Source organism: Ailuropoda melanoleuca, chromosome 13 (genome assembly GCF_002007445.2).
Source record: "Ailuropoda melanoleuca isolate Jingjing chromosome 13, ASM200744v2, whole genome shotgun sequence".
NCBI lineage: Eukaryota > Metazoa > Chordata > Mammalia > Carnivora > Ursidae > Ailuropoda > Ailuropoda melanoleuca.
In genome coordinates this window covers 33,821,256-33,954,035 of record NC_048230.1, presented here as the reverse complement: position 1 = coordinate 33,954,035, position 132,780 = coordinate 33,821,256, and the positions used below count along the sequence as shown (strand labels likewise).

At 49.2% G+C, this 132,780-nt stretch overlaps 1 protein-coding gene across 7 annotated transcripts; it reads left to right on the top strand.

Moving 5' to 3' along the window:
- Window positions 1-11,976: 11,976 nt before the first annotated feature.
- RGS9 (regulator of G protein signaling 9) lies at window positions 11,977-76,798 on the top strand. 7 transcript variants are annotated; one of them, XM_034640897.1, is made up of 19 exons: window positions 11,978-12,511; window positions 22,534-22,630; window positions 26,398-26,448; window positions 28,369-28,475; window positions 28,683-28,734; window positions 28,998-29,056; window positions 30,284-30,360; window positions 36,078-36,159; window positions 42,932-42,994; window positions 50,401-50,430; window positions 51,147-51,208; window positions 53,135-53,248; window positions 56,601-56,716; window positions 60,503-60,590; window positions 61,875-62,013; window positions 62,896-62,981; window positions 65,180-65,297; window positions 74,328-74,803; window positions 76,379-76,798. In XM_034640897.1, exons 1-19 carry the CDS (start codon window positions 12,455-12,457, stop codon window positions 76,527-76,529), a joined length of 2,025 nt encoding a protein of 674 aa, XP_034496788.1. In that variant the 5' UTR covers window positions 11,978-12,454; the 3' UTR covers window positions 76,530-76,798. The 7 variants fall into 7 exon arrangements, with proteins under 7 accessions (XP_034496791.1, XP_034496788.1, XP_034496790.1 ...); XM_034640899.1 differs by lacking the exon at window positions 76,379-76,798 and adding an exon at window positions 75,657-76,364 and having other exon boundaries at window positions 42,932-43,003; XM_034640896.1 differs by having other exon boundaries at window positions 11,980-12,511; window positions 42,932-43,003.
- The last annotated feature ends 55,982 nt before the right edge of the window (window positions 76,799-132,780 follow it).

Genomic DNA, 132,780 nt, shown 5'->3' with positions numbered 1-132,780 from the left:
GGAATCCGGGGATGTACTGTATGGTGATTAACATAATATAATAAAAAAATCATTAAAATAAAAAAAAATAATAATAAAAAAAAGAACTTCTGTTGTTACTTCAGTAACTAGGCAATCCTGAGCAAAGTTCAAGACAATCCTTGTATTACATTTTATTCTATGTTAGGGCAAGTTTCCAGTGAATGTCACTTAATGTCAGACATACAGCTCACTTACATGGTTTTTAGCTACATTCTATTTAAAGTAGGTCCTTCTAGGAGTTCAGGAACAGTTTTCCTCGGTTTGTCATTCAGTAGTCTTAACTTAGAATTTCCGCTTGGAACAATTCACATTTTTTCCCCCCAAATAATTTTTCTCATTATTTTATAATTATATATTGATAGTATTTGCTCAATATTGGGATATTATCTACTGTCCATGACATGTAGGAGGAAAGGCAAGGAGGGCTTACTTCCTGTTCCAAATGTTACATGTTTGCAGTACTTTGTTAATTATGGACCATGTTCTCAAATGTAACTATCCTTACTGAAATCTAGTCAGATGATTTTCAAAAAAGTACTTCTGAAATGTCTTTTGAGAAGTGAGAGTGCCTTCTGAGCAGGTCTGTGCCCAGGTGAATGATTTCTTTGTCAGTATTTCCCAAAATTTGTTCTGGGAAAAACCGCACTGGAGAGATATTAATAGGGTGTTACTCAAAAGTTTCTGTGGTCAAAATGCTTGAGAAACACCAGGCTAAACAATATTAGACAAGTTTCATTACTGCAGGGCTTTTCAGAACAATTTAGTGTTCTATTATTAACTGTGCCAAGAGACCATAGTTCAAATTCAAAACTTATTCGTCCATTATGCTAAACACCTTATGGTAAAAGCTTTATGTTAAGTATTCTACAACACGATCTTGTAAAATAGTTTCACCAAAGAACCCATACCACTGTACAGTCACACACAGGAGAGATGGCAGACATTACCCTCACTTTATTTTTTATTATTATTTTTTATCCTTACTTTAAAATCGAGGACAATCGAGTTCAAATGTTTAGACAGTATGCCTGTGGCAAGAAGAGAAAGAACCCAGGGCTGTATCCCGCAAATACTCTGCAATGGCGAGTCTCCCACGTCCCCTTGGTAAGAGGTCCTTCTTTATTCCAAGCCCTCACCCTCCTCTCCCACAGGGAGGTATTCCGACCTCCTTCCAAATTGCCCTCTGCCTACTCCCCCTTTACCCCGTTCATCCCGGGCCACAGTTTCTCATGGTTCGACCCGACTCCTGTCTCCCGTGTATCTGGCCACAATGAAATAATGAGGCACTTATTTTTAAGTTACTGAACTGTTTCAAACGGACAAGGAGAGCATTCTCGCCGGTACACAGGAACGGACCCTAAACTACGTATTTTTCAACTGGGGTGTCGCCACTATTTTCTACAAGCCAGACGGCCTCGAGAAGTCATCAAAACGAAACAAGTCCACAGCTCTGGGTATTCGAGGGCCGATCGCGAGGCATCAATTGCGGGACAGAAGACGCCCCCACGCCACGGCTTCAGGGTGGCCCCTCCGGGAAGCCTTCCTCCCCGCCACCAGCACCGCGGCGTGCGGGTCACTTCGAGCAGGCGCCTCGCAGCCCCGGGACCCGCCTTCTGAGGCCGACGCCCACCTCCCTCGCCTCCCAGGGCCAGGGCCCACCAGATAGCACTGGGTACAACGTCGACCCCACGCCCTCCAACCCGTCCCACTGCAGCGGGCGGGGCAGAGCCGGAAGTGGCTTTCAGCGGAAGTCCGTCTTCCGAGAGTCGCCTTTCTTCTCTAGGAGTTTGGAGGTATCCTCACCTCTATGGTCTGGACTCGGGTGAGCGGTCTAGCGGGAAGGAAAGGCGGCGCCGGCCCGCCGGGTAGAGCACGCATCTGTGTCTTTCGGACACCCTGCTGCTATTTTTTACGTGTGCATCTGGCAGCACTAGCGGCAGAGAGTTGGGAATTGCCATAAATGGAGATACGGGCTCACAATGGGGCACCCTGGAATGTCTCCAGTTTTCTAGGTGTTTGTTTTTGTTGTTTGTTGTTGTTGTTTTTTTAACACTGCTCTATCTATCTATCATCTATCTATCTATCTATCTATCTATCTATCTATCTATCTATCTATCTATCTATCTATCTATCCTATCTATCTTTTTAAAGATAAGCTCCTTGCCCAAGGTGGGTCTTGAACTCACAACCCAGAGATCGAGAGTGGCGTGTTCTACTCACTGAGCCAGCCAGGCTCCCCTCTAGCTGTTTCTTTAATTAGCGGATGCACACATACCTTTTTATTGACATGAAGTCTAACTTTAAAACAGTAACACAGGTGAAGGGACCCTAAGTAATTTTTTAAAGAAGGTTTTACATAGGAAGTACCTTTTGAACTTGAACCCCAGGCCCCGGCTGGACCTGCTGCTCCTCTATTCTTGCAAACCCAGCCCTTTCGTCCCCTAACACTGCAGGGATGAGTGGGCACACCTGTCCTTCCCTTCACCCCCCCGGGACCCAAGTGGCTCATCTGTTGATTCAGAGGTTCGTATTAACCAACTTTTACATACCCTCTTATTTGGATTTTCTGCTGTAAAAGGAGAAAGGGAAGACTATGCAAATATAAATACAGAATGTAGTAATATTAGAATTGCCTAGGTTTGTTTTATTTTTTTAAAAGATTTTATTTATTTATTTATTTGAGAAAGAGAGAGAGCTGGAGCATCGGGGAGGGGCAGGGGGAGAGGAAGAAGCAGACTCCCCGCTGACCAGGGAGTCCAATGCGCCCAGGGGATCCCAGGACCCCAGATCAGGATCTCAGGGAAAGGCAGACGCCTGCCTAACTGGGCCACCCAGGTGCCCCAGAATTGGCCAGGTTTAAACGTAATCGCATCTAACACAAGGACATGGTGAAATAAATTCATTCTGGGCAAACAGATGGTAAATAGGCAATCCTGTTGAAAAACTACTCGGCATTCTATATCAAGAGACATGTGTTTTAGGTTCTGCTCAGTGACATACCATCTGCGTAATCGTCATCCCAAGCAGATAATCCAAGGGAAGGGAAGAGCTGCTCTCCTCAAGTGATTCTGCAGTGGACAGGTGTTGATTTTGCTTGCCCAACAACCAGTTTTCTTTTTTTTCCTGATTTTTCTGTGGGAAACCACCTGAACCTCAGTCCATTTCCAGGGTGGGCACGTGACCAGGTCTGGCCAATCAGGATATCCCAGCATCGCCCGTGGTAAGGCGCGAAGTCAGGACCGGGCTGCCCGGTTCCCAGTCCTGGTTCCGCTGCTTTGTTGGTTCATGGACTTCAGCTTGTTATTTATCTTCTCTGAGTCTCATGTTCTCATTTGTTGAAAGAGGTTATTAACGACAGACGTCTGCTTCATAGGGTTGTGCTGGGGACTAATGAATCAAGAAGGTACACTAATGCTTGTTAGGTATGACTATTATCATTGCCTCCAAGCAAGCTCTTACCACCCTTCCTTTTTTACGTTTCCTTTTGCCTTCCGCATATTGTAATATCATCTACTGCATGATCCCAGAATTATATTGTATATCTTTCTTTCCCACTGGAAATACCCTGAAGGCAGGACTGTATCTTATTCACCTTTATACCGTAGGTGCTTAAACAGTACCCACCCCAGAAATGGTGCTCAATAAATTCTTAGCTGGACAAAATAGAATACTCTCCAACACAGAGCAGAGAAATCAGGAAGAGTTAATGAAAATGTAATAAATGCTAGATGATGAAAAGGAAGTAAAGAAACCCACATGAAGTCAGAAACATTTTCCTACAAAAAATGGCCTGATTCCTGGGGATTACAGATTCCATTTTTTCTTGCTCAGGGACTTGTTCTCATGTAATGGGCAGATGAGTTTCAGCAACAGACTGCTACCTACTATTGTTTCCTTTTCCTGATTTAGAACCCGTCTGTTCCCTTGAGTCTCTTCAGTTGGAGATTGTCAGGAGAAATGACCGTTGCCTTTGGAGAGATCAAACCCACCCTCAGGATATCAAATACCACCCTGTAAACCCAATACTCATATGCAAAATTCACACAGATAATGCAAAGTGAATAGGGAGCTTAAAGTGGGGAAGGCTTCATTAGGGGCATGGAGGGCGTAGATCAGGCCAGCCAGGAAACCTTTCTCATGGGTGATCACCAAATCTCTGATGGTGACACTGGGTTCGTAATAGCATCACCCATTTCTCTGCCATACCATCTGAGACTCAAAAATTCATAGAGTTGGAAGAGATGGACAGGTTTATATAGTTTACCACTAAGTGTAGTGTAGATCTCATCTTCAACACCTGAGACCATGGTCACGTAAGCTAAGAACACTCCAACGACACCCAGTTTCCTGGCCCAAGAGATAACCTATTTAGTTTATGGGACAGTACTAGTTGCTAGAAAGTTTTCCCACTGGGTCCTAATGTTGTCGGAAACTGACTCTGTGCTCTGGAGCTGAAATGTGACACAAAGACAGAGTTTGGGGATAAAGAGGAACAATAGTTTCGTTACGCTGCCAGGCAAAGGAGAATGCAGCAAGCTAATGCCTTCAAAATTGCAGCCCCGTCCAGGGTAAAAGGCTGCGGGGTTTTATAGGAAAATACAGGATCCGGGCAGTTGCGATAGGAGTCTGGTCCGTGCTGCCAGCCAGGATGGTCACATCTTCAAGGCGGTTTCATCATTAGCGCTGGCGCCAGCCGTTGGACTTTTTACTAAGTATACTTTGAGGTCAGCAGGATGTCAATATTGACACCAAGTTCCTGGAATAAAGGGTTCCACGGAAAAACAAGTGAAGGGGAGCAGGAGGCTTTGAGAATGAGGAAGAGAAAAAATTGTTCAGTTTACAGTCAAGCCTTCCTGAAGCATTAGTGTGCCCATCGTAATGTCCACTCGTCTTTAGGTTTCTATAGTGGTTTCACTAATTGCTCTTTATGTAACTATGTCCTAATTCAGGTTTTGCTAATCCTTAGCTATCTTTGGCGCCACACCATGATTCTAACAGAGAAGGACTTCCAACTCCCATCCAGTATCTCTGTGGTCACTGATGTCACATTGGTAGGAGTATTTACACCACAGCAATGGGCAATGCCACAAATCATATCGACCTCCTGCCAAAAACCAAAACCCAAACCCAAATCCATCCAAAAACCACTACTTACAAGCCACCGGCTGCCCTTATCCTTGTTGAAACTCATTGATTAGGAGGGGATGTAAGAAATGTGCCAATTATCTACAACCGAAAGTTGTGAGTGGAAAACGGGAGGCACAGACTCCAGGTGGAAGGAGTGGGGAGGAGGGAAGCATCCGCTCAGAGTGCAGCTTGATCTGGATTCTGACGGAGGGCAGCAGAGAGCAGTTTCATTTGTCAAATACAGGCACGAGGGGATTATCAGCAGAGCAACTGGCAAGAGAAAAGACACAATGGTGACAAAAATCCACCACATGCTGGAGAAAAAGCACATTTCAGGCCTGGCTAGAAAAGGACCCTCGTGTTGATAAGCAGGGAAGCTGTGGCTGAAAAATCACATTGGTCCCAACCCTGAAAGAATGAACTTTATTAGGGAGGTGGGTGGGAGCCACTACAGGTTTTTGAGAAAGGGAGGGACATTCTAATAGCAATAGCTTGAAAATTAATTCTCTGCGTTTGCACTTTTAAAAATCGAGGTATAATTCACAGACCATAAATGTCCCCCTCTAGAGTATACGGTTCAACGGGTTTAGTATATTCATGAGGTCGTCCAACCATCACCCGCTGTCTAATTTCAGAACATTTTCATCACCCAAGAAGAAACTCCATACTCACTAGCAGACACTCCCCAGGATTCCTTCCTGTCCTAAGGGTTTGTACTTTTTTTAAAAATAAAGATTTTATTTACTTATTTGAGGCAGAGAGAGAGAGTATGAGCAGGGGCAGAGGGAGAAGCAGACTCCCCAATGAGCCCGGAGCCCAATGCGGGACTCGATCCCAGGACCCTGGGATTATGACCTGAGCCAAAGGCAGACACTTCACCAACTGAGCCACCTAGGCACCCCTGGAGGGTTTGTACTTTTTACAAAACACCAAATCTGGTGTCTGTAAAGTGGCCTGAGGTTTGAACCCAGAGGGACTGGCTACTGAAGATAAACAGAGAAAGGGAAAGCACAACTGGTTTTCCCAAGGTTCAGGGGATATATCCACACAGCTCTCTGTCTCTGTTTCTCTTTCCCTCTCTATTGAACTATAGAAAAAGAGAAGAAAGAAAGGAGAGAGAGAAAGCATTATTAGATGCACACATGGGAGCAAAGAGAAATGAGCAGGGGTGAAGTAGGTCTTCAAATGCAACATCTGAAAAAAGCGAAAAGTTACAGATGTTAAAAGATATTCTTGAAGGGGCTAAAGTTTTTGTTTTCTTTGCATTTCCTTTACGGGGCCGGCTTCCTATACCCTTCCAGACATTGCTGTTCCTAGGCAAACCTAGGGAAAAGCAGAAGGGGAAGGGACTTTGAAAAATCCCCTGTTTTGGAAAGCCTTAAGAAAGACATTTGCTCTCTGCTGCCCTCTGGTCTCTTCATGGAAGGCAGTGATGGCTGCTGGCAGGAGGGAGAGGGCTGGGGACCTGGGCTGTGGTGTCTGAGTCACCCACACAGGCAGGGGGGAGAGTCCGAGTGTCAGCAGAGGACCCCAGGCTGCGTGCTTTTGGTTTCAGCATCCTCGCAGGATGGGCACGGCAGGTCTGATGACAGAAGGGGACTTCAGTGAGACTAAGACTCCTGGGCTGCACTGAGTGATACATTTTCTTGGGGTCTCTTCTCCTAAAGTGGTGTTTCTTGCCTCTCACCCCAACCCCTCTGGTCATTTGTGGCAGGAATGTTTGGGGTATTGAAGATGGTAGCAGTCAGCACTTTTTTAAATTACTTTTTTAAAAATTTAAATTCAATTCGGTGAACATAGAGTGTAGTATTCATTTCAGGGGTAGAATTTAGTGACTCATCAGTTTGCTTAGAACACCCTGTGCTCATTCCATCACGTGCCATCTGTAATGCCCGTCACCCACTTATCTCATCCCCCCACCTGCCTCCCCTCCAGCAACCCTCAGTTTGTTTCCTACAGTTAAGAGTCTCTAATGGTTTGCCTCCCTCTGTTTTTATTTTATTTTTCCTTCCTTTCCCCTATGTTCATCTGTTTTGTTTCTTAAATTCCACATATGAGTGAAATCATATGGGCACTCAGCACTTCGGCATGTCTGTTACAGGGAATCCCATTTTTGGGGTGTCTGGTTTAAGTTCGGAGGGGCGTGGTTTTGCAGGGAACACTCAATCCCACTCAGCCAGCCTTGGGGCTGATGGAGATTCTTTTTCTGCTTAGAATACGAAAGTCATATGATTTAAAAACAGGAGAGGACTTTTGAATTCATCAAATCTGATACTTTCTTATTACTAATAAGAAACTAGGGAATTGGAGAGATTAGGTGACTTGATTAGAGATTAGGTGACTTGATCCAACTAATTCACAGTGACAGAAAAGGGACCAGTGATTGTCTAGGGACAGCAGGGGGAGGGATCACAAAGGAAACTTCTGGGGGTTATGGATATGCTCCCTCTCTTGATCATGGGTATGGTTTCACGGGTGTATACATATATCAAAACTTGTAAAATTATACACTTTAAATACGGTGCGTTTGGTGTATGTCAATTACACCTCAATAAAGCTGTCTAAAAAAAGTCGCACATCCTGTGAGAAATAGAGCAGGGCCCAGAACACATATCTTGTGCCTTGAGGCCTTCACACCTTCCTTAGCCCCAACGCTGTCTTAAAACCAAAGCCTACTTCAAGTTGTGAAAAATGCCTTTTTTCTTAATGTCATTTGTAAAAACTCCACAGCTCCAAATTTTTTATAATGTAAAATAATAACGCCCTTCACCAGAAAGTAGCAGACGTCACTCGAGAAAGTTCCGGTGTGACCTGGTCCATAGATAGACAGCAGTGTACCCCACAGAGCTGGGAGGCGGGTGGGGACAGAACAAGGCGTGGTTTTATTCTCTTTACCTGTTTATCTCTGGTGGTCCTCATGAAAGGTATGATCTCTGGATGCATCCAGACAATGTAATTGAGGATAAAGGATAAAGGATGGGGTTTTCATAGGACTGTACTTTGTGATGTACTGTACTTTTGATGGCCCCTAATGGGCCAAGATAGTTTCTGAGCAATCCCTGGATGAGGAAGAGGCAGGGAACCTTCCAGAAAGGTTCTAAGTTCTCTTTTGCTTCCAGTCTCCCAGATCGAACAGCCAGGGCCACCAGGTGTGGCCTGCTTCCTGAGGCCTAACATAGCTTCTTTGTGGAGAAGGTGAAAGTATGGGTGGGAGGCGCCTTACCCACACTTGGCTTTATTACGGAACCAAAGCTGACCAATGGGTGCACAGAGAGATTCTGTCTGGCTGGCCTGGTGTGCTCACTGCGGGAAAAGAAGGCCCTCTGGTTTCCCTACAGAATATGTTTTCATGAGCTATTGCCTCTTCTAGCAGGTGCTAGGAGGAAACATTCATGCATGGAAGGTGTTTTTTTTCTCTAAATGATTCTGTAGGATTGCACATGTAATACACACTTGTAACGAACTCAAACAAGACAAAATTATATGAAATGCAAATGAGGGGTAGAAAAAGTAGTGGCCCGGGAAGTCAGATGAGCTCGAAGTGATTTCTGTCTGAGTCAGGGAGACATCTGTGCAGGTGGGGCGGGGCGTTACTGAGCAGTTCAAAGTGCTTGGGGACACAGATCAACTCTGAGAACTACCGTCTGGGCTTCTGCGTTATCAAAGACATTTAACAGTCATGCTGCTTCTTCATGGTTTCCCTACCCTGTGTCCCTCCTACCTCTTGGATCCGTTGCCCTCATCTGCATGGCCCTGTGCTCCAGGAGGCTGACCCTAACAGGTACATCACCCAGGCTCCACTGCCCCCTGACTTCTGGTCAGAACTGAGCAATGGGGGGCAGGCACCAGAAGGAGAGTGGGTCAGAGTATTTATTCCCCTGGCATGCTGTCTAGCCATGGCTGTGTCCCTCCAAGATGACAGCCCTGCAAGGCAGCCCCTCCACCAAGGCTCTGGCCCCCCGGGCCTTTAAGTCTGGTAATAGCAGTGGCTTCCATGGCTGTCGATCTCTGGGTGGCTTGACCTCTTTTAGGGGTTCCCTTGACACTGCCCCACCTCTAAGAAGACCCTTTGTGAAGTCTCTGCCTGGAAGTGGTCTGATACATCCATCCTGTGGGAATGAAACGTTGAAGATTTTGTCTCCCCTCCCAGTCCGGGAGCTGGGAGCGTGGCTTTCTAAAGTCTTATCTCCTCAACGGTGAGCACAGTGCACTGAACTAAACTGTTGAGCAGGCCAGGGACGTTTAACTGGGAGGTGACTTTAGACCTGGGTTTTAAAGGACACTGCTGTATGGATGACCATGTCATTGTGCTTGGATGATGTTTATCCTACAGGGGACAAGGTTCAGGCCCATGTCGATCACACGGAATAGTATCCAGGGCAACATGACCACTTTAGGGTCTGAATGACACCCTTTTGTTAATGAGGAGGAGGCCTTTGATGACAATAGTGACAGTGATGATGACGGAATGCTCATTTACCTGACTGAGTCATGGGAGGATTTCAGTTTTGTACCATGTCCCTCTACCATGTGGCAAGATAATGTTTGCTTTTGGGAGTCAATCCCTTTGTTGAGGTCTGGTTTATAGACTGTGTCACGCTCCAATTCTAAGAGTACAGCTGGATGGGGTTTGACAAACTTATTTACCTGTGTTACTACATTCCCATGGAGATATAGAACATTTCTATCACTCCAGAAAGTTCCCTTACACCTCTCTCCGTTTAATTCCTGACTTGAAGCCAACCATTGTCTGATTCCTGCCCACCTCCCTCTAACGGATCTCCCAAGACCTTGTGTCCAATGCATTCCTCACCAACACTGCCCCCCGCCGCCCCGGCCCGGCCAAACAATGCTTATCCTTGCCTCTGTGCCTATTCTTTTGCTGTTGTCTGTGCCTATTCTTTTGCTGTTACCTGCAGGAACCCCTTTTTCCTTTAGGACTCCTCTTTCAGGAAGTCTCCCTGATCTTCTCTTCCACTCGGGCTAGATAAGGTGCCCTTCTACAAAGTTCTGTCTTGCATTGAATGGATCTCCATTATATATAGATTTGGTTTATAACATATTTTTGTTCAAGTATTCTTCTCCCCCATGAACCTGTGAGCTCCTCGGGACAGGGACTGGGTCATATTCCGCTCTAGCACAATGCCTGGCATGCAATAGTTCGTTGTTTAAATGAATAGGTGAATTAAATCAATTCTATTTTTCAGGACACTGTCACTAAAGTCTTGACACATTATGCGCTAAGCCCCTTTGGTTGCAAGAAACAAAGACTCAAGATACTTGAGAGGATTTGTGGAGATGCACGTGCCCTTGGACAGGCAGGGAGCCAGGTTAGCCCTAGGGACTTCTTGGTCTACCTCTTGGCCCCTCCTCTGCTCTTAGCCTGTTTAGTTTCTTTGTTTTTTGTTTTTCCCCCCAATGGGCTTCCTCTGCTCATTTCTGTTTCCTTGTAACTTCACCTTGTATTTGGCCTTAGCTTCCTCTGGCCCTGACTTTACGTCTGTCTGGCTGAAGTCGACGTTTGTGAAGGTAACACTCCAGCAAGCTCATGTAAGCTCTTCAGATCCATAGCATGGCCACAGCCTGAGCAGGGAGTGGCTGCCAGCTCACATCCTCAGCTTCCCTGGTCCAATGAGCTAAGGGTGGGTGGATCCCACAAAGCAAGGCTGCTCCTTGGGCAAGGCCTGATAGAAGGGAAGGAGAAGACATTGGCAGGCATTATGGGGTCTCTTCTATCCCATTACTGAGCAAGAGCTCATGTATTTTTCCTGTTTTTGTGCCTGAAAAGTTAAAGTTTTCTCGTCTTTGATTGTAGGAAAGCCGTTTTCCTCCTTTCCGCTTAGGGTTTACAGAATCAAGGAACATTGAAGCTGGAAGGAAACTCATAGTTCACCCTCTCCAGCATATCCCAGTGTGTGTCCTTTATAAGTCCAGGCCCAAAAGACACTCCATTAAAAAAAAAAAAAAAGAATCATATTTGGGTATGGATATCCCAACACTTTTCTTGGGTTGTAGTTCACACCAGGAACATAGTGGCCTGGTTTGCTTAGTAGGATCTTTGGTCTTCTGCATGGATGGATATCTTCTGCACTTGGGTCCTGGATTCTCTAAAGCAAAAGTGAGTGGTGGACCACTCTCAGAGGGGACCAGCCATGAACCCCTTGGAATTGTTTGCAAACTTGAGTCAATGTTGTGGGAATTGTGTGTCTTATGTTGTGTGTATGTGCACGCATGTGCCATAAACAGGTTCCTGAGAAGGTGTCCAGAGCTTTCATCTTCAGGTATGACCAAAAATAGGGCTATGGATAAGAGCCACTGCTTTAAAGGGACAGTGATTGGTGTGCCCTCCTGAGTCAAACCCTTCATTGCTCTTCTTCCAACTCAAACATTTTATCTGCCACAATCGATCGCCATCCAGCTAATATGAAAAAATAAGATGCTTCACAGACAAAGAGTCTTGCTGATTACTCAGGAAGGTAATTTTTCATGCTTAGATCAGGCAGCTGGCACAGTAGTGACTGCATCTTTCCTATCTTCCTTCCTCCCTCCCTCCCTCCCTCCCTCCCCTTCTTCCTTCCTTCCTTCCTTCCTTCCTTCCTTCCCCCTTCCCCTCTTTCATTAACCAACACCTCACCAATCCACTTATGATTTGTTTCCCTAAACACAGCTAAACATTTGTTAAGGACTAAGCACTGTGTTACACATTTCCCCATTAAATGATATAGCAACCCGTCTGTTGGGTATGACCATCCCATTTTTCACTTTTATCTTTCAGGTAAGGAAATTGAGGCTTAGAATTTAAGAAACTTGCCGAAGGTTGCCCAGTTAGTTAGTGGCAGAGCTGGGATGGGAAAGACCATTTTTTCCCACCGCGCTCATTAGTGAGGCTGCTTTGTCTCACTTCTGCACATAACTCACTTCTGCCCCAGATGAAAAGGCTGCTCTCTGCGACAGATCCTCCCACTCTCGGGGGCGGACACTCCCGGGTCTCACCTGAGGCTCCGCGGGGTCCCGCCGGGACCAGACACCGCCCCCTGGCGGCAGGTGGGCGCAAGCGCAGCGCATGCTAATAAGCCCGCGGCGCGGCGCGCTGATTGGCTGGCGCGGATTCCAGCGGCTTTCCCGGGGCGGGGGCCGAGGCAGAGTAAAGGGGCGCCGCCGGCAGCAGCCGCCCCCGCCCCGCGCTCCAGGCCGCCCTCCTCCCCCGGGACGTCGGGGCGTGTGCGAGCCACGCGGGCGCCTTCGCCCGGGGCTTCCCCTCCTGTGGTCCGCTCGGTTCTGCTTCTGAATCCATCCAGGGTCCGGGATGACGATCCGACACCAAGGCCAACAGTACAGGCCGAGGATGGCATTTCTGCAGAAGGTGAGCGCGGTCCGGTGCCCTGGGCCCTGGGCGGTGCGCGGGGTCCCAACTCTGGGAAGTGTCCGCGGAGATGCTGGGGAGGCGCGGGGCGTGTGGCCGGGAGTGGAGGGCATCCCTGTGGTCCGTTAGTGCTGCTTGGTGTTATTAAATGACTTACTTGCTCTGTGTGTGTGTGCGTGTGCGTGTGCGTGTGTGTGTGTGTGTGTGTGTGTGTGTATTTTAAAGACTATAATGATTAGGTTTCCACGTAACCTGTTTGTAGTGGAGACTCTGAAGCCAGGGGCGATGGTCCGCTGGAACCTGGAAAACAACCTGTTACTCTGGAGAGGAGGGTGCCAGAAGGCTGTTCAGCCGAGGCTGTGTCAGATTTCAGACAGAAGCCCGATACTATCCTAAGATTCCCAGAGGTTGAATGAACATTTTTGCAATTTTTCAAATCCCAAGTTAACAGTATTTTTAAGTAGGAGTGTGTGTGGTGTGTACACATAGACCACAGAAATGGTGTGATTTGTAGGATAATTTGTAATTTTGTAAGAGCCCCTCGATTCCTCATTCAAGTATGTGTATTTGTGGATCTCGGGTCTGTCTGGCGGTGGAGGTCAGAGCCTTTCCCTTCCATTGCAAAGACTTTCCCAGACCAAGTGGACAGGCACAGGGTATCCATCCGTGGACACTTGGGATGCGGCATGTACCTTGTAGGGTGATGTGTTGGGTTTTAACTGGCTCATTTTTGTTCTAGACTTTTGAGATAACCGTTGTCAGAGGAGATGGACAAAGAATTAGGTCCCAGGTCACTTGCCCAGCCTTCATCCCATCTACAGCCATTTTTCACAGTTCAGTCCGCCTTTTTAGGCTTATCTTGTTGAGTAGAATTAGCTGAATGCTTTGTGACAATTAAGAGCCCTGCCCTGAGCCCTTAGAGCTCAGCAGATTGGGGTAGTTGGTGACCAGCTGTCCTGATTTGACCAGGACTTTCAATGCTAAAGTCTGGAGAGTTCCAGGCACAATGGAGACAGTTGGTCACTCGTGGACCACCTACTTCAAGAAGCTGGTGCGTATTCCAGATAGTAGAGCTGTGAGGATAACCCATAAAAAGAATCCTTAGAGCCTGTATTGCAGACACCAGTTCCTAAAAGCAGAAGAAACCACCTAAGTCTGATATCTGAAAGCCATAAATCATCTTCCAGGATTCTCCCGGGTCTGCCCTCGTCTCCCAGACAGGGCAGCTCTGGCTTGGAGGCTCAGAGAGCAATGGTCTGGAGACATTCTGTTTTCTGACTCTTGACACTCTTTTCCATCATGACTGTTACCTGGTAGATTTTCCTCTCTACCTGGCCTTCTGACTGGTGTCTTGGTTTCCAGCCTCCCTCTATACCCGCAGCCTGCCTCCCTCCACAGTATGCTTCGTAACCACATTGATTTTCTTCCTTAAGCTAACGCTGATCTCCTCAGCCTAAAACCCTCCGCTGGCTTCCCATGTTCACAGGATCAAGTACAGCCTGCTCAGCGCAGGCCCTCGGGATCCTGCTTCGACCCCCCTCTCTCTCTGCCTCCAGGGAAACAAAACAAAGCAGCCACAGTCCTCAGTGGGGCTCTTGCCTCAAGGACCTCTCTACCTTTCTAGGAACCCTGTGCCCTGTCATACGTCAGGCTCCTTTCCTGAGAAAGCCTTTTCTCCCCTTCTCACCTGCCAATTTCCCCCTCTTCCGCTGTGAAGGCCGGTTCTCCCCAGGCCTTGGAGCCGAGCCACTTCTTTTGCTGCCCCACAGACTCTGCCCACAACCCCAGGACTGCTCTATCCCTTTGCCTTGTGGGGAGGGACCTGACTGTTTGTGTATTCTGAGGTCCCCAGTCAGGTGCCAGAGCTCCTGAGAGCCGGTCTCAAGAGCCCTGCCAGGGGGTCCTTCATGATGAGGCTGCTGAACTAGATGTCCAGCCTTCAGGAGAGGGACGCAGACCAAAGGGATGTGGACATGGGTGCAGTGTCATTCACCACTCAAAGAATATTTGATGAAATATTCAGTGAATATTTATAAAGTGTGCTCTGCCCCATAGTGGGGGCGTACATGCATTATCCCAACTGGTCCACAAGACGGACATTATCATCACCATTTACAGAGAAGGAAACTGAAGGTCAAAGAGGTGACTTGCCCCAGTCATATAGCCACTAAGGGGTGGAACCAGGAAAAATACGGGACTGACCGTCATCTATTGCCAAATGCGGTACTATGCTATGAGCTTGGGGCGGAGAGGAGGCTGTGGGAAGGCCTGACTTAAGTGCATGGGGGATGTGGAGCTGAGAACCAAAGGATAAGTAGGGGTTCTAGGCAGAGAGAAAGGAAAGGATGTTCTAGGCAGAGGGAATGGCATGCGCTAAGTGCATGTGTGACATACGGTGGACCGCTCGCTCCCTATGGCTGCGGCACACGTGGGCTCCTGTTCCAGTGCTGGCCTGTCCCCTCTGTGATTTCCAGATTACCATCCCTGCCAGTACCAGTTGCTGCTGCCCTTGGGAAACACTGTGGCATTGACTCTCCTGGTGTCGTGGGGAGAAGCCTTCTGTTAGATGCTGTGCTTTCTGGTGTGGCTTCTGGCATCTGCTTTTGCTTGGGAAGGGAGTGCGGAAACAGAAATATTAGGAGGTGTGGGCAGAGCAGGGTATCTTTTGCTTGTATCCTTTCATTCAACATGTATACTGGGGACACTGTGGGGATTAAGACGCAGCCCCTCCTCCCAGAACTTAAAGTCTAACAGAGAAGATGGATGCATAAATAAGGAGAGAAGTGTTCTCAAGATCGCGGCAGACCTCGTTAGAGGAGATGTCCCCCCCCACAAAGATATGCATATACGTACCCCACAAGGTGGGGGATGCTTAGTTCTGCCGGGGTGATGGAATCAGGAGAGGGGTCACAAGGGGGCGTTGTAACTGAGTTGAGGTACAAGAAATTAGTTTTCTTTGCCAGGGGGATGGGAAGATGAGCAACTGTTTAGGCAGATACAAAACAGACGTGGCAAACAGCACGCTGGTGTGGGAGAGCCATCGGGCTGGGATAGCTGGAGGTTGGTGGGTGTTAAGGCTGCGAGTTAGGAAGGGCCCAGACCTGGGGGCTTTGGACGTCGTGCTGACGAGTTGGTTGCTTTCTGCGTTCCGTGAGAAGCTATTTGATGTTTTAAAATGAGTCGGTTTATGTGCTAGAAGGCTGATTCTGGTTCGAGGGTCCACATGCTTCTCTACGCTGGCCACACTTAACGATAGATTGATATCAAGTGTCCGACCTTAGAGTTTCTGATTTACTTACCAGGTCATTAAGTAATGAAGCGCAGTGGAGTCCAAGCATTGGTGTTTTTAAAAAAGCTTCCAGGGGATTTGACCGTACAGCCTAGCCGAAAGATCCTGGGGATGTTTGGCAACATCTGGAGACATTTGGGGTTGTCGTATCTGGAGACGAGGGTGCTGCTTGCATCCGGTGGGTAAAGGCAGGGGTCCTGCTAGCCAATGCACAGGACAGTTGGCCCCGCAACCAGGAATCATCTGGACCCAAATGTCAGTAGTGCTGCGGCTGGGGACCGTGGGCCGGAGGACACACTGGGGGTTGGAGACGTGCCAGCCGAAAGGTACATGCCAGGAAGGCAGAGCCTGACGGTCCAGAGGGGAGGTTCAGTGATCCCAGGAAGCAGGATTTAGTGGGCAGGTAAGACATACCTCAGAAACAAAAGCAGAGTCAATGGAAGTTGGCCGCTATTGTCTGGGGCCATCTAGAATGTTTCTCGGGCCTTTGACCAGGGTGGGAAGAGCAGGACTTGGGGAAAGACCCCTGAGTACCGATGAGGGTATGGGGCTCACGAGGGTGTTCGAGACGGCGGGCTGAGGTGGCGGGGGTCAGCTGGCCTCTGTGTGGCCAAGCTGGTTAGCAGGAACACCTTCCTGTCTGTTAGCAAAACAAGCCGGTGGTTCCGGGTCACTCTGCCCCTCTTTGTATAGAGAAGGACTGATTATTATCATCCCCCTGGGAGCCTTCTCTGGCTTGAAGGAAAATTCCAGCCCCAGAGATCTTGCACAGTGAGTGACAGCTTCTTAATGTGAGGAGCGGCGTGGGTGTGGAGGGTGGGATGCCGGGGCCGTGAAAGCCATCGTGTCTGCTCCTCTGAGATGTCGGGGTTCCCTGGCTTCTGGGAGAGGAAATGTGGGCCAGCAACTGCCCCCCACCCCTGTGCCTGTCCCCCAGCACGGGGTCCCAGGCGGCCCAGCGCGGCCTGGCTGTGCGGCCTGTATTTGTGCCTGGGAACGGGATTTGGCTGAGTCTGGTTGGGAGTGGGCATTGACATTTGCGGGTGGGGACGGCTGGCCTCGGCCTCATCTCCCGGGGACGCCCACGGGACACCAGGGGGAGGTGTGAGAGTTGGCAGCCTTTTGGAGTAGAAAGGCCAGGGCTTCTTGCTGGCTCTCTGGAGAACTTGGAAACAGTTGGGATTCTCTCCTCTCCACGATGGGCAAAGGGGTTTTTCTCTTGGGGTGATTGATGGAATGCAGAGTCTATCCTTTTTTTGGGCCGCCATGACAAAGTACCATGGGTTCTGTGGCTTCGACAGCAGAAATTGATTTCCTCACAGCTCTGGAGGCTAGAAATCCAAGACCAGGCGTCGGCAGGGCTGGTTTCCTTGGAGGCCTCTCTCCGTGGCTCACCGACGGCCACCTTTCCCCATGTCCTCACATGGCCTTCCCTCTGCACCTGTCTGTGTCCTAATCTCCTCCTCTCCTGAGGACACAGTCGTACCGGATGAGGGCCCACCTAATGACCTCATTTTACCTTCATGGCCACTTTAAGACCCTCTCCCCAAATACACTCACATTCTGAGGTACTGGGGATTAAGGCTTCAACGTACAAATTTTGGGGGACACAGTTCAGCCCATAACAGAGTCTCTCATTGTTTCCCTAGGTGACTGGGGAGACCCCTTAGAGGAATTTATAGGAGGAAAGTTCTAAGGAAAATTGATTGGAACTGCACTGGGCTGAACGCCTTCAAAATGTTCTCAAGGTTCACGTGATGCTCCCTCCTCCCACCGGCCCTTCTTTTCTGTGAACAGTGACACACCTGCTGGAAGGAAATGTGACTCCCCTCATTGTATTTTTAAAATAACTCTCATTATTCCTCCCCTGAAGATTATTTTCAAACTCTTTATAACTAGATTTTTTTCCCCCCTTAACTCGAAGAAAAGAAATCCAATCCACTGATTTTCTCTCAGAGGAACTCAGATTTCTAACTCATAAGGCAATTTCTATTTTTTTCTCCAATATCTGGGCCCCCTGTTTCTGTGAAACATGGCTGTTTCATCCAAAAATTTTTGGACAAATAGGGGATTTTATCTGGCAGCTAATGTGGGAAAGGGGGAGGCCGAAGTCCACACCTCAGAAAATCAGGCACTTCTTAGAGTAGCCTATAAATTTGCAGAAGAAGCTGAAATGGATAATTTCTGTTCCCAAACAATCTGTGAGCCGAGGAAGTGTCTGGGCAGGTGCGGCGTGCCCTCAGCCTTGCTTCCCTGCGTGACCCTTCACCTCCACAGCAGCTGGGTCAGTCTCTGTCGATCACTCTTTTTTAAATTGTATTTTATTGTGATAAGAACACTTATTGAGAGTATCTACCCCCTTAAATTTTGAAGTGTGCAAACCATATGGGAGAGCAGATCTCTACAGTTTCTTCACCTTGCTTAGCTGAAACCTGATGCTTGGTGGTTGGCAATGCCCCGCTTCCCTTCCCCCAGCCCCGGGCACCACCATCCTTCTCTTTGATTCTATGAATTTAGGTACCCCACGTAAGTGGGACCATGCAGTCCTTCTGTGACAGGCTTACTACACTTAGCAAAATGTTCTCCATAGCAGATTGTTCTCCGAGTTCATCCCTATTGTTGCAGTTTCCTTCTTTTTAAAGTCTGACGAAGGTTCCATTGTATGTTTCTGCCACATTTTCCTTATTCATTTGTTGATGGACATCTAGGCTGTTTGCACGTGGTGAACAGGGCTGCAGTGAACATGACTGCTCATCTCTCTTCGAGATCCCGATTTCAGGTCTTTTCAGTACACACCCAGAACTGGGATTGCGGGTCATTCTCTTTTTAATTTTTGGAGGAGCTTTCGTACTGTTTTCCATAGCAGTGGCACCATCTTGCTTTCCCACCAACAGTGCACAAGGGTTCCAAGTTCAGTCTCTTCACTTTCCTGTGTAGAGAAGCCCGGCGCCTTCTCAGACGGTCCCTCCCTTGGAGCACAGCCCCATCCTCACTATCTAGGAAGATCCCCTTCGCCCTCCACGCACGTTTTTTGGGAGATCTTCTCAGCCATCCTTCTCGTGCCTTGGCTCCTACTGCAGTTAGCGCCTTCCCCTTTATTTGGTGCCTAATTCAGTCTGCAGTTGCTGTCTACGAAATAGTCTGTAGATCGCATTATAGTAAGTGCTTTATACCCTCAATCTCAGCTAATCTTCATGACAGCCCTCTGATGATATAGGTAATATTGCAATCTCTATTTTACAGAGAAATGAGTCTTAGTGAAGTTTAGCAATTTCCCTAGCTTCTACCTTGAGCAGGGATTTGAGCTGGGCTTTTTCTGCTCCCAGATCTCTAGCATTTATCTTAGTTATCTTTTTATTTATACAAATGTCTTCCCAGTCCTCTGTGGGCTTGGAGGATGTCTTTTACCTTGTAGCATCGCCCCCACAGTGCTGTGCACTTAACCGAGCTCCATAAATACCTGTGTTTGAACGGCGACGAGAACGGGGTTTTTATTCCCAGTCATCTAAACACAGCCGTGCATGCAAAGTCTCAAAGACGCATTAATTATACAAAAGCTACTAATATTAATGATTCCAACCAGAGCCACTAACATGAATCTCTCCTGATAAAGCCTGTATCTTTTTTAAAAAAGATTATATTTATTTACATATGAGAGAGAGTGGGGTGTGGGGGGAGGGGCAGGTGGAGAGGGAGAAGCAGACTCCCCACTGAGCAGGGAGCCCGACTCGGGGCTCAGTCCCAGGACCCCAAGGTCATGACCTTAACCGACGGAGCCACCCAGGCGTCCTGATAAAGTATATATCTTTATGAGTATATAACATATCTGTCCTTGTACAGCATTTTTACACAATTACTTAATGAGATTCTCAGAGATTACAGAAGTGTGTCAGTTACCTGGGCATAGACTATCTGCTGTCCCCATTTTATGGCAGAGCAAGGACATTCAGAGAGGTTCAGTGAAATCCCACAGGTAGTAGAGAAAGGAAGCCCCATGGAACTGTGAGAACCGTGGGTTTCTTTTCTTTGTACCATTGCCAGGCGCAGCGTCTGAAAGGACTAGTAATTGTAAAGGGCTGTACGGAGCGCTGGAGTGTTGTTTTATTTAAAAGCAGGAGAATAATGATGAGATAACCAAGTCAGTTAAATTGAGGGGAAGCGGGTGAAGCAGTGACCTGTTTTGGTTTGGGGAGCGGCTGGAACTGGGCAGGTCGGGTTTGAGGTGCAGCCCTCCAGGAGGATACGCCCAGCTCTATGCAGGAGAGGGTTTCTGGACGGAGAAGGACAGGAAAGGTTTTCGTTCCTGCTTGCCCATTTGTATTCCGTGCTTCTGCTCCTGCTGTCCCCGGAGCCTGGAATGCACTGGTCCACCATCCCCCCCCTTCTTTCTGGTGCCTGATTCCTATTCATCTTTTTAAGATTCACTCCAGGAGTGACCCACTCCTGACCGCTTCCTGGCGCTGCTGTGTTCTCATAATACCGGGAACTCACCTTCGTCAGGGTCCCTCCCAAGTTGTCCCGTAATATCCTTGCACCAGTGAGCTCCTTGGGCTCGGGGACCACATCACCTTATCTTGGGTTTTCCGAAGTGACTGCCTGGTTGTTGAATGACTGACTGACCACGGCAAGCACGCGGCAGGCTGGGGGGTGCATGGTTTCTTCAGGAAGGAGAGGTTTCCTGGGGGAACAGGAAGCTTGAAACTTCGGACTCGTGAGGCTTTGTCAGTGCCCATGATAAACGTGGACAAGACACACACCTGGGTTGTCTTTTGCTTTGAACTGTGCCAACCCACCCGGTTTGTTTTACAACAGCCTTCGGTGGATTTAACTTCTGTTTAATTTTTTCAATAAAAAACGATTTTTTAATTTTTTATTTTATTTTTTTAAAGATTTATTTTTATTTATTTATTTATTTGACAGAGAGAGACAGCCAGCGACAGAGGGAAGGAACAAAGCAGGGGGAGTGGGAGAGGAAGAAGCAGGCTCCTAGTGGAGGAGCCCGATGTGGGGCTCGATCCCGGAACGCCAGGATCACGCCCTGAGCTGAAGGCAGACGCTTAATGACTGTGCCACCCAGGCGCCCCCAAAACGATTTTTTTATTAACAAAATAAAATAAAGAGCATGCAGATGTCTTCCTGCAGTTCGCTCCCCCCCCGCCCCCCGACAGCTCATGGGTTCCCTTTGCTTCAGCTCTCTCTCTCCGATGCTCATGACTAATTCATCTCTCTGACCCTTATCTCTTTCGCACCTGGGATGTTCATTTCCCGTCACCTGCCAGACACCGTGGCTAGCTCGGCCAGCATCCCGAGGTGGGAGGTTTTGCCCTCAGAAGATGCTCCTTCTTTGGCACTTCCTACGTTTTTCTATTCTGGGACCTGGCAACTCTGAGCCGCGGAATTATAAACTTTGCCGCCCTCACTGAACAAGTCAGTCACTTGCAAGTACAGTTCACTCGAGTTAACTAGGGCTCTAAAAGCGGAGCCTGCCTATCGCCCCTGCCATTGCCTTCATTTGCATATTCCCTTCTGCACCAGCTGCTTACTGGTACCAGCTACGCGTCTGGCTCTATGCCAGCATGCACGATAGCAGCATCGGACCACAGCAGACAGAAGACCTGCCCTTGAAGGGCTTACTTTCTAGGAACAAAGGAGACACATAATAAGCAATGTGATTGATAGGCAGATAATTTCCTATGTTAGAAGGTGAGTGCTACTGAAAAAGCGAGTAGGGATCAGCAATGCCGGGGTGGAGTTGAAGGTTGTAGTGTTAAGTAGGATGGTCAGGGTGGGCCTTCTGAGCATGTTAGCGGGAGAAACTGGTGAGCGAGTTAGTTACACAGGGAAGAGCGGGCAAGGCACAGAGAATAACCAGAGCAAAGGCCCTGGGGTGGGTACGTGCTAGGCATGGTCAGGGAGCAGCAAGGTGGCCAGTGTGGCTGGATCGGAGGGAGTCAGGTGGGCGGCTGTAGGAGGAAGGGGACCCAACCACGTAGGCCAGCTGGGGAGCTTTGCCATTGCCTCTGAGTGGAATGGCTGATGCAGGGTTTCGAGCAGAGGGGTGACACCTTCTAAAATAATTGAAAGATTCTCTCTGGCTGTTCACCTGAGAAGACACAGGGAGGCAGATGTGGCAAGAGGAGAGCCACACTATTTCTTGCTGGGACCATTGCAGTAGCTTCAAATGACTCTTCCCCTTTCTTTCCTCCTTGGCAAACGTCCTCATACTTCAGTGCTCGTCTCTGTCACGGGCCACATTTCCCAAGCTTGGGCTGGATTATGCTCCTGCCCCGCAGTTGCTGGGGGGACCTAATGCACGCTCCAGGAATGGCATTCAAGGCCCACTGTGATCTGGCCCCCAGCTGTGGTTCTTGCTTCGTCTGCCCCCGTTGTCTGTCCCTCTCTCGCCCTGGGCACTGGCTCCTGTGTCTTCTCACTTTCTGTCCAGCAAAATCCTTGTTTGCTGAGTCTCCCCTTCTCCTCTGAGCCTGAGCAGACTCTCCCAGGTCAGAGCTCTCTGAGCTCCCGCACCCAGCGAGGGTGTTTGTGTCTGTGAAGGACACGTTGAACCTGGTTGTGTTGTGGTCACTCCGTATCCATCCAGATCGCAAGCTCCTGATGGTAAGCTCCCGGTGTTCCTCGTCGCATCTTTCGCCCCCTCCGCGCTGCAGACAGGGGCCTTGCTTGGCTTTTGAGACACTTCTGGTCAGCCAGTGTTTTCGGTTCTGTTTTGCAGATCGAAGCCCTAGTGAAGGACATGCAGAACCCAGAGACGGGGGTCAGAATGCAGAACCAGAAGGTTCTGGTCACCAGCGTCCCTCACGCCATGACAGGTAGTATATTTTGTGACTTAGTCTTGGCCTGGAACTGTCCACACACAGAGGTTGGCAATCTATAGCCTGAGGTCCAGGTTTGGCCCATGGCCTGTTATTTGTGCATAAAGCTTTATTGGAACACATCCACATCCCACTTTTTAAAAAAATATTTTATTTATTTTTGAGAGAGATAGAAAAAAAAAAAAAGGAGCTGGGGGGAGGGGCAGAGGGAGAGGGAGAAGCGGACTCCTTCCTAAGCAAGGAGCCCAAAGCGGGACTCGATCCCAGGACCCTGGGATCATGACCTGAGCCGAAGGCAGAAGCTTCACTGACTGAGCCACCCAGGCGCCCCCACATCCCTATTTCTGTATTATCTTTGGCTGCTTTTATGCTACAATGACAGGGCTGGGTAGTTGTTCAGAGACTGAATCCTGGTCCGCAAAACTGAAAAGTATTGACAGCCTTTTACAGAGGAAGTTTGCTGATCCCTGGACCACAGGCTTCTTCTGGGAAAGGGGTCAGAAAGGAAAGGAGAAAAGGAACTAATAGGTCACTTTGTGAAGCCATCCCTCACAGGAGATCATTTAAAAAGCTTTTACTGCTGCTTTCTGTTTTGCCTGTTTTAATGAAATTAGGTAGCATTAAAAAAAAAAAAGTACTCTCCGGCAGAAAAAAACGTGGTCTTTGCTCCACCCTTTCCTGATCCCTGTTGACACCCGTCTTAGGTACCCCACCGGGATAGCACCAGTGTCTCTTGTCTCTTTCCTCTGGATGTGGGGTAAGGGAGCATCATCTGAGGATATCGGCAGAGAGTGTTTCCTGAGATACATTGTGGCCCGAATCAGACAGCTTCTCCAAGCACGGGCCTGGGCCTCGCCACTCTGCACCGCTCCTCGTGAATGCTCGTTCTCTCCCCCACCACGAGCTGACTATTTTCACTCAAGGTGCCGTGGTCTTGGCAGAGGCAAGCTGGCTCACAGTGTCCTCCTGTTTCCCTCTCTGTCTGTTTGGAAGAAGGAGTGCCCCGGCCAACAGTGTGTCACTCAGGTCTCCTTGAGGGCAAACAACAGAAATTCAACCGGGTTGGTTGGAGCAAAAGAGCAGTTGATCAGAATTGGACAGAGTAGCTCACAGAAGAAAAGGAAAGTGACGAGCCACACTGGGAAGGGCTAGGAAGCAGAGTTGCACAGACGCCTCAAGAGCGGGGATTGATGGGCAGACTTCTCAGGGTGGGTCTGCATTTTCCCCAGCATTTAAGATGTACTTAGGTTGATTCTTCCCGAAGGCATCCCTGCCCCTGCCCCTGCCCCGCTCCACTCCTGGTTCTCATTAATTCTGGCCTGAATTCTCCCCTGGATTGGGAAGCCCTCAAGGGGAGATACCTTGTCTTGCTCACCTGGCTAACTCCCATGCTTAGCCTATGTTGGTCAGGGTGGAGGTTTTCATAGAAGTTTCTTCAATGCGTGGGTCAGTGATGGTCTAGCACCGTGCGAGGAGAACTGGACTTTGAGACATGCCCCCTAGGATTGAATCCTTCAGGTGCCTCTTTCAAGCTGTGTAGCCCTTGTCTTAATCTTCTCATTTTGAAAGCAGGACTAGCAATCCCTGTCGAAGAGATCGATTGCGGGAGTTTGGTGAGATAGTACTGAGCACGTGGTCAGCAAGCATGGATGCTCGATGTGTGGCGATGGCAAGCAGCTTCCCACACCGTGTCACTAAATACCCACCATCAAGTTCAGGGTCGAAGGGACCATCTGCTTTTTGCAGATGGGGCCATGGACAAGAGGAGAGGTTCAGCTGCTGGTCCCCCTGTCACTAAACTCACAAATGGCTGAGCTTGGATCTGATCCCAGTGCCCATCCCTTATCCGCCGTCAGTGGAAAAGCTACTTTCTTTCCTTGCACACAGGGTGCGCTTGGTTCCTGGGTTTGGGCGAGGCTGCCCGCCTGCCGTGTTTCTTCCTGTTCCTCCTGTGGGTGAATTTTAGCGGCCATTGGAACAGGACTCGGGGAGAAGCCTTGGGTCCTGCGTCAGCGCTGATACAAGCAAATTGGGAAATCAGCATCAGCTCCTCAGATGGCAGGTGACCCAGGACTTTGGCGACGAAGGTGGCTGACGTGGGAGCCGGCCACACTATTAGCACAGACCACGTGGCGCAGACGCTGGTGGCCTGTAATCTTATTTGGTCTATTTTAGGAAACAGTCAAGTGGATGAGAAACCCCTCGGCTCCTTGGTGGAGAGCACTAATCTGTCTGCTGTCTGCCTGGGTCTCTCTCTCTCGGTCTGCATACCTCTGAGTGGCATTCAGGGAGACCCCAGGTGGAAAGTCTAAAACACCCAGTCCTAGCTAGGAGTTTACACAGGAGTTTAGATGAAGAATTTTGCTTTAGAACAGCTGAACAGGGGCGAATAAAACTAAGAACAACAGATGAGACCTACTGAAAGCAATAACAGTGGGCATGTGGGCATAGACAGAGATAATGTCTGGACACTTGTGCCCCAGGGCGTGGAGAGGAAGGTAAGTTGCCCATCCTTAGCCAGGCCGTGGGCAGGTAATTAAGCTCAGAGAGTGTGTGAGTGGCTCCCCTCCCTTTGCTGGAGGGGCCCAGAAGAAATGCCCCTTTACTACCGCTGAGGAGGGAAGTATTTGGAACGGTTTAGCCACAGAGGCACAGGCACTGGGGTCTCAGATCCAGATCCTTCTTCTCTGTATGTTCTGCGGGCCAGTTCCCATGCAGGCAGGTTCCAAGCTTGGCCTTTGTAAAGCAGCCTGAAGTTGCTAGGAACTGTGGTCGTTGGTGTTTGCAAGGTGGCGTCTGAATTGGGATGGTTGGTTCCAGGGCCTCTTGTCTTTCCTCGGAGTTGCTGTTGTCCTCTTCCTCCAAGGAGCCTGTTCTGCTTACGGGGCTGCAGGGCACAGGGTGAGGTGGAAGCAAGAGCTTCCCTGGGGTCCGACAGAAGTTCTGGATTGTTGGTGGAACTTGGCTTGCTTTGGCCCTTAGCTAAATCTGAATCTTTGGGGGATGGGTGGGAAGGGGGGTGCTTGTTCTCTCCTGACCTCTCCTGATCTCGTCCCTGTCTTCCTCTCTTGGTTTTTTTCACACCAGTCTTCACTCTGCATTGTTCCCAGGCCAGCCCCTAATAGACTAGAAGTGGAGTCCACATCCCCTTGTCTAAAGTTATAAATCAGCCCGCGGAGTGTTACCAAAATACATCGCATTCTCCTGCTTTGACCGGAGTACCTTTGCAATGACCTGAGAGGCCAGGTCTGAATTGAGAATTTTCTGACTCCTCAGAGTTCTGCCTGGGAACTTGGGAGCCTAGGAGAGCCATCCCCTCACCCTTAGCTCATCCCCACCTTTCCTCCCATCTCGTGCTCTGATTTCCCTTCATGTGACCAGGGTCCATCTGGAGCCCCACAGACAGCAGGCCTTGGGTCTGGGTTTTTTTCAGTGTTGAGACTTAGGCTGTTTGCTTCCTATCTGATGACTGATAGTCTATGCACCAATTGTTGTGAGGTAAGAAGAGAAGTACTACCAGAGAGGTAAAGACCGAGGGTGCGTGGGGGCGGTTCAATGGGAAATCCAGCTGGAGTCAGATCCTGGATGACCCTGAATCATTGGGGGGGTCGTGGAGGAGAGTCCCTGAAAGTTTGGAGCAGAAGAGGGACGAGATCCCAGCTGAGTCCAGCAGAGACAAGTCAGGCCACAGCGTGGAGGAGGGTGTGGAGGTCAGGGGATGTGCTAGGAGGCTCTGACAATGGCCAAATACTTCTGGTTTGCAGGAAGTGACGTTCTACAGTGGATCGCCCAGCGGCTTTGGATCTCCAATCTGGGTGAGCGCCCGTCTGGCACTCCGGCAACAAGGACGGCCGTGGGTGCAGGGCCCCCAGAGAATCTCTGGAGGGTGGAGACTAAAGGGAGGCTTAACCTTGGTCTCTGAGAAATTGACTGGAGAGACAAGGCATTCACATGTAAAATGACCCGAATCAGAAGTGAAGGCATGATGGGGGGGGAATTGTTTCATACAAAATACTGAGAGCACGTGAATAACGGATACTTGGGGGAAGAATCAGCCAACACAGAATTCTTGGAGGGGGTGATGCGCACAGAAAGCTGATTTTGAAAGAAGGGACTCTTGTGAATTGTGGAGGGAAGCCCTGAGGGTCTGTCTTCCCGGAGGGGGAACTAGCAAGAGCAGTGGTGTAGAAATGGAACGAATGAGACAGGGAGCGGGAACGAGGGGAAATTGGGAGAAATGACTTCACCTGGGTGTGGAGGGCAGAGGAGGGGTAGGGATGGGGGTATAATTGGCATGTTTGCAAATTCCAAGCTTTTTTTTTTTTTTTAAGATTTATTTATTTATTTCAGAGAGGGAGAGAGAGCTCCAGAGTGAGCAGGGGGAGGGGAAAGGGAGAATCCCAAGTAGGCTCTGCGCTGAGTCCGACATGGGTCTTGATTCCAGGACCCCGAGATCACAACCTGAGCTGAAATCAAGAGTTGGATGCTTAACCGACTGAGCCACCCAGGCGCCCCTGCAAATTCCAAACTTTATGTGGGAGACAAGCAGTAGGAAGCCACGGGGATTTTTTTTTTAATGGCTTTTCAGTCATTTTCTTTTTTTTTTAATTTATTTTTATTTTTATTTTATTTATTTTATTTTTTATTATTTTTTTAAGATTTTATTTATTTATTTGACAGAGATAGAGACAGCCAGCGAGAGAGGGAACACAAGCAGGGGGAATGGGAGAGGAAGAAGCAGGCTCGTAGTGGAGGAGCCTGATGTGGGGCTCGATCCCATAACGCCGGGATCACGCCCTGAGCCGAAGGCAGACGCTTAACCGGTGTGCCACCTAGGCACCCCGCCATGGGGATTTTTGAGCATAGTCTTCTGTAAGCTAAGATGTTTGCAGCAATTTGAGGGATGGCTCAGAACAGAAAGAATCTGACAGACCACTGGAAAAGAGGCTGTTGGTACAACAAGGCATAAAACATGAGGCTTGTTGCTGATGGAGGGAGTGAGATGTGAAGAAGGAGGGCTGGTGAGAAAGTCTTCTCAAGTTTTGGAGGCTAAGAGGGATGGGATGTGGGCTGGGTCCTTGAGCCCAAGGCCTGGAGGGATGGAATGCTCTCTCAGCGCTGGATGGAAGGACACCTGCTTCATTGGCGCTTCTGAGAAAGAGCCAGGAAGGTTTTCCTTTAATTGATGCAAATCCAGAAACGAGACTGTGTTTCCAAGCACAGTGGAGGTGGGTGGGAATTAAAGTGAGGCGGGGAGGAGCCGGGGGGAGGTTGTGGGATCTGGACCTGGGAGGCAGGCAGAATTGAACGTGGGATAGAAGTTGACTATAAGCATGGCCTCCTCTTTCCTCTCTGAGCAAGGAATGTTCTGTTGTTCAGAGACATTCTCTCCCTGCTCCTGGGGACTTCTCCAGACCCAAAGGGCCCAGAGAAGCTTCTCCGAACACCTGCAGTGGACCACCTGTGGTACCCATTAACGTTTGGGTTCACTGCTCCCCTGGACTTAGGAGTTGTCCTTCTCGGGGGTCGGCTGGGGAATCTTCCTCTTACTGTGTTCCCCAGCTCATAGTTGCCCATAGCCAAGTTCAGGAACCACTGCCCTTGCTCCTTGGATGAAGTGCTGTGAGGATGGGGGCACCTCTCCTGGGGTTTGGGGTGCTGTGTGAGCGTCAGGCAATGAGCTTCTGCCTTTGGTGTCTGCTCTTGACTTCCATGTCTTAACGGTTTCTTCTCAGAGGCACAGAACCTGGGCAACTTTATTGTCAAGTATGGCTACATTTACCCCCTGCAAGATCCCAGGAATCTCGTTCTCAAGCCTGACAATAGCCTGTACCGATTTCAGGTAGGTCTTGGTCTTGACTTTGAGGTTAATATGGGATTAAGCTTATTTGAGAAGGTCATCGTGTGGCTTCATATCCCCATACATCAGAACTTTAGAAATGGTTGGGGAGGGGGGCTAAGGTTGTTTCATCTCAAGCCACAGGGCTGGGGGCCCAGGGGGACAGACACAGCCCAGTGTTTAAGCATGGTTTCCTGGTTTCTTTTGTAGACGCCGTATTTCTGGCCCACCCAGCAGTGGCCGGCTGAAGATACAGACTATGGTAAAACTCCACCACCCTATGCTTTTGGTACCCCTTAACACACTGCTTATTTACTTGCCACATTTTGGAGACATTTGTCTCGCTGTCATCACGCCCTTTATGTCTGTTCACATCTGTATTGGGAGTGTTCCCAGGGAAGGGACCAGGGTTCTGCTGAGACTTCTTCCCACCAAGCCAAACACAGCAGCCTCATGCATATAAAGGCTGCCGAGGCAGTTTTAAAATACGATGATGATGGAAAATGTCATCGCTTTCTTTTCCAGCCATCTATCTAGCCAAGCGAAATATAAAGAAGAAAGGGATTTTAGAAGAATATGAAAAGGTACAGAGATGCTTTCGAGTACATGTTATTATAATTGGAATAAAGTCTCGAGCTGTTGTTTTTCCTCTTCCCCGTTTCCTACATCATTGTACCGTCATCATCCATCCATTCATTATCTATCCATTTATCCACCCATCCACCATCCATCCATCCATCCATCCATCCACTCTTCATCCATCATCCATCCATCCACCCACTGTCTATCCATCCATCCGCCATCCATCCACTAACTATCCAACCATCTATCCACCATCCATCCACCTACCCACCCATCCCCACTTCATCCATCATCCATCCATCTACCCACTGTCTATCCATCCATCCATGTACCATCCATCCACCATCCATCCACCCGCTATCTACCCATCCATCCATCCATCCATCCATCCATCCATCCACCATCCATCTACTATCCATCCATCATCCATCCACTCACCCACCATTCATCCATCCACTATCCATGCATCCACCATCATCTACCCACCATCCATCCATCTCCCATCCATCTCCATCCACCATTCATCCATCCGTTTAGAAGCATCTCCTGAAGTAAATTCCTCCCCATGTCAAGCTTCAGTTTCTCCTGCTGTAATTTAAGCTCTTGCCTTGGTGGCTATTGGACACACAACAGCTACTACCTTCCTTTTGCTGCCCTAGAACAATGAAACAATTAATATGCATGATAATGGATATTATAGGATGAACAGATTTAAACATGAGTTTGTGATGGGAAAACAATAGTGTAGCTTTTGTTTTAGGCCAGATGAGTCAGATTTCTCAAAGAACACACCCTGGCCCTCAAAAGGCTAGATTTCTGGGTAGACAGCAGCAATCTTGCTGTGTTTTTATTCTTTACAAACATATTTTTGGAAGAGTCAGCATCATGCCGATGTTAGGACTTGCCTTTGTGCATTTGTGGTGCCCTGTGTTGAATATTGAGTTTCTGCATTTTCTCCCGCTCTCTTCTCCTCTTCCTAATCAAATCTGGGATACATTTATTTAACAAAAAAAAATCCAAGCCAGGGTGTGGCTTTTGTTGTAAAGGCTTTTTGAGAATTCGGTGCTACCCTTTGAATGCACGTTTTTGCAAAGCTGAGATGGGAGATCATTTGGCTGGGGCTAGGTTGCTGCTGGGCAGAAGCATGCCCTCATAGGCTTAGAGCTTTCTGCCCTCTGCACACAGTGTATGTCATGGGGTTTAGTGTTCTTTTCGTTTTCCATTTCTAGGAAAATTACAATTTCTTGAACAAAAAAATTAACTACAAATGGGACTTTGTCATTATGCAGGCCAAAGAGCAATACAGGTAAGCGAAAGATGACGTTTGTCCACTGGTCGCCCTTCCTCCCTCCCTTCCTTCTTTGTTTCCTTTTACTAAAATAAACCTTCATTGGGCACTATGTGTGCAACCCTGGGCGAGGCATGGGGAATATAAAAGCACAGTCTGGGGTCAGGCAGGTGAACACACAGGTTTTGATGCTGCACTGAGGTGAGGGCCTCACACAGGGGTTTCCAGAAGGAGCTGGAGGAACAACATTGAACCTGGAGGCTACATAGGAGGTTTCTGGGTGAAGGATGCTGGTGGTGGATGCAGAGGAAGGGCGAGGTGCGAGGAAGGATCTTCTGAGCAGACAGCACCAGGGTCCGGAGTCAGGGGAGTGCCTACCTGATGCAGTTCTGCATAGCGGAAGCAGAGAGCGTAGAGCCTGGGACTGACGGAAGTGAGACCCGAGACGTTAGCGGGAGCAGGTCGTGAGAGGGTTTTGTGCTAAGGGCCACAGGGAGGCATAAAAAGATCTTAAGCAGATTCGCACGGTGGAACCACCCACTGCTGCCCTCATTTGCCTGCTGTCCACTTCAGAACTGGAGCTGGAAGTCCCTGGAAGTCTCCGCCCTGTCTGTGAGAGCCAGATGTAAATGTTGGGGAGAGTGAATCAGTCAGGAGAAGGTCAGGCTGCAGTAACAAACAGCCCCCAGGTCCCGGAAGCACGAAACCTCACGGTCATTTCTTGCTTGTGTTACACGTCCACTGTGGGTTAGCTGGGGCCCTGACGTGCTTTGTGCCCACTCCAGAAGCCATGCTGTGGGAGCAGCACCATCCAGGCTTTGCCTGTTGCTGGAGCAGAGGGAAACAGAGCCCGTGCGGGTCACAAGTGACACATGTCACTTCTGTTCACAATTCATTAGCCAAAGCAACTCCTCCTATGGTTGGGCTCCACTTCAAAGGCGTTTGGTGGGGATGTACAATCCTCCTGTGTGCCTGTGATTTGGGGAGTCAGGAATATCTGGGGACCCATACCAGATTTTACCAAAATGGGTAAGTCCGGCTGGCCCACCTCGCTCACTCTGGCAGGTCCAGTTTCTGGAAGGTCTACCTTTGCTGGTGCATAGTTGGGCTGGACAGTGGACTCTCATCAAGCAGCCTCAGGACTGGAGTAGGGGGGATTAGTTAGGGTTCTCTAGAGGAACAGAAATGGTAGGATATATATGTATGTATGTATATTGAGAGATTCTTGATAAGGCATTGGTTTACACAATTACAGAGGCTGAGAAGTCACCAGACCTGCAGTTGGCAGGCTGAGGGCCCAGGAGAGCTGGCGGCATAGCTTCGTCTGAAGGCTGAGAGGCTTGGGGGCCCAGAAGCTGATATTTTAGTTGAGTCTGAAGGCGGGAAGACTGATGTCCCAGCTCAAGGCCATCAGGCAGGTGGAATTCCTTGTCATTCAGGGGACTGTCATCCCTTTTGTTTGACTCAGGCCTTCAAGTTAAAATACCCTTATCTGAAAACACCCTCAGGGACACACCCAGAGTAGTATTTGACCAAGTATCTGGGTGTCCCACGACCCAGTCAAGGGGATGTATGAAATTAGCCACCATAAGAGGTGAGCACTATTATGCAGGAATGCCAGTTCAGGAAACACAAAACTTCTAATGGCAGATGGCTTTGTTGCCTTGAGGGGGGACTATCTGCTCTGAGGCTTGAGATTCACATAGAGGAGCATTACTCAGAGACCTGGCATGGGCCTTTCACCATTGACATGTTTCTGCCCAGGTCTGTCTGAAACAGAGCAGCTGTGGGGAATGCTCTAACTTCCCATCACTTGTATTTGTTCATAAGGCTTTATTTGGTGAGTTCTGTGTATGGTCTCCTTTCCTGTTGGTGAGAGGGAAGTGCTCACGGCAGTAATTCTTGTCACCCCTCACATCCACAAATGGGGAAACTGAGGCTTAGAGAGTTTAAACAGTGTGTGGCAAGGTCACTCTGTGATGTAATGGTTGAGCCTGGACTAGTATTACTTTGTTCCAGTCAGTGCACGAGTTTTGAGTTTCTACTGGGTTCCACCCCGGGCTGGAACCCCCTCGTCCTCCTCCAGCTCTCTGCTCTGAGCAGGATAGCCCAGTGATCCTGAGGACTGCAGATCCTGACATATGGTTTTCAGAACATGCTAGCTGCCTATGCAGCTCAGGGCTATTCTCAGTGGCTCCCAAAGGCCCCACCACTCAGGCCTTGGCCTCAGCCTAGATAAAGCTCTGTGCTGCCCATGTCATAGGACATAGAAATTCATAAAAGGCTCTCTCCTCAGACACCGGTTTTTCCCTGCTGACTCCATTGCTTCACTCAAAGGCTGCCTCTGATTTCAGATTTGTGTCTGCAGTAGCTAATTTTGTGTCAACTTGTCTAGGCCATGGTACCTAGATAGCTGGGCCACCACCAGTCTAAGACGACACTGTGAAATTTTTTTTTTTTTTTAGTTTTTGATTTTCAGTTAATCTCTACATCCAGTGTGGGGCTCAAACTCACAACCCCGAGATCAAGAGTCTCATGCTCCACTGACTGAGCCAGCCAGGGGCCCCTGTGAAGGTACTTTTTAGATCAGATTAGCGTTTACATCAGTAGACTTTGCGTGATGCACAGACTGCCTCCACAGTGTGGGTGGGCCTTATCTAATCAGTTGAAGGTCTTAAGAAAAAAGACAGGTTTTCTGAGGAAGAAGGAGTTCTGTTTCCAGATTGCCTTTGGACTCAAATTGCAACATCAACCCTCCCCTGGGTCCCCAGCCTGCTGTGTCCTATAGAATTTAGACTTGCTAGCCTCCTCAATTGTGTGATTGTGTGTTTTTCCTTAAAATAAATAGATTGTGCCCCTGTCTATCTATTATCATCTATCTACCTATCTATCTAATCTCCTACTGTTTCTATTTCTCTGCAGAGCCCTGATTAATACAGAGGGTCTCACCACAAAATTAGGTTGGCTTCTGAGGTAGCCATTTTGTTATACGGAGCCTCTCCACGCACACCTCTTTTCTGAACCCCAGACTCAGTATCTAGCTACTTAACATCTCACGATGATGTCACACCTCAGACTTCACTTGTTCATACCTGAATGTTTCTCTCTCTCATACCCCAAACCTCTTCCTCTAGTGTTACCCACATCAGTGCAAGGAACCCCATTTACCTCCCACCCCCAAACTCCCATGCCCAGTGTCTAGTTATCTGGTCCTTTTGCCAACCCTGGCAAAATTCCTTCCACCCCACCTGCCCCCTTCTGTCAGCCCCTACCTCCCTCCCCTGGTTGAACCAACCTCACTGTCACCCAGGCCATGGCCGTATCCTCCCAACTGCTCTCTCTGCTCCCATTTGCCCCCATTTTAAAAACACAGATAGGGTCCTGTCACCCTTCAGAGGGAGAGCTCTCAGTTCAAACGTCACATGCTCAAAGAGGCTTTGCTGATTAGTTGTTCGTGAACATAGATCATTCTAAGACTTAGTGGCTCAAAACAGCAAGTTGTTCTGTTATCTTTCAAGGTTTCTGTTGGTCTGGAATTTGGGAAGGGCTTGGCTGGGCAGTCCTGGATCTGAGTCTCTTAAGTGGTTGCAGTCCAAGGGCTGGAGCTGGGGGCCTGGAGCCACTGGGTGGGCATTTCTCGCCCTCATCACGGGGCCTCTGGGCCTCTCCGGGTGCCTTGGGCTTCCTTGCAGCATGCTGGTACCGGGGCAGTCACATTGCTTACAGGTGGTCGGAAGCCTCGTGGGCAAATATTCCAGTGAGGAGGGTGGCAGCTGTCCCACCTTTTATGGCCCAGCCTCAAAAATCACAGAGGGCCATTTCTGACATACTGTGTTGGTTGAAGCAGCCCCGAGAAACCCACCTGGTTTCCAGGAGGGGAGGACACAGACCATCCTCTCCATGGAAGGAGCATCGAAGAATCGTAGACATATCTAAAAATCACCGCAGTGGCCCTCCCCGATTCTGCATGAGAGCACCTGAACTTTTCCTGAGAGCTCATCATGCAATTTGTGATTTTATATTTATTTCCTATTTGTTCAGTGTCTAGACCAAAAGCGTCTCAAGGGCACGGAGCATGTATTTGTGTGAGCTCAGGCGGTCATGTCGAAACACCACACACCAAGTGCCTTAATCAACAGATATTTGTTTTCTCACAGTTTGGGGGGCTGGGGAGTCCAAGCTCAAGATTATGACAGGGTTTCGTTTCTGACCGTCAGATGGCTGCCTTCACGTCCTCACAGGAGAGAGAGAGAGAGAGGGAGAGTGTCTTCTATTACAAGGGCACTAATCCCGTCACGAGGGCCCTACCCTCGTGACCTCATCTAATTACCTCTTAAAGGCCCCATCTCCAGATACCATCACGTGGGAGGTTAGGGCTTCCACACCTGAGTTTTGAGGGGCACACGAACATTCAGACTGTAACAGTCTCTTTGGTTCACCAATGTACGCCCAGGGCTCTGACTGGTTGATTGACTAAGCGCTGCCGTTGCTGAGAAAGATCATATATGACAACCTAAGATGATTGCTTGTTTACTGGTTCTTTTGGATTCCATTCATCGCGACTCTCCTGCAGTTACATCTGTCACAGAAGAGCCTCAGAGCAAAGCCAGAAAGGACCGTTGCTGTCAGTTAGCGACGGACTCTATTTACCAGGCTCTCCAGCAGGATGGAGACTCCGGAGCGCCTTACGCCATCTGTGGCCTATCGTCCTGCATACACAGGGCCATTAACCTGGTGGAAAATGCAGTTAGGCTGGCAAGGGGAAGTTGAATGACAGCGTTTATATTTAATTTCCAGAGGAGGTTGGCAAAACAGCCCGCCGGAATGGTGCTCTCCACCCATCTGGCTCCCTGGATGTGGTGACGTCATTCACAGTCCATTAGCTGGCACATAAGTTGCCGTCTCTGTCTTGTGGAGGGCATGTGCGTCATCCCACGTTGCCTGGGAAAACAAGCATCAGCGTGCGAGTGCAGGTCGCCGTGGAAATGGTGCTGAATGGGACCCATGGCACGATCATTAACGTGGCCCGGCTTCCGTGGGAGGAAAATGCAGCATCGTTTCCTCTCCATCGTGGGGAAGGGGGGGGACAGAGATAAGGGGGAAAATAAATAGCCTTTTATGATAATCAGTGGGGTCTGGAAAAACCCTGACTTGGCACAAGGTCTTTGAAGCGATGGAACGGAACAAACAGGGAGACACACGGACCCCCTGAGACCCGGCGTTTTCCCCGTCAGTGAGCACTGGCATGGCCTGCTGCCCACTTGTCCAGATGTCGCCGGTGTTGTTTATCAATGCAGGGAAACATGAAGCCAGGGGTCAGATGTCAGCCCCGAATGACATTCACACTCACTGTAGTAATGCAGGGGGTGGAGTTCGATGCCGGGGCCAGTCACGGCGGGGCGGGGGCGCAGGGCTCTCAGGAGGAGCTGGACTCGGGGGCTGGATGTGGGTTCGAGTCCCACTCTGCTCCTTGCTGACAGTGTGACCTTCCGAGGGGGATATTCATTCTCTCTTTGCTTTCGTCCCCGAGCCTCTGAGTTAGGGGGACAAGGTCACTGGGGGGATTAAATGAGTTAATATTCATATGATATTGGTGTTTGCTGTGATTATTATTTTGGCAAACATAGATTATTTGGAGAGGTGGGCAGAGTGGTCTGGGTCATCAGCAATGGGGTACCTCACTGAGCAAACGATGCGAAGTCTTACTGGCCTTTACGTGGCTTTTGGCTTTTCAGGACTGGGAAGGAAAGGAATAAGGCAGACAGGTATGCCCTGGATTGCCAGGAGAAGGCGTATTGGCTGGTCCACCGATGCCCGGTGAGTATTAGCCTTCCTGGCTTCACCCATCTTGTGCACCGCCCCCCCCCCCCCCCCCTTACTCACCATCCCTTTTGGTGGCGCATTTCCCGCTGGGGCTGCGACTGAGTCAGCAGGACGCAGTTGCTCAGTGTTGGGTTAGCGTGCGAGCGCTCTTGGTGGAAGAGGAAAGAGACTCCCTGGGTGGAATGAGCTTGCGGCTCATCTCGTGGTGTTGGGGCTAAGGGGAGTGACCCGCAGGAGGACCCCGAATGAGCTTGCCTTTTAGGAAGGGTGGTTTTTTGTTTTTGTTTTTTTTTGGCCATGACACCTTGGACAAGGAATACAAGAAGAAAAAACTAGAACCCAGGCTCCCCATGAAATGCTGTAGAGAACTGGAAGGCTGCATAGCCCAAGCCAGGCCTGCGTCTCTTGCGCCCTCTCCTTTTCCTTTTCCAGATCCGTCCCCGGCAGCCGAGGTGGGAGGAGGCGAGAAGGAGTGAGTGTGTGCTATGCCTTGCGGCTTAGGGCACACTGTGTCTCTGGCTCAGGGACTTTTAGGGGCCCAGAGAGACTAGCTGTGCCTAAGTGATGTGACTCGTTTTGGCCCATTCCCGGGAATGGTCACCCCCTGGGGTTAACTCTGCTGCCTCAGTTTCCTCCTGGAGAAGACCAGGGTGCTGCCTATGGATTACTAGAGGTGGGAGATGTGAAAGGGATTCTGAAAAGTGAAGAGGTCAAAGCAAATGTTCTTCCTCTTCCTCCTTGAGTTTCCCTGCCTGCTAGCTGACCAAATTCTCAGAACCAGAAAGTGAACTGGGTCGGTCACGGCACCAAAGCTTCCGGATTTTGGAACACTGAGCTCATCGGATTTTGGCCGTTTTGCTTATTTTCTTTCTAAATTCAAAACAGATAACACGTATCGGGTTCCATCTGTGGGGGGTGTTGGTTTCCATGCCTCGTTGCTGAGGTTAAGGTCCTGGAGTTGATCCCCAAGATGCTTGTTGGGTTTTGCTTTGTTCCAGGATTCCTCCTCCAGACAAATCAGTTAGCTGATGCCCGACACAGGTCGCCGGGGCTGGGTGGAATCCACGGTCCTAGAGAAACAGCCAGGCACACGTTTCCCGCCCCCCCCCCCCCCGTGGTAGCCCAGGAGAGAGATCTTTGTATGAGAAGGGCACTGGCATTGTTAAGCCTGCCTTCTGTCATCAGTTCCTGAAGGGAGAGCCTGGTGGGGATAAGGGCACATGGCGGGGGAGCCACTCATTGGGCAAGACGCCCTGGTGCCCGTGGCGCTCGCGACGGAGGGGATTCTGCTCCTTGCAGGGAGGAGAACGGCTTCATGTTACCTGCAGGAGACTCCGTGGTGGGGAAATGCCAGTGTGACTGCATCCCTGGCAAAGTGGTGTAGACTGGCTGTGCACAGGACCCGGCCCGGGTCTCTCTCCTCCCCTCTGTTCCTGCAACCAGGAGGCCCGTAGGGAACAAGGTGCAAGGCAGATGATCGGAGTTCTCCTGACTTCTCCGGGGGCAAGCTCTCAGCCCCCACATCAGGCCGATAAATGGCTGGGTGACTCTTCACAGTAGGATACAAAAGTCCCTAAATTTGACCACGTGACTCTATCATTACTGCTTCCGCCACCGTCTGCCCCGCCTCCACCCCTCCCCCACTGCTGCCACTTCCTGTGCCTGCACCACCATCACCACCACCATCATCGTCATCATCACAGGAGACCTGAACTGAGCACATAACGTGTGCTGGGCGCTGTGCTAGGCTTCACTCTGCATTCGTTCTCTCGTTTCATCCTTGCAGCCCCGTGTGGAAGGTGCTGTTATTAGTCCCATTCTCCGGATAGGGAAGCTGAGGCTCAGGGATGTGGCCGGAGTTGCACAGCTATCGAGGGTCAGACTGCAGAGCGCTCTCTCTTGGTCCCTGTGCCCTTCTGCCTCCCACGGCAATGGCACGTGAGGTCTTAGTGCATCGAAGGCCCTTCTGTCCCCTCCTCGGTCATGAGAGCATCGCGCGAATCCCTGCTGCTCTAACAAACGAGATGCCAGGGTTCAAAGGTAGCCGGTCCCTCTTTGACAGCGCTGGGGAGCCGAGTTCTCAGTGAGGTTCTGATGTCTCTGGAACCGTCGTAAAACCCCACGGACACGAAACTGTTTTCACGTCCGGTCTCTGCAAGTGCTGCTCCCCTGAGTCCAAGCTGCACCAGCAGTCCAAGCTGAGGCCGGGGTGCGTGTGGGTCCTGCTCTCCCGGACTTTCTAAAACACCGGCAGCCTCTCGGAGCGCTCTGTTTGAGAGCATCCTGTTTGAAGTCTGTCTCAGTCTAGACATTGAGCAGTCTCCCTGACAAACCCACGAAGCCCGGCAGCTTAGGGGCTGTCAGACTGTCTCCAGGAGACCCAAACAAACTGTCAGTTCGGTGGGAAGAAAGCCAGCCAGGCAGACAAAGCTTTTGGCTCTGTGAAACGGGAAGCAGCCAGTATGTGGACTGTCCGTAACCGACTGTCGTGGTGTGGGACGTGGCTTGTCGTGACTCGGCATTTCCCCTGTTCACTTATCTGTTCATTGATCTGTGAAACCTTCACGGGCCCCGACTCCGTGCCGGCTGAGTTTGGTGCTGGGAGTAAAATAACAGCTAAGAATCCTTGAGCACCGGCTACGTGCCCGTGGTAAACTCCTGGTGTGGACGATCCCATTTACCTGATGATGATGCTGGCGAGTAGGGAGTCTCCCTATCCCAGTGTGCAGATGGGGCCGGTAGGTTGCACAGCGCTGGGAGATGAATCTGCGTCTGTCTGAGAGGCTCAGAGAGGGCCGGTAGGTTGCACAGCGCTGGGAGATGAATCTGCGTCTGTCTGATGCGCTGCTGCTGTTGGAGGGGCACCCACGTGCGGTCCCCTCTCCCAGCTTGAGGGGCACAGAATCCTGATTGCTGTAACAGGCGAGCAGCATCTCCCGGAGAGAAGGTCAGGGGTGATTGGTTAAGGGAATGGGGAGGAGTCTGGTGCCTGATGCTGTATTGGGGATAGCGTCATGCGCAGAGGCCGAGCCCGGATGTGGATGGTCGTGGCTGAGCCCAGATGCTGCTTGGGACTCAGAATCTGGGTTCTGCGGAACAGGGTCTAGAAGGGGAGAATAGTGAAGGAAAACAATGTTCCTCTCCAGTTTTTTACCCAAATGAAACTGCAGATCTGGGCAGGATGCAAACAACAGTTGATTATGTAAATCAACAGAGGGACAACTGTTCCCTCAGAGAAGTCATTTGGGGGCCTTCCCTGCATCCTTGCTGTGGATCTCCCGAGGATGGGGTCCAACTTCTGGGTCTCCCAAGGATGGGGTCCGCTGACATACGGACCCTGGGTATATGGAGGATATGGTCCAGGGACAGCAGCACTGTGTGCTCTAAATCCCAGGGTCGCTTGTCTGAGTATCATCGAACTGGCCTTCAAGTCAGCCACCAGCGCTGACCTCACCAGAGAAGTGTCTGCCTTCCATTTCCGGTTGAGGTCGGTCTAAATGTCCAACAACAGAGAAACAGCAAAAATAAATTTAAATAAACAGATAGATACATTTAAATCTTTAAATATGAGATGATATCCACTTGAAGGCACATTAGGGAGCTATTAAAATTGTATTTTCCAAGGCCATTTATTGACCTAGGAAAATGGTCGGACCTATAATGTAATGTCCTAAAAACAGGTGGAAAACCCACATATTCGGATTCAAACGAAGAAAGAAATCGACATCTATTTCGTGGGTGTCTGCTCGGTGCCAGGCTCTGGCGAGGCAGTGGAGCTATTGGAATGATGAGCCAGGAGAGGGCGGCCTGTGCCCTCAAGGAGCTGACAGTGTGGCCGAGAGCCGGACGTGGAAGCGAGTACGTACAGAGAGGCAGGACAGCTGGAAAGAGGCAGGGGTCCTGCGTCAGCTTGGGGTCTGGGAAGTGATATTCCAGCCAAGACCTGTCTCCCCACTGCAGCCCCATCTCTGTCTCTTTCCCCTACTTTATTTTGTTTATGCAACTACTTGGTATTTTATTATTTGTTTTCTGTCCTACGCACCGGAAACGTCTGAGCTGGTACGTTAGGGGAAAGAGTGATGATGAATAACAGAACAGGAGAAGGGACAGGAGGGACATGGTAGAGTGCCACCAAGCAGTGTCCATCAGCTCCCGGCCTGGTGCTGCTCCAGAATGCTGATTCTGGGGACGTCACCTCCTCATGGGAGTGGGGGGTACAGAGGGTCTTCCCTAATATGAATTATGATGCATTTAGCAAATTGCCTCTTTGGCTTCTGCCCGAGGGATGTTCTCGGGGTGTCACACTCTGGAGCTCCCCGGGGGAGAGTTGGCTGTCTTTGTGGACTTTCTGCGTGCGGCACTGGGGCTGGAAGGGTCTGCGTGTCTCGTTATCTGCTGGCAGCCCGTCGCAAGGATCGCCCCGGTTTCCTGTGCCCTGGCGGGCAGCTCTGGGTCACCGTCATTCGAACACCCTCTTTCGTGCCAGAAACTGCATCAGCAGTGGTTGTGGGGAACAAAGACTTGATGCTTCCTGATGAATGAATGAATGAATGAATGGATGGGGGCTGGGAGTCTTCCAAACCAGCAGAGGTAGAAAGGCAGCCCCCGGGGCGGCTTTAAGGTCAGGCCGCTGGAATAGGACCACGGCTCAGTTGGGAGATGCGCCGACGAGGCAGGGGACAGGGCAGCAGGGCAGCCAGAAGGGCGTGTGTGGCCGTCTGCAGAGTGGAGGAGAGCCAGCAGGGGCTGGCACTGGGCAGGCTGGCAGGATCGTGACGCTTGCTGGGTGCCTACAGCTCTGAGAGTCAAGGGCGTCTGGTCTGCGCAGCTGAGGGAGGTCCTGTGCTGATTACGGTTATGCAGGTGCACCTGTGAGCATTGGGGCCGCCAAAGTGATAGCAGAACATGGGTCAAGTTCAAAGGAAAGATTTGGAGAGCTACTTGAGGGCTTGAGGAGACAACTGCACTGAAGCCGCTGAGGTTGTAGGGACCAGGAGGGTGGGCTGTGTGTGTGTGTGTGTGTGTGTGTGTGTGTGTGTAAGTCTGTCTTCGGTTACCCTGGGGGGATTTCTTTGTACCAGCTGAAGAGGACAATTCCTAGAACTCATTTTAGGGAAAGGCACAGATTCTGATAACAACCCCCCCAGCCCCCACCCCCATGCTACATTCCATCCTGTTGAAGGCTGGCTTGGACTTCCCATATTGTCCCTCATAACATAGCACTTGTTACAACTGTAATTTATCATTTGTGTGATAAATTGTCAAGTGGCTGCCTTGCCCACAAGACCAGAAGTGCCTTGAGATGCCAGCTGGGGATGCCTTGAAGTGTCACATTCCCCAGAGGCTCCCAGGCTGAGCACAATGTCAGCCATAGGATGTGCCTGATAAGTATTTGTTGATGGAGGTCCACGTGTGTGACAACTGGGGTGAGGACAGCCACTCCCTTCCCCTGTCTTTCTCCCCACTGATTTTCTACTGCTTTCTTTTTTCTCTTCCTTGCCTCCGCTGTGTGCCCAGTATTTGCCCCAGTGGTAGCCTGCTGAGCTAAGTTGGCAGGCTCAGCAAGTAAAATAGAGGATGCCTACTTAAGTTTGAATTTCAGATAAACAGCAAATGATTAATGTCACAATATTTTTATGCTTATTGTATATTTATATTGAAAACATATGGAATATATTTTTATTAAATCATGTATCAAATTTTTTTGTCATTTGTCTGAACTTCAAGCTTAACTGGGCATCCTGTATTTTATTTGGTAACCATACCTCTGAGCCAGACAAGTGGCTGATCCTACTGGGATTGAATCTAACAGGGAGAAAGCTCAGTGGCCTCCTGCCCCAGTGTAGTAGGCCTGGTTGATCACACGTGTTTGGGAACTTGATGGTGGCCTGCACCAAACTAACGAAGGAAGTGAAAGGCCCAGCTTGCTGGCCAAGAAATTGGGAGAGACCAAGCAAGATTGGCTGGAGAGTTGGTTGCCTGATGGAGAATAGGACTGGTAAAGGCTGAAGGCCCCATTTTGGGCCAGGCCTTTACACACGCCATCTTAACATGAATACAAGGCCTTGCTCAATAATGGCTACCTTCTGCTGAGTGCTTTGCACATCCTATTGTTAAATCCTTAACAAGAACTTGACAGGTAGGAGGGATCATCTCCATTTCTCAGGAGGGGTAGCGAGTGTAGAGAGAAGTAGTTTCCAAAATCTTCCTCACCGCTGGGAAGTGGCAGATCCAGGATTGAAACCCAAAGGTGTTGACTGAAGCCTGGACTCTTCAAAGCACTGTACCGTAGGGTGAAGAAGGAGCACTGCCAGAGGAGTCAGAGTCCCATGTACTAATCCCAGGGAACTCTTGGATTTTAGTTTTAGCCATCCATCCATCCATCCATCCATCCACCATTCCAGCCATCTATCCTTCCGTCCACCTACTCATCCATCCATCCATCCATCTATCCATCCATCCATCCATCCATCCATCCATCCATCCATCCATCTATACATCCATTCACCCACCACTACGCACACCTATCCACCCACCCATCCATCACACTGTGTTGGGTTCTGGGGATGCCGTGGTGGTGGAACAGCCCCATGAATCTTCCCAGCTCACCCAGAGGGTCTTACAATAGCTGTGGCTCCCCATGGGCTAAGCCACAAGCCCTTCTCAGCTCAGTCTCATAATTGGCAGTTTGGCCAAGACCCAAAGTTAATCAGAAACTGGATATTCTTCCAGTGGTGGTTCTTACATTGTTTTTTATTCTGTTCAGCCGGGAATGAACAATGTGCTGGACTATGGCCTGGACCGAGTGACCGATCCACATGAAGTTCAGGTAAACCAGGTAGGTCTCAGCTGCATACTTTGGGCAGGGCCTAGGTCAGGTTCTTAATTGTGTCCACCCTTAATTGTGTCTGTTGGGGCAATGATGTCTCCCCGTTGGGACTTCCAAAAAGACATCTTGTAATCCCAGTGTCAGGAAGGGGACAGGCCGTGACAGAGGTCTTGTGTGATGAGAGATGAGAGAACGTAGAGTGCAGGTCAGAGCAAATGAGATCTAGGTGGTCGAGCTTCAGACTTTTCTGAGGCTGTTCCCCTTTTAAAAATCTGATGAAAATTATGAACCCATTCCGCCCAAAGCTGCCCAGACAGACGTTTTGCACACAATCTCAGCCAGTTCCCTGACCTCCTGGAGGCTCTAGGCCCCAGGCTCAAAACCCTTGAGCCAACTTGGGGTTTAAACCTTAATCCACATGACCCGGAATGTCACACTTTCTTTTGCATCTCGGTAGGGTGGGGCCTTCGCGAAGATTGTCTTAGGCTTTTAGGTTTAGAAGGACCCTTTTCGCATATAGGCCACCACTTATGATGAGTGGCCATTTTCCTAAGATAATTTTTATTCAAAGAAATGCAGTGCATAAGCTGTTGAAGCAGTGGGCATCCAGGGTAGGGTTTCTCAACCCTGGCACTATTATTTGGGGCCAGATAATTCCTGGGGGGATTTCTTGCATGCTGTGGGGTGTGGAACAGCACCTCTGGACTCTACCCTCGGGATGCCAGTCACTCCGTCCCCTTCCCTGCCAGCATCGCAGTCCTGACAATCACAGATGTCCCCAGACATTGTCCAGTGTGCCCTGGGGAACAAGATTGCCCCGACTTAGAACCGTGGAACCTAAAACCCACTTGAACTAGTCTTAGATGCTTCCATTGCTTTCTGTCTTATGTTGTCCGCGGGCAGCAAGGGATCAGGGACATTTTAGCCTCGTGTGTCATCTCTAAGCCTTGGCAGTGCCTAACACCTTGAGTGGGAGGTGGGAGGAATATGCTGGAAAGGAGGAAGAAGGAAGTCCACTGGGACCTGGAACTCAAGATGGCTGTGGGGACCCCCACCAGGGCATGGGACAGAGGCATGGGTTTAGGGATGGAGTCCATATGGAGAGGGGACATTGAGTCCCCAGAGGGCATACCCTGGGGCATTGCTAGGTTCCTTGCCCACAACTCAAAGTGACCCTGCCTTTGATACATGTATGGCACTGTCAGCCTTCGTGGCCTTTTCCACGTTCTCCTCGTCAGATGACAGATAATTGCTGAGGCTTGTAGGCTTTGTTGCTATGGAAACAGAATCATCAAGGAAAATACTGAACCGGGGTGGAAGATTTGCTTTTTTTTTTTTTTTTTTTTAAATGGATAACCGGCAGTTCTGGAAGCCTCTGTGGTGTGGAGGAGGGGAAGGTACAGGTGGAAATCACATCGCTCTACTCTGACCCTAGCCAGCTGGGATTTGGCTTTCCTGTGTGTGTGCATGCGCGTGTGTGTGTGTGTGTGTGTGTGTCTGTCTGTCTGTCTGTGGTGCAGGGGGCCTTATACTCCAGCTCTGGGAGGACAGCTGAGGAGCTGAGGTGCTCCATCCTCCATGCTATTTGGGGGTAACTTCCAAGGAGCCTGGCCAGACCCCTCCTCACTGAGAGAACATCTTCAGGCTCACGGGCGGTCAGGCTGGGAGAAGAGCGTACCTTCCGGTACTTAATACCTGCTTCTTGCCAGACGGAGCACCCGACCGTGCATGAGGCTGGGGGCTGTCCCTCCCGTGGCCATGTTTGACATGGGGTGCTTTCACTTTGCTTACCCTTCATCTCTCTCTCTCTCTCTCTCCCACCAGCTCTCTTTCTCCTGTCTGCACTCTGACTGTCCTGGAATATTCCGAAGAATAAAGAACCGTAATTCTCATGCGAGCGGGACCTCTCCTGCTCCGCCAGCCCCCGTGTGTCAGGCCCAGCTGTTGGGGGGACAGAGGCTGGTGCCATGTTTGATACGTTGGCAACGTTTCCCACCGTCTGACTAAGTGTCCCCTGTTTTCTGTGGTTTATCTGCCCTGAGCGGAGAGGGCCAAGAGGACACGAAGTGTCTTCAGTGAAGCCTTGGGCATGCAGAAGTTCTGGATTTTTGTCTCATTCCAGAGAAGAGCTCTCATTGCTGGTTTGAAGAGAGAGGCCATTTCTGAGAATTAGTGAATTCTTGAAAAGATGCTTATTTTCCTTAAATGGAGGCAAATAGCCCAAAAGCAATGAACACCATCAAGCATGAAAAAGAAGGCTGTTCATTTGGCAGGTGTCCTAGGGCTCTGGGTGACCCACCTCCTCAGACTGGTGACCGCCAGTTGGTGTGGCTGCCCAGCCCTGGGAGGAACTGCCCGTGGTCCCAGGGCCGCACCCAGAGAGCATGTCCTCTCTCAGTTCCCATGAGTTGGGGCCCACGCAGTCCCCCATCTTTCTTTTATTTCAGTGAGGAGACAAAATGGTGGCTGGGCACTAGTCTGGCGGTGGGTAGGGGTATGCCCAGGTCTGGCCCTTCCTCCCGGACCCTGACAGGGTGACCATAGTCATTTTGAGATGAGGGCCAGTGTGGTGTGCTGCAGAGAGTTTTGACCTCACTGTGAGTCCCAGCTCAGCCACGCCCCGGGCGTGTGATGTTGGATAAGCTCTTGAGTCATTCAAAGCCTCACGTTTCCTTACCCATAAAATGGGAGTAACAGTAGCCCCTTCCTCAGAGGATTAAATGAGATCATTTATGTGAAGTGTCTGGAGTGGTGTCCAACATGTAGAGGCACTCCACGGACAGTAGCTGTCATTATCCTAACGGTCGCCTTTCTGTGAGAGACGTCATTTCTGGGATGGTGCAGGAGAGGGTCCTGCACTTTTCTAAAAGACAGAGAGGGAATGTGATTGGGGAGGGGAGGGACGGCTTAGGGAAGAGAATGGACTTTCAGATTGGGCCCAGGTCAAATTCCTGGTTATGTCACTTATTGGCTATATGACTTCCTAGGTCTGTGGCCCTTGCTCTTCTCTGATCCCATTACCCACCCCCCCCACACCCTTCCAGTCTGCACCCAGGGTCAGTATCATGGGGGGGCGACCTGTGCCCTGGGCCACAGCTGTGCACTCAGTAGGGCCCTGTGCTTGGGTTAATGTTCTCCTGGCACTGCCTTAAAATTCTTAATACTTTCATTGCACGAGGGGTCCTGCATGTGCATTTTGCACTTGGCCCTGCAGGTTCCTCGGTCTGTCCTGCCTCCACCTGGTCAGGAAGCTTGCGGCAGGACAGACTACTTTAGGTGACTGCAGCCTCAAATTCTTGTCTCTTTGCGTAGGTCGCTGCCTCCCATCCCCAGTCTGCTTTGCGTTAACTCCGCCGGTCCCCAGACTTCCCGGTTTCTGACTTTTGGTCCTCTCTCTGCTCTCAGTGCCTGTGTTCCCCGATTCCTCATGGTTGTCCCAATCTCGTGTTTCACTCTGTGGCTTGCCCGACCCCTCACCTCTGTTTCCACGTATATTCCTGCCTGGCCGCCTGGTCCCAGGGTCCTTGCTTGTCCCTTCTCCTCGCTTCCACAGCCCTGTCTGCTGTGGCCCCAGGCCCTCCCAGGTCATGGCCTGACTGACCCCTCCTGCCCTATGACAATTGTCTGCAGCCCCCGCCCGGGTTTGGAGGCCAACAAGGCTCTAGAGGCATCCCTATTTGGGTAACTCCGTGAGGGAAAAAGAGTAAGTTAGAATTCCAAGAACGCGTAGCAATTGAAGATTCCCTAGGCAGAGTATCTTACTGTGGCACAGTGTGTCACTCGGATGAGGAATAAAGGAGTGACTTCCCTCCAGGAGGGCCGGGTTGAGAAGGCAGGGGGTCTGGGCATGCATTACAGGGAAAGAAAATTGTTCATTTCTTATGTCGTCATGCAGTGGTTGTCTTTGAATTGCTTAGAAATGTGCGTGCAGGGGTGTGTGTGTGCATGCAGGGGTGTGTGTGTGCATGCAGGGGTGTGTGTGTGTGTGTATTTTTTAATAACTTCACTTTAATGTCTTTTTTATGGCCTTTGGCTAAGTAATAACATGGACAGGTTTATGAGATTTAACAAATAAAAATACTGGATGCTCAGTTGAATTTGATTATCAGATAAACCATGAATAACTTTAGTGTAAATACGTCCCAAATATTGCAAGGGCATCTTGTGTTTTATCTTGTTGTTAGTGTCTACACCACACTGAGCCTCTTCTCAGGAACAGTCTGGGAACCCTACTCAGTAGCGCTCTGTGTCGAGCCTCTGCTCTGTGCAGGTCACCTCTGTGTATTATCTCATTGAATGCCCTTCCCCTTTTGCAGTCCCCCTTTACAAAGGAAGAAAGAGGCTTTGAAATGCTAAATAACTCATCCAAAGCTGTATAGCCAATAAGTGACAGAACCAGGAATTTGACCTGGGCCCATTCTGAAAGTCGTTCTCTTTCCTAAGCCTCCTCTCCTCTCCCCTCCCCAATCACATTCCCTTTCTTTTAGAAAAGTCCGGGACTCTCTCCTGCACTGTCCCTATGTCCACACACCCTTAACAGGACACAGATGCCCTGTATGTCCATCTAGAGGAAGCTGATCCCATGGAAAGCCATTTTTAAAGCTGGAAATGACCAGTAACGTCCATGTGGGAAATCCAAGGCAGAGGCGGGGAAGCCATCAGATTCCCAGAGGGTGGCTGGTGATCCCGGGAATCCGGACGGAAACAGCAAACCACATCGCCAATGCAGAAGCCCTAATGGGGCAGTAAAATCAAATGAAGTGAATTACAATATGAAATATTTTAACACACCAAAGACTGAGATAATAGCCCCCGAAACATATTAGGCTAAAAGCCAGGCCATGCCAGGCAGAGGAGAGATGAGCGAGTGTGTGTGGTTGGGGTTGACCTGCAGGGACAGCTCCCCTCGGAGCCCAGAGAAGGTCAGGCAGACTGAGAATCTGGCTCCTTTAGTCTCTCTTGGTCTGCTCAGGAGCCCCGTGCTTGCAGGAGATTTGATCTTGCCTCCTGGGCACTTGGCACGAAGGTGTTCATGAACTCTGGCTGCTGAGCACAGGCCTAGCATGACTGAGATCTTCACCATTGTTCGTGTGTTTTCTTCCTTAGCCTTGTGGCGAGGTCATTGACATATAATGTACTTAAATTTAAGGTGTACGGTGGGATCGTTAGAACTATGTATGTATTGCACAGTGATTACCACAATAAGGTTGGTTAACACCTCCACACCTTTGCATAATTAGGATTTTTTTTGAGTGTGTGGTGACGGCAATTACGAGCTACACTCTTGAACAACTTTCAAGTGTGTTAAACGGTCTTGTTAAACGTGCTGTGTGTCGGATCCCCAGATCTTATTTCTCTTCTAGCTGGGAGTTTGTTTTACTGTCATTGGTGTCGATTAAAGAGTGTGCCCTGTCTTTCTGTTTCATCTTGTGATTGGGGCTTTAGCTCTCTTTTTGTTTTAATTTTAAAACAAATTTTACATGGCCGGACAGAGTCATTCCACGGGGCAGCATGTGTGGCTCTAAGGCAAAGAAGGAACTGGTGCTCGGTATCCCCAACTGAAAATCAGAATGAGAAAACTTCCCTCCCTTAAGCTTTGTAAGGGGTCAGAGAGGGGTAAATTGCCCTGATCGCTAAGTGGTTACTGTTATAAGCAAAAGTCCCACGTCCGCTTTGAACAGGAGGTGTAGACCAGTAGATATGATTCTTAACCCACTTCAGCACACTCTAACAAGAGAGTGTGATTGTATTAGATTTGAATGCAAAGCCACTCTGGTCCCAGGGTCCTTTTCTTCCTGAAATGCGAGTCTTCTAAAACAGTGCCTTATGTTAAGAGACGATGGTAACAGACCGTCAGTGTGGTTGCCAAAAATATGGATCATTTAGGGAATGTCTTCAACTGTTTAGGTTGAAAAATATTCTATTCTATTAAGCTTAGAATACATCTCCATTTTTTCTATGCCTTTAAGCACACGGCAGTCATCATTTATCTGAGGGTTTTTTTTGCACCTACTGTGCGCCGGGAATTGTGCTAGAGGCCGGCATGGTCGCCCTGCTCTTAATGGTGCCTGGTGGGTGATACATATATGAAATAGAATGACACAAACAAATATTCAATTACAGTTGCGGTAAGTGCTATGAAGGAAGAAGTTAGGGTGCGTGTGAGTCCAAAACAGAGAGACCTACCTTTAATTTTCTGAGATAACTCTCCCTACTCCCGCACCCAGGAAAAAGGATTTCCTATGAAAAGCAGTTACATAAAAGCAATCTAATGAAGCAAAATGAAACCCCGCATGGGTTAGAAAGGAGAGATAAGTATGTGACATTCCAGATTAGACCTTCCTCTATTCCTTGTCAATGGGCTCAGGGGTCAATACTTATTTTGCTAACTGGCTAAGGGAAATAGTGTCCTCCTTGGGCTTCTGATTCTCGTCCCGGTGAAGATCTGGTTGTATGAAGCTGCTTGGATACTGGCAGCTAGGAACGAAGATGATCAATTTAAAGTATGATCAGTATGCTGATCTTACAAAGTATGCTTTGTAAGATCAGTACCAAGCAGCCGCTGGACACAATCAAACCTAGAAAAACCGAGACTGGAATCACCAGCTGTGCCCGACTTCCAGGAGTTGCAGGGAGCAGGAAAGTGATGGTAAGGAAGCATGTCAGATTAGAGAGGATTTTAGTAGGAGACAGGTCTGAATGGTTTCCAGAAGCTTCTAAGAGCCTATACCTGGAGTTTCTTTTAAGAGCCAGCCTTTCTCTGCTCTATTGCAAAAAACCCAGAGAGAGGATACCCTGCAGCTCTCCCCGGGCATGAACCTGCTTTGGCTGCTTCAACAAGAGGATAGGACCCACCTGATATGATCTACTTTGGTGCAGCTCCACTCTGGGTCTTGGCTTTTGGCGGACTCTGGTCTCAAGTTTTTTAACTGTGTGCTTTATGTTTGGCAATGTGGCTTTTCCCCCCCTCAATTTGTATTGGTCCAGTTGTTATGAATACCTGAGGAATGGATCTCACCCTTCATTCAGAGCTCTCTGCTGGGAGGAAGGAAACAAGCTTCCCAGCTGCATACTTGCTTCCCCATCTTTATGTCTGAGTCCATTTAGGATGGCTCTGTAGGCACTATGGTAGCTTGGGACCAATCCCAGACATCGTCTTGAATTCATCTTGGCTTTTGGGAGAACAGCATACAGTTATAGTAGTAAATCATACGTGTTCCCTCATCAGAGCCTTAGTTGAATTAATTCTCCGGTGGTGGTGGTCGTGGGGAAATCCTGTCTCTTAAGCAAGAAAAGGTGAAACTGTTTTTTTTCATGGGCAAGGATTTTTATTTCTCAAATGGGTATTTGAACTGTAATGACTTAATGGCATCTGTTTAATGGTTTTTGCTTCTTTGTTTTTACAGAAACAAACAATCACCGCTGTCAGAAAAGAGGTAATGAGTTTCCCGGTCCCAGGGAAGTTTGATTTTCAGTCCTCTGACAAATTATGTGTACTTTCGCTTTATGCTCTGTCCTCAGTAATGAAATGAAAAACCATGTGTAATGTTCCAACGATTATTTCTAAATTAATGGACCACACAGAGCGACAAAGCAGCTTTTGTAAGATCTAAATGGATCAGTGCTGAGGCTCAGGATAGGAAAAACCATCAGAAGGCCCAGATCTGAGAGACGTGGCCTGGATGCCCAGTGTCTGCCTCCTCACCCCGGCCCCTGCTCCTACGGTGACAGGGCCATTCAGAACCTCTCTGAAGAGGCACACTACCTGTTTTGGCACACCTTGTGTCCAGGGCCCAAGACAGAGCCCTGGAAGGTGTTGGCTCCTGAGGTTAGCCCTGCTCTGTGAGCCAGAGACACTTGAGGGAAAAGCCAAGCAGCCATCTCCATGTCTGGATGTAATGCTCCTTAGAACTTTCTGTATTTCCAATCGGTGCCTTTTCCCAGACTGATACATGATGGGCTATGGAGGGCCCTCATTTGGAGTTCGGGGTCACCTGTTTCCTGTGCCCTGTTAGTACTATGGTGGGTGGCTTGAGGGCATGGGGTGGTAGGTAAGTGGCTTCTGGCTCTGGGGGCCACGTGTAAGTGCCAGTGTTAGCGACACTCAAGGGTGGGGAAGTGGGGCATCTTCTAACCACCGTGTCTCTTTCAGATCATGTATTACCAACAGGCCTTAACGAGGTCCACCGTGAAGTCATCAGTGTCCCTCGGAGGGTATGTTCCTAATTCGTTGGTCTTGCTGAGGTTTGAACAAGAAGCAGACAAGAGGAGAACTTTCTGCTTCAAGGCAAACTTAAGCCATCACGGGTGGGCATACGCTTCTAAGGAACTCTGAGGGGCGAAACCAGACTTTTAAGGGTTAAATACTTCGTTCCTCAGTCTGTGTGTGTCCAGTTCTCATCTTGGGTTAGGCGAAATTAGGAATGGGTGAAGTGTTATAGAAGCCTCACCTTTCTTGGAATCTGCTAATGTGTGGATGGAGAAGGTGGGAAGAATTGGAAGTTCATAGACTTTGCCCTGCGGGGGATAGACCGTAGCTGTGTTCCCATCAGTCCCCACTCAGCTTTACTAGTGGAGTTTACTGGTTCAAGGTACTATTAAATGTCCATTGGTAATCTTTGAATTAAAATCCCATTACGATACATTGGAAATTGACATTTGACTTATTGAACGCTCAGGGAACCTTGATTCAGTCCCCCATACAATATTCCTGGGGAGACACAAAAGGATTTAGTGCCCCCCCCCAAGATGTAAGCAGTTATCCTTTTAAAATGTGGAATTCATTTTAGGATTACCTTGCTAACTCTAAAATTTTCCTGCACACATGAAAATGGACTTGGCTTATTTCAGGAGGGGTACAGCATGACTGCTTTTTGGTTTTGACTGTGTGAGACTTGAGTATGGTACAGAGATTGAAGATGTTGTATTTTTTCATTGCCTTTCTTCCAATACAGTTAGGGGTTAGGCTCCTATAAAAATCTGCAGCTCTCTTTTTTACATCTTCCCAAATCCCTAGTTTGCAATCATACCACCTGGCTGAGAAAACGTGCCCTGACCTCACCTACATTTTTCCTGCAGCTTTTGAGCTGCTGAGCTCTGTCGGTCATAGGGCAGTGTGTGCCCGTATACTCAGTGGATACTCAACTTTGGGTTATAACGATAATCATTGTTTTATGATAAAGTAAAAACCGTCTACCGTGATGTTCCAGAAATGCAATTTAACGAAACCAAACAGAAAGCACACTGAAGGAGACTCGAAGGCTACTGGATACTTCTTACACCCACTTCCCAATTTTTATTTGTTTTGATGCTTCATTACCAGAATTTGACATCATTTGTGGTTAGACCTGTGGACCAGTGTTCTTTTTTCTTCCTTTCGGTTGCTCCATTGTGAAGGCCTTGCTGAGAAATAAGAGGGTCTTGGGAGAAGTGAAGCTGGGGAGCTTGAGTTTTGCACAGAACTATAAGCCTAATGCTCTGGTCTGTCTCTAGGGCGTGGGTTCTTCTGGCCGTGGGCAGACACCATAGCAGGTGTCTCGTGTGTATACCGTGGATGCCATCCCCCATCTGAGGGGTGGAGGCCCAGCACACCAGGAAACGTCCTGCCTAGGAAGGTCTAACCCACATAGAAGGAATTAGCTCTTGTTCACAATTGTGAATGTGGGATTCATATCTTAGTGAGACCACAGGCTTTGAGTGATGAATCTAAGTTCCCAAACTTGGGCGTTCTCCTGACAAACCTGATGTGGCGGCAGAATCTCAGAGAGACCGTGGCAACCTCATGCTTCCAAGATGGCACCCAGACTGGTTGGAACCCCTGCAAACCGAGTCAGCTTTGAATTTGGAAAACTGCTGATATAATATAAAGAGGCCTTATTTTAAGGAAATCGGTGCAGTAGAGAAATCGCAAAGGGATTGGATGGGAAGACGATGTTTCATCTCACGAGTAGAACAGGGACAGATCCTGTCAGATACCTGCCAATCCCGAGGGCTATTAGAGCATTTTTCTAAGAAGGCAGTAATAAGTGTGTCACTAAATCGATAAAGAGAAAGGAGGATGGGCTGGTCAATGAAACTGAGTATCGATTTCTTCTCTTGGGTGTCAAACTTCTAGGAAATCTTTTTCCATTTGCTTTTCAGGATCGTCAAATACAGTGAGCAATTTTTGTCCAATGATGCCATCATGTCGGGCTGCCTCCCTAGCAATCCTTGGATAACAGATGACACCCAGTTCTGGGACTTAAATGCCAAATTGTATGTATTTGATATATTGCTGTTATAAGAAAATAGCTTTTTGAATTATAATTCATGTGCCGTACAATTCACCCCATGAAAGTGTGTGCGAGTCAGTGGTTTCTACTATATTCCCAGAGTCATGCAAACATCACCACAGTTAATTTTAAAACCTTTCATCACCCAAATAAGAACCCCCCCTCACCCCCCCAAAACCCCTCCGGTTCTAGGCAACCACAAAACTACTTTCTGTCTCTGTGCCTTTGCCGACCTTGGACATTTTGTATCCATGGAGTCATATAATATGTGGTCTTTTGTGATCAGTTTTTTTCCACTGAGCACAAGGCTTTTAGCGTTCATCTGTGTGGTGTGGTGGATTAAATACAACATCCTTATTTATGCCGAGTGATAGTCACTGTAAGGAGATAGACTTTTTTTTTTAAAAGATTTTATTTATTTATTCGACAGAGATAGAGACAGCCAGCGAGAGAGGGAACACAAGCAGGGGGAGTGGGACAGGAAGAAGCAGGCTCATAGCGGAGGAGCCTGATGTGGGGCCTGATCCCATAGCCCAGAGCCGAAGGCAGATGCTTAACTGCTGTGCCACCCAGGCGCCCTGGAGATAGACTTTTTATTAATCCATGTATTAGTTGATGGACATTTGGGTTGTGTCCATCTTTTAGCTGTTATGAATAATACTGCTGTGAACATTCGTGTCTGGGTTTTTGTGTGGACGTATGTTTTCATTTCTCTTGGGTGTGTATCTAGGAGCGGAAATACTGGGTCAGATAGTAACTCTATATTAACACTATATTGCTTCTGAAGAGAAAACAATCATCTTGATGGCTTTGCATTTTTGACACCTAACGAGAGAAAAAATAAGGTCCCGGAGGGCAGGGCCCTCCACCTGCCTTGGCAATTACACCACTCACTCCTTTGCTCTGTTTGTGAATTATAAACAGTTATGGCTCCTGACTGGGCCTGCATAAGCCTGTCATTTGCAAGAGGGACAAAGGCAGAAGTGCAGAAGGAGAGCAGAAGCCAGTGAAGGAAGAAGAAAGGGTGTAGTAATTACATAGAGGGAAAGATAGAGGAGGAGGAGGGGAGGAAGGAAGGCGCTGATAGCAGTGGATAAGGCAGGTGGGGTGATGGGAAGAGAGCATCAAGTGCATACCACAGTTCAGGTCACCACCAAGGTCATTATCACGTAAGGGATGAGAAACAAGCAGGTAGCACAGATCCAGCCGAGTAAAGAGGCATAGCTTCCCCATAGCTTGGGGGAACCCTTTTACCCATTCCTCCTGGCCTGCTGTGGGCAGCTGATGGTGTAAGGAGGGCACTCACCTGGAGTTTGGGGTCACCTGTCTAAATGTCACCTGCAGAGCCAAAGACTCTGGAACCACCTTCTGGAGAGGCCTCCCTCCCACTGTGGGAGCTCTAGTTATTAGGGTGGTTTTCTGGAGCTTACGCCTGCCTCCCAGTGTGTCAGGGCAGAGAAGTGACCTGAATGTCCTTGTGCGCAAGGGTGTGCAGAGTTCAGCTCTCCGGGGAGGAGAAGGCAGAACCATCCGGCCAGGAAAAGGGCTGTCCCAGGAGGCCTTGGGACGGAGACGTGGAGAGCCACTGAATGTTAAATGAAGTGGAGACTATGGTATCCAAGCGTGAGGCAGAGATTTGCCGGGGGAAAGAACAGGGGTGATGTTTCGTGGAGGAGCCGTCTGTTGTACCATGGGGGCGATGCCAAACGTCCCCCTGAAAACAGGAAGCCTTGTTCTGAATGGTTTAGATCGTAAAGCCTTATTAAAATCACCTGGGAGGCTTAAAAGCGGAAAAACAAACAGAAACCAATGTCCTGCCCTCACTCCCAAAGCCTCTTAATTGGCCCAGGTGACCTTCTTATCCTCACCAGGGGTCTTTAAAAGCTCCCATTGACTTTAATGAATAGCCGGGGTTCCTAACACTGGTGTGGAGCAGTGGCTCCCAGCGAGGTCCCTGGACCAGTCGCTGCGGCCTCAGGGGGGGAGCTGGTTAGAAATGCAAATTGTTGGGGGGCGCCTGGGTGGCACAGCGATTAAGCGTCTGCCTTTGCCTCAGGGCGTGATCCCGGCGTTATGGGATCGAGCCCCACATCAGGCTCCTCCGCTGTGAGCCTGCTTCTTCCTCTCCCACTCCCCCCCTGCTGTGTTCCCTCTCTCACTGGCTGTCTCTCTCTGTCAAATGAACAAATAAAATCTTAAAAAAAAAAAAAGAAATGCAGATTCTTGGGCCTCACTGACCCCTGTGAATCCGAAGCTCGGGGGACAGCGCCCAGCAAACCGTGTGTTCATGAGTCTTGCAGGTGATCCTGACTCACGCTGAAGTTTGCACACCATTATTTTTGTTTGTTTTTTGGATCTGTTTCTTATATGACCTTGGTCTTCTCAGCAATAGCACGGGGGTGACAATGGTCAGCTCACAGCGTTCTCTTAAGGACGCAGTGACGGGCACCTCCGGCGCAGAGCCCCACGGGCCGTGCGGTCTGTAAATGGTGGCCCTTAACGTCAGCCCAGGGCTGCTGCTGTTTTCACGCTGTTGTTTGAGAAAGCACGAACTTGCTTGGCTGACTTTAGATCCCTTGTGTTGTAGCGGTCACGGTTCCAGCGGCTGTAGTCCTGGGAGGTGTGCTGTCCTGGACCTGGAAACCTTTGTTTCCAAGGGGCTGTGTTGGGTTCTGGAGAATTTTATAAGGAAGAGGAGAAAAGCCAGCTCTTTTTCTCATTTTCTGGAATGTTAGGGCTCAGCTCTCCCTACCTGGAGCAGCGAGACCTTTCCAAGCAGGGAAGTGGCGTGGGACTTGCGTCTTGGCCAGGGCTCTGGAGGAGGGCACATCTGTGACAGTAGGGTCTGCCTGGGGCTCGGGGCCTGAGAGCAGGCACGGGAAGAATCGTTGGCTCCTCCTAGATGCGTCTGTGCTCCCGTGGTGAAGGGGCGTGGGACAGGGTGGCAGTGGCCACAGCACCCGTCACCGGTGCTGCTCTGGAATCTTCTTCTGGTCTGGTGCAGTGGCCTGACCGACACTCTCGGGCCAGTCTCCCACAGGCCTTGGAGGGGGCATCTGTGTTCCTGTGCCCTGAAGAAGGGAGCGGGCTGGAGTGTGAAGCTGTTCGTGCTGGGTATCCTTCTCACCTCTGGGGTACCAGCTTTCCACATGCGCCCCGGGGCACTTATCTGAGGCTGCGTGTTCCTAGCAAGTGATTACTTGGATATTCCGTTTGTGCAGGGATTGAGGCGGGAGGACTGGGTTGAGCCCTGGGCCGTGGGGCTCGTGAGCTTAATGGGGGCCCTTGCCTCGCATTGAGTGTCTGGCGTTATTTACAAATCATCATCCTTGCAGGGTGGAAATCCCAACCAAGATGCGGGTGGAACGATGGGCTTTCAACTTCAGCGAATTGATCCGAGACCCCAAGGGCCGACAGAGTTTCCAGTACTTTCTCAAGAAAGAATTCAGTGGTGGGTCTTTGATTTTTTTTAAATATAATTTTTACTTTTAGAAACACTCCTGTCATGTCTGGCATAGGGTTTCGGGGATTTCTCGGTAGATGTTTTCCCAGCTCTGCTCCTGTGTGCTCTCCTTGGACCTGTCCTTTCCATCTGTTCCAAGAGGCCCCACAGTCGGCGGGGGGGCAGGGGATTGAGTCCGCTGACGAAATTCACGGCACGTGACTCCCATCTGCAAGGGCTCCGTCCCCTCCGGCTGTTCTCACTTCCTCATGCTGATTCTGGGGTCACCGGTTCAAGAGTCCCACGTCCCCTGCCGCTAAGTGCAGCTCCTTGGGGGACCCTGGCTAGAAGGGAAGCAGAAAAGCAAACTTGCCCTTTTTGTCTGGCAGCCTGGTTTCCTTCAGCTCAGTGCTTCTCGGCCCAGCTGTGCCTTCGATTCACCTGGGGGTATTTTAAAAGCACATCTGCCCGGATCCCATCTCCAGGCGCTCCTTTTATATTGGTTCGGGGTGGGATCTCCGCAGGTGTGAGAACTCCCCAGGTGATTCTAATACGTGGCTGTGACTGAGAGCCACTGTCTCAGCTCCCGCTCTGTGCCGACATACAGGGCGTTAGGAGTGTGCCGGTCTTAGTGGGACTAGCGGGGCCCCATTTTAGACTTCGGGTGTCTCAGCCTGGTAGCACTTGTAAATGCTCAAATGCACTGCCCTGAGAACCATCTGGGAAAATTAAAGGCAAGATTAGGACCAATTTCATCAGGTAGAGCATTCAGGTGGCTTCTCCAGCCTTTGCTGGAAGATGTGATTTTATGGGATTTGTCCATTTGTTTACTGAATCCCCAGCCCTGCAGAGCATCGTCCTATTTGAACCTCCATTCTCAGCCGCTTGCTGCCAAGACCCATTTGTCTATGGGGCTGCGCCTGAAACTAATCCCAGGGGACACGCCATTAGCCTGCTTGACTGCCTGATGCAGCACATTACATTATAATATGGATTCCTGACAATCCTTCTCTCTAATCAAGCCTAATTGCCATGATATGATAAAACCCAGAACAGATGATGGGAAAGGCAAGTGCTTTTAGCTGCCCCCCCCACCGCCCCACCCCCGCTCCTGCCGCAAGCAACTCTAGAAGAAGAGGATAGGGTGCCATCTAGTGGCAAAATGACAAACCGCACCCTGGACTTGTCCCACCCAGTACTTGGTTAACGGTGAGAATCCGTTGAAGATTTCCCTGTGTTATTAAAATAGTATTTCTGGTGATCTCCTCAAGAGATTCCTGAGGCTTCAGGGGTAAACAGGGAAGATGAATTGTGAATTTTCTCATTTAAATAGCATTTTTAAAAAATTGAGATCTACTTCTCATACCATAAATACATGTAATATGTAATTCACATGCTGTAATCCTTTTAAAGTGTACTGTGCCGTGGTTTTTAGTATATTCACAAAACTGCACGACCATCATCACTATATAATTGTAGAACATTTTTACCACCTCACAAAGAAACCCCTTACCCGTTAAAAGCCGTTCCCTCTTCCTCTCTCTTTCTCTGCCCCCCCCACCGCTGCCCCCAGCTTTCCCCTCCCCTACCAGTCTTAGTTGACCACTGATTTATTGTCTATCTTCATGGATATGCCCGTCCTGGACATTTCATATAAACAGAATCATGCAATGTGTGGCTTTTTGTCTTCTTTCACGCACAGTCTTTTCAGGATTCATCCCTATTAGAGTATTTAAGGTGTTTCATTCCTTCTTATGACCAAATAATATCCCATTGTATGGATAGACCACGTTTCCTTTATCCATTCATCATTTGGTGGTCCTTTGGGTTGTTTAGACTTTTTTGGCCATTGTGAATAAGGCTGCTTTGCACATTCATGCACACATTTTCATGTGCTCATTTAATTTTTTTATGGTGATAAAAGATTCATCACACAAAATTTATCATTCTAACCATTTTTAAATGTATGGTTTGGTGGTGGTCAGGGCATCCACATTGCTGTGCCTCCCTCACCACCGTCCATCTCTAGAACATTTTATCTTCCCCGAATGAAACTCTGTCCCTGGGAAACACTAACTCCCCATTCTCTCTTCCCCCCAGCCCCCGGCGACCATCACTCTCCTGTCTCTATGGATTTCTCTGTGTTAGGTGCCTCATAAGAGTGGAATCATATAATATATCTTTTTGTCCCTTTGGACTGGCTTATTTCACTTAGCACAATGTCTTCGAGGTTCATCTATATTGTAGCCTGCATTAGAATTTTATTCTTTTTTAAGGCTGAATCGTATTCCATTGCATGTACATGCCACGTTTTGGTTATCCGTTCATCTGCTGATGGACATTTTTGCTCCCACCTTTGGCTATCATGAATAATTGCTCAATTCATTTTAACCTTAAGCAATGGCTTGTCTTCTGCGTGGGAAAGGCGGTCTACCTGGCCCTTGACATGAGATGGATTGGTTGTCACTTAAAAGCATTGCTGGCTTGTTCCACTCATGCCTGTGATCTCAGTCCTAGGAACGCCTGGAAGTTCATGTTGAAGAGGAAGGACCTCTCTAGAGTTATGGGGCAGACGTCCACTAGTTGAGAATTCTGCTGCTTTTTCCGTTCTGACGCACCTGGGAGCTTTCCAGCAAATGCTGTAAAAGGAGAGGAGGGGGTACTCTTGTCTATGTCCCCACCCCACAGCATGCCGTGATTTACACACATGTGCACACACATGCACGTACAACATACATATGCACGGAGTGCACACACACATGCATATGCTCACACGTACACGCATGCACACATGCACACGCTTACACGTACATAACATGCACAGACGTGCACGTGCTCACGCTCACATGTACACACATGCACACGTGCACATGCTCACACGTACATAACATGCACACACGTGCACACACTCATACACAGCCACTTGCTGTCCCACTGGTGTGATCATCTTTATTGTCTCGGGCAGAAATGACCACCTGGGATGATACCCAAGTACTCCCACCCCTTGTGGGTGCCGTGGAGAACTGAGTAGAGAGCTGTAAGTGGAAAGAAAGTGAAGGCTGGAGAGGAGACTGGTTCTCCTCCTGGGCCCAGAGGAGCTGAGTCTCTGTGGCTCAGGTGACCCTCTGTGAAGTCCCCCAGCAGCCAGGCCTTCCCTGAGAGTCGGTCCATCAGCATTGCCACTGGAGCAGCCTCTCTGTAAGGACCTTTGGCGGGAATGTGCCCTGCGGGGGGCTGTCATGAGGGGTCTGCGCACATAAAGGAGACAGAAGTCGTGTCAGTCACTCAGCAGGAGCCAAGCGAACAGGGGCCTTTATGAAGAGAGCCTGTCGGGTAGCCAGCGGGACTTGTTCACAAGCCTGTCCTATGCGAACTTGTTCCAGCAGGCTTTCCTCCAGCCAGACTCCAGCACAGGCAAGGCTGGGACAGTCCGAGGGGTTGATGTGAGCTCTGACCTGTGCATTACCTGGGAAAGGCTGGTGTGCCCAGCAGGTGCATACGGCTGCAGACGTGGTGGGCTCCAGTCGGCCTCATTGCAGAGACCACGCGTGGGGCAGTCGCAGGTTAACCATGTTCTCCGGGGCTCTGGAAGTAAGACCTGGCTCCTTCTCCCTAGGTGTGTTCTGTCCAGCCTCACAGTGTGCCCTGGCTTGCTCTGCAGACGGGAGATGCTCTCTGGGCCGCGAGGACTGAATCCGCCTCAGCTGACCCATCTCTCCTCTTTCCTCTTTTCTTCTCCCCCTGCCGTGTTTCCTGCCTGGCTTTCGTCTGCGTGGACCGCTCCTCCCCGTGCAGGCGAGAATCTGGGATTCTGGGAAGCCTGTGAAGATCTGAAGTATGGAGATCAGTCCAAGGTCAAGGAGAAAGCAGAGGAAATTTACAAGTAAGGACTAGCCAGATGGTTGGGAGAGTCTCCCCGCGGGGCCACCCCTACTCCCTGCTGGCCGCCCTGTGGCTTCGGAGGTTGGGATGGAATGGGAGGGACCACATTCCTGGTGTCAGCCTCAGTCACCGCACCTGCCACACTATCGATCGATACCTTCCCGCTGAGGTTTGGGGCTTCCTCGGAAGGAAGTGTGGGGAGGCACGTGATGTCGCTGCCCTGCTCCAGGGGGGAAATGCTCAGGAGGTAAAGCAGTGGCGGCCTCCCTGCCAGTCCTTCTCCCTGCACTGGTCCTGGTGGACGCCAGCCTTGGGCCCTGAGTGCCCAGCACGTGCAGGTCACACTCACACACGTAAGCTGGGCTGGGACGGGCCCTCCGCAGCCACCAGACGGTGGCACCGAGCTCTGGGCGGCAGGCCAGATGGCCCCTCCCCTCCGAGCACTCGCCCCTTTGGACCTCTGGTGTCCTTCCGACTGACTCAGAAGGGGCCACTGCAATTTTCGGAAAGGCGCCAAGAACACTGAAGGGAAGAGCTGAGGTCTCACTCCTCGTGCTTGGAGGCTCTTGTGCTTTCCCACCTCCTCCCACAGGGGGGGCTGTGCGCACGGAGAGAGGTGGGGGTGCGGGTGCGATTGTCATTCCAGGAAGGTCCTGTGACATCCAGGCTCAGAACAGTCATGTGTGACTGCCTCGCACACCATGACACACACACACACACACACACACACACACACACACAGTACCTAACTCCAAAAATCTACTATAAAAAACCTTGCGGCCTCCGCCTTTCTGTCAGCTTCTCCCCAGGCTCCCCCATTCTGTCATCTTTGTCTGAATTCCAAAATTTTAATGTATGGCTTTGGAGCGTGGCAAAACATTCGCGTGTTTCGAACCCTGATACAAGGAAGAACGGGAAACGCTGGAGAGCCGTGCGGCTGAGTTTGGGTCTCACTGGGGCCGTTGGCGAGGATGCCCGGCCATCCGCCCTCTGGGTGCTGGGACTGTGTGCTGCCCCCTGTCGCAGCACGTGAGACTCATCTCCAACTCCCTCTAGAGCGCCTGGCTGGCTCAGCGAGTGCGCAGCTCTTGATCCGGGGTCGGCGAGTTTGAGCCCCATGTTGGCTGGAACACCTGTTTGGAGGTGCTCGGCCTGGTTCCATTCCCGGTGATCTGCTTCATTCCGGGTGACCTGAGTCGCGGCGATCCCTCCCGCCCAGGCAGCTGTGAACTTTCGTGAGCCAACTTGGTGGAGCTCCTGGCTAACATTTTCCTCCCCGCTCCAGGCTCTTCTTGGCCCCAGGGGCGAGACGGTGGATAAACATAGACGGCAAAACCATGGACATCACGGTCAAGGGGCTGCGGCATCCCCACCGCTACGTGCTGGATGCAGCTCAAACCCACATCTACATGCTCATGAAGAAGGTAGGTGGGCTCTGCGCTGATGGGAGCCGGGGGCCGGGAGGCCCTTCCCTTCTCGGGAACCTGGACAAGTCTTTAGATACGGGAACAAAGGGAGATGTTGTGTGGTTTCTGCTCTGCCTGGGCTGGGGTGCAGGATTGTCAGCGGTCTCTTCCCCCATCCCTGGTCCGGAACCTCCCTGGGCTTCCAGTCTCTGCAGCTGGGTTGTGGGGAGGGGAGGGGGAAACCACTGACAGATGCTGCGTGTGTCCCTATGGGCTGTCACTCTTCGATAGTGGTCCAGGCACCCTTGCCATTGGTGATGAGAGCGTTGCCAGAATAGCTGTTATCTACCGAGGGCTTGGGAGCGGCAGTCATGGTGCAAAGCCTGGCGCTTTGTATCAAGGACCACCCATGGGGCAGGACCGGCTGGTCCAGAGTCTCGTTCGTCCAGAGTCTCCTTGGAGGTGGAGTCGACAGTCAAACTGTGTCTGCCTGCCTCCGAAGGCCCACCTCTTCGTCTCTACCATAGAATGGTGCATGGTGGCGGTACTGGTGGCCCCGGCCCGAAGCAAATATCACAGGTTGGGGGTGGGGGGAGTGGGGCATTTAGTATGTGAAAGAGACAAATGTGGTGGGATTATGGTAAAACCCAGTGGGAATTCAGGTAGCCTTTCTGGGTTATTAATAAAAAGTGAACATGGTGGGAAATTCTAGGGAACTGTTAACAAAAAAAAAAAGTTGGGGGGGAGACCTGAGACAAAAATCAGTCACTTCCTTTCTTAAGAAATAGAATTTGGGGCTCAGCGTTGACCTAAGAGAGGTTGTCCGGTTTGGTTCTTATTTGGTGTCGTAATAAGACTTTCTTCAGGGGCTTAATGACTTTTCTCTCTTGTTCCCCCTAGGATTCTTATGCTCGCTACTTAAAGTCTCCCATCTATAAGGAAATGCTGGCCAAGGCTATTGAACCTCAGGGAACCACCAAGAGAAGGCAAGTGGAGAGGCCTGTAATTTGCTGGTTGCCTGCTGTTTTGTTTACAGGGAAGTGAGGGTCTTTTTCAGCCAAATGGCCGTGATTGAGATATTTGCCTGATGAAAATATTGGGGACCAGGAAGGATTTCTTAGGGGTCGGATTGCCTTGTTGGCTTCATAATACCCTAGCGAGATTTCCACAGTCATTACTGCCAGTGAAATTTTGCGTCCCTGACGCGGGTTTGAACAAGTGCAGATTATCCCACTGATCATTACCCCATCGCAAACGGAAGCATCTCGTTGGTTTGTTCATTGCTACACTTCCCCACCTTGGACTGATTTGTGGGAATTAAGTGAGCCACATCCTTGTATCCTTGGGAAGTCCCAAGACCTTAGAGAGCATGGCAGACTCCACCCCCAGAAAAACGGCAGACTCACGGGGAGATGAACAGTGACATTCTAAGCGTCCTTGACCCCAGGGCCCGCCTTTTAGTGAGTCCCCCGTTAACTGGTTTGTGCTCACCCTCATCGTTGGAGATGTAGATTGTCCCATCCAGCCGCACCTGTGGGCAAAGGGTGACATGTTCTGAGGGGCGGTTGGAACTCTCTTCTGGGGAGGAAAAAGAAAACTCTGTAGGGACTGAGGATTCCAAAGAGGAACCAAATGACAGCTTGAACAAAGACACGGGACTTTGGCAGAGGCTTTCCCAGCACCAGCGCGTGGCCTGTCCTCCCACGGTTAGTAAATGTTCCCCTGTTTGTCCGCTCAGCCCACGCTGGGCTCTTTTCCAGCATTGCCAGTCAATTCAAAAGAGGGGTGGTTAGACCGGAGCCTTTATCAAAGGAGCTTAAAAAAAAAAAAAAACCCAACTTGGTTTCATTCTTGAGGATAATGGCCCTGTTATAAAAAGGAGGGAAAGGAGGTCTCTGCGGTGCTGCTATTCCTCTAGGTTTACTGGGGAAGGGAGGGAGTTCAGCGTCCCTGGGGGCTTGAAAGCTTCTCCTTCAAGCCACAAGAAAGGGGCGTAATCGCTCCAGAACTTCTGCCAGAAAGTAGTAGGGAAGGAAGGGGAGTCTCCTAGTTCTCTCTCCAGATATTTCATCAGTTGGGGTAGACCTGAGAAATCAGCTGGTATCTTTTCTGGAGCGCTGGGGCGACGCGAGGCCCCAGGCGCACTGCTTGGCTTTGGCGTGGGCTGTTGTGGTCTGAGAATGTCCCTGTGAGTGAGAAGACACGTGCGAATGCTCTCGGACCGAGGGGAGCTCAGCCTGTAAACATGTGGGGATTGCAGTGGGTGTGCATTTGTCCCATGGCTCGAGGCTGTCAGGCAGGGTATGAACCTTAATTTCTCTAGAATGAGTTAAATCGAGCTCCAAGCTCCCCTTTGGCAGGGCTGGTGGGAGACCCGAGTTCAGGCCTGATTTACTAGCAGGGGAGCCCTCTTCTCTTCCCGAGGGTAGATACAAGAATTCTCTGGGCTTTTGTAGTCCAGAGCTTTGGGGAGGTCCTAGGTTTTTAGGCCACCATTGCTGCTGAAATGTTTGTTTTCCAGGCATGTGGGTGACTCAGCGGCTCCCCCATTGCCCGCATCACTCAGATACCGGGAGTTTTTTCCTGGTGCCCAAGGCCATGGTGGACAGAGCTGGGTCCCAAGAGCCCATGTTTGACTTCTGTCGAGATTCTGACTTATCTGGTGTATGCACACAGCTCCACCAGCCCCCCAGCTCCCTCCCCGGCTTCTGCCTTTCTCTGCAGGCCCAGCCTCGCCCTCTGGGACAGCCCAGCTCTCTCTCCTTCCCAGATCCTTGGCTTTTGAAAACAAACGCTCCAACTCCCCCTGAGGCCAGAACCCTTGGGCTTCCCATATCCAATTCCCCTTGCCCCCTTCTTTCAGGAAGAGCCCACGGGAAGTTAAGCTGACACATTGGTTTCTAAACATTCTAGAATGTATATTATCACCACTGCAGGCAGTCCTCCTTGGGCCTAGCTGGAAATCCTATGGCACTGGTATTCATCTGGTCCATCCTCCAAAGGGGGAGAAAGAGCTAAGGTTGAACATGCCGCTGAGGTCCTGCCACCCTTGGGGCTCACTGGGAACATGAGGGAACGAGCCCAGATTCTGGTCCTGCAGCTCCGTGTCCCACGAAGGGCTCCCGTGCCCCTGCGGGGCCGGCTGTGTCCTTTCCACCGACCGCGGCCCTGTCCTTCCTTCCAGCTCCGGCCTCCCATTCATGCGGCGCCACCTGCGTGCCAGCCCGAGCCCCGTCATCCTGCGGCAGCTGGAAGAAGAAGCCAAGGCCCGAGAAGCAGCCAACACCGTGGACATCACCCAGGTCATGAGCAAGCTGGACCGTAGGAGCCAACTCAAAAGAGAGCTTCCTCCTAAATAAATCTGCAGTTGCTGGGGCGGGGCGTGCGTGCGGGAGAGGCGCGCAGAGAGAGGCAGGGGCGGCCGGAGTCTAGAGCGCGCGGTTCCCCGCTGGCGGGGCAGTGGGGCAGCCAGGTTCCTCCCATAGTCCCCTGCCCTCCTTCACGGTGGCCTTCCCAGTGCCGCGGCAACTAGAGCTCGTCCTCATGCTCCAGCTTACCCAGGGACAGCGTTGCAGTGGCGGGGGGAGGTCACCTGACTCAGTTGCTGTGTGACCATCTGTCTTACTGGGGGGGGGGTCTTGTAGCGGGAGCGTAAAGAAAACGGGCTGCTTTGTGTACCACCATTTACTTTGGAGAATGAACTAGAAGGCCCCCTCTTTCAGGTACATCCGTTTCAAATAGCTTTAATGAAGCTCTTCACCCCCCTCCCCATGAGACTCTGCTTTAGATCCCCCCAAGGGGCTAGCTCAGGGTCCCCTAGAGATGCTCGTCCCCTGGCTCCCCTGTTACACCTTCCTGGAAAGGCCCTGCTGAGACATTGCTGGGAAGCTTGTTCTTGGTCACCGCTATGGAGGGTCCTTCCCTTTTGTCTCCCCATCCCCCAGTACCTGCTAGCGGAACGTGTAGCCGGAAGGGACGAAGGACTCAGGCCGGAAACCTCCAGAGCTGTCAAGGTGAAATGACCTTCCGAGGGGCACCATCGTGGATAAGGGAAAGGCGTGGGTGTCTTCATTCGTGGGAAGAGAGAGGGTAGATACCTGGACATTTTCAAGATGAGTTAGGGTCAAAGATAATACTCGTTCGGATATTTTCTAGATGCTGGCGCTTCCGTCCTGTGTAGCTATGGCCTAGGTCAGCCCTGTGGTCAGGGCGGAGGGGGAGGACAGTTCTAACTCTGACCTTGGGAGGACCACAGGGTGCTTCTTGCAGTTAGCCTCACCTCGTACACTTGTGTAAGGATGCAAAGGAACTAGAACAAGTCAGTGAGCAAGGGACCAGCGCTGCACAGCAAAGACTCACTCATTGGACACACTGAGTATCCGCTATGTGCCAGGCATTGGTGAATACGATGGGCATGGTCTCTGCCTCATGGAGCTTCTAGTCTAGGACTGACAGACAACAGAGAAGCCCACCGTATCCGTACCTTGGCTGACAACTGCAGAGCTAGAGCGGCATGCAGTAATCAGTGTTTGTCATCCGAGCGGCTCTTTTGATCTTGGAGCTCACTCCCCTGCCTGGGGGCTTGGCCTGTGGGAGCCCGAGCTGAGAGGAGTGGCATGCCTCTTCTCTGCTTCGCACGTCTCCTGTCCTCCAGCAGCCTGGCCTTGGCATGATCTATGGCGATGGCGAATTGCAAGGGAGTGAGAAACGCTAAGAGTCTCAAGGTGCAGGCTTCCAACAGGGGCGCGGCCCTCTACCTACTGTTCTCGGCCAAGTCAAGTTACAAAACTGGCCTCAAATCGAGGGGTGAGGAAATAGCCTCTATCTCTTTAGTGAGAGAAGTTTTAAAGTCTCGTTGCAAATGACGTGGAGAGAGGAAGTGAATTGACAACCCAAATATGTGGTTAAACCTATACCAGCTGTTAGAAAGGAAATGGAGATGGTGCTGTGGTGGGGGAGTGGGGGGTTGCGTCCACTAGGGAAGCCTCTCCCAGGCAGTGACAGATAAAAGGATGAGAAAAAGTGGGCCATACAAAGCCTGGGGGGAGGCTGGGAGAACTTTCCAGGCAGAGGGGACCACAGGCGTAAAGGCCCACTGGGGGGAAGTGGCTTTGAGTGACTGCAAGGCCAGGTGAACAGAGCCTCGTGGGTGCGGGAGAAATGGTCCAGCATGAGCTTAGAGAGGTGGGCAAGGCCAGGTCATCCGGGACTTTTTTAGGTCATCGTAAGGAGTTTGTGGCTCTTGGTTTCATGTTAGCAAAATGATCCCATTACTCTCTCCATTTTCCCTAGTTGTAGATAAGCTTATACTCTGGAAGGGCAACCAGAGGCATGCTTTGGTCATCTGTCTTCTGAAGAATGTCAGAGTCCTCCAACTCAGGGAGGGCACCCCAAGCAGAAATGTCTGGTAACGGCCATTATTATACTGAGTGACATGAGGAGGGGCCATGTCTCATTGCTTGGAGACTAATGCCTGAGGCCTGGCGGGTTCTGCAGAAATGTGTCTCACATGAATGAGTGGAGGAAGGAAGGAAAGAGGGAAGGAGGGAAGGGAGGAAGGAAGGGACAGAGCCCTGGGTTTGGAGACGGCCTCTCGGCCCCCGGGTCTATCACTAGCCATGTGGTCTTGAACAAGTCACTTATTGTCTCTGCTTCCTGATTCGTGAAGTGAGGGGTTGGGACTGGTTCCTTGCTTCTTGAAACAGACTTTGTGAGTTCCAGGAGGGTACCCAGCCTGGTGTCTGTTATGGGGCCTCCATTTTGCATGAAGATTTGGAATGGGATGAAACGGGTAATTTTCAATTTTTTGCATTGAAATAATCATGAATATATTATGAATTAGAATGCAACATGGACATGCATTTTTTAAGATAAAAATTGAGATATCAAAGACATTTCATGCTTGGCTGTGGCAGGTTTAGGCTTTGCCCTCAGATTCCTGGGAGAGGATGTTTACCCACTCTCCTGCTGTTTGTCCTACTTTCCTGAGGAAGCTGGAGGAGCATGAAACCAGAGATATATATTCGCTACCCCTTCTGGTGGCCCCCTGTGAGCCGAGATCACATGCCCAGCACAACGGTGGTGAGGATGTCGGGGTGTCAAATGCATCGTGAATTCTTCACGTTACTAACGGTGCCGTGCTCATCCTTGACTTGACCATCCTCCACCCCGCTCCCCACATGTGAGATGTGTCTGCTGCCTCATCCCCCAGCAGACCACCAGGGGCTCTGTATCGGGCACAGGGTAGGGACACCACACGTCTCAACGGAAGCCTTCTCAATGTCAGATGCACAAGGATCCCGCTGTCTAATGAGAGGACAGGCGTGTCACCGAAGTAGGTTATCATGCTTTAAGGGATACACACATAAATATTGTGACACTACCCGACTCAAGGAAGACAGGAGATAAAGGGCTTCGCTCCGGGAGAGCAACAGGGCTGTCCCACGAGCGTTTCCTAAACACCTGTTCTGTGTAAGAGCCAGTGAAGGGTGCCGAGGCAGATGCGAGAAGTTCTCCGCCCTCGAGGGGCAGACAAGGGGGTGAGGTTGCAAACAGCCACAGCGTGCAGCAGGATGCGATCGAGGCTGGGGTGGCATACAACACCCCGGGTCTGGCCTGGAGGACTGCGGGGGACGCCACCAGGAAGTCCTCACGTTTGGCAGTAAAGGAGCCCCAGGTCCCTGCCCAGTTTTGAGGCTTCCTCCGAGTGTCCGCCGCCGGGCTCCCGCAGGTGGCGGCTGCTTCTGCTTTGTGTCTGTGGGGGCAGAACGGTAGCTGCGCGAGGTCGGTCTGAATCTCAAATAGCTTCAGAAGTAGTATTTGTTTGGACATTATTGTTGATATATTTAAATGATTATGATGTTCTCTGTGTACTTAGGCACTGTCTTAATTCCTTAATGCCATATTTTAAATAGTTTGAGTTTCTCTACCCACAGTGGTGTGTATCTTATGCTAGAATAGAAACTGTGGGGTTAAGTGCCAGGATTTCCTTTGTAGAATTTCATTTTCGAGCTTGATTTTTCGAGAGAGGACTGTTCTTCTCGGGAGGGTCGTGGTAATACAAGGGCTGGGGACAATAGGTAGAATACATCGGCCAATGCCTGGCATCTAATACGTGCTCAGTAAATACTAGCTGTTGTTATCCGTGTCAGAACCATTATCACTGTTACCGTCATCATCCTCCTCACCATCCTCCTTCTCACATTGGTGTCATCACCATCACCGTCATCACCACCACTGTCACCACCACCACTGTCGTCACCATCACCGTCATCACCACCACCGTCATCACCACCACCGTCATCACCACCACCGTCATCACCACCACCGTCATCATCACCACCGTCATCACCATCACCGTCATCACCACCACCGTCATCACCACCACCGTCATCACCACCACTGTCATCACCACCACCACCATAATCTTCACCGTAAGCGTCATTACCAACACCACTGCCACTGTCATCACCACCATCATCACCACTGTCATCACCACCATCATCACCACTGTCATCACCACCACCATCACCATCATCATCACCACCATCACCACCATCACCACAACTGTCACCACCACAACTATCATCACCATCACCATCACCATCATCGCAATCACCACTATCATCATCGTCATCACCATCATCACCATCACCATCACTATCATCACCACTATCACCATTATAACCATCATCACCATCATCACCACTATCACCACTACCATCACCACCACAACTGTCATCACCATCATCACCACCACCATCACCATCATCATCACTGTCACCACCACCATCACCACCATCACCATCATCATCACCACCACCACCACCATCATCACCACCATCATCACCATCACCACCACAATTACCACCATCATCACCATCACCACCACCATCACCATCATCACCACCATCACCACCATCATCACCACCACCAACACCATCATCGCAATCACCACTATCATCATCGTCATCATCATCATCACCACCACCATCACCACCATCACCACCATCCCCACCATCCCTAGTAGCATACGGTCTCAGAGTAAGCTTGGGCTTTCTTACATCTGTCAGTGCGGTCCTGTACAGTGACTCATTATTCTTTATTATTTAGGGCATTTCCTGAGGTGTGTTCACAGCTTTGTTTCCCTAAACCGTCTTATTGCTCTGCTCTCTCAGAGTCTTGCAGTGTCACCCTCCCTGCTCTCCAGCAGCCATTAGGATATATTGAAGGGAGGAGAGTGGGCGCTGATGTCATGTCCTCTGTCTGTGAGAGGGCTGACCAGCCACAGTGCGGTGACTGGTCCACCCTTTGGTCCCAGGCTTCATGGCTACAGCATGGGGAAGGTCTTGTGCTGGGCTGTGCCAAACGAGGTGGTAGGTAGGAGGAATGATGTGTTCACCCTTGTGGATTTTTCTCCTTGGAGCCCACTTTGCTTATTGGCTTTGGGAGGCAGTGGGGAAAGGGAGAGCAAGGAGGGACGGGAGGGGGCGCTCGTACACTGCATGCTGAACCCGAGTGTGGCTCACAGGACTCGGGAGCGCAGGTGGCCACCAGGTCTCCCGCAAATTCTCAGCCAGTTTCTAGGCAGAAAACGAATTGCAGCTCTTTGCACTGCCTGCTTTGCCCTCCATTGAAAAGCCTGTGACTGTGTTCTCGTGTCAATGTACGCACTCCATTTCATGCTCCTGTCCCCCTCTGTTGGCTCCTTGCATAATAAAACAGCAGCACAAGACGAAACAATCCAAGCTCTCAGAGCTTCACTATGCCTCTGTGTGTCACATTTCTTTGCCACAGTGCCTTGCACGCCGCTGCTTCGCTGCCTCACACCCCTGGTGGGTGTGGCATGGGCTGGAGGGGCGGGGCTAGGTCTCTGTGGGAGGGGCCAGAGTCATGGTGGGATGGGCTAAAAAAGGAGTCCTGCTTCAAGTGCCCAGAGCCAATGGGGCTAATGGCTCTCTGCCCAGAGGAAAGTACTTTCTCGGGCCAGGTAAGTCAAGCAGGACAGTGGCTACATCCTCACCTGTCCTGTCATTTATCTGGGAAAAGAAAGTGCTGGGGGAGCTGTGGGGTGAAGAGGAGGGCACAGAACTGGGGGAGAGGTAAATGGAGTGGTCCATCCTGTCATAAGCTGTACAATCTCCACGAGCCTCAGTGTTCTTAAAAAGTGGGGGTGATAACAGTTCATCACAGATTCTGAGAAAGTGGAATTCAAGGTAATGAACTGGAGGTGGGGTGTCCTCAGTCAATCTATTGAGGGAGAGGAGTTTTGATGCCACTCTCTCTCTCTTAACAAAGCCCGTTTCCTAGGTTTGATGTTTCAGCCCACTCTGCAGGACCCCAGGTCCTATCTGAGCCCCACAGGCACCAGGATGCCATAGGGATCAGTAGATAGGGCAGGGGTCTGGGGTTACCCACTCCCGGGATGGAATTCTCATTTAGTCTCTGTGTTTGTTATCTATTGCTGTGTAACAAAGCACGGACGCAGCTGTTTATCAGCTCACAGTTGGCCGAGTGAGGCTGGGCTGGGTCCTCTGCGCATGGTCTCACACTCAAGGTCACAACAGGCTGCCGTGTTCCTCTCTGGGGGCTCTTGGGAAGAGTCTGTTCCAAGCTCATAGGGACTGTTGGTGAGATTCAGTGTCTCATTGTAGGACTGCAGGTCCCACTGGTTTTTGCTGGCTGTTGGCTGATGGCTGTACTCAGCTCCCAGAAGCTGCCCCAGTCCCTCTCCAGGTGTCTGCCTTCCTCCTTCAAAGCCAATAATGGAGAATTTCTCCTTTGTTGAATTCCTGTCGTGCTTCAGACCTCTCTGACGTCTGTCTCTGGCCTCTAGACTCAGCTCTGAAGGGTTCATGTGAGGAGGTCAGGCTGGCTCCGATGATCCTTTGTTAATGTCACCTATGCCATAGCACGTAGCCTGGCCACGGAGTGGCTTTCATGTGACATTTACGGTGCGCACCCACCCTGGAGACGGGCAGGATGTAGGGGCCAAGTACTAGTCTACATACCACAGTCTCTGGTTGTGAGAACCTTGGGCCGGGGGGGGTGAGGAACCCCTTGGACCAGCAATTTCTGTTCTCTAAAATGGGGGAGTTTCAGATACATAGGTTGCTTAGCGCATAGTAGATGTTTCTTAGGTGATAGGGTCGTACTCCTTTCCCTCAGCAGTTGTCTCCTGAATCCTTCATTAGAGCAAGCCTTCCCCTTTGTTGTTATTCTTTTTTTTTTTTTAATTATTTATTTTCGAGAGAGAGCAAGCGAGAGAGCATGTGAGCAGGGGAAGGGGCAGAGGGAGAGGGAGAAGCAGATTCCCCGCTGAGCAGGGAACCCGTGCAGGGCTCCAACCCCAGACCCTGAGATCACGACCTGAGCTGAAACCAGGAGTTGGGCGCTCAACCGACTGCTCCCCCCAGGCGCCCCTCCCCTCTCTTGTTAGTCTTGTCTGCAGCCTGGGTTCGAAGTGGAGACCCTTGTCCCTGTAGGAGGACGGTGTTAGAAGCACAGTGCAGGGGTCCTCAAACTCCCCGGGCACGATAACAAAACCCTGGCCTCGGGGTCTGGTAGAAGACGCTTTCCCTCAGTCGCACCCCCGAGAGTCCCCTGCAGGGGGTCTGGCTGGGCTGAGATCTGTACTTGCAGTGGACGTGGGGGTGATTTGGAGCGGGGGTGATGTGTGGGCCCCCCGGGGGATGTGCAACTAGCTGTTATATGTGTGAACCCCGAAGCCCATGAGCCCGGTTTCCAAGCCCGCCCCAGCATCCCCAGCGGCTTGTCCTTGGGACTTGCTTTTCAAAGCATTCGTTTTCTCATCTGTAAAATGGGCATAATGAGAGTTGGTCGCCTCACTGAGCGGCTCCAGGAAGTAAGTGCAATGATCCACGAAACGTGCTCAGCCCAGAACCTCGGATTTGCTCATTCTCAGTGCATATGAACAATGCCAGTTACGATGAGTCTGTCCACCTTGGGGCCCCAGGTCTGGGCCTCAGCTCTGGCTTCTTGGCTGTGGGTGCTGGAGCAGAGGAACGAATCTGCCTCCCAGCTGCTGTTTCAGGATGGAAATGGAGCTTTGGGGAGTTGGTGGGGGAGAATGGAGACCATCCCCCTGCCCTCCTCACCGCCCCCCCCGCCCCCCGCAGCAAGGTCTTCTGTCCTTCTGTGGCCTTTTTTTTCCTCCAGAAGCTGTCTTTGGTTGTGCCTGCCCTTTCCTCTTCAGGTTGGGACCGGCTCACTCAGGTGACCCGGAAATCAGGCCACACCCCAAGGAAGCCAGCCGCCTCCAGCTCAGCTCCAGGAGCTGCCCTCCTGCGGCCCCAGGACAGTGCCCAGTCCCCGGGGGCAGGCAGGCTTCTCTAAGCCAGTCTGTGTGGCTGTGTGTTTCCAAGAGGGTTTGTTGTTCACTGAAATCAGAGGCAGTGTTGGCCCAACAGCCCCAGAGGGTCCCCCTTCCCCACCAGGACCAGCACATCCTCCAGCTGGGCTTTCATGTGGTGCGAGGCCACATCCGGCATTCAGGAGGGGGCAAGACAACTGGGCTGATGGGCCCTTGGAGGCCCATCTGTGGAGGAAAGAGGGGACAGCAGAGAGCCTCCCTGAAAATCCCCATTTTAACTTTGTCAGCTCAGACAAAGCTCTCTTGGGCATCTTTGCCAGAAAACTGCCCGGTCCAGCACTCCTGCCCCGCGGCTCCTTGACTCTGGGATCTTGGGAGCCCAGAGAGGTTGAGATTCTTTCCTTCTCTGAGGACGTGTCCTGCCTCCACACTCAGCCTTCCTTTCCAGCCACCCTGCTCTGCTGCGGGAGGCACGGGCCAGTGCCAGGGCTGGGCCATCCCCAAGGGACGGCCAGTGGGACTTGGGCGGGGGCTCAGGACCAGCTGGGTGTTCTCAAGCCCGGCAGAGTCAGCGGGGCACGGGGGGGCTTCTGGTAGAAACTTCACTGCTCTGTGACACGTGTTTCCTCCAGTCCTCAGGCTGGGAACCAGGGATAGAGGAGGGATGACATGGTGTGGTGGGTACTAAGCATCGTTCGCTGGGGGACAGGAGTTGAGGGGCAATTGGAAATCCATCCTGGCCATATGCCAGCACCCCTGGCCGGAAGGTCAGTCTAGAATGCAACTGCCCAGCTCTGGGCCCTGTGGCCAGGGCTCGGGGACGGGCAGAACCCTTGGCAGGAGGTCTGTGTGTGGCTGTGCCATTGTCCCAGGGGGCTTTGGACCCTCTTCCCAGCTCCCATTTGCTGTGGTCCCGGCACCGGAAGGGGCTAAGTTAGCAGAGGGCCCCGTCCATCAGCCCCCACCACTCACTCTGAGCTCTCTCTTTCCTTTCCTGCAGCCGGGCCAGCACACTGCTCCCAGCCCTCACCTGGCCGTGTACACCGGGACCTGCGTGCCCCCCTCTCCTTCCAGCCCCTTCTCCCCGTCCTGCCGCTCCCCCAGGAGGCCCTTTCCCTCACCGGGCCGCTTCATCCGGAGGCCCAGCAGCGCCATCTGCCCCTCGCCCATTAGGGTGGCCTTGGAGAGCTCCGAGCAGAAGGGGGAGGCCAGCGGGTCCAGTGCCTGCCCTGGGCCCTCCGACACGGACGCCAGCGAGGCCTCCACCGAGCACCCCTGGCCCCGGCCGCAGCCCAAGGCCCCGCCCAAGGCCCGCATGGCTCTGTCCTTCAGCAGGTTTCTGAGACGGGGCTGTTTAGCTTCCCCCGTCTTTGCCAGGCTCTCGCCCAAGTGCCCCCCCGTGTCCCACGGGAAGGTGCAGCCCCTGGGGGATGTGGGCCAGCAGCTGCCACGACTGAAATCCAGGAAAGTAGCAAAGTAAGAACCAGAAGGGATTGTGCTGTGTGCGCGCATGTGTGTGTGCACATATGTCTCTGTGCGTGCGTGTGCACGTCTGTGGGTGTGCACACACGCACATTTGTGTGTAAGCGTGGACGTATGCACATGTCTGTATGTGTGCACGTTTGCACATTTGCCTTGTGAACATGCGTGTGCACACGTTTCTCTGAGCGTGCGTATGTGCACATATGTCAGTGTGTATGTGTGCATGTTTGCACGTCCTGGTGTGAGTGCATGTGTGCACATGTGCCTGTGTGTCTGCACACTTGCATGTGTGTGAGCATGCGTGTGCACACATGTTTCTCTGTGTGAGCGTGCATGTGTGCACATATGTCGGCACGTGAGTGTGTGTGTGTGTGTGTGCATGTATGTCTGTGGTGGGTCCCGGGGCTGTGTAGCTTGAACACTGTCTAGTGCTGGGGGCTGGCGGGTTGGGTACTGAAGATTCCAGGCCAGCAGACACAAAAGCAGGCTGTTTGGCCTCTGCATAGTTTCCAGAAACCCAGCGTTGTCCTCCCCTGCTTCCTGAGAAAGAAAAGGAATGGGGGTCTTTCTTTTCCATCTTGTTCCCCCTTCTGTGCTGCCCCCACCCTGTCCTATCCCCCGAACCTTAGTCTAACGAACCCATCGCACCTTTAAAGGGCAGGAAGGGTCAGCGGCGGCCATGGGAACCACAGGGGGTGGGTGCTCCCGTCCCCTCCCCTGTCTGAGGTGCCCCACTTCGCCACCCCCCGCCCCTGCCTCCACCTGCAGACTCCCAGAGGGGCTGGCAGGGATCCCTGCTTCTGCAGTTGTTCCTGTGAAAACCACAGCGCCCAGTCTCTCCCGACAGGTGGCCCCTCTCTACTCGATTTTGGGTGGCGCCGCAAGCCTGATTTCTGAGAACCCCAAGGACCCTGAGGCACCCTGCCAGGTGCAGAACCCTGCGGGGGGTGCCTGATAGCTCCCGGACCGGCGGCAGAAAGGAAAGTTGTAGACAGTGCAAAACCGAGAATCAGCCCCCACCTTTATCTGGTTTGGGGGAGACAGTCAGGGGTATCCCTGCACCAATCAACCCGCTCCTGTGTTTGGCCTTGCCTGGTGTTGAAAAGGAAAGCTCCATGCAGAGGTCTCGGGTTGCCATGGATACCCGAGCATCCCGGGCCTCTGCCTCGCAGTGTGCTTGGGGGACAGCAGGGGGCAGAGGTGATTACTTCTCTGCTGCCTCTGTCAGTCGGGGCGGGGAAAGGAGGGTGAGCCTGTCTATGGATTCATCAGAAGGCAGTCGAACTAGCTTGAGGATCAAGTGCAGGCATGTCCTAATGCGACGTCCTGAACTCACCAAAACCATAAAAATCTAATGAAGATAAAGCATCTTTTGACTCAGCCTTAATTCCGCAGAAAAATATGAGTCCCTTGCTCCCGCCAGTAAAAGAGATCCACGGAGCCGTTTGCGGCACACACAGCTTTTGGCAAATACACCTGCGTGTCTGCCTTCTCCGGGGATGTCAGGGTGAGGTGAGGATTTGGTGTCCTTCCTGTCCCCTTGCACATGCTTTCTTTTTGTGCCTGAAGCTTTTTCCAGATCAAAATGGATGTGCCTACGCAGAGTGGGACCTGCCTGGTGGACTCAGAAGACGCCGGGACCGGAGAATCGGGTGACCAGGCCATCGAAAAGGAGGTCATCTGCCCCTGGGAGAGCCTCGCCGGGGGGAAAGCTAGCTGAGCCAGAGGCCCTGGACCAAGAAGAGGCTCCCGGCAGATCCTGCAGATGGGACTGTGGGCAAGCTTGCTCTCGAACCAAAGTGTATTGCGATCACGTTTGGGGGCCAGAGAGACGAGAAGGGATGGATTATGGGAAGTGTGTGCTGGCTGGGGTCCCAATGGCCAATTCCTACCCCTCCTCCTGACCTTCCCTCCCCTGGGCAGAAGAAAGGCATGTGGACCAGAGGACTTTACTTGCTGCCTTAAAACCGATAAAAGGTTAACTTGTAAGAGTCTTTCGGATTAGAATGTTAGTGTGTGTCTGGTTTTACTAGTTAGGAGCTATTATTTATGAATTTATGTGTTAAGCTCATTCCTTCTTCGGTTTTAGGGACAAAGGGACATTGAGTCACTTTCCAGTCACTTTCCCTCCATGTCTAAATTGGTTGGTGCATGTCACTTTTATCAAGGGAGCTCCCAGGAGTGTGGCACCATTCAGGAAGGGGGTGCTGGGGAAAGGCATCTTTCTAGAATGTCAGGTGTGTTGTTCAGATCCACCAAGAAGTAGAAACAAGCTGGGATTAGATGGGCAAGGGATTTATTGGGGGAAACACCTATGAAGGATAAAGAGTGGGAGCTGGAGAAAAAGGGGGTGAGGGCCTTCGGACCATGTGCAGGGCTGGCCTCTGGAGAAGAAGGAGCATGCAGGGAGAGTCTCAGATGGCAGCGCAGTTCCAAGAAAGTTTTGGCCACGCCACTGGGGCATCCCTGAGGCAAAGTCACCATTGGAGGGGTCCTATGTCTGGCAGGAATAGTTCTGCCTTAAGACTCCACATGCAAGGTCACTGGCTGGTGACACCAGCCAGGGGGAAGCCTGGCTCTGGCATGGACACCCTGGTGGCCATCAGTCCATATGCTCCCTGTGGCAGGAGATCTGAGCACACATGTCCCCGTCTGCTGCATGCAATCCAGTAGGCACCCCTGGAGGTGGTGTCCCCCCCTTCTCCCAGTTGTTTACTCAACCAATATTTATTGAGCCTCTACTATGGTCCAGGCACTGTGCTAGGCTCTGGGGTTGCAGCTGTGGGTAAAACTCCTTGTCTCCTGGAATTCGCCTAGAGTGGTAATTTTCAACCAGGGACAGCTTTGCCCCTAGGGGACACTGAGCAATGTCTTGAGATGTGTTTGGGTGTCAAGACTGGTGTGGGGAATGCTACTGGCATCCAGTGGGTAGAGGGCAGGGATGCTGCTAAAATTCTACAAAGCACAGGACGGTCCCCTAGCCCGCCACAACCAAAAATCATCTTGTCCAAAATATCAGGTACCACTGCTGAGAAATCCTAGCACAGAGGTTATGTTTACACCCTGTGCTGCTGGCCATGTGCCCCTTGTCATTGGTTTCTGCCCAAAGCCCTGAAGTGTTAGCTGAAGGGGTCCTGCTGGGATTTTGATTGGCTTAAACAGTGGGTTGAGATTAAGGGCTACATGGTAAAAACAAAACAAAACAAAACATTTCTTAAAAGTTCCATGGAAAGTTCTCATAGGAAAAAAAAAATTCAAGTTGGTTGCCAAACCACTCATTATGTTCCTCCCCTTAATCCTCAGCTTCATCAGATTCCAATTAGTAGATTAGAGCCCCTCGCCTGCTTTGAATGTTGGACAACTTCCTTATTGAGCCCATAAATCCTGGGGCTACTGAGTCATCTGTCTTGATACTTCTGGAGATGAGCGGTGGCTAAGTGCACGGCCAAAACCTGGACTTGCTGACCATGCAGGGAAACAGACAATTTCATACCGAAAGAGCATCTCATTTTACAGTCTATGGGATCCACTCCTCGGGGCTCTAGAGTCACTCATTCTGGGGTAAGGAAATTTTTCTTCCAGAGAGTACACAGAATGGGTTGGATCTTTCTTGGAAGGCGAGTGGGGGGTCAATTCATTTGATGTCTTTATTTGCAAAGCTGGTCTAAAATGAGATCACAGGCAAAGCAATCCAGACCTTTAGCCTACCAGCAGCCCCCATGCCCAGACTTGCACTCTACAGCAATGGGGCTCCACTCCTAAGCCCCCAGGGTCCTAAAGAGAAACCGAGCCCACCTGGATCTTCAGCGCCAACTACTGGAGGCTGCAGGATCGGCTGCTTGGATTAGGTGAGGTCCATTTGAATGCAGTAACAAAGAGACCCCAGAAGGAAGGAAGGGGTTCAAACATGAAGGAGTTTTTGACTCTGTCTCATAGTTGCCCAAAGGTGGGAGGCAGGCTATGGTGAGTGGATTCCAGCAAAGAGAGAAAATCTAAGGGTNTTATGTTTATTTTTAAATATTATTATTGTTATTCTATTTTTTTTTTTTTGTCTTGTTGCTTTACCCATCCCCATGTCCTGGCATGATTATGCTCCTCCTTGTCTGGGTATTAGAATCTGCTGGAACCTTGAAAGATCTCGATGCTCAGGCCACACCCAGTCCAATCGAGTCAGTCTCCAGAGGTGGAGACCTGGCATCAAGATTTTTTGAGACTTTTCCAGATGATTCCCATGTCCAAACAAGGTTGAGAACCACTGGCCTGGGATAGTGATTGAAGCTGGTTCACCGCCCCCACATCCGTGTTCACACTCGAGAGACAACAGGAAAGGACAAAGTGATAGGGCCTTGAGTTCACGACCTAAAAGTAGAAGCCGCCATTTCCTCTCACATCCCATTGGTCTGTGCTGGTTCACATGGCCACACCTAGCCAAAAGGATGCTGGAAAATGTAGCCTCTGGTTAGGCCAGCTGGTCACTAGCTGACCTTCTGGAGGTTCCAACAGTACGAAGGAAGATGGGTAGGATGGATATCGGTGGAACTTAGTCTTTCCCCTACTGAAAGACTATTACACAGTCTTGGTGGAGGGAATGAAAGTAAGTGACGGAAAAGGGGAGAAAGTAGGAGATGGGGCAAGAGAAGCTGGGAGTGGCTGATTCGTTGGCTTTTGGCCAAATCTTTGGTCGATATCTGCAAAATGCAGCTCTGCTCTATTTGGGCCTGGGCGGCTTTGCCTTCACTCAGAAGGAATACCCGCTAAGTGCCAAACATGCTAGGGGCTAGGGGGCAGCTGATTCTCTCACGGAGCTCTGTTATTGCCCCGAGGCAAGCTGGGGAAGACAGATCTATGAGTCACCGGTAGACACTGGAGTACCCCTACCCTGCTCCTTCCTGGCGTGGGACAGCTCCTGAATTCCTTCATCTGCGAGCTGGGGACTGTTAACTGGACCGTCTTCATAGGGCTATTGGAAGACACATAAAATGCAATGACACATATAAAACTTTTGCCTGTTCAGAACTTCATAGGGTGCAAGAAGGAAACAATTTTTGCCACCAGCCCTCCGCACCCGCCTCTCCCTGTAAACCTACACCGTGAGTTAGTTTGGTTTTCTAACCCTGGATGAAAGCTCTGGCGAGTCCCATAACATTCCTGGTCCCTTTCAGATAGTAAATCCTCCATGGGCTTCAGAGACAAAAACCATCTCAATGTCGCTCTGTCTGCATGCAGTTCAGATGTTAGTGTAATGAGCAAAACTCAGAACTTCACCCAGAGGTAAAGCTCCTTTCCCCCTCAGCTTGAACTGAGCCAGCTGGGGAAGTGGGTCAGCTTCTCCTCTCTTTCCTTTCTCGCTCTGCTTTTCTTCTTGCCCATTCACCATGTAGCCTGTGGCTCCTGGAGGGGTGGGCGAGCCAGGAAGATCTTAGTTGAAGGACATAAAAAGCATTGGTCATGGTGCTTGCTGGGATTCGCCTGCGGGCTCTTCCTTACCTGAGGTTTTCCTGGATTCTTGGGGTCTTCTGGCCTCAGCCTCGTTGGTCAGAAGGGACCACGAGTCTCCTCCAGCTGCATGAGGATTTCATCCCATGGTCCACATCTCAGCTGTGGTCACATCCCTGGTTGCTGGGGCAAGATTCAAATGACTGCGCCCGCTCCCCTCTGTGTAGACCCTTCAGACCCTGGCACCCTTTGCCCCAGCTGGGCAGTCTGCCCTTTTTCCTCTCCTCTCTGTTGCATGGCTTTGCCTGATCTCTGCTTTCTTCTGGTTCCTTCCCTCTCACTTGGACTGCACAGGTCAAGCCCTTTGAGTGACTTGTGAGACTCCTTTCTTCGCTTAAGAGAGAGCCAAGCACCCTCTTCCCCAGGGAGTGGGTTTGCAAGAATGACTTTGGGACCACCGCCTGTGCTAGTCCTGCCCATGCATCCAGCACTTCATTTGGACCTGGCTGGCCAGTGGTTGGCACCTACCATTTTCCTCTTGGCCTTTGGGGCCTCAGCAGAAATGGAGACAGAACGAATCCCATTTTAACATTCCATTATATTTGTCACATTTTCACGAGTGTGACCATTTTCCTTCTCTTAAAAAATCTACGAGCAGAGCAATGTCTTTGGGAGTCCTAAGGTGATTGTCCCTTTGCCTTCTGGGGAGGGGACTCTTGGTGGCCCATTTGAGGCTGTGAATTCATTGAACCTGAGAGGAGACAGTGCTGCCCCTCGCTTCGTTGCTGGGAAAGAAAAGAGGAAATATCTTTAAGGAATCTGTACCAACCAAGTACTGCAGGGTCCCTGGGTGCAGAGAAGGTGAGCAGGGGAAGGTGAGGGAACGTGGGATCTCCACTCACCTCAGCCTCAGAAGCCTCGCCCTCTGCTCTGGGCACCATCTCCTCACACTTCACCAGAAGAGGGAGTCCACGGCTCACAGATCCCCAAGGAGCGTGGCTGTGATTTCCCCTTAGGAATTCAGAGCCCAGCTTTGGAGAACTCAGAGGGGACTTGGAGAGAAGTACAGATTGGGGGTGAGGGGCTGGGGACAGCAGGAGGGGCTGGGTCTCCCCTATGAGCTTTGTTCTCCTGTCCCCAGCCCCAGAGCCGCTGGGACTGGTGGAGGTGGGGACCTTACGAGAGAAGCTTCTTACTCACTGCTCTTGGCCATGGGCCCCCCCACCCCACAGGGTTCTCCTGGCTGCTGTATTCTGGCCGGGCGAGGGGCTGATGCCCTAGTTCCTACTGGCTTTGGGTGAGGGTTGAGATTCTGCAGAAAAGTCCCACAGAAAGAGACTCTTTCCCTCACCCATAGACCGATGATAGGATTCCACTTTTTGTGGGCTTTCTCTGTGCAAATCTCTGCTTGCTAGGACTGGAAGCTGAGAGGGCCTCATTCAGGGCCCCCTTCTCGCCCCAGTGATCTGGCAGGCAGCCCTCTGTGAAGCAGGTGAAACTGGAGGTCTGGTATAGGCAAGAGGGGCCAAAGCACGGTGTTATTTAGGGCAAATACATGATATCAGAAAACAAGGCTCAACTTCTCTGCTGATGGGAGGGACCTGTGTGTGGCCCTACGACAGGGGATCGGGGGAGGAGCAAGTTCATGTGCTTCTCGCACAGGAGAACAAGGGTATTCAAAGGTCCCTGTGGGTGGGAAGGCTGTAGTAGGGATAGCGGGGTTGGGGTACAGGTGCTCGTCTATCAGCATCAACCATGTCCACGGAGGGGAGGAGCCCTGCCACGTGCAGAGAGGTGTGTGTGTTCACATGGGTGAGACCACGCATGTGCACCGTGGGCCGTGGGTGCATGAAGCATCGGTGTGGGGCATACGGGGGACACTGTGGATGGGGGGCTGGCGCCGGCTGCAGAGGCCACTGTACGTGCACCCCAGCACAACAGTCGCTCGGCGGAGAACTTGGAGACCATGGTATATGTGGAAAGTACCACAGGAATGTTCTTGAGAAGCTGGACGTTTATGAAGAACACCTCTGTCTCCCTGACCCAAACATTCAGGGAGAGTGGGCACAGTGTGTTAGACGAGGGGGCTAGGGTGCAGTGAGCTTCAACGGGCAGGGTCAAGGCCATGCTCTGGACTGGTCCCAGCACATTTACAGTGGGTCTCTTCTTGAAGCTTCAGAAAGAAATCCTTCTTCATTGTCCATCTCTCAGCCAGCTTTGGTAGTCCCTGTTGCTCCTCCTCAACCTAGAGGAAGCCACCAAGCTGTCCTGCCCTGAAGCTCTCCGTCTAAGGGAGTTAGGGATCTGGACAGCCCCGGTTCACAGGCTGACATTTAAAGACTCACCCCGTGAGTTCCTGCGTGAATTTAATCCTCACTGTAGCACAGTTGGGGACAGCACCACTGCCCTCCTTTGAAGATGTGATTTCCCACTTACAACTGGCAGGAACACCACCATTGATGTCTAGTGCAGTGATTTTCTGTGTGTGTGTGTGTGTTACATTTAAATTTTGGAATTAAAAATATGCCTGGAATTAATTCTTGTCTATATTTTGCCCTAATTACTTGTGATGCTTTAAAAAATCAAGGCATCTGTCAGCATTTTTTTTCAGTAAATATTTCGGTTATTAAATATTTTAGACCTTTCCGGTTATGTTTGATTTCTGTCACATATTCTTCTTCTAGAAAAACATAAGAAATGTAAAATCTTGGAACACCTGGATGGCTCAGTCGGTCGAGCGTCCGGCTTTTCATCTCAGCTCAAGTCTCGATCTCGGTGTCATGAATTCAGGCTCCATGTTGGGCTCCATTCTGGCTGTGGAGCCTACTTTTTTTTTTTTTAATTTAATTTTATTATATTATGTTAATCACCATACAGTACATCCCCGGATTCCGATGTAAAGTTCGATGCTTCATTAGTTTGCATATAACACCCAGTGCACCATGCAATACGTGCCCTCCTTACTACCCATCACCGGTCTATCCCATTCCCCCACCCCCTCCCCTCTGAAGTCTTCAGTTTGTTTCTCCTAGTCCATAGTCTCTCATGTTTCATTCCCCCTTCTGATTACCCCCCTTTTCTTTATCCCTTTCTTCCCCTACCGATCATCCTTGTTCTTATGTTGTGGAGCCTACTTAAAAAAAAAAAAAAAAAAAAAAGCAAAATCTTCCTATACCTGACAAGGGGTTACTATCCAGTATGTGTAAAGAACTCCTACAGCACAACGACAAAAATGCCTACAACCTGATGAAAAAATGAGTGAAGGATTTGAATAGACATTTCTCCAAAGAAGATATATAAATATATACTAAAGATATGAAAAGATGCTTTAATATCACAAATCTGTAGGTGAATGCAAATCAAGACCGCAGTGAGTTACACTTCGCATCAGTTAGGATGGCTACTGTCAAATAACCCTCCAAACCCTGGTGTTGCCGGGGCTGTGGAGAAGCTGGGGCCCTTGTGTGCTGCTGGTGGGAACATAAAATGGCACAGACCAGGCGCCCCGGGTGGCTCAGTCGGTGCAGTGCCTGCCCTCGGCTCAGGTCATGATCCCAGGGTCCTGGATTGAGCCCCATGTCAGGCTCCCTACTCAGCAAGGAGTCCACTTCTCTCTCTCCCTCTGCCCCTCCCCCTGCTCATGTGTTCTCTCTCTGTGTCAAATAAATAAATAAAATCTTTAAAAAAATGGTGCAGCCACTATGGAAAACAGTATGGCTGTTCCTCCAGAAGTTAAAACCAGAATCATCATATGATCCAGCAAGAAAAAATACTGCATGATTCCACTTACATGAGGTCCCTAGAATAGTCAGATTCACAGAAACAGAAAGTAGAATAGTGGTTTGCCAGGGACTGGGGGATGAGGGGATGGACGTTATTGTTTCCTAACCTCCCATTATTAAGCAATCATCATTTAACAGGGCTTCAGTTTGGGAAGCTGAGAAAGTTGTGGAGATGGATGGTGGTAACAGGTGCGTAACAATGGGAATGGACTTCCTGCCACGAAACGGTATATTTCAGAATGGTTAAAGTGGTAATGTTTATGTCGTGTGTATTTTACCACAATAAAAACACATAAATGGTGTTCCTATCATGAGGACCATAGAAAAACAGGCTGCCGACTGGATTTAGCTCAAGGGTCAAAGCTTGCCAACTTTTGTTCCATGTTATGAGTTTCATTATGGTTTTTTGAAAAATGAGTCATTGTGATTGTTAGTATTGTGTATTATAGTGTATTATAGTCAATGTTTATTTAGCTTCAACTCCACTTTACCAGCTCTTTGCTCCCCTCTGCCCCTAGTACCCTACTTTTTCCTTTCAAGTCCAGTTTTCTTTGTACTGAAGTGCATCTTTAGTGATCCTTTCATTGATGGCTTGGAGAAGCAAATTGAGTTTTCCCGCTCCAAAATGTGCCCTATTCTTATCTTTCTCATTATCATTAAATGATTGTTTGCCTGAATAAAGAAAGATAGGTTGAGGGGCACCTGGCTGGCTCAGTCGGTGGATCACGTGATTCTCGGTCTTGGGGTCATGAGTTCGAGCCCCACATTGGGCATAGAGATTGCTTTAAAAAAAAAAAGGATACGGGGTGCCTTNACGGGGCGCCTTGGTGGCACAGCGGTTAAGCGTCTGCCTTCGGCTCATGGCGTGATCCCGGTGTTATGGGATCGAGCCCCACATCAGGCTCCTCTGCTATGAGCCTGCTTCTTCCTCTCCCACTCGCCCTGCTTGTGTTCCCCCTCTCGCTGGCTGTCTCTATCTCTGTCGAATAAATAAATAAAATCTTAAAAAAAAAAGAGGATAACAGGTTAAGAGTAATTTCCCCTCTGTGCTTCTGACATTATGTCATCATCTGCTGCCCTGTCTTGCTGCTGATTAAATGTCCAGTTGCTGTCATTTTATAGATTTTCTTCTCCACTTTGCTTCCAAGCATTGGTCCTTGTCTTGAGCGTTCTGCAGTTTTCCTGTGGCACATGTAGGTATGGATGTGCTCCTGGGTGTCCTGTTCTGGTGGTGCTTCCTCAGTCTGAGGGCTCAGGTCTGGTTTTCAGTCTCAACATTCTCACTCATTGTCTGTTCAAAGGTTTCTCCCTCCTCCCCATTCTCTCTGTTTCTCTTTTGGCATCTCCTATTATATGTTTGTTATACCTTTGACAGAAGTCCCTCCTTTTTTCTGAGTCTCCTTTTCCTGTCCTGAGCAGCCCTTCTGGTATCTCAGCTTGATGGAGCTTGATGGAGGGGTCTTAGGTCAGGTCCTTCAGGTCTCTGGGCCCCTAGCAAATCCCTACTGCTCTCTTTCAGGGCCTTCATCATTTCTACCTTCATTCAGTATGATTTCCACATTTTGTAACAGAGGGGAGTCCATGTTACCTCAGTTGTCCTGTTGTTGGAACTAGAAGTCCACCCAGGGCCTTCCTTTTACCACAACACAGCCACACAGCCATCTCTCTCTCTCTCTCCTATTATTATATACATATATTCCATATGTATGGGTGTGTGTGTATTTCCCTCTTCATTGTATCTCCATTTTAACAGGGACCTATAGTTCAAGGAAATGCATCTCCAAACTTAGAATGGTAGCCACCAAACATGCTGTGGATATAATTTGGGGGTAGGGAGATTTATACTCAGTGAATGTCTTATGAGGTTGACTCTGGTTGTGGCCCCACCATGAAATGCTTCTTCACTCTGCATCATAAACACGCAAATGAGTCTATACCACCTGCCTTCAACATTCCATCCATCCATCCATCCATTCAACCATCCAACCAACTGATGGGATCCACTTGGATCCACTGATGTGGTGTGATGTGGTATGAAGCTCAACTTACTCTGAAAACATCTAAACAAACAGCAGACACAGGGAAAAAAAACAACATATCTAAACCTTTTTTTTTTTCCTGACTTAAACAATGCTTCTCAAAAATATACGCTCCATAAATCCCTTCTCTGGGAGGTTTACAGTTAGAGAGGAGATGGACTCCCTGCACCTGGATGAGAAATTACATAAACAAAACCTCATCAAAATTTTCTATTCCTTTAATTCATTTTGCTGGTTTTCCCTACTTGTTTTTCCATTACTTCCCACCATTTGCTTTCCTTTGAAATCCTAACCCCTCTTCCTATTAAGATGATATATAAACCCTTAACTCTAGCTGTTCGTGGAGATCTTTCTTTTCTTCCTTTCTTTTTTCTTTCTTTTTTTGGATTTATTTATTTTATTTTATTTTATTTTATTATTATTATTATTATTATTTTTAAAGATTTTATTTATTTATTTGACAGCGATAGAGACAGCCAGCGAGAGAGGGAACACAAGCAGGGGGAGTGGGAGAGGAAGAAGCAGGCTCACAGCAGAGGAGCCTGATGTGGGGCTCGATCCCATAATGCCGGGATCACGCCCTGAGCTGAAGGCAGACGCTTAACCCCTGTGCCACCCAGGCGCCCCTGGATTTATTTATTTTAGAGAGAGAGAGCATGCACGCACCCATGAGCTGGGGTTGGGGGGAGGGACAGAGAGAGAGGGACAAGGAGAGAAGCAGACTCCCCACTGAGTGCAGAGCCCGAAGCAGGGCTCAATCTCACCGTCCTGAGATTGTGACCTGAGCAGAAGTCAAGAGTTGGCCACTTAATCAACTGAGCCACCCAGGAACCCCAGGAGCCATTTCTTTGTATGCTGTCATGCATGTGAATAAACTTTGTCTTTTCTCTGTTAATCTGAGGATTAATCTCTGTTGGTCTGTCTTTTGTCAGTTAATTTTCAGGTCCCCCCAAATCCCTGGACATTAGCTGGTAGAGGGAAAAGATTTTTCTTCTCCTAACATTTCCATCCATCCATCTATCCATCCATCCATCCATCTTTCTGTCCATCTATCCATCCATCCATCCATCCATCCATCCATCCATCCATCCATCCATTCCTCTTTCCATGCATGCATGAATGCATCTATCCATCCAACCATCCATCCAAGTTTCATCAAGTGCCTACTACTAGACACTTTGTATGTTGTCATGGCTAAAGTTAGGTCCTGCTCTCAAGGATTCGCGGCTGAGCTGGAAAGCATACTTTTAAGCTAAGAGTTGGAGTACGCGGCATTGACAGGGGGTGCAAGAGCATGGCAGCTAGGAGCACGCTGCCTGGTGAGCACTGCTCTCGTCTGCCGCAGGACAGGTCCAGGTCCCACTCTCTCCTAGCTGAGTGACCTAAATATTTTATGAAAGCCCTCCAAACTTCAGCTCTCTCATCCATAAAATTGAAATCAGGGTAATACCTGCCTTGTACAAGGGTGTGAAGATTATGAGCTAATTTGTGTAAAAAGCTCAAATCAGTGCTTGATGAATATTTCCTATTTTTATAAACGAGGTGGTACTGAAGCAAAAAAGAACCTCTAGAAAGTCTTATTGGCCCCAGAATGTGGCTCTGTGTATGTGTTGGGCTAGTGTATGGAAAGTTTGAGTTCCCGTGAGGAACGTGTAGTAGGAAAGGCCAGGAACATACAAAAATAATCTCAGAACACTCACCTTCAATAAAATGCAACAGAACATGGTGAGAAGTTATCCATATGAAACGAGAGGGTGCAGGATGAAGGAGACATCCGCCTCAGTAAGAAGCTGACATAAGATATCTTCTGGCATCCAGTTCCTGGAGCCCCCAGGAGCAAGGAAGGGGCAGAGCATATCTCAGCCAGCAGGGAAGCACGGCTACACATCCCGAGAGGACAGCGAGTTTTGTACCCAGTAGAGTCCAAGCACCCGACCCACATCAGTAACTTCTATTGCGTGTGTTAATTAGACATTAGAACGACCTAGATTGCTGAGTTATCTTCTCTCCTATAGAGCCCCAGCTCTGGTCCTTCCCTGGGCCGGTCCTCAGTGTTTTCTCATTCTCCTTTGGCTTCAAGGCAAGGAGAATTTGAAGCATTGTAGTAACATGGCACTCCTGGGATTTTCGGCCAATTCTCTAGACTACTGGAGGGCATGCCTCTGTCACTATGTCATGGTTGTCATTGAATTTTATTTGTACGGCTCATTACTCTCATTCCAATAAATGTCAACAATGGGGACTCTAAAAAGCAGGAGTCATGACCACAGCCTCATCTTTGTCCAGAGCCCAAGGCAACCCCTTACTCAGTTTGGGGTATGGGGTGTTGAAGATGTTGGATCATCTATTCAGATAAAAATCTCCTGATTATTCCTCAAATGCCCACATATATCACTTTGTAAATTAAGGCTAATATTGTGAATCAGTGGCCTTTTTTTCCAATTTTTTTTAAAACATCTCTAGTATTTTTGTTGAAACAGGATGAAAAGTCAGTGACTTCATAGGGTTTACTGGCCTGAGATTTTTAATGTCTCCCCCCCCCAAAAAAATCCCTACTGGTAAATTTACTGAAATATTAGTCATCCTGGTTTAGGGTGGGCCCTGAATCCAATGACTGGAATCCTTCTAATAAAAGGAGATGACGCACGGAGACACATGCCGCCATGTGAAGACAGGCTCAGATGGGACCGATGTGGCTGTAAGCCCAGGATTGCTGAGAGTCACCGGGGCCACCAGAAGCTGGGAGGGGCAAGGAAGGAGCCTCCCCTAGATCCTCCAGAGGGGGAGCGGCCCTGCTGACCCCTTGGACTTCTGGTCTCCAGAACTGGGAGAGAATAAATCCAGTTCTTTTAAGCCACCCAGTTGGTGGCATTTTGTCACAGGAGCTCTGGGAAGCTAATACATGAAGCTTATAACATGGCTTGACTATTCTACAGATGAATATTAAGTTGTTTGCAATTTTTCATGGCAACAATGTTGTCACAAACACCAGGTGCATTGCCGGGACCGAAATGAACAAGAGGAAATGTCTGGGTTAAAAAGCATGCCTATGGGGCGCCTGGGTAGCGCAGTCGTTAAGCGTCTGCCTTTGGCTCAGGGCGTGATCCCGGCGTTCTGGGATCGAGCCCCACATCAGGCTCCTCCGCTAGGAGCCTGCTTCTTCCTCTCCCACTCCCCCTGCTTGTGTTCCCTCTCTTGCTGGCTGTCTCTATCTCAGTCAAATAAATAAATAAAATCTTTAAAAAAAATAAAAAAATAAAAAAAAATAAAAAGCATGCCTATGTCACAGACCGACCCACCACGCCAGGTTGTCTTGTTAGAAGTCTATACGCATTCAGAGTTCTACCAACACGCATGTACGAGGGCAATCATTTCCTGAGAGAGCTGATATTGACACTGTGATAGTGTCTGCGCTGGTGTTTACTCGGTCGGCAGTGAGGCCTTGGGGAGTCGAGCACATTCTTCTAGAACCCAGGGCTCGAGGCTGAGTGCCAGGGGCCGCAGTCTCTCTGCACCCTCCTAATCCCGGGGAGGACGGGACAGTGGGGACAACCACAGCCTCCCTGCCTGTCCTCTGGGACGTCCCAGGCTCGCTGGGGCTTTGGCTGTCTGTTTGGTGCCTCCTGTCATTGATTGGTGGCTAGTGTGCGGCTTAAGGGGAAGTGAGGGGACCTTTGTGATGACCTCGGTTGCAGTATACTTTGTGTTGTTTCAGTATGTGATTTATCTCCCCGAGAGATGGTGACGTCTTCAGGATTGGGTAGTACTTCAGTCATCTTTGTGTGGATGCAAAAGGCAGAGAGGAGCCTGGGTTCCTGGAGGGGAGAGAAGCGAGGAGCTGTCTTCAGCTTCCATGTTAGGGTTGTGTCCTGGAGGCAGCCGGGGCCCCCGTGGCTTCCCCAGCAATGTACTGTGCCTGGAGACATAAATGTGACCACCCCCTTCCCTCCCCGTATCAGGTCTCAGGATGTCAGCTCCCAGCTGGGGCTGTCCTGACCCACCTCCCCAAAATGACTCAGGTCCCTCAGGTGCACCCGGGGCCCTCATTGTGGGGAGTCCCATCCTGGAGAGGCTGCCTCGAGGCTTGGGGGACTAGAGAGCGCGTTCTACAGATGACTGCTTAAAATTCACGTTGCCATAGCAGCGTGGCATTAGGCCACGGGTGATCCGGCTGCACAGAGCTTTGATCTCAGGGAAAGCAGAGTTTTTTTTTTTTTTTTTTTGCTCTTAGCTGGTTCCGAGGGGACACTGCCTTGGGGTCAAGCTTTGGCTTTGCTCCCGGGCCTGGGGATTGTCCCAGAAGCAGAAAGCTGGGGACAGGAAGACAGAGAACGAGGCTCTCAGAAGTCGGCTAAGCTCTGAGACTGAGATTCTGGTCTGGGGCAGTTGGCTTGAAACCCTCAGGGCAAGAGATGTCTGGTCTAAGGAGAGAGCAGTTGGACGGGTCTGTACTGAGGGGATGTGCAGGCCCTGCTTGACTTGAGAGGAAAGCACAAATGTGATGATTTGCTGTGTTTGTCATAGCAGAGCTGAGCCAGAGGTAGATGTGGCCTGGCTCAGGGAGGCTCAGCAACACAGATATTTTAAGGCTTCATTCAACACCCATTTTGAGGACTTACTGTGTGGTTGTTGCTGGGGGATGCATGGACGGCTCACATGGCTTCCACCCTCAAGAACACTAAAACAGGGTGCTAAAACATGCATTAAAATAGTAGAAAGCAGGGGCGCCTTGGTGGCACAGCGGTTAAGCATCTGCCTTCGGCTCAGGACGTGATCCCGGCGTTACGGGATCGAGCCCCACATCAGGCTCCTCCGCTATGAGCCTGCTTCTTCCCCTCCCACTCCCCCTGCCTGTGTTCCCTCTCTCGCTGGCTGTCTCTATCTCTGTCGAATAAATAAATAAAATCTTTAAAAAAATAAAAAATAAAATAGTAGAAAGCAGAATGCGATCAACTGCTTAGAGAATACAGAGTTTCAGAGTGGGGAGAATCCCCCCACTATGCCATCAGGGTTTTCACTGGTGAGTTTAGGTTGAAACCTACATGACAAGGAGAGGAAAAGGAAAGCATTCCAGTTGGAGGGGATCATGAGGACAACAGTGTGGCAAGGGGAGAAAGGGCGGGTGTGTTGGAGAACAGTGAGGATTCCATTTTACTAAAGGGACATAGGAGAGAATGTTATAAACTGAGGTTGGTCCCAGGGCTGAGTTCAGGAGGAGACACTTCAGTTGATAGGCAATGGGGAGCCATGAGGAGCTTTTGAGCCTGGAGATGGCTGATAGGAGCTGCATTTTCGAACAACCAGTCTGGGGGCAGGGATCAAATGGGCTGAGAAGTGAAGCAGCGGTAAGTTTTTGTTTTTTTTTTTGTTTTTTTTTGTTTTTTTTTTTTTTAAAGATTTTATTTATTTATTCGACAGAGATAGAGACAGCCAGTGAGAGAGGGAACACAAGCAGGGGGAGTGGGAGAGGAAGAAGCAGGCTCATAGCGGAGGAGCCTGATGTGGGGCTCGATCCCATAACGCCGGGATCACGCCCTGAGCCGAAGGCAGACGCCTAACCGCTATGCCACCCAGGCGCCCCAGCAGCGGTAAGTTTTTGAGACCTCCCCGGGACTGCAGCAGGAAGGGGACTACATGCTGGCGACAGCAATGTTGGAAAGAACAGTCCAAAGAGCTGAACAGACCTGGAGTGTGACATCGAGGAAAGAACAGGGTGAAGTCAGAGATGGCTGAGATATGGAACCCAGGGCGCTAGAGAGTGGAGCAGCCATGGGACAGGACCAGGAAATCAGGCAGGAAGATAAACTCATGAAATTTGAAAATGTCAAATGGGTTCCAGGGAGGGACAGGTCGCTTTTGTGAACTCCCTTATAAACATAATGAAAATTCAGAAGGCCTGGGAATAGATGGGGGTGTTGAGGGACAGTGTAGAGAGAGAGAAGAGGAAAGATACAAAAGCAGCACGTGGAGGGAGGAGTCGGGGCGAGGATGGCAAGAGGCATGGGCAGGGTTGCCTGGTGGCACTGAGGACACACTGGTGTCTGGAGAGCCTGAGTGTCCACCAAGGGGGCCTAGGACACTTGGGCTGGTGTGACTGCTCCAGGTCACAGAGTTTCCGTAGGCAGATGCCTCAGCCCCACTACTAACTTATGTGTCCAAACCCATGTCCTTCAGTCCGTTCTCCCTGTAGGCTGACTCTACATATTTGAGCTCATAACGTCACATTTTTGGTGACTTTCAACCCCTTCTCCCTTTTTTCCAGACATAGTTGAAATTCTCTGGTAATATCACTCCTATATAGTATTTGGGAAAACACGCTTTATCCTTGAAAAACGTTTTCTTGCACATTTCTCCCCACCTCCTCCACCCATCACATGTAATGAGGGGTATACAAGTAATAATATTATTTTTCCTTCTCTCGTGCATATTTATCATCATTTATGTTCCATCTGGATCTCAGTGATTAAAACCTTTTTAATATCCCATTCCGCCCACATTTACCAGATTTGAAAGGAGTTAAGAAAGGGTTTTCTTCAGCATTTTCCTATCTTCTTTTTTTTTTTTTAAAGATTTTATTTATTTATTCGACAGAGATAGAGACAGCCAGTGAGAGAGGGAACACAAGCAGGGGGAGTGGGAGAGGAAGAAGCAGGCTCATAGCGGAGGAGCCCGATGTGGGGCTCGATCCCATAACGCCGGGATCACGCCCTGAGCCGAAGGCAGACACTTAACCGCTGTGCCACCCAGGCGCCCCAGCATTTTCCTATCTTCTTAATTACAAATTATGTAGCTTCCAATCAGCCCTTCGGATCCTTAGGTCATCTGATATTTTTAGGTTGCTGCAAGAATTCTCACACTGCTATAAATTAGTGTGAGAGAGGGAAGGACTGGGGATAAAGCTAGAGGGGTAAGCCAGATCATGAATGCCATCCTAAATATGAGATTTTTCTCATATTTGATGGAAAGCCATCAAAAGATTTTAAATCAGGAAGGATAGGGTACACTTTGCATGTTTGAAATTTCTCTCTAGCAGCAATGTGGAGGGAAAAGGATTCGTTGAATCAAGGATGTGGCAATGAGGATGGAGAAAAACAAAGATTTGAGAGATGTGTAGGTGATAGAATCAACAGGACTTGGGAGACCATTGGGATACAAGAGAGTGAGGGTCAAGGATAAGAAAACAGTGTTGGGTAGAATTGGATTCAGATCGGGAATGTGGCAAAGTAAGGTCACATGGGTTTCCAAAGAAGCAGTCTACGCAGAGGCAGAGCACTGTATGACAGAAGGAATATATATCTTCAGGGATATTTAGTAGCCGCGGTGTAAATTCATTCATTCAAATATCAATGCCATAAACATTGATTAGACATTAGATATATAGGAAATTGTCCCTTCCCTTGAGACACTGAATGTCTCCTTAGGAAGGCAGACATATAAATAAATGTCATTAAAATCTACCATAGTAACAAGTTATACAAAGTTCATTTTGGTATACTTCTCTCAAGTTATATTTGTTGCATATATAACACTTTCTCAAAAAACAAAATCTTTCTGCTGCCCCTACACCAATATTATGATATTTTACTCATTATAGTAGTTTTATACCATCTTAATCATTCTTTCTTTAAGAAAAAAAGATTGATTGATTGATTTTAGAAGGAGAGAGCGAGAACACAAGCTGAGAGAAGGGCAGCGGGAGAGAGAGAATCTCCAGCAGACTCCCTGCTGAGTGCAGAGCCCAACGCGGGGCTCAATCTCAGGACCATGAGACCATGACCTGAGCTGAAATCAAGAGTTGGATGCTTAACTGACTGAGCCACCCAGGTACCACTTATTCTCTTTCTTTCCTTCTTTCTTTTTTAAAAAAGATTTATTAATTTTAGAGAGAGAGAGAGAGAGAGAGAGTGGGGGGTATGGGGAAGAGGGAGATGGAGAGAGACAATTTCAAGCAGACTCCCTGCTGAGCACAGAGCCCACATGTGGCTCGATCTCACAACCCCGAGATCATGACCTGAGCTGAAATCAAGAGTCAGCCAACTTGGATGCTTAACCAACTGAGCCACACAGGTATCCCTATTCTCTTTACTAATAATGCAATAACAGTTGAAACTGGAGTTGGAAAAGAAGAAAAATATTATCTGTAAATAATACAATTGTAAATACAGAGAACTCAAAAGAATCACCTAAGGTTACTTAAATTAATTAATAATTAAGTAAGAGGATTAAAGACAATAGTTCAAAATTCAATGACTTTCTGGTTTACCAGTGTGGTAGATTTATTATTTGTGTAAAATTTTTCTTTCCTTCCCCATTCTTGCGATGACTTCCCTGGAGTATATACTTCCCACCCTGTGAACCATGTGATTTGCTTTGACCAATGGGAGAGTGGGAGAAAGTGACAATGTGCCAACTCCTAGCTGAGGTCCTAAGAAGCACAGCAAGTTTCCAACAAGCTCTCTTGGACCTTCTGCCCTCCAGTCTGAGAAGAGCATATCCCAGGTGACCCAAGCTCTTTTGGATCATGTCCAGGAATGAAGGCCAGAACTCAAATGAAGGCTGGAGCCCAGTCATGTCACTTAATTCCAGGCAAGATCAGAAAAACTGCAGCTACAGGTTTTGCAGGTGCAAACAGCTGAAATACAGTAGGGACTAAGGCACCCCAGGCCCTCTAAGTTATCAAACATGGAGAACGGTTAAGTGAATCATGGTACTTCAACGTTGCAGCCATTAAAATTATTTTTATGGGTGGCATTTAATGATGTACAAAAATGCTTCTACCATGATAAAGAAAATAGCAGACTATAAAACTAACTATACAATATGCTTTTAGCAATAGAAAAATGCAATTAAAAGCTAAATTGTGTGAGGCAGTTGTTTTGGTGGCTTATCTGAAGAGCAGGCATTATTTTCCCCTTTAGAACAGCGGTTGCAAATTGTCAGTCATGGGTTGACTTTGGTCCACAGTTGTATCTGGCACACTGTTTTAAAAATAGAAATTCATCTTCAATATTTTAAAATTGAGCTGTTTTGTAAATAAATTCTGATTTCCATGTCCTCTTGAAAATACCAGGTCCTCTTGAAGGTCTGGAAGCAATGTTCTCCCATGGTCACTCCCAATGCGAGCTGAGTAGCGGCTCCTTCAAATAGGAAATGTGGCTTCCCATGATTTTTTTTCTTACATGGTACCTCATTTACATTACCCGCTTTGCCCCTGTAGGCGTTTGCTTGTGCAATCCCTCATTACACACTGAATTTAATCCTTGGATTTTGTCAGAGCATCAAAAGCTATTTCCCTCAACCACACCACTTGGGCTCCTTGCCATCAGCTTATGGAATTCGTTACTATCAACTTTGCAGGAAGCCATTGAGGATGTGGTTCTCTACAATCCACAGGAAAAAAATGTTCTCTGCACTTAATGCCAGAAAATACTTCTTATTCTCCCTGGTCATGATTTTTTTTTCTTTTTTGGATCTCACAGATGCCATGAGTCATATGACCAATCATGGCTCTCTCAGTGCTGGAGTCTGGGAAGATCAGAACCAAATCTTTCATAAAGCAAAACATACCAGAGCCATATGATATACATTGTATGTATAGAAAAAGAACGGAAGGAGATGCATGAAAGCATCAACAGCAATGTATGTGGGTTTCCTAAAAGCAGACCCTGAGATGAGGATCCGCATGCAAGTGATTGATTATGGAAGTGCTTCTAGGACAAACCAGCCAGGCAGTGGGGAGAGCAGGACAGGGGAAGGGGAAGAAGTCAAGTAAGGATGGATTTCAGAAGAACGGAGAGTAACTTCAGTGTCTTCTCACAGGGGTATTCTGAAATGTAAGCCATGCCTCACAGGATTTCATGATTCTTTCCATATAATCTGTCCAGGCACTTCCACCTTCCTGTACCTTTGGTCAAAGTCCACCAATTTAAATGTTAATTTCATCCAAAAAATATCTTCACAGAAACATGGAGAATAACTGACCAAACCTCTAGGCACCATGGCCTAGCCAACTTGACACATGAAACTAACCATCACACTAGGACAAGTCCTCGTTTCTGACTTGGTGGTTGACTGGTTGATTCCCCACAGCACCAAGCATGGTGACTGCCATTCATGATAAGAAATACATTTTACATGACAGAGCAGTCACTGTTGATGCTCCCTCTAGGTTCCCTTGGTCTATTCCAAGGTCATCAGAGACAGTTACTCTGCATTCTGACAGCTGCTTTATCTTTCTGCCAGAAGGTGTCCTCTGCCCATGAGGACATACTTGGTCTATGTGTGGGGCATCCTGGAAGTGCTAGGGAGCTAATGCTGAAGTGAGACCCTAACCGATGGAGGGTGGATGTTTGTGGATCAATGCTCCAGCTTCCATACCTCCAGGGGAACAACTCTGAGGCATTTCCAAAGGGTCCCTTAAAGGGTCCCTGGAGGGCTGAGCTCCAGTGGCTCATAGTGGTAGCTCAGTCATTAATGCATGTTTCATTGGCTTTCCTCCTTTCCTGTCTCATTTACCTCACTACCTCACAGTGCTTTCTGGAATCATTCCCCTGCCCCCAAATAAGCTACTTGCCCCACAGCCTTGTCTCAGGCTCTCTTTGGATGCCACAAGGTGGTGATGATACATTGTGATCTGGTACGGTCATTTCTGAAACAAAAGTTTCAAGAAACAATACTTACCCCAATCCATCGAACGACTCTAACATTTTCTTTTCCCTTCTATTCTGCTGGACAGGACCCACTGAAGTGACTTGATGACCCACTCATGGGTCTCAGTCTGCAGTTTGAAAACCACCACCCCAGAGGAGATGAAGGAGAACTGGGTCTTGGTCATAAGGGCAATTTGATTGTTGACCTCTTCCTTGGGGGGCACAGTGAGCTGCTGACATCCGCTTGGGGGACTTCTCACAGCCTGTGGACGTCTCCTTTTCATCAGATTTCAAACCAATGCTTCTGTCAAGGGGCTGCTTCATTGGCCTCTGCTGACCATCCTGGCATGTCTCCAAACAGAAACAATGTCCCCCTTTTCTCTGAATCGTCCTTCGGGTCACCTCAGAGAAGACCAGAGCTGGGAGTGAGGGTGGGGAGAGCAATCAGGAAGGAGGAGGAGGAGGGGTGGGTATGGATTTTCAAAGGTCAGCTCGAATATGGTTAGTGAACGCTTGGAGATTTATTCCAAGTGCCTTTTCTGACTGGAAAAACAACAACATCAACAATAATAATAATAAACCCAAACCCACAAGTGGGGGTGGAAATTGAAGAACACTTTAATTCATAAGGAAAAGGGCTTGAATAATTGATGCAGCCGCCATGCCAAAGATAATTTCAGCCCTCTCTCTATCTCACAAAGACATTTAGCATTGATTGAGATCAAAGTATCTAGAACCCCTGCTGCTAGGCTGAAAGGCAAAACTCACAGCGGCCTTTCTCCGCTCTGATAATGTCGTCTTTATGTAGTTAATAAACTGCACACTTCAGTCAAACTGTATCATTACAGAAGACTTAGGGAGCTAATAATTTAAAAGCAAAGAATTGCCTCTGTTCTTCACTTTGAACTAAACAACATTCTGTTGAATGAGGAGGACATCAAAGTCTTGTCACTATTACCAGTGTGGATTGAGCAGAAGGCCGCACAGAGTGGGGACTTCAGTCATCAAGAATAAAAGAGAGAGAGAGAGAAAGAAAGAGAAAGATGAAAGATGTTGGCTTATCAACCCAAAGGCAGTACCAGGTGTTTTATTATTATTTTTTCTAGTACGCAAACATCAGGTGGTTTGCTTATCAATGAGCGTCCTTGTTAAATAGATGTACGTGAACTGGGGCAGACCATTCATTTTGCACCTTGGCCCTGTTCTGAACTTTGTCTCCACTACCTTTGTGTTCACCTTCAGCCTGCCTGCCCCTCTCGCCACTTCCCCGTCCCCCCAGTTCTGTTTTCCGGCTTCCGTGGTCCATCTTTGTGAAGCGCAGTAAAGCTCCATCTCTCTCTTGCTGGCTTGTAGGTCACTGAATGGCTTGCTGGCCCCCCTACTTTGTCTCCAAGACTCTACCGGCTGGCCGGGGGCGGGCATCCTGCACACATGTATTTGGGGAGATGCCACCATCTGGAGTAGGGTTTTTCTGGGACTGAGAACCCCGTTCCACCAGCACACACACCCTCCCATCCTACCTGGATCTCCTTGGAGGTAGTTTTAAACAGTGACATGATGTATAGCGCTTAAGACCTCCCACCTGAACACCGCCACACCTACTATTGGAAGAGTTTCTTAGGATGGATTCAACATAAGGGGTACTCATGTAGGTGATTTATTTATTGAAGGAGGTTCTTGGAGAAGTACCTTTGAGGAAGTGCAGATAGAGGCTAGAGGCTAGAGGAAGACGACCAACAAGGATGTAGGTCCGCTGAATCCTGTCTGGTCTTAGCTTGTCCCACGGGGCACTATGGGACTCCCCAGTTGTCCCACCTTGAGGCGAGGGGCTGGCCTTTGTACCATGTATCAATCAGCCCTTGGCTGCAGGCTGCCCTGCAGGCAGGCTCACATTCCTGGTTCTTCCCAGGGATGTGGCTCCCGTCGGTGGAGGGCAATTCCCTGGATAACGGTGCAACTGTGAGCCCTTTGAAGTCAAGATGCAGCACAGCTGGGAGGCAGGTGCAGCAGGCTGGCAAAGGGGCCCTGGGCAGGGTGTACGGAGGGCAAGTCAACTGCATGGCCAGAAGACTTTAGGAGATGTACGTATCATTTAATCCAGGAGTTTAGTGTCTTGGTTTTAATCCTGAGAAAAATATGGATTTGTAAGAAGCTGTCCCGTTATCACCACCATCACCTTCATCATCCTTGAACATGAGTTTGCTGAGCACGTTACATATATTATCTCATCCAATTCTTCCAATGACTCTGTGAGGTATTGCCAATGATTTCACATCGGGACGCGGGGGCTTGGAGAGGTTTGTACCCTTTCCTGCAGAGAGGGGCGTGGCCCTGCGATGTTGATTTGCAATATTACTTACTGTAATAAGGATTTGGAAATAACGTATTTCTCCAACACTGGGGACAGGAAGGCAAATAACTATACCTCCAGACCGTGGCATAGTATGTAGTCAATCAAAATGCCACAATGGCACAGGGATGGGTCCCTAATGCATTAAGTGGAAAAGTGAGGCCACAAAGCAGCATCATACTGAGGCGCGCGCACGTGTGTGCGTGTGTGTGCGTGTGTGTGTGCGTGCGCGCGTGTGTGTGTGCGCGCGCGCGTGTGTGTGTGTGTGCGTGTGTGTGTGTGTGTGTGTGTGTGCAGTATTTTTAAAACATTTAAGGGCTACTTTTGTATCTGCATTTCCTTTTCCCGTTGGCTGAACTTCCTCCCTACCCACTATCCTTGGTATTAAAGTTCAGCTCTTTGGTGCTTATTGCCTCAGGGAAGGGATGTGAATAGAAAGCAGTAGAAAAGGAAAGTCATCAGAGGCTTCGGCAACAGAGGGCAGGGTGGATAAACTTTCCCCTGGCCGCACCCCAGGAAAAGATCCTCTGGGGCTGACAGGGGTGGGGGGTAGGGTTGGGGGATAAGGGAGAGAGGAATGGGGATATGCTGGAGGGAGCAGGGTGTGTGGGAAGGAGAGCCACTGAGAGCTTAGATGCTAGGGGGCTCCTGAGAAAAAGTCCGGAGCCTTGTCTATCACCTGGCTGGGATGCTGGAGGCTGCAAAGAGGTGAAGGATACTTCAAAGGCTCCAAGAACCAAGGGGACCTGAGGTCAATTCCTGAGAGGCCTTTGACCCTCTAAGAGGGGATACTACAGGGAGAGAGTACTGTGATGAGACCTCAGCTCAGCTTGTGTGACACACCCTGGCTTGTCCCCGTGCTCCAGGGGACCCACAAGGCAGAGGCACTGGACCTGTGGGGCCTGCAGAAGGGAGTGAGGGGCTATAGGCAGCGAACCGTCTAGATGGATGCCTGGATCCATGGACCAGACTCTCTTGCCCCTGACTCCCTCTGCTCAGTGTCCTCCTTACCTCCTCCACCCACCAGGGGAATTTAGAGAAAACCCCAGGGTTTTGAACTAGAGAGATTAAGTTCCTGCCCGCAGTGCAGCATGGGCTCATAACAGAAATCAAGTTCAAGTAGAGGAAACGGAGATTTATTTCTTGCCCACCTGAAACTGTGGGCTGGAATTTATGCTCACTAACGCACAGGAAAGGAGTCAAAGAGCATACCACAAAATTGTGATTCAGTGGTTATTGCTTAATGATTGCTACTTTCTTCTTGGTGCTTTCCTGTATTTTTCTTGTCTTTTTTTTTTTTTTTTTTTTTTTTTTTTTTTTTTTTGCAATAGGACATTCATTCATTTTGAAATTAGGGGGTGAAAAAGAGGTTTCAGATCCTTCCATGACAATAAGAGCTCACATTTACTAAGGGCAGAAGCTCAACATGCCAGGCATTGGGTTGGCCACGTTTTTCTTTTTTAAGGAAGTCTTTAGTATTTTATTTTATTTTCGATTGAGGTGTAACTGACATACAACCTTCCATTAGTTTCGGATGTCCAGCGTGATGATTCGACATCTGTAGAGACAGGGAAATGGTCACCACAACAAATGGGCTGGCCATTTATGTTATCCCGTTCATTCCTCACCACTGCCCTACGGGGTAGTTGCAATGGTGAGCACATTTTACAGATAAGAAATTTGAGGCTCCAAGAAGTTAAGCAACTGACCTCTCACGGGGCAGGAGGGTGTTAACAGTATGGGTCTATATGGCTCCAAGTCTTGTGCTCTTTCCATCATGCCTCATTGTCTATCAGGGGAACTTTTTCCGCTAAACACGAAATTAGCCAAAGCATCTGGGACGGGTTTAGGGATTCCAAGTGAGCACAGGTGCTGAGCAGAGCTGGCCTTGCCAATAAACAGAAGAGCCCATACAAAGGGCTGGCCAGCATGGGGCCTGAGGACACAGCTGTCTGTACAGTGTGAAAGGAAAACTTGCCATGATGAATTATATTGATGTAACAATGAAAGAATCATTTTTGAAAGAATTGAACTGTTATTAAAACACAAAGGCACACGAATCGCATCAACATTGATCCGCTCAGTGTACTTTCTGAACCAGGCAGTATTTTTTTAAGGTACGTTCTCACTGAAGTTTGACATAAATAGAAGTTCACACAGAGACCCGGTATACAGCTTGATGAATTTTCTCAAAGTGAGCGTGCCCATGTGGTCAGCTCCCGGATCAAGAAACAAGCATTTTGAGAACCCCAGAAGTTCCCCCTCATGCCCTCTGCCAGCTACTTCTCCCCTCCATAAACAACACCCTGACTTCTAACACTTGAGATTAATCTTGCCTGTTTTTGAACTTTATGTAGATTGAATTTTCTGGACATTACATACATGGGTCGTACAGGGCATTTATGAGACTTACCCGCGGTGCTTACATAAAGTTTGTTCACGCTGTTGACGTATAGCCTTCCACAGTCCATACTAATTTTGAGTGACTATATTGAATGTATGTGAATAGACGCAATAGAAATCACCCATTCTTCTGCTGGTGGCCGGTGCCTCCAAGGATCCATCCCTGGGTAGCCAGGAGTAACTACAAAGTTACTCACAAGGGAGACATAAAGGATTTGTGGGGAAGGAGGAGCACGTGGGGACTCCAAAGTGAATTTGGTCTTCATTTGGGCAATATTTGCTGAGTTCTTCAAAGTGTCCAGCTCTGGATGTGGTGCTGTGAGCACAAGGATAAATAAATATCCAGAAGGTAGTTGTGTATATAACTAGCAGTTACAGTATGTGATAACAGACAAAAAACACCCCTGTTATTTGCCTACGCAACAACTCTTTTCCATTACTCCTTTGTTTATAGGGCCCTGAGCTTTTTTCATGTGACCATGTTCTTGGGACAGGTGAGTCCCTCCCAGTCCCAAGGGATAAACCATGACTGGACCAAGCCAAGAGTAATCCCCACTTCTAAGGACTGTGTAGGGGTGGGCATGTGACTACATCTAGCTAATGAGATCTCGCCTCCTTCTTCCTGACTCGAGAATGGTTGTGCACAGACGTGGCATTTGGAGAGGAGGCAACTACACTGGGACAAGACCAAGGATGAAAAGCCAAATGCTGAATTCTGCAATATGGAAAGAAAAAAGAGCCAGATTTCCAGAGAGCCTTGTTGAATTGCTGTGCCAACCCCAGAACAGTCCCCGCCCTGGACTTCCTGTGAGGGGTGATCATCAGAGCACTTCAGCCCCTATTGGGACTCTGTAGCTGGGAACAGGGCTCGTCCCAGGGGATTCATGTGTGTGGATGGCTGCAGGAGCATGGGGGAGAGAGGTGGGTGTTGACCATGGAAATCACCACGGAAGGGATGGGGGGAGCAAATTTCTGAGGTGAGTCATGGAGGGTAAAAAGGTATGTTAGAGAAGGAGGGGGGATAGGAAAGAAGCAATTCCACTCAGAGGAAAGGGTCCGAGCAGGATCATGAGGGCCTTTGAGTAACAGGTCAGAAATCCAGCAAAACCCGAGCCCAGGATGCACCGAGGACAGATTAGAGCCTAAAAATTTGGGCTGGGGTGAGGCTGGGTAAGGGTTTTATGTGCAATTTTACCTTGAAGCGAACTCATGCCCAAACCTTCTTTCATTTTGGCAGAAGCTTTGGGTTTCTTCAAGCTCTGATTTTAACACTGACTAGATCTAAGATTGGTGACGAACCTTCGAGCAGGATGTTTGTTAAATATGGCAAGCGTATGTCCCAAGTTAACGTACCTCCAGCAAGGCAGGTTATAGGTACCAAAACAGTTTAACTACTTGGTAGCCCTTGAGTCAGAATCCAGGTCTTGCTTGCAGAACATCTTTTCTACAGAAAGCTCGACTTGCCTTGTGTGATTTACATTTGCAATCTGGCATGATGCGGGACACGTATTTGCATACTTGGAGGCACACAGGAGGTCTAACAATGTGAAATACCTTTGTGGAGTTGCACAGCTAATTAGGAGAACAGACCAGACGACCTGCACATCTTCTGGTTCCTCTGCACCAAGTGATATCTGATTTATCAAAATCCCAAGCAGGTGAAAGAGGCACCACGAGTGGTGGATATATCATTAACTCAAGGCTTCCAGCCTCCATCCCTGCTAGATCTTTCTATTGGTTATCTATCGCTGTGGAACAAACTGCCACAACCTAGTGCCTTAAACACAGAATCATCTATTTTGCTTATGAATCTGCAATTTGGACAGGACTGGAAGGGGTAGCTCATCTCTGCTCCATGTGGCCTCAGCTGGAGTAATTCAATGGGGGGGAGGGCGCTGCTGAAGGATGCCCTTTAGAGATGGCTCACCCATAGGGCTGGCGAGTTGGTGCTGGCTGTTGTTGGGATACTCAGCCTCAGCCAGATCTGTGGGCCTCAGTGCCTGTCCATATGGGCCTCTCCACGGGCTGCTTGGGCTTCCTCGTAATATGGTGTTCATGTTCTAAGAGTGAGCATCCCCAAAGAAAATGTCAGAAACGCAGGACATTTTTAGGACTTAAGCTTGGATGTTACATAGGGTCACTTCTGACATACTCTATTGGACAGGCAGCCCCCAGGCCCACCCAGCCCTAAGGGGATAGGGAGTATCAAGATTCCAAAAGAGCATAGGGGAAAGAAGATATAATTGCAGCCATTTTTAGAAAGTGCGATCCACGAGGATTCTTAACCACGGCCTCCAGAATTACTTCACGAGTTCACAAACTTTATCTTTTATGAGGATAAAGGTGTCCTAGGGAAAAGTGGAGAAAAATAGAACTGTAGTAAACCAGTCAGTGTAGTGGCCAAATGCCATGTTTGTGTTCTCCGTATCCTTCCCTCCCACTGGACCTAGAACCCTCCTTGTCCATTGTGTCCATTCTCAGTCAGCCATCCCCATGATCCAGGCCTGACCAATCAGAATATTTATCCCATTTTTTTTCTGGTCACCATGGTTGGGTCAGAAATAGTCACCTGACCTAAGCCAGGCCTATAGGAGTCAGCCATGGAAGCTTAGCCAGAGCTCCTGGGGTGTCCTTGGCTCTAAGGACTAGGGAAGCTGAGCGGTGTTTCCTGTGCAGCGTCTTTTCTAAGGTTCCGCGTGTAAGAAAGAGCTTGTCTAGGAATGAAACCAAAACCCACAATGCAAAGCTGAGAGGCGAAGAGCGACAAAGATTTCCGGTCACATTGTTTATGGACCTGGTACTGACTACACCATGGCAGTCTACCTCTGGAGGCTTTTTTCGTTTTAAAGATCTAATTTATTTATTTGAGAGAGAGCGAGCAAGCATGCACAGGAGTTGGGGGAGGGGCAAAGGGAGACCAGACTCCCCGCTCAGATCCCAGGACCCTGGGATCATGACCTGAGCTGAAGGCAGATGCTTCACTGACTGAGCCACCCAGGCTCCTCTGGAGTTTGTGTTTATACAATTGACCCTTGAACAACACAGATTTGAATTCTGGGGGTCCACTTGCACATGGATTTTTATTCACAGTAAATGTATTTTCTCTTCCTTATGATTTTCTTCATAACATTTTCTTTTTCTAGCTTAGTATATTGTAAGAATATAGTATGAAATACAACAGATGAAACATACATAATTGTTTATATTTTCTCTAGGGCTTCCGATCAATAGTACGTTATTCGTAGTTAAGTTTTTGGGGCGTAGAAGTTCATACTCAGATTTTCAACTGTGCAAGGGATTGGGAGCCCCTAATTCCGCCTTGTTCAAGGACCAATACATTCTCTTTGGGGCATAAGCCGGTTGAGTCGAGTTTCTGGCATGTGCAGCCAAAAGTGTTCTAATTAACGTTGTTAGCTTCCTATATAAATAGTAACATGGAGAAATTGAATTAGAAGTTTGCAGTATTCTCCTTGGAAAAAGGGATTCAGAGTTCCAAGGACATAAAATCACCACGTAAAATATCTCTTCCTCCAGAATGGACAAATTAGGGGCAAGGCTGGCCTCAAAGCAACGAACCTATGGCTAAGTAGGGCTTGCATGGCTAAGGGAAGATGGGACACATTGGGATAGCTCTGCTCTGCGTCTGACACCTGCTTCTGGTCATTTTTATTGTGGTAGGGAACCCTGGGCAGGATAGTAAATATTCGTTAATCTAATAGAGTTTCCATCCATCCATTCCTCTATTCATCGACCCCCTCCACATTTGCTCTTTAATTAAACATGTATTGATTGAGTTTAAATTACTGGCAGAAGGCTTTCTGAGAGGGAGGGTTTGAAGCACTAGGTCAAGGTCAAATTAACCAGACATTTCTGTGCCTGGCGGCTGGGACTCAGCCAGATGCTCTCCTTTTCATCAGATAAAAAGAAGAAAATCTAACTTAAATACTTGCTCATATCCCTTTTGGTGCTATTACTTGATGATTCAAACAACTTTCAAATGGATGATAAGTGGGAACGTGGTCTGGTCCAATTTTCTCATGCCTGGGATGGGTAAACCCAAACTTGGGGAGCTTGAGGGATTTGTGCCAAGACCTGTGATGCCAGCACTCCACGGTGGGGCAGTGGGGGACTGAACATGCAGATTCTGGGGTGGCAGGGCCAGCAGAGAGCCAGAGGCAGCTGGTGTGGTGATGGGCGCAGAGGAGTGGGACCCACACGGGCACAGAGAGTGGGAAAAGAACTGGGAGCCACAGAAAAGCTGCCCCTGTGGTTTTCCCCCCACGGATTAAAGCCTAGAGCCTATCTGCATAGACTGCCCTGCAGGACAGGATTTCTGAGCGGCGGCCCCCGGGAGCATGTGAAATGCCTGCTCAGGGCAGGCTCACGGAGGGGGCCGGGCTGCTCTGCCCCGACTTCTCTCCTCCAAAACGGAAATTGCGGGCTTGTTACTGGTTTGCTCTGGACCAGGGATTATGGAGCTTAAACTCACTCCTTCAAGCCATGTTCAAGTTTTTGACTTAAAAGGGAAATGTTTCATTTTAGGCCAAATGCATCCCCCCTCTTTCCCCCTTCCTGGAAAGAGAACAAAGCAATTCAAATCAGAAAACAGAGGGAACTCCATGCGCAGTGTCCACAGGGACCCGGCTCCCAACTGGATCCGACGGAATTTGATTGAAGTACAACTGAACCCCTCCGCGTTTGTTCAAATGTCATTTAAATAGAAACGTTTCAAATCTCTGCCAAGGAACTGCCCAGGGGGTGGCGTGGAACTGAGTCGGGCCCTCACTGCTCTGCAGGCTGCTCCGGTGGAGACCACGGGGGCGGGACCCAGGCGAGGCTGACTCAGCCCTGCTCACAGTGGGGCGAGGGAAGCAGAGGGCAGAGAGAGGAGCGGGGGAGAGGAAGGGAGGAAGGGGGTGGGGGGTGAACTTTCTGGGCGGTTTTACTGGACAGGTACACGGTGTAAGTGAGACACCCGATGCCTGCATTTTGGCATCTTTTTCCTTTTTATTTATTTGTTTTTGAAAGATGTGGACAAATCCAGGAGATCGGGGAACCTTGGAGGTTTGGCTGGTCATCCCTTTAGTGTCCTGACTATTTTAATGTCAATGCGCCATGCAGTGGCTGTTTCTAGCTTGTCAGTTTGGAAAGACGATAACACCTCTGGCTTGCCTGGGTTTTCCCAAGGCAATAGGATAGGACCTGGTTTGGGGGCCGGGGACGGGGCTGATGGTGTGGGTCTTGGTTTCCTTACCCAGTGTGGTGAAGGCAGCCGGTGAGGTCAGGGGTTTGATGCTGGTGGTACTCAACGGTGGGAGTCCACAAGCATAAGCCACAGTGGGCCCTGCTGATGCCCAGCAGGAAGGAGTCTGGGTATGTTATCCTCCCCTCAACTGTAATGGCTACGTTTTTATGTTTTGTATTTTCTAGTTCTGGTAAGATCTTGTGGCAGAAGAAATCTGTTGTTAACAGCACTGTTTGAGAACCATGGAAGTAGATATTTAGAAGGTCCCTGGTTCTGATATTCTAGGAGGTCAAAATTAGGAAAAGATGAGAGTGGGGTCGTTCCTTCGTTCCTGGGGACGCATTAGCATGGGAAGGAATTCATTTACTCCTCAGGACCACCCTTCCCAAGACAGTAGCTTACCTGGCTATTGGGAAATAAACACGTTGATACCAACTCATTCAGCGTGTGTGACTCATGTTAAATCATCATGATATGATTATGTCTGGTGCCTTTGTTTGTCCTTCAGCCTTTGCTCATGGAAAGGCTGTAAAAGAGTGTTTTCCATATTTCTCAGGATGAGGACCCCTTTAAGTATCAAAAGGTTGTTGCAGACCCCCAACTAGTAGTGGTTCGATTTTCCTTATTTGTAGACAGAAAATGTATAATGAAAGAAATCCATTCTAATTTAATAATTATTTTTTAAAAAGATTTTATTTATTTATTTGATAGAGAGAGTGCACTCATACAAGCAGGTGAGAGGCAGGCAGAGAGAGAGGGAGAAGCAGGCTCCCTGCTGAGCAGAGAACCCAATGCGGGGCTTGATCCCAGGACCCTGGGATCATGACCTCCGTCAAAGGCAGATGCTTAACAGACTGAGCCACCCAGGCGGCCCTAAATTTAATAATTCTTTAATAATTCTTTGAAATAAGTTTGTATTTTATTACTACATCTCCTTATGTTTGAAAAATCATTGCACATGTATGTTAGTCATTATTCATTCTAGATACAATGCTGAGTATCAAGATGATTTGAGAGTCTTTGCAGTTACTTCAGTGTTCAAAGACCTGTAAACATACATACATACAAACTTGCTGTTGTATATAGATGAAACATGACAACTCTGTGGAGTCTATGTCTCCAGGCTTCTATCCTGTGCACACTCACTCCATCATTCCATTTCTTTTTCCTGCTGAATCTGAAATTTAACCTCAGAATCCTTCTTAACACAGCACTCTAAGAAATCACTACCTGTCTATGGGAGCTGGTGCATGAGGTCACACATACACTCATCTCTTTCCTCTGAAATAGACCGCAAGTTTTGAAAGGGGAGGGGTCAGAGAATGCTTGCTTGGCATTGTTCTGAGCCTAAAGGCAATAATGAAAGACTTCTAGAACTTGGAAAGGATTCACATGGGCCTGGTTTAATCAGGCTGGTTAGTGACTTATGCAGAGGGAGTTAGGAGACCCGGAGAAAGTGCAGTATTGGTGATCCTATGAGACGAGCCTCCCCTGAATCGAAATTATTAACCTAAAGTTGTACGAGAAAAGCAGTCTAAGAGTCACTAAAGTGAGCTCCCCCTGTCTTATAGACCTTTGTTCTCTTATCTTAGAGAACCTCTTAAAGCAGCAGGATGTACTCCAAAGGATACATTTCCTTTCATCACTGTGTTCAGCCAAGAAGTCGCTATGAGGAGTCCCTTTCAATGAGGATAACCAATGGAGGTGGTGGTTCCGGCACTGGGAAAGGACCCGAGGTAGGAAGGAGCTGCTCACTGTAACTCAGCCAAACACAGAAACCACAGACCTTCAGAGCTGAAAGAGACCAAAGACTGATCTCTTTACAGATGAAAAAACTGATGCCCACATTGTGGGTCCACATATAATTAATTGTGGCATTAATTAATAATAATCTAATTTGGCACAATGAAACTTCTATAACCTTGGTCAAATTTCAGTGACTTTGGTTAAAAATCACAGAAGATACACATTTCATTTTAAGATGGTATGCCAAACCCCAAATCACATTCATTGTGCATCTTGACAGTCTTGGTGATAGATTAGACTTGATGGAAATTAGTTCATTCCTTTGGAGTAGCCATGGAATAATGGGTAGGCAAATGTAAAATGCTCCTGCACTGGGGTGGCTTGGACAGTAACCCTATGTTATTCAGCTTATCACAGAGTCATGGCCATATCCACTTTCATTAGCTTGTGTAAGACAATTAGTCTGTAGGACAGATATTGTTCTGTTCCCATTTCCATTTGCTAAGAAAGTTCCCTTACCTGCCCTACCTTTTCTTTCCCTCCCTTTTCAGATATTAAAGGCCATGGGGTCAAAATCCCAGCTGGCGTTTTTGGAGGAATTGGCAAGCTGATCCTAAAATTCATATAGAAATGCAAGGGACCCAGGGGTGCCTGGTGGCTCAGTCAGTTAAGCATTTGACTCGGAATTTTGGCTTAGGTCATAATCTCAGGGCCCTGGGATTGAGCCCCACATTGGGCTCTGTGCTCAGCAGGGAGTCTGCTTGAGGAGTCTCTCTCTCCCTCTCCCCCTGCCCTCCTTCACTTGTATGCATGCTCTCCCTCTCTCTCTCTCAAAAAAATAAATCTTAAAAAAAAAGGAATGTAAGAGACCTTCTCAAATAAATAAATCTTAAAAAAGAAAAGAAAAGAAAAGAAATGCAAGAGACCCAGAATATCCAAAACAATCTTGAAAAGGAACAAAGTTGGGGGACTCACTCTTGATTTCAAAACATACTACAAAACTACAGCAATCAATCCTGGTGTAAGGATAGACCTATGGATCAATGGAATAGAATTAAGAATCCAGAAATAAACCCACACATTTATGATCAATTGATTTTGAACAAATGTGCTGAGACAAGTCAATAGGGGGAAGGATAGTCTTGTCAACAATGGTTCTGGGACAACTGTGAGTCCCATGCAAAAGAATGAAGTTGGACCCCTACCTCACACCATATAGACAAATTACCTCAAAATAGTCAAAGACCCAAATGCAAAAGCTAAAACTTTTGGAAGAAAATATTAATGAAAATCTTCATGACCTTGGATTAGGCAATAGTTTCTTAGATATGACACCACAGGCACAAGCAACCAAAAAAAAAAAATGGACTTTTATCAAGTTTCAGTGCTTCAGGGGTGCCTGGGTGGCTCAGTTGGTTAAGCGCCTGACTCTTGGTTTCAGCTCAGGTCATAAGTTCAGGGTCCTGGGATGGAACCCTGCATTGGGCTCCATGCTCAGTATGGAATCTGCTTGAGATTCTCTCTCCCTCTCCCCCTGCCCCTCCCACTTATGCTCTCTCTCTCTCAAATGAATAAAATAAATCTTAAAAAAAAGATTAAGTGCTTCAAAGGACACTATCAAAAAAGTGAAAATAAACCCACAGAATGGGAGAAAATATTTGCAAAGCCTATATCTGATAAGGTCTAGTATTCAAAGCACTTGCAACTCCAAAGTAAAAGGGCAAATAACTGAATTAAAAAATGGACAAAGGGTTTGAATACACAGGTCACAGAAGAAGACATATGAATGGCCAATAAGCACATAATGCCCAACATCATTAATCATCAGAGAAATGCAAGTAAAAGCCGCAATGAGATACGACTTCATACCCACTGGAATGGCTATAATCAAAAAGACAGGCAATAACAAATGTTGGTGAAAGTGTGGAGAAATATTGCTGGTGGGAACGTAAAGTGGAAAACAAACACTTTGGCAGTTCCTCCAAAAAGTCCAATATGGAGTTACCATAAGACTCAGCAATTCTCTCTTAGGTATACACCTCAAAGAACTGAAAGCAAATGTCTACACAAAAACTTGGGACATGAATGTCCACAGCAGGATTATTCATAACGGCCAAAAGGTGCAAACACCCCATATGCCCATCAACTGATGAAAACCATTCCTACAAGGGAGTATTTTTCCACCATATAATGGAACAAAGTACGGATATAGGTTATAACATGGAGGAATTTTAAAAACATTATGCTGAGTGAAACAAGCCAGACACACAGGCTGTGTATTATATGATTCCATTTATATGAATATCCAGAGTAGGCAAATCCATAGGGACAGAAAATATATTAGTGGTTTTTGAAGGCTGAGAGTTGCGGGTGGGGAGGGAGTGACTGCTAATGGGTACAGGATTCCTTCTAGAGGTGATGAAAATATTCTGGAATGATAGTAGTGAAAGTTGGAGAACTTTGGGAATACACCAAAACCCACAGAAGTGTATACTTTTAATGGGCGAGTTTTATGGGATGTGAATTATGTTTCAATTTTTTAAAAAGGCCATGGGAATGAATTTGGGAAATGGATTAGGAGAGTGAAGGGGCAAGAATGAGCTCAGCGGCATCAAGACTCACTTCTCTTGTCCACACTAGCATTTTCACAATCATCAAATGTGAGTGGGGCTTGCAAGAGGTCACTTTTTCATAGTGACAGTGGCCCAGACTAGGTGACCGGGACATGCATATTTTGGTCTTGTTTCTTCCATTGCTTAATGATTTTCATCTGGTTGTTGGACATTTCCTGGTCTTCTCTGATGCATGTAGGTGGTTTGGCACAGAAGAAGGAACATGAGCCTCGCAGCCAGAATCTTGGTTCTGCCCTTTGCTCACTGGGGGCTCTTGGGTAGGTTATTTGGCCCCATCAGCCTGAATTTCCTCATCTACAAAGTGGTTTGGTGGGAAGTCTCACTGTCAAGTTCTAGGCACCTGGTCTATATCCAGTCAATGTTAATGCCTTGCTTCCCCTTCTCCTCATCTTCCCAGGGTGGTGAGAGCTCAGTGCTTATACATGAGAGGATGGGAGCGGGGGAAGGATAGGTGAAGAGGCAAATTGCATCCTCACATGCCCTCACCCAGTCTCTAACAGGGAGAGAATCTCTTCACAGCCAAAGCCCTCAGGTCTGGATTTCCTATGAGGGCAACTTCCCATGAGTTCTACAAGAACTCAGCTGGACCAAAAGGCTCAGGGCTGGATGAGTTTCCCAAACCAGCGAACCACCCTAAACCAGGTTAACTATGATGAGTTTCTGGGAACCTAAGCCTCTGTTGCTCCCTCTCCCTTCCACTGGAAAAATTCGGATTGCTTGCCAGGTTCCCAGACACCTGCCCCGCTGCACTGACCGCTGTGATATCACTGGGCTTCCCTTAGTGACGTCCCCGGCACCCCCTGCTTACCATCAGAGAGAGTCGTCAGCAGAGGCGGGAACTGAGTCCGGCAGTCCCTTCCAGAAGCCAACCTCCTTCTCTTCGTTCTCCCTCCACACGCTCTGACCCGCATACTGGTTTTCATTCTCCTTCTCTCTCAAGCAGTGAAGAGTATCTCTTCCTAACACTTGTCGAAAATTAAAGCGAGACCTGCTTTCAAATGTTCTGTCTGTACTTGCCGGCCAGGAAGGCAAGTCTGTCTCTAAAGAATTTGCATTTACAATTCCAAATACTCACTTGTGCTAAGACGAAAGAATGTCTTCTCACTTTCAAGCTGGGTTTGGCGTGACCTCGAGGTTTTAATATTTTCAACGAAGTGTCATTTGACAATCCTACGGCGTTCAGAAAGAGGAAGAGAGTGAATGTCCCTTCATACACCTGCCGACTGGATTGAGAGGCAGGTGGGAAGCCCTAGCCCAGGGCCATCGACTTCATTTTATCATTTGCTTTCCACCTTTATTTAATTTAAAAAATCTCCACAGAAATACTGCTGTTTTCATTTCTCAGTTTTAGCTTCTGTTTTGGTGAAGAGGGTCAACGCAAGCTTTCATAAGAAGACCATGGGGTGTGTGTGTTTCTTAGCACAAAAGCATCCAGCCCAGTGGGGGTTCTCGTCCCTCTCTTCATCTCTCGCATCCAACCCAGCACCCCATGCAGCCCCTCCCCAGTTCCAACAGGACCCCGATCACAGCCAAATCCACCGGGTCTAGATTGCGTCTGAGGGCAGGGTCTGGCAAGTCCTGCAGAAACCGCGCACACTGGGCTCTTCCAGGGCTGCTCCCAAAAAGCCTGCTGCACCGAGAGCCAGCTCTGAGTGGTGGGCTCTGGGCCACCCCGCAGAGAGGGAGCTCTGTGCTCGCGTGACAGGTGCAGACCTGCGGGAGGCCAGGAAGAAGCTGTCTCGCGCTTCAGAAGTCCTGCTGACGGGCCCTGGTCTTCCGTTTCTTTAGCTCTGTTATTCCTTCTCCCCTCCAAGCCCGGAAGGCCCCCTGCTTGACAAATACGTGGTGGCCACCCCATGTTTCCTCCCGTAGATCATCTTGTCACAATAATCAGTGCCGTTCCAGGGCCAGGCCACCTTGCCCTGTTTTGCTTGGAAGTTGACTAACAGTGGGATTTCTCGTGACGGCTTCATTCAACACTGGGACAGGCCTGTGGGCACAGGATGGGGTGGGGTGGGGGATACACAGATGCCGGGCTCCCTGGCGCTGAGCAGGTGTTCGATAACCTCTCTCAGACCACCCTCTCTGTGAAGGCCCCCCTCGGGTTTGGGGGTGAGAGGCCAGTCTTTGGAGATGCTTACGGGACCCACTGGCTGCCCAGTGTCCCCTGGGGCTGGCTGGGGCGTGAGGACCAGAGCCCACACTGAGAGCATGCCCGGGGGCTTTGTGCAAGGTCTCGTGGGGCCACCCTCCACCTGTCTGCCTTCCCTTTCACACCCCAGGAAAGAGGCTCGTGTCGATGGTCACAAAGCTGGGAGGTCATAGAGCCACAGCCTGGCCGGAGGCCCTCGGAGCTCTGGGCCCATGCGCGTAACCCTTGCACCACCTGTAACAACAGACGTGACCTCTTGGAGGCCCACGAGACATCCAGCCGTCAGTCAGTGTGTGCTTTCAACTTTACAAAAGTCTGCACGTTTCCCTACGCGATCTCTCCTGCTTCTCCCAGGAGCTCTCAGACGGTGTGGTCGGGGGAGACCCCAGACCTGGCACTGGGGTCTCTGCCTCCCTGGGACCCCACCAGCTTCTGCAAGCATGTGGGCAGCCACCCTGTCCTGACATGGCCCCTGGGCTTAGAAAGGCCTTCAGTTGCACCCTGAACATACAGAGCTCACTGGACCCAAGAGGAATCCCCTGGAGCACCTGGAAAGGCTGCTGGTCCTGCAGAACTTCTGGTCAGCTCCCCTCTCCTCCCCTCCCCTGCATGTCCCCCACAGCAGGGGTGACTGAAGATGTCCGAAAATTCTTAGGCGTGAGGCATTTGATCTAAAAAAAAAAAAAATTCATGGATAATTACATTCTATTTCATCACGTATCTGTTTCTTTTTTTCTCTTTAAAAAAAATTCTAGTACGATGCATATAACACAAAATTCACCGTTTTAACCATTTTTAAGTATACAATTCAGTGGTAGCAAATGCATTCGCGTTGTGCAAGTTCCAGAAGTTTTTCATCCTTTCAAGCCGAATCTCTGTCCCCAGTGAACAGTCACTCCCCACCCTCCCTGCCCCAGCCCCTGGCAACCACCATTTGAGTTTCTGTCTTTATGAATTTGGCTGCTCTAAGTACCGCACAGAAGTGGAGTCAGAGTATTTATTTGTGTCTTTGTGTCCAGCTGCTTCCCTTGGCATCCTGTCCTCAAGGTTCAGCCATATTGTAGCCTGGGTCAAAATTTCCCTCTTTTTTAAGGCTGAGTAACAATCCATTTGATAAATAAATATAATTATGTGAATAAAACATATATATGTTTACATATACATACATATAAAATATAAAAAACAAATTATTCACATCATAAGGTCTATGGGGGCCAGATAGAAACTACTTCCGGCTTTATGGGCCATATGGCCCCTGTTGCCATCACGGAGCTATAGTAACTGTGGTGGTAGTATGGCCAGATATAAAGGAATGGAGGTGTCTGTGTTCCAATAAAGCTTTATTTACACAAGTAGGCAGTGGGTTGGGTGAGCCTGAGGCTAGTGGTTTGCAGACCCCTGGTCTGGGGTGTCAGTATGGTATATAAATTAAGAGCAGAGACTTTGGTGTCAGTGAGATGATTGAGTTCACACAAGAAACTGTTTTCCTTCCCAGGGCTCACGTGCTCAGCTGGGCCAAGACCCAACTGGCGTGCTGCGTCCAGAACTCCCCTCAACACTGATCTTTGGGTCCTGTGGCTGAGTCGGTACCCTCTGGCCAAACTCCTTCTCCCCAGATGACCGATTCTCTCACACGTGACTTGGGTCCCTCCCAGTATCACCACCCGAAGTCTGCCAAGTATGTTTGTGAATGACTGAATGACCGTTGTGCGTGAGAAGATTGTTTCCCAGCAGGCCCTTGGTCCCTCTGCAGACCCGGATGGAGATTGACGCTGGGGGACAGGGTGTCACAACTCCAGGTGCGAGGAGTAGCAGAAATCCAGCCCTGGCCCAAGCAAGAGCTCTATGTCTCCTGTCTCAGTAAAATCTTGGTAGTCACTTACAAAGCATCTGTGTTTATTTTCCCTTCTTGGAAGGGATTTTACCTGGGACACTTGGCACCTTCCCTGCAATGCTAGAGATGCTGTCTCTAAACAGGGAATGCCGAGGTGTTCTGACGTCCTCCAATAACGTTTCAGGAGTGGAACATAAGAGCCTGGGCACCAGGCAAATTGTGCAACCTTGAAAACAAGATTTCCAAGTGGAGATTTTCTTTTCTGCTCTCTGTACACCCTGAAGACATTTTTAAAAACAGCTTTATTGAGGTATACTTGACATGTAATAAGCTGTACCTGTAATGTACAATTTGGCAAATTTTGACAAATGTATATACTCATGAACCCATCACCACAGCCAAGAGAAGTGAAAATATTTCTCTTCCCCTGGAGTTTCCTCATGTCCCTTGTTAATCACTCCCTTCCCCTCCAGCCCTCGCCTTTCTCCCAAGTAACCAGTGATCTACTTTCTGCCAGATAAGTTGACATTTTCTAGAGTTTTGTATAAATGGATTCATATAGTATGTACTCCCTTATTGTTTCACTTCTTTTAATAAACATAATTATTTTGAGATTCATCCATGTCATTGAGTGATTAATAGTTCATTTTTTTTATTACAGATAGTATTCCACCAAATGCATATGCCAGAGTTTGTTTATTCATTCCCTGTTGATGGGCATTTGGGTTATTTCCAGTAAATTAGGTCAAGTTGGTTGAAAGTGTTATCCAAGTCTACTATATCTTTGCTGATTGTCTACATGATTTATCAATTATTGAGAGAGGAGTGTTCAAATTTCAAATTGCAAGTGTATTTTGTCTATTTCTCAGTTTGTTATTTTCTCCTTGCATTTCTATTCAGTTTTGCTTTATGTATTTTGAAACTCTGTTACTAGCAACATAAATGTTCACAGTTGTTATGTCCTCTTGACTAATCGATCCCTTTATCATTACCAAATGAGCTTGTTTATCCATGGTCTATAGCCTACAAGTTATCATTTTGGTTGCTTAAAACGTGGTTTCACCAATTAAGACTGTGGGGACTGGGGTGAGTCCAATCCAGTGTGCGAGCCCCAGTCACACTCCTGCCTAGCCTACTCTGATGGGCTGCACAATGCACCATCTCCAGTTTCTTTCCCGTGTTTCTCCACGGGTCCCTCCCATATTCAGGGTGGGGTAGGGTTAGTTAGGGCTGGGGGTCTGGGGCTTGGAATATCTTGGCTTATCACTTGGCATACTCCCCAACCTGGTGACATATGAAGGCCCAGGGTGGCAAGGAGGTCATGGTAACCTTGTCTAGACTCTAAATTTATTTTTAAGAGACAGTTTTGTTGGAACCAAGGCTCAGACTATTCAGTGTGTTCTCAGATGGGGCTAAAAGGATCTACTGTACAGGGGTAATGTCCTAGGTTTATAATTTCCTGACTAATTCCACCATAAACTTAATTGCCTTTTCTTTGGCTTTGAAGCCTTAAGACTCTCGTTGGCACAGGGCTCTCTTGTACACACACACACACCCAGAATCCTGGCAGGAGGTCATGATTGAATATCCAAGTGCCAGGGCTCCTTGACTCATTCTCCAAATGGTTACTTCTGCCTGGCCCAGGAGCTGGACTCTCCCTCTTCAGGAGGTGATGTCAGGAAGAAGTCACTTTGCCAGCAACACGCTGGAGCATTTGGAAGCCAATGCCCAGGAGTTGCTGCTTCCAGGCCCCGTCCTGAGTCTTATCCTGAGCACTGGGGAGTCCAGCTCCTCATCTGGTCTGCCCTAGGCCTGCTCCTCAACAATGGAGGAGCTCTGCTGACTCTGCCAGATGCCTTAGCTACATTGTCCTCGATCTCATTTTATTCCCACGACAGCCCCTGGAAGCCAAGGCATAGAGGACCCATTCTACAAAGGTAGACACTGAGGCTTGGGTGAAAGTCAAGGAGCTGTGTGAGGACACGTGGCTAGGAGGCACAGAGCTAGGGTTAGGAGGTGCGATTTTAAACACAGACTTCCATTATGCCACACAAATCTGTATTCATTTCCTGGGGCCGCCATAGTAAGCTACCACAGACTTGGTGGCTAAAAGCTATAGGAATTTATTCTTTCTACAGTTCTGGAAGATGGAAGTCCACAACGAAGGTGTTGGCAGCGTGGGTTTCTTCTGGGGACTCTGAGGGAGAATGTGTTCTATGCTTCTCTCCAAGCTCCTGGCAGCTGCTGACAACTCTCGGTGTTGGTTGGTTTGTAGGTGCCTTGCTTCAATCTGTGCTTGTCTTCACATGACTTTCCTCTTCTGATAACAAGGGAGAAAGTTGGAGGGTTGGAGGTCCTGCAGGAAGGATAATCTCAAATAACCTAAGGAGGACTTCGAGTCAGGGACTTCTAGGCTGGGTTGGGGGCTCCAGGCTTTCTACACCTGAGTTTCCTCATCTGTAAGATGGGAATAGTAATGGTACACACTTCATGGGGTTCTTGCAAAAGTTAAATATATGTCAAGTGCTTAGCCCCATGCATGGCACCAAGTAGCCCAATTAGTATTTGTTATGAAAGAATACAAGTGATAACATGGCTCCCATCTCATTGTGAATAAAACCCAAAGGCCTTGCTGTGGTTGGCAAGACCTTCCATGTTATGGGCCCAGTTCCTTCTGATCTCACCTCCAACCCCTGGCCCCTCTGTTCTCTGTATTTCTGCTGTCCTGACCTTGTGGTTGCTCCTTGTGTCTGCCCAGGGCCTTTTCACTTACAGTTCTTTTTGCCTGGCTTGATTCTGGTCTCTCTTTAAAGACCATCTGCTTTGAGACCTTCCCTGGAATCCTTGTTTAAGATGCTGTCCTATAAAAATACAAAATAAACTAAACTAAAAAAAAAAAAAGTTCTATTCTGGTCTTCTCAGGTATCTCCCTTCCCAGCACTTCTGGCTTTGTAGGCTGCTTTACTTATTCTTAGCACTTATCATTAATTGATATATTCTATATTTATTTCTCTGGTCCTTCCTTCCTTCCTTCCTTCCTTCCTTCCTTCCTTCCTTCCTTCCTTCCTTAAAGATTTTATTTATTTATCTGACAGAGAGAGCGAGAGTACAAACAAGGTCAGAGGTAGAGGGAGAAGCAGGCTCCCACTGAGCAGGGAGCCCAATGCGGGGCTCGATCCCAGGACCCTGGGATCATGACCTGAGCCGAACGCAGACGTTTAACAGACTAAGCCACCTAGGCGTCCCTGATTATTTATTTCTGTCTTCCTCCATCAGAATGCAAGATTCTCAGGACTGTTTTGTTCATTGCCGAATCCCTAGTGCCCATGATAGTGACCAGTGGATAGTGTTCTCAAGAATTATTTGTTACACGTGTGAGTGAACGAATGAATGAAAGCTGATTGGTTAGGCCAGGTTGGTAGCGGGAGCATGTGTACAATCCTACCCCATGAGTCATCTTTCTAAAAGGGAAATGAGAGCGAGCATCAACCATATATGTCAGTGCCTCAATGCATTTTACATCTATATGGTGAAAAAACAGGTTCAGTGAGGTTAAGTCAGTTGTCTGAGATCACACATTTCATAAGGGTGGAGATGAAATTCAAATCCGTGTCTGCCTGTCCCAGTGCCTTCCCGTTTTCCACCACCCCAAGCTGACGTCTCCCTCAGCTTGGGCTTCCAGAGGAGGAAAACATGGGCAAGGTTGGAATTTGCCCCCATCAGGGGGCTCCATGGGAAACTCTCCAACGTCGGCTCCCAGAAAAGGGTCCTGGCCTCTGGAATTCTTGGCAGGAGGCACGAGATGTGCCTGGATCCTCCTGTCAGTGACCTCGAAGAAGTGTCTTTGGAAACTCTTTTCATCTGAAATCCCCTGCAGCTCCCAGCCACCCACATCTTAAATCAGCAGACCCCTCTCATAGTTGACATTCTTTTCCTGAGTTCCTGACCCCAGTGTTCCCTGCACAGCGCTCTTGTGCATTCCTACCTCTGGGCTTAGTGGTGCACTGGGGAAGGAGGAGAGCAGAGTGGGAGGGACCAGAAGACTTCAGCCACCCCACTGGGGACAGGGAGCATTGGTTTCTCTGTAGCTTTGTCTTAGAAAACCCATCTCTAGGAAAGCCTCTAGAAGCTGCTAGGAGAAGTTGAGGTCCTTCAGAGGATGTGGAGTCCAGAGCCCCAGAACTGTGGCTCAGCTCCTGCTGGTCCAACCTCAGAGGAATTACCCACCACACAGGCCAGCAGAGTCATCTTCCCTCTGTGGGTGGGTCTGCACCCTGGACCTCCCAGTCCACCTAGCATTGTTCCCTGTTCTGCCATGGTGTCTCCATTAGAACCAAGTGAAAAGTGCTTGTGGAACCAACACACAGCTTGTTCTTGGCTCTAATCAGGCCCTTAGTCCGTCCCACCCTCCCTGCCCATCTGGACAAGACCTAGCTCAAATCTCAAATCCATCCTGAAGCCTTCCCAGGTTAATTTTCCTGGAGAAAGCATTAGAGCCCACAGTCCTGCAAGACTGCCTCCACTGTCTTTCAGATGCCAATTGCAAGTTCAGATTATCATCTGTGCTTCTGACTGGACGTTCCAACCACCCCCTCCCTGGGTTTGATTAATTTGCTAGAGCTGCTTGCAGAACTCAGAGAAACATTTTACTTGGTAGATCACTGGTGTATTGTAAAGGATAGAACTCAGGAGCAGCCAGATGGAAGAGGTGTGTGGGGCAAGGGGATGCGGAAAGAGCATGGAACTTCTGTGCCTTCTCCAGGTGTGACACTCTCCCCCAAATCTCCAAGTGTTCACCAACCTGGAAGCTCTTTGAAATCAGGCTTTTTTGGGGGTTTTATGGAGGCTTCATTACCTTGGCACAATTGATTAAATTGTGGGTCATTGGCAATTGATTCAACCTCCAGCCCCTCTCCCCTCCTCAGAGGAGGGAGAGGTCAAGAGGTGGGGGGTGGGACTGAAAGTTCCAACCCTTTAATCACTGGTTGGGTCTTCTGGCAACCAGCCCCCATCTCATTAACATAACAAATTTCACCTTGATTTTTCTCATCACTTAGGAAATTCCAAGGGTTTGGGGAACTCTGTGCCAGAAACGGGACCAAGACCACATGTGTATTTCTTTCTTTTTTTTTTTTTTTAAGATTTTGTTTATTTATTCGACAGAGATAGAGACAGCCAGCGAGAGAGGGAACACAAGCCGGGGGAGTGGGAGAGGAAGAAGCAGGCTCCCAGCGGAGGAGCCTGCTGTGGGGCTCGATCCCATAACGCCGGGATCACGCCCTGAGCCGAAGGCAGACGCTTAACCACTGTGCCCCCCAGGTGCCCCCCACGTGTGTATTTCTTATTATAAATCACAACCTCACACGGCCTGACTCAGATCTCTCCAAACTGCATTTCATGAGGGGTCCAAGGGTCTCTCTAGACCATAGATGTGATGACAACCCTCACTCGCCTGCTTAGGATACGCCCCCGGGCTTTCAGAGCACTTGGGGTCCCACTTCACTTTTCCTCCAGCCTTAAGTGCCCTCTGGCCACCTTCTCTGGCCTGCCTTCCTCTTTCTTCCTCCAGAACTTTGCCTATGCTGCTCCTCCTCTGTATGGAGCTAGATAGCATTCTCCCCAAAACTCATGTCCCTCCAGGTCCTCAGAATGTGACCTTATTTGGAAATAGGGTTGTTGCAGATGTAATTTAAGATGAGGTCACACTGGTGTCGGGTGGGCTCTCGATCCAATATGGCTGGTGTCCCTATAAGAAGAGGCATAGAAACATGCAGGAGGAGAAGGCCACATGAAGTAAAGATTAGAAAGATGCAAATAGAAGCCAAAGAACGCCAAGGATTACCTGCAATCATGAGAAGTTAGGACAAGGCAAGGAAGTTTCCTCCCCTAGAGCAGGACCCTGCTGACTCCTTGATTTTGGACTTCTGGACTCCAAAACGGCGAGACTATTGTCTCTTGAGACAATAGTGTCTAACTAAATGTCTCTTGTTGCAAGCCTTTGGTTTATGGTACTTTGTTATGGTGGACCTCGGAAATTAATACCCCCTTTCATGGACACTTACTCTCCACTCCCTGATCTCATGTTCTCTCCATCTTCTGTTGACCACCCACCTCCTACTGACCCTTTAGCCTCACTCCATCAGACCTCACTTTCTGACCTTTCCAAATCCAGTGGGGTCCTCTCAAAACATGCTATGTATGTTTTTCACATTGTAGCGATTTCCTTATGGTTCCTTGAGGGCAAGGATGCGAAGTACATCTCTCTGAGCCATTCCAGACACATCGAAGCCGGTTCCCCAGAGCATCTACCGAGACGTCTCCTCTGAATGGGTTCTGTGGTTGTGCTTGCTGCGAGCCCATGTGCTTTCTCAGATCTCCTTGACTGTGTCCATCTCCCTGGCTCCGGGTTGGTTCCCACCCTCACTTGGACACTCTTCCTCTTCCAGACTTAGATGGAAACTCACATCTCCAGGTGTGGAATATGGAGTAGCTGCCAAGGGGTCAGATGGCCCAGCCAGTGGGATCAGCTCCTCCCGGAGGGAAATGTGACCAACGACCCACAGGACATGGAAAGAACCTGGGCAGATAAATCCTCCTTCTTTCTCTCTGTGGGGGGAAATCCTCTGGAATGCCTTCCTCCTTGTAGCCCTTCTGGAGAAATGCTGTGTGCCCAGCAAGCCCACCTGCTGAGTAACCTCATGGGAAAGGAGTAGGCAGAGTGATGAAGCATGGCTGGGCGTTGCTTCTTCTCCTGTTGCCTTCGTCCTTCATCCTCTCTGCCCCCGGGGGCTTTACAAAGAAAGCTCTGACACTTTCATCTTTACTTCAGGCTTTGTTTTTTAGAGGGCCCATTGAAAACAGTGGTCTCATAAAATTAGGCAATATTACCTCCTTGATCCTCTTCCCCACTTCGAGAGTCATTGTGCATATCAAAGGCTCCGAGCAATTCTGCAGTAAACAAAACTGTTGACCTGACAAACTAGCATTTCTTAAACACTTACTCTATGGTAAACATGATTCTCAGCATTTTACATATATTAACTTGTTCGAAGTCCCACTGCAACCCTCCAAGTTAGGTATTATTCCATTTTACAAACACTTATCTGCTCAGAGCCCTAGCCCAACCTCCTTATAAGCTCGAAACTTTGCACTACAATAAATATTTGTAGGAAGGGAGGGAAGGAAGGAGAAAAGGCAGGAAAGGTTGTCCTTAGAAAAAGACCAAGTTCTCTGTCTTAAGAGCAGGAATGCTGGACAGGAATTCAGTGGCACATTTGATTCTTGGTTATGGCCCCCACACCAAAAGAAAGAGCCTTCTGCTACATGCATAATCATCAATTGCTCTACTTCTTTGGGACTTCTACACATGGGATGGCCAAGAAGAAAACCAAAGAGGCTGCTGTGATGATGAGACATGGTATTCTGGTGTCTGGAAGTAGAGCTGCCATGTACAGTCGCATAGTTTGTGCACTGCACAACTGTAAGGGTTGCTGTTCACATGGTTGTCGACTGCACAGTTGCCCTGAGTGGGAACCACACTATACAACAACCACAATGCTGAGGTTTGGGTGGAGTGGAGTGAGGGTAATTGTAGGACTATAATCATTACAAACACAATCTGGCTTATCTGAGTGGCTCAGGGTGTAGTCCACGCCATATCACAAAGCACCAGGAAGTTCTGACACTGGCGCCTGGAAGCCTGCCCTGTCTGAGGCGAGGCCTGAGTTCTAGCGGGAGTGTACAGTGGCATCACCCTGACAACCTGGCATGGAGTACCCACTTCCTCCTAGTGTTATGTGGAGCTCGGACTTGCCTCTGTCAACATTCTGGGCAGGATCATTGTCTGTTGAGGTGGGGGGTGCCTTGTGCATGGTAGGATGGCTAGCAGCACCCCCGGCCTCTCTCCCCTATTGCAACAACCCAAATTGTCGCCCGGTGTGGTCAAATGTCCCCTGGGGATTCAAATTGCCAGGGTTGAGAAGCAATACTCTAGAGGTCTAGTATGTAGCCGCTAGCCACATGTGGCTCTCGAGTCCTTGCAATGTAATGGGTCCAAATCGCGATGTGCGATTTGGAGTATAAAACACACACCAGACTTCAAAGAGTACGAGACAAACAAACAGAGAGTAAAATACAACAATGATAATTTTAAAGCATTCATTACATGTTAAAATGAGAATATTCTGGGGGCACTTGGGTGGCTCAGTCGGTGAAGCATCTGACTTTGGCTCAGGTCATGATCTCAGGGTCCTGGGTTCGAGCCCCACATTGGGCTCTGCGCTCAGCAGGGAGTCTGCTTGTTCCTCTCTCTCTCTGCCCTTCTCTCTGCTCATGCTCTCTCTCTCTCAAATAAATAAATAAAATCTTTTTTAAAAAGAAAATATTCTGGATATTTGAGGCTAATTAAAATCTAGAATTCATTTCACCTGCTTTCTTTTTACTTTTAAGAAACGTGATCCCTAGAAAACTTAAGATTACATGAGTCTACAATCGTGTCTCTCTTGAAGAGTGCTGGGTTAACTTGTCCCTTCTTGCATTCAGTCCTGTAGGTGACATTATGATGTTAGTTTGCTAGGCCTGTCCCTGTCTTAGCCCGGCCCCAGCCCTGCTCCACTCCTAGGGAAACCATTGCTTCACCTAAGCACCTAAAGATTGGGCTCAGACCCCTTACAAATGTCCCAGGTTTGAAACTTCACCCTCTTAACTACCACCGCCCCCCAGGAGGAAAGACCCAGTAACGCTGGTCCTCTATACCAGCTGCCCTCCCACCCCACCCCACAATGCAACTGCATTTTTACATCAACCAGTCATGTGGCCCTCCTGTCTTTGCTCTTCTGGAACCATTCTGCTGGTGCCTTAACCCTTGCTGCTGATTCTCGTCCCTTCCTTCCGCACTTTGCCAAATGCATTGCTCTGGACCTGTTGATTCCCATCTAAGAAGCTTCAGTGGCGGCCTCCTGACCCCCGGAGGAAGCCTGGGCTCCTTTGCCGGGTTTTCAAAACCTATCGCAAACTGGCCACAGTCCACTTCTGGGGCCTTATTGACAAAAGGGATTTTCTTCCTATTCCAAACACATGGGTGTATTTCCCTGCATGTTCTCTTCACTTGGCACTATCCCCTCCTTATGTCTGCCTGTCGAAATCTATTCATCTTTTAAGACCCTCTGAAATCCCTCCTCCTCTGAGAAGCCTTCAGAGTTGACACCATGCATGGACACCTTTGGAATCTTCTGAACACATCTGCATCAAGGACTTGCGAACACTGATTGGATGGTTTTGGGGAAAGTCTGGTGTGAACTGTTCTTTCTTTTTTTAATTTATTTTTATTTTTTAATTTTTATGTGTGTGTGCAACTGTTCTTAATGGAACGTATCACTCCTTAGCGTTTTGTGGGTTTCAATCTTTACTCACGGACTTCGTAAACTCCTTGGACTTGCCTCATAGCAGTACGCTCACCAGAATAACCGGAGAGGGTGTTTTAAACCCTGCATCTCCCTGTCACATTGGAGATGCCCGGAGATCCTATTTAAACGGCTTGCTAGTTCCTAAAGCCCCAAGACTGTGTGAGGCACATCGTGTTCATAAATGCTTGTGCATAGAGCTCATGGAGAATGAGGTCCCCATTCAGAAGAACAAATCACACTGGGTGGGGGGGTTCAGGCAGGTTAGAACCTTGGCAGGATTTTGGGGGCACCCCGGACACAACTGTCCCCCACACCTCTGTGTGATCTGCCCCAGCTCTGATGTCTCCGTGGTGGGGGAAATGTGGGAGGGGGTGTCGCGGGCAGTGGCGTCCCCCATCCTTGGCAGAACACCCCAGCAACAACCCCTCTGGCTATCTTCTGTCTCAGTGGTTTCCTGGGAAGTGGCCTCCTCCCTTTTCTAGCCACCTGACAGCTCAATATTTGAACTGGCAAATTATGGCAATTCACCAGAAAGGCGGGCCTCGTTTCTCCGCATCAAAAGGTGCCGGGCTGTGCATACAGGGCTGTAAACCCGGAGTCCGAGACAGCCTGCCCAGGAGGGCGGTCCTTCCCGAATAACACAGGCCACGTGCAACCAACCTGCCCGAGCTATTCCAGGCCTCCATTTGCATAACAGAAAAGCCACCCTTTCTTTCTCTGGCTAAAAATGGCTCTGTCCCCTCCTTCCTGGTGACCCAGTGCAGCTGTGAGCACCTTCATGAAGGAGCTGACGCATTGCCATAAAAGTTGTCCCTTTCCTTTGCCTTTGTCCTCAGAGCAGGATGAGAGAAAGAGACCAGGGTCCTCGCAGGCCTTCTCAGGGACAAGCCCCGCCAGGCCAGACAGCAAACCCTGCTAAGTAGCTCTGTCCACCTGGCCCTCGGAGGGACGATGGGATGAGCCCGGGTCCAGGGTGTTCGGGGCCCTGTGCTTGGAGCAGCCAGTAGGTGTCTCTGTTACACACTGTTCCCGTCCCCTCAGTCCTTGCAGGACTAACACCACAAACCAGATGCAGAAAGGCCTCCCTCCCTCTCCGCCAAGCTGCATGGCCCACCTTGCCTGGGACGCTCTGGGGCTTCCTCAGGCCCCGGGTTCTTGAGAGGAAGCAGGAGCGGGCATTGTGGAGGCCTGGAGGAGGCTGGGAAGGAATGGGAGACAGTGCAGGTTTGTGCAGCGTCGAAGGGGTCTGGTGGAGCTGGGGGCACCTTGTCCCTCAGTACAGGTGGGTAGGAAGGGGCAGCGGGGGAGGGACCCCTGGGAAGTGGGGAACATTGTCACAGAGAAGACCCGAAGAAAGGGCTGTGATTGCATCATGGCTCTAACTCTTACAAGCTGGGTGGCTTTCGGTAAATGGCTCAATCTCTCTGTTTCCACGGATTCACCTGTAAACTGAAGATAGAAGACCTCCTAGGGTTGTTGAGATGAGAGCCATGTGAAGCGTGCCTGCTGTATCATTAGCACTCAATACGTCTTGGCAATTTCTTAGTAAGCAGACCAGATGGGGGAGAGGCTGGAGCCCACTTGCCCATCCCTTCACCACTTACCTGCCCCTCCTCCCGTTAAAGACAGGAAGAGGAAGCCAATGGAAAAGGGCGGCGGACAGGAATGCCCCTTTCCCTTCCAATGTACGGAGATCGGAAGCCACCAAGGACCGGGTGAAGTCTCTGCGGCGAGGGCAAGCCCACTTGGAGGAGAGAAGCAGCTGGAAGCCAGGTCTATTCTATGTAGCAGGACCTGCAGAGAGGCACCCGAGGGGTCCCAGAGGGCCTGGTGTGTGTCAGGGTGGAACTATTATTATAGTGGCATCAGGGGACCAGGAGAGCCCCAAGGATGTTACGTGGCAGATGACTGCTCACCTCTGAGGAAGGAAAACTGAGCAAATGAGCCCTGTTAGCCAATGGCCAGTGGCTGAACCTTTCCTGGGAAGATGCTAGAACTGATCGCCGACCACCTGGGGGACCACAGGGGTGGGACCGCTTAGTGACCAAGAGCAGGGGTCCTTGTGTTCCAGTCTGAATTCTCGCACTAGTGACGCGTCCCTGGGGCAAGTGAATTCGTCCGCTCCAGCTGCGACCCACCATGAGGATATCGTGAGGGTCCAGTGAGTTCCCCTGTGTGACGTGCTGTAGCAATGGCCACTATCTCTGCGAGACAAATAGCTGAATGACGTTGTAAAGAATACATTATCCCGGGCCACCTTGACTTCAATTGATCTTCACTTTAAGGGGAAAACGTGACAGGTTGGGATTACTAGAGGAGTCCAACCATTTTGCTAAACCAAGGCTCAGACAAAAGTAACTCGGCCAATGTCATGAGCTTGTTAGGGCAGAGGAGGGATCCCATCTCCTGACTTTAAGTCATGTGCTTTTATTTACTTTTTTAATAAAATTTTTATTTACTTATTTTAGAGAGAGAGAGATAAAGTGAGTGGGAAAAGGGGCAGAGAGAGGGAGGAGAAGATCTCAAGCAGACTCCCGGCTGAGCATGGAGCCCGACGCAGGGCTTGATCCCATGACCCTGAGGTCATGACCTGAACTGAAATCAGAAGTCAGAGGCTTGACTGAGTCACCCAGGAGCCCCAAAGTCAGCTGCTTTTAAAAATTATAATTACTCTTCATCCTGACGTGAAGATTTAATCTATAACAGCATTTCTATAAATGTTTCTCAAAGGAGTAGAAAATTATCATATTGGGTAATTAAATTTGGGGAATGCGGAGGTTAAAATTACGTAGGATTTTTTGTTTTTTGTTTTTTTAATTGGAGGACTTCTCAGACCCTTTGTTATGTCTAGGCACATTGGGAATCTCCTGGATGTAGAAATGTATCAGGAAAAGCATTTCTCAAAGGAACTAACTACCAAAGCTGCCTTTGTTTTCTTGGGCCATCTCATGGAGCCAGGATTCCTGAAACATAGTTTGGGTTGCATGTGTGTTCACGTTACATACTAAGTCTTTTGATTTGGAATGTCTATAGCAGTCGAGGATGAAGAACTAGGTCTCGGGTCATGCGGTATCACCAGGTCTACCAGAAAGCCCATCATAGCCCCCCCCCCGCATAGATCACTTAATCCACGCCAAATAACATTTATATATTTAACAAGAAGGATTCACACCAAATGACAGCATTTATATCCGCATTTTGGGATTACAAGTTACTTTTATTTCCTTCTGAGGCTTATCAGGGCTTTGTAAACGTTCTGCAATGAACATGTGTGTCTATGGCCAGAGGGAAAAGCCATTCTTTATTGGGTAATCAGTGCTGTGGCGTCTATTTGCAAGAATGCCATCCTCCGGGGATTTGCTGCCGGGCCCATCTTCGCTAATGACTTAAACAAAAGAAGGGAGGTTGTACTCATCAAACCCTCACATGATACTAAATTTGGTGGGGTGGCTCACACTCAGAAAGCCAAGAATAAAATTCAAAACAACCGTGACAAATTGAAAACACGGCTCTGAAAAAACCAGATGAAATTCAATAGTACAATTATAAGGTGATAGATTGAGGGCTCAAAGTAGCCGCCATATGTTTAGGATGAGGACGGGACCAGCTTCCAACCGGTCTCAACGACCAGGTGAGCCCCTGTGAGGTGTTTGGGGCCAGACAAGGATAGGTGTAAGAGGAAAAAGACCTTGTGCTGATTACTGTCCACAAGCCGAGAAAAAATGAGCAAAATCCTCCCTGCAATCAGATTTTCTGTATACAAAATCCCAACAAAGTGGTCTGGCTCGAAGTCTAAGTCCTGGTTCACCAAAGGGAAAGGTCTTCGACAACAGGACAATCCTCCACTCTAGAACTGGGCCCTCGCTACAAACGGACGCCATCTGTTTCCTGCCAGGCCGGGGGAACATTTGAATGTTGCATCGACATGAAAGAGCGTATCTGATGTTTTCACCATAGCACGTTTGCTGCAAGCATGTTGGCCGCAGAATTCATTGGCTGAAGGGCCATCTTGCTGTAAAAAAATAAAATCACGATAAATGAAAGAGGGACAGTCATTTAAAAAGCCTGCACTGAAACAAAAAAAATTAAAAAGGAACTTTATTGCAATAGGCAAAATATTTGAATACATGTCAAGCGTGAGTAGACTCATGGCAGTACTGTGCAAATAACTATGTTTTGTGTACTTGTCTTCAAAGTTTTTTGTTCATAGTATTATATACTTTTTTTGCTTCTTGATGGGTCTCCTCATTCTCTGTTTTTTTTTTTTTTTGGCTCAACTTCCCTTCTTCATTAAGAGAGGTATCAGCTTCTTCTTTTTTTTTTTTTTTAAGATTTTATTTATTTATTTGACACAGAGAGACAAGAGACAGCCAGCGAGAGAGGGAACACAGGCAGGGGGAGTGGGAGAGGAAGAAGCAGGCTTCCAGCGAAGGAGCCTGATGTGGGGCTCGATCCCAGGACCCTGGGATCACGCCCTGAGCCAAAGGCAGGTGCTTAACACCTGAGCCACGCAGGCGCCCCAAGTATCAGCTTCTGAATACTGGAATGCATATTTGCAACGGAGTTTTGTACTATGTCGTGAAAGCTTGTTGCCTCCTACACTGTTGCTTGTTCTTGAAGAACTGTCACGTATCTGTTGGAAGCTGTTCCAGAATTCCATGGGAAACATAGGTTCAAAATCCTGCACCGCTGTACAGACCATCACGAGGGCTGAGATTTCTAGAATATAAAAGTGGGAGTAGTGTGGCAAGGAGAAATGAAACCAAACCGCCAGCCAGTTGATGAAACCAACCGTCAAACCAGTTACTTTTTTTTTTTTTTTTTATCATTTACAGCAAACTTGCCTTACGGCCAATTAGATAAGAGAAGAAAACGCTGGTGGGAAAGATGCTTTTGGCACAACTACCTAGACCTGCGTGAGAGGCAGTCTGGGGCCTGCCGCGGGGAAGCAGAAAAGTTAGAACTTCTGGGACATTTTACTTGTTTACGGGGACAATCAAATAGAATATTTGCTATCTGAACCATCTCCAAAAAGCCCGTCCCGGAAAATCCAGGGCATCTGGTCGTAGTCAACAGAGCGCCTTGCCTTCTTCAAAGCCGCTGGATTCCGCACACATGAAAGGCCCGTGACATGCCCCGGCCCCCAAGTCGTCCCCCATCACGGCTCCGCCTTAGTCAGCTCCTCATTAGACTGCTGGGTTGAGTCTGTGTCACCCCTCCTGGAAGGGCTGGGAGAGGCTGGAGGGTGTCCTGGCAGGAGCCACAGAAATGATCAAAGTAGTGGAAACGGGGCTCTCTGTGAAGCAAGGTTAAAGGAATTGGAACTATTTCGCCTGGAAAAAGCCAGGGAGAGTCTGAAAAACCCAGCTCCGGAACGGAACTCCGCAAACCTCATGTCAGCCTTGCCTTTCCTGCCATCTGCAGCTTTCTTCCAAAGGGGCGACCAGGAGCCCTGCTGCTTGCTCCCGGAGACGGTGCCCTTACGATGCTCTGGACTTTCTCTTTCAGAGCTCTGCGTGGTTATCTTGTTTCACTGCAACCGCGGTCCTGGGATGGCCCTGCCTTCGGATGAGGCCCGGCGGAAAAGTGACGTAAGGCGTTTGAGTTCGTGGTGGTGGTGGGACTAGTGTTCAGGCAGGCGGTCGGATGCCGTTTCAGACTCCTTTGCAACAGCAAATACTCTGGACGGTGCCTTTTACAAGAGCTCCTCATCGCCCATTGGGCAGCAGGAAACTTGTAATTGCTGACAATTGCTAACAAAACCTGTCAAATGGCTAAGGTACTAAGCTGTCAACAGATGGGGATTTGATGATGCACCTTATACAATGGGACACGACCCCCCCTTGTTAGTTGCATTTGAATTGTGTCCCCTCCGAATTCATATGTTGAAGTCCTAATCCCCGGGACCTCAGATCGTGACTGTGTTTGGAGATGGGGACTTTAAAGAGGGAATGAAGGTACAAGGAGGTCCTGAGGACGGGCCCCAATCTACCACGACTGGTGTCTTCTGAGAAGAAGAGATTAGGGCCCAGATACACTCACGGAGCAAAAGCCATGTGAGGACATGGGGAGAAGATGGCCATCTGCCAACCAAGGAGAGGGGCTTCACAAGAAACCAACCCTGCTCACACCTCGATCTTGGACTTCGAGCCTCCAGAAATGTGAGCAAATACATTTCTGTTGTTTAAACCCCTGAGCCTGTGGTCCTCTGTTGGGGAAGCGCGAGCAAACTAATAAACACATCAGGAAATCCTTCGACATCTCAGAAGAGAAATCTGAGTCTTGGAGGACTCGGTTCCTTGGAGAAACTCGCCCACTGTTACTCAGGGAACTAGAGGCAGAGACAGATTCAAGCCCCTTTCTTAGGACCTGGAAGCCTGTGTTCTTTTTCAATACCTACCAGGAATATGGTGGAAAGAAAAAAACAACAACACAAATATCGGAGGTCAAACCTTGGCTCACATAGGCTATATTTTGATTCTGGATCTCAGCAAGCACAGGCCTTCCCACCTTGAACGTGGACTTGTGAAGAGTTTTCATAGTGAGGTGAACCGGGGTGGGGGTTTGGGATGACCACGCTGACCGCAAAACAAACAGGCAGAGGACCTGGCAAGGTGCTCTGAAAACACAAGTCTGAAAAAGTTTTGCCAGCCCCTCGGGGGGATAATAAAATGGATCAGAGTGTGGAAACACAAATCCGGGCCATCTTGAACTCTAGTGAAGTTCTTGCAGATCAAAGAAGAACACTCTGGCTATCATCCTGCCAGGGAAAATGTGGAATGAGGCCTTCATAATTAGACCTCTGCTTAAGTGCCGGGGAATGATTACCACTGAATAAATAAAAATAGAGGGTTAAGCACCACGGCCCCCAGCGTGGGGTTTGTAGGTCAAGTGGGAGATGGGGTTTGCAGGGGAGAGCAGCCCCCAGAGCTGGGGGCTCTAAGAGGTACCCAGAGACAACTGGGATCTGGCTTCCCTGAAAGGAACCTGGTTTCTGGATGGGGAAGAGGCATTGGAGGGAGCTGGGGGATTTGCTCATGGAACCTGGACCAGAGCCACCGCGTCCTCCCATTTCCACCCAATTCCAAGGCCCCTGTTCTCTCCGATACACTGGGTGTTCTTCACATTTCCTGCCTTCCATTTGCTTTTCAGTCTTCCCAGCATTCCTCGTGATACTCTGTACCAAGTTTTGGGGGCCCAACTCACTGGATCAACTAACAGCCATGGTGAAACACAGACCGAAGGGGCCCTCTCCCCATTGGACCAAGGTATTATTGGGAATTTCTCAAAGTGTCTGTGGTGACCCACTTGTTCCTCACGGAAAGTCCCTGTGGTCAGATAGGAGTGGGAACTATTCATGTTATGGCGTCCTCTCTGAGAACCACAAAGCACACTGGCTCGTAAGAGGCACAGAGATGCCCCTGCCCCCCACTCTGTTCCCAGGGCCCAGCCCAGCACCTGACTCCAGAGGAGCTCAGCAAATATTTATGGATGGACGGCCATTGTGCTGAAGCCCATCCGCTTGGTTTAACCCAGCGCCTTCACCTGCTCGGGCTACCACAGCAAAATGTCATAAACCGAGTGCCTTAAAAACCAGAAATTAATTTTCTCACAGTTCTGGAGGCTGGAAGTCCAAGATCAAGGTGCCAGCAGGGTTGGTGTCTGGTGAGATCTCACCTTTTGGGGTGAAGACAACTGCCTTCTATCTATGGCCTCACCTGGCCTTTCATCAATGCTTGTGCGGTGAGAGAAAGAGAAAGAGAGAGAGAGAGAGGGATCAATCCTGTCTGGTATCTTTTCTTAAAACGACACTAATCCTATCAGATCAGGGCCTAATCTTATCACCCGGTTTCACCTTAATTATTACTTCCCTAGAAGCCCATCTCCAAATACAGCCATACTGGGGTCGAGGACCTCAACCTATGAATTTGGGGACATAAATATTCACTCCCTAGCACCCAGTATCTCAATCTTCTTTATCTAGAAAATTCCTTTTTGGTGTAGGACACTGCAGGATGGTATTAGAGGACACACGTATTTCCGGAAAGCCTGGCAGACATTAGCGCTGTCTGACAGGAGACCCACATGACTGTGCCCTGAGGTGGGTGGGCCTCACTGTGCTGGGTTATGACAAGTGTCTCAGTGGGGGACGTGGAGACAGGTGGTGGACGAGCGTGGGCTTTGGGGAGGACGTTCGCTTAAGTTGCGGGAGCTGTTTGGGGTGTTGGGGGATAGAAGCAAACAGTCGCTGTGAGACCGGCTCGGCTGGGAGGACAGGCCAAGTTCAGGGGTGTTCTT

Coding starts and splice junctions, on each gene's coding strand:
- RGS9 (XM_034640896.1), top strand. CDS start 12,455: ATGACGATCCGACACCAAGGCCAACAGTACAGGCCGAGGATGGCATTT. Junction 43,004..50,400: donor ATGAAGTTCAGGTAAACCAG/GTAGGTCTCAGC, acceptor TTGTTTTTACAG/AAACAAACAATCACCGCTGT. Junction 60,591..61,874: donor AAAGCAGAGGAAATTTACAA/GTAAGGACTAGC, acceptor TCCCCGCTCCAG/GCTCTTCTTGGCCCCAGGGG.